Below are 140,798 nucleotides of genomic sequence, written 5' to 3' on the forward strand. Positions count from 1 at the left end.
AAACACACAGTTCTTAGTGAAAATGTAAGAAATAGAGATATTAATACAATATCATTAACACAAATGAAAAACACCAGGAGTATGCCAAAGAATGCTCATTTGCGGGGGGGAGCGCATCAGAATGATGTCTATGTGGGCAGGGAATGGGAGTGGGTAAAGGGGAATAAATCATTTTACAAAGGAAATTAGGTGTTGCATGGGAAAGAAGGGGCAATGAGGCCTGTGCTCCATTCCACCAGCCTAACATATCACATTTGCCTTTTCCTCCTCCCTTCCTGGCCTCATCCCAGGTGAATTCCCCACAGAGGTAATCCCAGGGCGAAATCCAGGACTGATGTCCACATGCCTTCTCTGGGGATTTCCCTTGGTCTAATTTATCCTTCACACTTTATTTTTCATGACTACATAATGTTCCAGCCAGAAGAAAAAATTATTCTTTATTATTGAGAATGAGGTGATTCCTACATTTTCATCAATAACAGCAACTATATAACCTTGTCAGGACACCTGCAGTATTTCTCTGGACTCCGCTGCCCACTACAAGGCAGCATTACAAGTTTTGTGGGCCCTTTCCTTTAAAAACAGAACAGAAAAAATTATATTTTGTGACTGCATTGGTACAAAGACAATTATAATCCTGGGTGGATTCATAATTATATATTCATTATCAGTCTATTCATTTTTTCTTCGGAATTTAAAATAAAATTAAGCATTTTCATGGGCCACTAACCTAATGGATAAGTTTTCTCTGTCCCATGAGTTATATACTAAACCAGCAGTCCAGCCTGGACTAGAACCAAGACTCAGGGAGCCTGGCTCTGTCCACTATGACAGGCAGCCATGCCAGGACCCACACTGGTTTCCATATGTTTTGAAGAAGGCCACATTGACCATGCATGGAGCAGAAGCCGTGGTGTCCTGGTAAATGTTTAACAACTACCTGATGAGAGAAAAAGCCCTAGTCTGTAGCATTTGCCAATTTCTGTGGTGTAAATAATCTCATGGCCAATTTTAAGCTATCAATATGACATCACTGAAGGAAAAAGATTCAGAGTAGCTCACACTTACATAATATTTTCGTTGTAAAGATACAATAGGCATAAATGACCTCAAGAGCTTAGATAATAATGAAATGCAGTAAAATAATTAGGAAGTGATGAGTTTTGAGTATTTACCTTTGTTTTTAATATAATCTATTAACTTATACGTTTTTATAATTTAAATTTTAATAATGGTTGTGTTTGTCAATGGGCTCACAAACATTCCTGAAGTTTAAAAAATCAGCTCTTGCAAGCTGGCACAAGCTGGCTCCAGCCCACCACTGGCTGAGGGACATGCCACAGTGGGTCTTCTGGACCCAGACCTGAGTAGTGTCAAAAGACTACATTTCCCAGAAGCCTCCTCTCCCAGGACCGGCCGTCAGCCTTGAAAGATGTTACCACGGAGACGAGCTAACAGAGTGTACAGGCTGTCCTCAGAGGGGTGAGATGGGAGCAGGGGTCTGGGGTGGCTGGACCCTGCCTGGCAGCCTGGCAGGGGGAGGGCGTGGGTGTGGGTGGTAAGGGGGCTGCTTCTATCTGGGGGGCTTTCAGCCGCAAACTTTCTGGGGAAATTTTCAGCGTGCGTGAGGGGAGGGGCGGGGCGGAGGAGGAGGTTCCGGCTGGGGAGGGGGATCCAGGGAAGGGCTTGTGGATGGGGAAAACCTCTGGGCAGAGTTGGGGAAACTGTAAAGCAGGACTGCCTTCCCCAAACTACGCTGTAGCTGATGAGGCAGCCTGGTTTAAGGAATAAATATTGCAGGTTCTGGCCCAGCTCCACCTCTGATGATGGTGTTCTGTGACCTTGGGCTCAGGGCCCATCTTAGTGGCTGTCCCCCTCTGCACACTGACACCTTGGCCTTCTCCCCTTATGTGTCTTTCCTTACCCTGCCTCCAATAAACATCCCTTCTAGAACTTTCCCATCTCTTTAGGCCCTTAAGTGCATGGGTTTCAGAGCCAGAAATATACAGGTTCAAACCCCAGGTCTGCTACTTGCTCTGTGACCTTAGGCAGAGCACTTAACCTCTCTAGGCCTCGATTTTCTCCTCTGCAAAGTGGGTATTATAATTATATCTGCCTCATAGGGTCTGTAATGGAAAAACTCAGTTCAGTCTCCCACCTTCTGTGTTTCTCCTTTACTACTCACACAGAACCCTTCACTTTTGACACTTCTGGTCACCGAATGTGTAGGTTTTTCCCCCACCAAGCAATTCCCCACGACACTAGCTGGGTGTCCTACAACTGAGCTCAATTCTGATACTGCCTACTTGGAGATAGCGTCAGATCCCCCAGGTTAAGGGCTTAGTCCCACAAGCCTCTTCCCACCCCATTTCAGATGCCAATGGCAAGTAGTCGGTCCCCAGGTTACCCACAACTTCTGTCCGGCTTGGCTACCATTTGGGGGTTCCCATGACTCCCTCCTTGGGTTCTGTTAGTTTGCTAGAGAGGCACACAGAGCTCAGGGGAACAATTACATTTACCAGTTTATTAAAGGACATGGTAGAGGATACAAATGGACAGGTAAATGAAGTGATACGCAGGGAGAGGTCTGGGAAGGTCCTGAGAGCGGGAGCTTCTGTCCCTGTGGAGTTGGGATGTGTCATCCTCCCAGGACGTCACCTTCCCAACCTGGAAACTCTCTGAACCCCCTACTATTGGGATTCTATGGAGGCTTCCTCATGTAGGCTTGGTCAATTATTAATTCCATTTCCACTCTTCTCTCCTCTCTGAAGGATGGGGGAGGGGCTGAAAATTCCAAGCTTCTAATCACGGCTTGGTCTTTCTGGTGACATATCCCCATCCAGGAGCCATCCAGGGGCTCACCCAGAGTTGCCGCAATAGGAAAAAAGACGCGTCTGGTGTTCTTATCACTTCGGAAATTACAAGGGGACTGGATCTTTGGTCCACCATAGTGAGGCTGGGCTCTGAAAAGGGCTTCCCTAGGGCACACAAGCACATATGGTATTTCAGTGTGTCCCACCACACAGAGGTCCCCCACCCTGAGAGCTGACACAGGGCTTGGCCAGGAGAGTGAGGCTGTGTCACTCCCACCTGCCCCTTGTCCAGGTGCCTTAATGGCAGCCCCATTTTTGCCCTCTCTGTGTTCCAAGTTGGTGATGTTACCTCTTTTTTTTTTCTCTTCCTTACTATTATGAATAATTTTCTTTAAATTTAAACTTACTGGACTTCATAAATATATTTAATAGGAAACTTCATAATACTACAGTTATCCATACAGCATTAACATCACCTGCCAGAAAGAGAAGGTCACTGGCAGAATAAATATACAGAAAACAAAGCAAGGTTAGTAAGCCTGAGCTATCCGCTCCTGCGCTGACAATAGCTCTCAGTCTGTGACCTGCGCTGTCGGATTTAAAGGGCAATTTGCAAATGTCAGAAATGTGTTACAGGTGTGCTAGCACCACGTGGAGACTTTCTCCTTGATGGAAAGGAAGTTTAGGAGGGACTCGCCTCCTCCCTTCGTGATCTAAACCACCTAAAACCTCCGCCCAGGGACACAGGTGATGTTGGTGGCTCCTTCCTGGTCTGAAGTCGGCCACTCAGAGTGCATTTATTCCTCCTACAGAGACCTCATCTCTAGACAGTCGGAGACACAGCAGATGGAGGTCCTGAAGGAGAAAGTGGAGGAGGAAGAGGAGGCCGAGCGGGCCGAGCAGGCCGAGAGGGCCGAGAGGGCCAAGAAAATGATGAGGCCGATGGAGGTGCGGAAGGAGGACACCACCAGGACGCAGGAGATGCTCAGAGACCTGGAGAGGAAGCTGTCGGAGATTGAGGTCTCCATCCCGGAGAAGCCCTCGTGAGTGCCGGGGGTGGGGAAGGTGGGGGCTTTGGCCCAGCAGCCCCAGTGAGAGTCAGACCAGGGCCAGGCAGCAGGAGAGCCGGGCAGAATGGTGGTACCTGGGCTGGGAGGCAGGACCAGGACCTAGAAGGAGGTGGTTAGGAGTGAGGGCTGTGCTCTCAGGCTGCCTGGTCCAAGTCCCCACTCTGCCCCTCCCTAGCTGTGTGATCCTGGGCAAGTCACTCAAACTCTCTGTGCCTCATTTCCCTCATCTGTTTAAAAGGGCAGCTGATAAGAATGATACTTCCCTCCTAGGTAGTGGTGAGGATTTAATGAGGACAGGATAGAGCAAAGGCAGCTAAGGTGGATGGAGGGCTCCCTGTGTGCCAGGCCCAGCCTCACGCACACTGATGCCACCCCTCTTACGGACACAGGACTTTTACCAAGGATGCTATTGACACCTCCAAGCTGCCCCTTTCCTACCAAAGCAACACGCCCAAGGAGGAACACCTGCTGCAGGTGGCAGACAACTTCTCCCGCCAGTACAGCCATTTGTGCCCGGACCGCGTGCCCCTCTTCTTGTACCCAGTGAACGAGTGCAACGTGCCTGTAAGACTGGGCAGGGCCAGGGGCTGGAGAGCAGAGGGTGGAGGGAGGTGGGCCAGGCACAGACCTCTCGTGGGTCAAAGCTTATATTTCAGGGGCAGCATAAACTCAAATGTCCACAGGCCCCAGCAGGCCTGCTGTGAGTCAGCCCTGGGGGCCTGTGGTGGCTTGGAGCCGGCACACCCCGCCTAAGGGGCAGCCAGACACGCAGTGCGGTCTCCGGCCCCCGAGGCCAGCCCTATGCAGGGAAAAGCTGAGAAATAAGACAAAATGGGCCAGGACCCAAGCGCTGGCCTCCTTCCTTCCCGCCCTGTGACCCAGGGCACATCCCTGAGTCTCTCTGGGCCTCAGTTTCCCCACCTGTAGATGGCATGGCAGGGGACGAATCCAAGCGTTGCAAAGCAGCAGCCCATAGGCTGACAGGGACTCACAGACTGTTTTATCTGGCCCACCTGGTGATTTTTCACCCTGGTATTAGCTGCCAGCATTTGAAACTCAGCCATTCCCGTCCAGATCCCTAGTCCCCTCTTCTCTGGATCTGGTAACCCCAGGCCTGCATCTGCCCTGCTGCCGTCAGTGGGGTCTGCACCGGGGCTGCCCCTTAGGTGGGGCCTTCCTCAAATTCACAGGGCGACCCCAGAGGCCTGGCCCCCAGCCCCAGGGTGGTCAAGACAGACCCAGCTCTGCTACTGACTGTGAACCTGAGCAAGTCAGCTCACCTCGCAGAGCCTCGGCTTCCTCATCGGTCAGCGGGACCTGCCTCACAGGGCTGTTGGGGGATCGGGGAGGTGGTGCAGGTCTGGCGGCACCGAGTGGGGCGGTGGTGATCACATCACTGCACCCCGGACAGCATGGGGTTATTCTAGATCTGGGGAGAAGGGCCTTGAGGGATCCCTTCCTCCCACTCCCAAGGCACCGAGGAGGAGCCTGAGGCCAGAGAGCCGTTGCCTCCCTACCCCAAGGCCCCCGGCCTCCTGGGAGCACCATGGTCTCCTCCCGGGTGGAGCGCTCCCCCCAGGACCTGTGGTCTCTCCCTTTGCAGAAGTTCGTGAGCACGACCATCCGGCCCACACTGATGCCTTACCCTGAGCTCTACAACTGGGACACCTGCGCCCAGTTTGTCTCAGACTTCCTGTCCGCAGTGCCCTTGCCCGACCCCCTCAAGCCGGTAAGCACCACCTGGGGCTGCCATGAGGCCTGAGATGGGAAGCCAGGCGGGTCGGGAGAAGGAGGCTTGGCCAGCCTCAGGACACAGCCCATGAGTCTGTCTGGGCAGAGAGAGCCGCTTGCCTGAGGTCACACAGCCAGCCTGGTCCCCGGGCTCCCACCTCTTGGGCTGCTTTGCCTCTTTCTGCCTTCAGAGTCTTCCTTTCAGGACTTCGGGAGGTGGGGAAGGTGAGAGAGGGGAGGGCCTGCTGCCCATGGTCCAAGGTCACATCTCTGGGCTTCTGACCAGCTCAATCTCATTAAGAATGGAGGGAGGGAGATGAGGATACGTACACAGTGGAGAGCTGAGAAACAGAGAGAAGAGAAGGATAGAGGTAAAAGGTGAGGGTAACTCTGGAATAAAACCATAAAATGACCAGTCAGAGAGCAACAGACCAGAAGCTTCTACATCCCAGACGGTCTTTCCCATCAGGAAGTCCATGGCCCCTTGCAATTCTAGGCAAACCTGGATTGCACTTTATGGACACGGGATCTGTGGTTTTCACCCCATTCTTAGCAGGCTCCCTAACCCGACAAAGGGGAGGAGCCCTGGTGGGGCCCAGCCGGCCCCCTGGCCCCGGTGCCCAGCCCTTGCTGAGCAGGGAGGGCGGGTGGGGGCAACCGGGTGGCTATGCTGACCAGCTGGCTGTGCCCAGCCCTCCTACCTGTACTCCTCGACCACGGTGCTCAAGTACCAGGAGGGCAACTGCTTTGACTTCAGCACGCTGCTCTGCTCCATGCTCCTCGGCGCCGGCTACGATGCCTACTGCGTCTACGGCTATGGCTCGCAGGACCTGTGCCACATGGACCTGACTCGGGAGGTGTGCCCACTCACCGTGAAGCCCAAGGAGGTACGGCCGGGCTTATGCTGCCCTCAGCATCGCGCGAGACACGCCACCCTTAAAGCCACCTGTCCCTGCTGCTTCCGCCCCTGCCCCAGCTCCATCGCCAGGCAGCCCTTCAGGAGTTCATATTTCAAACCACTGATGGTTTCTCCATCTTTGGCATCTTAATACTCACAGCCCATTTCTCCAAACTGGCTGCTCCTCTCCCCTTGTTGTAACTCAGTTTCGGCTACTGTGTTCCCCGCATTTGTGAATGCCGTATGGCTGATACCTTAAGCCAAATTCTTCCAAATTTATCCTATGCATTTGATAAAAATCCATCCAGCCATTTTCATATAAGGAAAATGCAGACAAACAGACAGACGTTTACTTCTTTTTATTTCCCCCTCCCAGGTAAAAAGGACCTCTTAACAGTACAGAATTCACCAGCCCTCCAGCAGCTGGTGGTTGTGTTTTTATATTAGTTGACTGAGAGCACCGTAATGACCCGAGGCTGCTGTGAACACAACACTCTTAAGTGAATTTAACTGTGGGAATCATAAAAGCATCTCTTTGCATTTGGAAAATAGCCATACTACTGGCAGGAAATGCTTTTCATGAACTGGATTGATTCCAGGACTCTGTGATCGGGGTCAAGCCCCAGCGGGTGTCTGCAGCTCAGGGCAGAGGATCCAGGGGCCTGGAGCATCCGGCATGATGCACATGCACCTGTGTTACACCTGTGTGAGCACCTGGGGCCCCCGGGGCTGCAGTCTGGCGGAGAGGGAGGGGGAGGTACCAGGTGAGAGCCCTGACTGCTCTCTCAGGGCCACCTCCCCAAGAAGGATGGAATAAAAAAGCTCCATCACTGCTTTTGGTTCCAAAGGCCTGAGAACTCACATACGGGCCTCTTAGCCCAAATTTTAATTATGAAAATGATATCAATAGCTAATGGATGCTGAGAGCGTTCCAGTCTATAAACAACTCACATGTCCATTGACTTGGTTGCTCCTCTCAATAGCGCTGCGTGGTAGGAATTATCACTTCTCTTTTACAGATGAGTGTGTCGAGATGAAACAATTTTTGTGACCAAAGTCACGTAGCTGGTAACTGGGGACCTGGGAGCTAAGGCCCAGTCTGTCTGACTCTAAACCATGGAGATTCACTATTTCTTCCTCATAATAGGCCCCCTTATGCAGCCTCTGTGGTGTCCTTTCCTGGACATTTTTCTCGCCACCTAGCACCCATTTGTATACACGTGCGCACTCATGCGCGCGCACACACACACACACACACACACGCGCGCGCGCACACACACGAAGGCTTTGTTCTCTTTCCTAGCCCAGTAAACTCTCACTTCAAGTCAACATATGAAATCCTGCAGTGACAAAATCTGGAAAATCTGACTCCGGGCAATTTGTCCCACTTTCTAGATCAGATCCAGATCGAGCTAGTCTAGGCCGTGGGAAATGAAGAGGGGAAATCGCATTTCCTGAGCTCCTGCCCGGATGGGCAGCTCAGACGGACATTTTCCTGTCTTTACTTGTCAGAATAACTCTGGGGAAAATGTTCTCATTATTCTCAGTGACTTTTACAGAAGAGCCTGTGGGTAGGGAAGTGGGAGGACTGGCCCATGGTCACAGGTCTGGAGCTGAGGCTCTTTCTACGTTCAGGGTCAGAAAGCCAGCAGGCTCCGGGAGCAGCTGTGCAGGCGGGCCACTAAGGGCTGCTGACCCTTTTTCTCTTGTTGGATGACAGATGGTCAAGGAGGAGGAAAAGGCACCACCTAAGAAGTACGCCGTCAAACCGCCCAGGGACCTGACAAGCAGGTTTGAGCGGGAGCAGGAGATAAAAAGGCAGGAGGGAGTCAAGGCCGAGGAGAAGCGGCTGAAGCAGGGGGAGCGCCTCGCGGTGGGTCCGCCATCCTCAGCCCTCAACCCTTGAACTCAGCTCCAGAGGGGGGGTTGCTGGGAATGGGGAAACAGACACGGATCACGAAGGGATGTGTTTATGGGCCGCCAGGTCCAAATCCCCTCCTCCAACCTTCCACCACCCCCCACCTCTGCCCGGCCTTGTGGGAATCCCCAGTGTAGTCAGCCAGCTTCTGGTGACAGAGTTCTAACATCAGACAGCTCTGCCGCCTGAAGCAACTCATTTTATGCTGTGCAGTTCTGGTGTCCTTGTTCAGACTCTCACTGAAGATTTACCTACATACACTCTACATCCATTCTCCCATCCTTCCTTCCATCCATCCATCCTCCAATCTCTCCTTCTATCCACCCACACTCTCATCATCCCTCTCACCTATTTTTCCTCCCTCCCTTCTTTCCTTTCCTTCCATATAGTATTTACTGAGGGTCTACTCTAGTCCGGGCCCTGGGGATGCAATAATGAACGTGGCACAGTGACCCTTTGCCCAGAGGGATGCAGACAATGAAGCCACATGGTGTCCCTCTATCTTTCTTTGGATGAAATCTCACCCAGAATCACAACATGGAAAGACAGTAAATCCCAGATACCCTAGAGCTCTAAAAGGTCAAGTTTGTAAACCACAGGTCAAGTCAGATCCTCCAATTTATTGATAAGAAGATGGGTTCAGAGGTGGGATGATGTCCTTGAGGCCACAAAGCCAGCCAACAGCGCAGTGTGGATCAGCATTCAGTTCTCTCGCCAGTTCCCCAGCCCCAGGGGGCCCCTGATGGCCCCCTTCCCATCCATCTGGCTCATGGTCACCCACCTTTTCCATGCAGGAGCAGGAGAGTGCAAAGACCGACCCCCTGCATGGCCTGCGGGTACACTCCTGGGTCCTGGTGTTGTCGGGGAAACGCGAGGTGCCCGAGAGCTTTTTCATTGACCCGTTCACTGCACGCAGCTACAGCACCCAAGACGACCACTTCCTGGGAATAGAGAGCCTCTGGAACCACAAGAACTACTGGGTCAACATGCAGGACTGTTGGAACTGCTGCAAGGTGCTGGGCGGGGCCTGGGCGGGTATGGCTGGCACAGTGGGTGAAGGCAGGTGTGACCTGTGGGGAGATCTGGCCACCAGGCCAGGAGGGCTTTGGACTTTCCCTGTAGCTGAGTGCCCAGGGCCCACTCCTTTGCCCATACATAATCGTTTCAATATGATTATTGTCGCTCTTTTGGTTTGTATATTCTTATAAAATGTGGATTGTTAGTTCATCTGATTTTTTTAAAATGTTGTATTGAAGTGCAATACACATGCAGGAAAGTGCACTCATCCTACACGTCCAGCTCAATGAATTTCCATACATACATACGTATAAAAAACTCAGTGCCATTTACAGAAGTTGAAAATACGTGCACACAGTTGGAGGGAGGTTGTAACTGGATACCAGGGGACTTTCTGGGGTCTGGACAATGTTCTGTTTCTTGATCCGGGGGCAGGGAACCTGGGTGCACCCAATTTATGGAAATTCATTGAGCTGTATGCAAATAAAAAGAGAGACAGGCTCCAGGCACCAAGTCTTGTGCTCTTTTGTTATTTCCAAGGTCTTCCATTTACAACCAGGCCAGTTTCCCAAAGGTAGGTCCTGGGCCCCTCGCCCCCTATACCGAAGTGAACATCTCCAAGGGACTGCTGTCGCCCCCGTGTGGGAGGCGGGCAGATTTGATACACATTCAGATGCACCTGCCTTCAGCAAAGGAGACACAGCCAGCCCCCAGCCTCCCTGAGCCCCTGAGTCCAGGGTGGCTCGGTCCTCAACGACCTCACAGGGTTGTGGAAAATAACATTCGGTAGGTGCTTAGAATAATCCCATGCTGTTCAGTAAAGGTTAGCTAGCGTTACTGTCATTTTAGAGAAAGAACGTCTTCCTCACCACACAGATGGGGCAGAGCCCAGACCACCTCCGCCAGAGCCCAAGCTCATAGCCGCCACGGTGGTCAGAGCCCTCTGAGGGATAACAGCCCTTCGCAGGCCGCTGCAGTCCTCCTTTGGCCCTCTTCTGGGTGGAAGTTCCTTCAGCCTCCCCCCAGCACACCCTGTACCAGTGCCAGGTGGAGGAAATTTATATCAGGGATAATAGAAGTAATGAGATGAAGATGGAAGGGTGGCCTGGTGGGAAAGTGAGGCCAGAGGGGCAGTACTGCATCACCAAGTGAGGGCACGAAGAAAGAGACCGTGACACTGGCTGTCACTTTTTCTGCCCCATGAGCACAGGAGTGGTTGCTTTGTTCCTTCAAAGAACCTTGATATTTTTTCTTCCTAATTTATTTTTTGGCCACGCCACGTGGCATGTGGGATCTTAGTTCCCTGACCACGTATTGAAACCGCGCCCCCATCATTGGAAGCGCGGAGTCTTAATCACTGGACCGCCAGGGAAGTCCCCTTCAAAGAACCCTGAAATGGCCTTGGAGTGAGGTACCACTCAGAGACTGGGATGTCGTAGTTGTCCCTTCGTTTATGCTTTTCCTATAGAGATAGAACTTTAAGATAAAGCAGCAAAACATCTAACTACCGCTTACTACTTACAAAAGTGACAGAATGGGGAATTCCCTGGCTGTCCAGTGGTTGGGACTCCGAGCTTTCATTACTGAGGACCTGGGTTCAATCCCTGGTCGGGGAACTAAGATCCCACAAGCCCCACGGTGCAGCCAAAAAAAAAAAGTGACAGAATGGAGGACATGATTTTAAGAAATTCAAACGTCTGTGTAATTTGATTCCTCTCCACGAAGCCTGGACTATTGGCTCTTAAATCTACAAGCAGTTCTTTCCCTCACTACCCTCCCCCATCGTGTACCCCTCCCACCTCCCAGCAGAGCCCTCCAGGACTCAGGACAGTGAGGACTATAGCATTAGGACTGGTGTCAGCGGAGCTTCATGTTGAAACCATTGTGGGCAGCTTCCATCTTGGAGTTGGGAGCGGGGGCACACCACCCCGGGGAGGTAGACGGGGACATGGTGCTCCCCACCTGCTGGGAGTTATTTGGCAGGTGAGCCCAGGCTCAGGTGGGCTGGACTGAAAATAGGTGAAGGACCCACACCAGGGGAGAGAAATTCGCACTTCCCTCTTCTGCGTGCATGTCTAGTTCCCTTCCTGCTGGCACGGGGTGAGAAAGATGAACCTGCCATTTCCCTGCCTGTACAATCTCTCTGGCTTGCGTTTGCTCTAAACACTGCCCAGGTGCCGCTCTCCCCCGACAATGTAGACTGACCTCCACATCCAGGCCATCCCAGGCCAGAGAGTTTCCAAGTCTCTCACAGAGACCAACACAGGAAGGGAGTCCCAGCCCCCCTGGGGCCTCGGTCTCCCTGCGGGGATGAGGAGGGCAGGTGTGGACGCTCAGAGGCGGCCTGGAGCCACATTCTGCCCCCCTGAGACCCAGCCTGGTGCCTTCTCCCCCTGGGCGTGGCTGTTCCCTGCCCGCCATGGAGCAGGAGGGGGCGTGGCGACTGTGGAGGGCTCTCAGCGATCCCCTCCTCCACCAGGACCTGGTCTTTGACCTGGGAGACCCTGTGAGGTGGGAGTACCTGGTCTTGGAGACTGACAAGCCTCTCCTGTCCCTGACTGAGGAGGAGGACGACGGGATGAACGATGACGATGATGTGGAAAATCTGGTGAGCCTCTGAGGGCTGGAGGCCGGGGAGTGGAGGGGACTCGACAACCTGTCTTGCTTCGGGCCAGCCTGACACATGTCCCCGCCACGTGTATGGGTATGGCGTGGGGGGCAGTCCACATAGACCAATTATAGATTCCTCAAAGCAGAAGGGCCTGGGCCATGCCCTCGTTTTACAGGTGGGCAGACTGAGGCCCAGACAGGTCCAGTGACCTGCCCAGGACCCCCCAGTGGTGCAGGGGAGGGCTGGGACTTGCATTCAGGGGTTGCCCTGCGCCTAGCGAACATGCCCCTTGGAGAAGGGCGATAAGACCCTCTCCACAAGCCAGGGGAGCCCCAGGGCCAGCCATTCCTCACATCCAGGCCTTTCCTGCGTGGTCACCATGATCCTCCACACACACTTCCAGGCCTTTCTTGTCCATCCAGTCAGCCCTTCTGACGGGCATTGGCCTTGTCATCTCTGATCTCCTAGTCAGGGGCCGTCAGGCAGGTCTGCATGAGGCCCTGTGCGTGGAAGTCAGGAGTCCAGAGGCCTTCACTATTGGCTCTGACATCTTGGGCAAACTTCCTAAATGTTGGAAGCTTCAGTTTCAGCGTCTGCATGTGAAATGGGGGAGTGGGGTTGGTTACATTCATGGTAGTAATAAGTGATGTATTCATTTGCTAGAATTGCCAAAACAAAGCACCACAGACTGGGTGGCTTAAGCAATAGGAATTTATTTTCTCACAGCCCTGGAGACTGGAAGTCAAGGTGGCGGCAGGGTTGGTTTCTCCCTGGCTTGTAGAGGGTGCCTTCTCCCTGGGTCCTCAGCCTCTTCCCTCTGTGCGTGTCTATGTTTTAATCTCCTCTTCTTATAAGGACACCAGTCGTATTGGATTAGGGCCCAACCTAATGACCTTAGTTTAACTTAATTACCTCTTTAAAGATCCTATCTCTAGGGACTTCCCTGGTGGTGCAGTGGTTAAGAATCCACCTGCCAATGCAGGGGACACGGGTTTGAGACCTGGTCCGGGAAGATCCCACATGCCGCGGAGCAACTAAGCCCGTGTGCCACAACTGCTGAAGCCCGCGCACCTAGAGCCTGTGCTCCACAACAAGAGAGGCCACTGCAATGAGAAGCCTGTGCACCACAGCGAAGAGTAGCCCCTGCTCGCCGCAACAGCCCGCACGCAGCAATGCTGCCAAAAATAAATGTTTATTAAAAAAAATAGAAAAAAAAAGATCCTATCTCCAAATATAGTCACATTCTGGGGTGCTGGGTGTTAGGACATGTGAATTTTGAGGGGACACAATTCAGCCCATAGGTAACACGCATATGCCCCTTTCTCAGTGCCAGTAGGTGCTTAACTTAAATTAACTTGTCTAAGTCTTCACAACTACCTGGCGAGGTGGGTACTAGTATTATCATGTCCCATTTTCCTGATAGGAAGACTTACACACAGAGGGGTGAAGTAACGTACCCAACGTTACACAGGCAGTAAGTGACAGAACTAGGATTTGAACCTGGGATTTGACAGTCTGGGTTCTCAAAAGTGGTTCTGTTCTACCTCCTGGGACTGGTTGAGGACAAAGTGAGACCACTGGTGTGATGTGCTTGGCATAGCTGTGTAGACCCACCTGCACATGGTGTTGAGTGTTGCCAGCGTCCTCATGTCTGGAGACCAGAGAGCCTCCTCCCCTGTGCAGTAAATCCTGGGGCACTGGCGCCCCCTGCTGGCCTCAAAATGTGAACAGATTAGCTGAGCAGGTGTCAGAGGTCTGAGCAATTTGGTGGGGAGAAAAGTTTTAAATTGAGAAAATCTTATCCAAGTTTCTGTGGTTACCTAACCTGAGGACCATTTGTCTAGACCAGGCCTTATTTGCCAGATGGGGAAACTAGGCTCAAAAAGAAAAATAATAAGGGCAGCCAGGCAGTGTCCCAAACCCTTATGTACATTTATCAGTCAATCCTCCCAGGGGGTTCAGTTTACAGTTAGAAAACTGAGGCTTAGGGGTCCTGGGCAAGTCCCTTAACTGCTTTGAGTCTCAGTTTGTTTGTTTGTTTGTTTAATTTAATTAATTAATTTATTTGTGGCTGTGTTGGGTCTTCGTTTCTGTGCGAGGGCTTTCTCTAGTTGCGGCAAGTGGGGGCCACTCTTCATCGCGGTGCGCGGGCCTCTCACTATCGCGGCCTCTCTTGTTGCGGAGCACAGGCTCCAGACACGCAGGCTCAGTAGTTGTGGCTAATGGGCCCAGTTGCTCCGCGGCATGTGTGATCCTCCCAGACTAGGGCTCGAACCCGCGTCCCCTGCACTGTCAGGCAGACTCTCAACCACAGCGCCACCAGGGAAGCCCGAGCCTCAGTTTTAATGAAGGGCCTGTGGCTTTCCTCGTGCCTCTGTTGACAGAGGGAAGGTGGGGCATGCAGGGCAGGGTGTTGCTGTCCTCGCCGGGCACCAGGTGGGTACAGGGAGGAGCTGACTCCTCCTCTCTCCCCCCTGTCTCGGGTCAAGCCAGGTCAGAACTGCTCGAGACCTCTGGGCTCCCCTGGGGGAGCTGACGAGCCACCCCAGCTTGGCCCTGGGGGATGAGGCAGAGGCTCTGACCGTAACTTCGGGTCCACGGCCCAGCCCTGATCAGAACCACCACCCCACCCCCACTTCTCCCAACAGGGCAAGGAGGATGAGGATAAGAGCTTCGACATGCCGTGCTCGTGGGTGGAGCAGATTGAGATCTCCCCAGAAGGTATTGCACTTTCACTCGTTTCCGGGCTTCTGGGGATGTCTGTGGCAACAACTAGACAGGGGGATACCAGCAGAGGCTGCCTTGGTCCCTCATTTCCACCCCCATGGCCTGCTTTCTGCTGCAACCTCTTCATTTTTTCCTTCTCAACATACGCACTCAGCTCTGCAGCCTGGGGCCTGACCCCAGTCTGGCATACAGGACAGGGCTCAGTTAACCCAGCCGGGATGATGGAGTGTGGCCGGTGATGGAGGACCGAGGACCAGGACACAGCTGTTCCCATCCCTCACTCCACTCTGCCAGGAGGAGACTGTGCACAGTACCCAGAGGGCACAGGGGGTCTCAGGACCAAAAAGGGGCAGGCAGGGAAAGCAGGGGGACAGGCACGCTTGTGCCCCATGCCAACCTCTGCTGGCTGCTGAGGTTCCCGTGGGGGAGTGCCTAGACCCATGGGGAGGGCCCAGGCCATCCCAACAGGGTAGGAAGGGCTAAAGAGGGTGTCATGGGAACCCAGGGGGTTGGAGGCTGGGGTGGGGGGCAGAAAGGGCTTCTGGGAGGAGAGGTCATGGGAACTAAGTTTTAAGGGATCAGAATAAGTCAGCCCAGTAAGAGCAGGAGGGGATGGTGTTTCCAGCCAAGGCCTGGCAGTGAGAGTGTGGTGTGGTCAGGCTCAAGCTGAGATCTCGTCCAGGGCAGGAGCCACCCCTGGTGACTCTTCCTGTGCCTCCATGGAGCAGGTTTGAGGGCTGGAGGAGCCTTGCAGACAGCACAGTGCACAGAGGCTGACGAGTGGCTGGGGGGCTGGGGGAGCTGGCCCTCCCTTCCCCTGATCTGGGGAGGAAGGACCCCAACCCACTCTGTGTCTGCAGCGTTCGAGACCCGCTGCCCAAATGGGAAGAAGGTGATACAGTACAAGAGGGCAAGGCTGGAGAAGTGGGCCCCGTACCTCAACAACAACGGCCTTGTGTGCCGCCTCACCACCTACGAGGACTTGCAGTGTAAGGGGGCAGCCCTGGCTGCGGGGAGCAGGAGAGCTGGGTCCCCCAACATGCCACGTGACCTCGGTCATGTCACTGCCCCTCTCTTGGTGTGAGTGTGGGCCCTGCTGGCCTCCGTGTGCTGGGAGCGGTGGCATGGAGGCTGAGGGAGCTGGCCTGGCTGCTTCAAGCACGCATTGGGGCCTACAGGTACCAAGATTTTGGAGATAAAGGAGTGGTTCCAGAACCGGAAGGATATGCTGGAGCTGAAGCACATAAACAAGGTCACGGGCCTGAACATCGACTACTTCAAGCCGGGCCACCCCCAGGCTCTGCGTGGTGCGTAGACCCCACTGCTAGGCCAGCTAGGTGCCCAGGTTGGGGGCCTCACGTGCTCCTTAGAGCAGCCTCCCTGCAGCTGGCATGTAGTGGGAGGAACCAGCATCCACGTATTGACAGGGTTCTTGGGCGGCAAGCAACAGAAAGGGCCTCTTCCTCCCTAGGCAAAGCAGACACATGGGAGGTAAGGGGAAACACAGAAAATCCGAGGAAACGTTGACAGGTTTCTTCCAGGAAAGGCAAAGCAGGGCCGCAGCCTATGCTGTGGCTGGGATCGGGCATCCAGTGGGGGCCACATTTACAGGGGTTAGGATGCTGAGCAAGAAAACCAACAAGTGTCCCCACAAGACTGATGTAGAGGGCAGAAGTATGGAGGTGCAGACACGGCCACGAGCCCAGGAGGCTGGGAAGGGAGGGAAGAACACGTCCTGGGAATTCACAACCTGATCCAAGAATTCACAAAGGAAAAACATAGGGTCAATATACATCTAAAAACATGACCAACCTTGCTTGGTGGTTGAAATTTTAAAAAAAGAAAGAAAGAAAGAAAGAGAGAGAGAGGGAGGGAGGGAGGGAGAGAGAGAGAGAGAGAAAGAAACTAAATCAATAAGGGACCATCTTACAACCCTTATGTTGGCAAAGATGAAAAAAAAATGGTCCTACCAGGTGTGAGCAAGTGAATCCCTGTCACTGCTGGTATGACAGCAAACTGGCGCAACTTTTCTGGAGAGCAGTTGGGCAAAACAATCAATAATAGCTTTAAAATATGTAGGCTTTTTGACCAGCAGTTCTACTGCTCAGCAAATAGCAGTCAAGGACAAAAAATGCAAACTGCAGACGTTCATCATGGTGTTGATCATAGCAAAAAAGTTGGAAGCAGCCTGAATACCCAGCACTAGGGCACTGGTTACGTACTAACGCTCCTCCCTGGGGCCAGGGGCCGGGTTATCAAGCCAGGGGCCAGAGCTCCTAGTGCTCAGCCAGCCCTCTCCGCGGCCCCTCCCCCGGCAGCGCACTCATACACGTCCATGCAACCCGAGATGGACCGCGTCATGGAGTTTTATGAAACGGCCCGCGTGGACGGCCTGATCAAACGGGAGGAGACGCCCAGGACAATGACGGAGTACTACCAAGGGCGGCCCGACCTCCTCTCCTACCGCCATGTCAATTTCGGGCCCCGGATCAAGAAGTTGTCTCTGAACAGTGCAGAGTCAAACCCCCGGCCCGTGGTGGTGAGCACTCGCTGGGACTGGGGACAGGGTGCCCGCCCCCTCTGGTGGGCCAAGATTACCCCTGGAGGCGAACAGCCCTGACTCCCTCCAGGGAAACGTCTTTACTGAGCGACCTTTCCAGTTTTACCAAACACACAGTCTCAGGTCTGTCCGATGCCAGATGGTGCCCTCAGCCGCTGGGCCAGGGAGGTATTATTTCCTTACTGTTATAAAAAATACACACTTGTGGGCTTCCCTGGTGGCGCAGTGGTTGAGGGTCCGCCTGGCGATGCAGGGGACACGGGTTCGTGCCCCGGTCCGGGAGGATCCCACATGCCGCGGAGCGGCTGGGCCCGTGAGTCATGGCCGCTGAGCCTGCGCGTCCAGAGCCTGTGCTCCGCAACGGGAAAGGCCACAACAGTGAGAGGCCCGCGTACCGCAAAAAAAAAAAAAAACACACTCGTGACTAAACATGTAGAAAACATGTAAAAATGTAAAAAGTAAAAATATCTCAGAATGCCAATTCTCAGATATTACCACATATTAATAGGTTTGGTTTTGAGAATCTTTTCTAACTTAAGATTTGTGTGTGTGTGTGTGTGTGTGTGTGTGTGTGTGTGTATAGGTAGAATTCCTGTATCACCCTCTTAACATTAAAATGTGAGATTTTTTTCTCCATATCATTACAAATTATTTGCAACCTATGTTTAATGTCTGAATAGCAAAGAAGCTCTTTCTAGCAGTAAGGGATGTCTAGCTGTAGAGCAGGCTGCCTGCAAAGGTGGTGAGCTCCCCATCTTGTGGAGGGAGCTAGAGAAGAAATCCAGCACCATCCAGGGCTGGAGTGGCCAGACACCGAGAACCCCTGGGGCCTTGAGATCCATTGTTTAGCTGGGAGGGGCTGTTCCACATGACCCCCCAAATGACCCCAGACCCCAGCATCCCTGAGTGTCCTTTGCTGCTGTCGTCAGCTCAGGCACAGAAATCCCTTCCCACCTCCCATCCTACGCATGTTCTGGCCTGCCAGAAAATCACAGAGCGATTCTCCCGCAACCCTGCGAAGCCTGCAGATGAAGACGTGGCAGAGCGCGTGTTTCTGTTGCTGGATGAGCGCATCCAGCTGCGCTATCACTGCCGCGAGGACCACCTCACGGCCTCCAAGCGTGAGTTCTTGTGGCGCACGGAGGGGGACAGCAAGGGCAACAAGATCATCATGACGCCTGACATGTGTCTCAGCTTTGAGGTACGCCTGGGGGCCGTGGCGGGCAGGGGCAGGTGGGGGTGGGGTGAGGAGAGTGCCCTGGGGCCCTCTGTCCTGTCCCAGCAACTTGGGAGAACTGGGATAGAAAGTCCTGGTTCCCAGCCTGGAAATTCATCTCTGCCCCTTGGGAACATCAAGAGCTCCCATGTGGGATACTTCTCTTTGAGCGCCTCTGAAAATCTTCCTCTTTTCCACCAAGAAAGACAACCCAGCTGGCCTCCACTACTCATTGTCCCTGCCCCCTAGTCCTGGGCGAGAGCAGATCCTGGGACCAAGGCTGTAGTAGATCTCACCACCTCCACGGGGCTGGTTTTCCTGGTTCAGATTCTCACTCTCCTGGCACATTCCTTAGTCCCTCTGAGTCTCCAGTCCCTCTTTTATTATTAGCTGTGTTTTTATAGATGAAGAAACAGGCCCAGGGAGGGCAATTCCCTGGCAGTCCCAGTGGTTAGGATGCTGCGCTTCCACTGCTGGGGGTACAGATTCGATCCCTGGTCGGGGAACTAAGATCCCTCATGCCACGGCACAAAAAAAGAAAAGAAAAGAAAAGAAAGAAACAGGCCCAGAGAGGTTAAGCAACTTCCTTGAGGTTGCACAGCTAGAAAAATGGCAGGGGAAGATTTGAACCCAGGAGGTCTGGCTCCAGAATCTGCCTACAACCCCAGCCATTGCTGCTTCTCCGTGTCACTGTGGTGGTTGTTCCAGGTGGAGCCCATGGAGCACACCAAGAAGCTTCTCTACCAGTACGAGGCCATGATGAAGCTGAAGAACGAGGAGAAGTTGGCCAGGCATCAGGCTTGGGAGTCAGAGCTGGAGGTCGGGTCCCAAGGGAGAGTGGGCAGATGGGAGGTGGCAGGGGTGGGGGTGTGTCTTCACCACGTCCGCCCCCACTTCCCAATTCAGGTGCTGGAGATCCTGAAGCTTCGGGAGGAAGAGGAGGCGGCGCATGTGCTGACCATCTCCATCTACGACACCAAGCGCAACGAGAAGAGCAAGGAGTATCGGGAGGCCATGGTGAGCCTTGCTCCCTGGCCCTGGCTTTCCCTGACCCCTCCCCCAGCCACACTCCCTGGCCTCCAGGGTGCTGATGATCAGGGATTCTTTCGGAAAGCCCTTTATAGGGGATGAAGTTATCGACACCATGGTGGTCGTCCTTGCTGCTGAGCTGACCATTTCCATGCGTCACCCCAGAGAGCACTCAGGATGCAAGCCAAGTCTCCCCCACTTCCAGGGGCTGTGGCCAAGCCAAGACCTCTACTGCACGAGGAAAGAATGAAATTTGTGTGCCCACCTCCACCTGGGGCTCCCCTGGAGGTCGCGGCCTGGCCCAGTAGCTCTCACAGCTGACTCTGGCCTCAGGCCTGAGTTATCCGACCCTGCGCGTAGGGCGTTCACGTTACCGCCTCAGGTTGCAAGACCCAGCTTGGTTTTCGAGGCCAGCTTCTAAATCCCCTTCACTAACCAATTGGTTGAGGTTGGCGAGACAGGACAGGGCATCAGATGTCTGGTTCTCAGACTCGCAGGGCTGGGCATCGGCCCCCACATCTCCAACTTCACTGGCCCTGGCTGCCAACACAGGACATAGATAAGGCCCCAGGGTGGAAGAGAAAAAGGGACTCACCAGCAGTTTTTGATTTAACATCATTAACAACCACTCTTTATTACCACTTACTGAGCAAGCATCTGCTGAGTGCTGGGTATGTTCTGGGGCTCAAGTAGAGACACGTGAATTAACGTGAGACACGAGAGTTGGCTGTTACCAATAATCGCGGCTACAAGAGACAGCACAGGCCCCTCGGAGGCCTCAAGCACTTCTGGGTTTGAGGCCTGGTTTTGTGCGGTCACATGTTGATGAAGATGACCCCCCCCTCCGGCCCCCTCTCCACAGGAGCGCATGATGCTCGAGGAGCACCTGTGGCAGGCGGAGGCCCAGCTGGACTACCTGGCCCCGTTTCTGGCACAGCTCCCACCGGGAGAGAAGCTGACACGCTGGCAGGCCGTGCGCCTCAAGGATGAGTGCCTCAGTGACTTCAAGCAGCGGCTCATCGACAAGGCCAACCTCATCCAGGCCCGGTTTGAAAAGGTGCTGCCAGGGCCCTGGCAGGGGAGGGGACCTCAGCGTCCTCAACCAGAAAACGGGCCCAGGGCTGTTTGCTCACCATCTCAGACTTGTGAGGGACTAATCGGGGCAGGGGGAGGATGTCAGTGCTTGGGGTGTCCAGATGACCGAGTTGTCCTTCCTCACACTTGTTCATTGGGTGGAAGGGTGGATGGAGGGAGGGAGGGAGTGGTGGGTGGATGGATGGAGCCTTATAACAGCTCCTAGTCCTTGACCCATTTCTGTTGGTCAGGTACACACCACACAGTTCCCATGCATTCTCTTAACTTAAGCTTCAAAGAGCTCTGTGGTGGGGGGGTGGGTTTTGCAGACAACAAATTGGAAGCTCTGAAAATGTACCTTGACCAGAGTCACATGACTCTCAGTCTTGACCCCTGCTCTAACCTCGTGGACATGATATCCCTCTAAACAAGACCCCAGTGGCTCCAGGCCTGTGCTTCTCTGGCTCCTGTCAGTAGGGGTAGCGGGTCCGACCCTTGTAGGGATTTCAGCCTGCAGCCTGGCTAAGAGTCAGTCGTCATCAGCCCTCCTGCTCTCTCTTCCCTGTGCCCACAGGAGACCCAGGAGCTGCAAAAGCAGCAGCAGTGGTATCAGGAGAACCAGGTGACCCTGACGCCCGAGGATGAAGACTTGTACCTGAGTTACTGCTCTCAGGCCATGTTCCGCATCCGCATCCTGGAGCAGCGGCTCAATCGGTGAGGAGACGGAGGAGCTGAGAGGACCTACTAGGAGCCTTGAGCACTAGCTTTGTAAGCCTTTACCACCTCTCATTCCTCCCCTGATTTCAGACACAAGGAGCTGGCCCCACTGAAGTACCTGGCTCTGGAGGAAAAGCTCTACAAGGACCCACGCCTGGTGGAGTTACTGAAAGTCTTTGTTTGATGCTTCTCAGTCCCCACACCTGTGGTCCTTTGCCCCTCCTGAGACCTCAGTGAAGCTGCCAGAGAAAGAAACCTCCCCCAAAGCCTGGCCCACGTGCTCCCTATGCCCAGCTAATGACCATCCACTTGGGCACCTGGCCTCGTTGCTGCACCACCTCCCTGCAGCCATCTGTTCCTGCTTCTCCTGATTTTCCTGTAAATAAACACTTGCAATTTGCCATTTGTACCTCATGGTTCACGGGCCCCAGCACCAGCCTTTTTCTCCTTCCCTTCTTTATCTATGGCCTGGGACCACCTTTACAAGGCTTATTTAATACAGCAATGCCATCCCCATTTCACAGATGGCTAATTAGTGGCTGATAAGAAGAGGCGCTGGGATCCAGTCCCTTGCAGTGTAGCGTCAAGACCCCAAGTTCTGGGGCACACACCTTGGGCTTGCCATTCCCACTCTGTGAGCTGGGCCACCCTAGCCATGGTGGTGATGGTGGTGGTGGTGGTGGTGGTGGTGGGTATGCGATGACCCTCATTTTGCAGACAAGAAACTGAAAGCTCTGAAAATACACCTTGTCCAGAGTATGTGTCTAAGTCTTAACCCCAGCTCTGACCTCATGGGCATGATATCCCTCTAAACATGGTTCCAGTGGCTCCCTCCCAAGACATTTTTGTGACCCCTGCCTCTGTTCCTCTGACTTCCGTGGGTAGCGGCCCCAATTCACGGCGGGTCACGACCCTTCCCTCAGCCCACTCCACCCACGAGTCCCAAACGAAGTCGGCCTTTCTCGGGTTCCAGGTTGGTGGTCCGCCTAAGGGTTCAGCCGACTCATCCATTCATTGAGGCCGAGGCCGTAGGGGCTTCCATCCAGGGCTCCACGACTAACTCGGACCCGGAATCAGACTCCGTTCCCCTCTACGCCTCCTGTGGAGGATTCAAGCCGGCGTCCGAGCCAGGGAGGGGCGTCAAAGTCTTCAGAGCACGGAAACGCCGCCCACAAGCAAAGGTAAGAAATAGGAATTACCGCAAAGTGCTGACTAAGGCCTCGTCCCCGCTTCGCTCAATCCAAGATGGAAGGTCCGAGGCGTCACGCTGCTCCCGAGGTCCCGTTCCCATTGGCTATCCTGGAATTGGTTTTCCAATAATGCGGACGCTGATTGGTCAACCCTGGACGGTTGCTAAAGGGATTGGTGCAGCAGCCCTTGGAGGGCGTCTCAAATTTTGAAAATGCAAACTAGGTTCGCGGAAGAGATGGAAAGGGGAGGGCAGGGAAATCTTGAGGCGGAGGCGGGATCAAGGACACGGCAGCTCGCATTGGTTCATTAGAGGCCGAGGGGCGGCTCTTGAACACTCCTTCCTCGTGATTAGTCCAATTCAGGAAAAGGGGGAGGGCACTAAGGAAAAGCGGCAGAAGCGCCTGCTTCTATTGGTCAAGCCCGGAGGGGGTTGGGGCGCTCGCGGCGGCTGATTGGTGCGAGAGGTGAGGAAGGCGAGGCTCTGAGCCGGAGGTTTTGTTGTGAGGGTCGGTTGTCAAGCAGCGGCCAATCAGGCCAGGGGATGGAGGAAAGTGGGGGTCGCGCCTGGAGCGGAGCCTCGGCCTCCAGAGCCGCAGCTGCAGGTGGAGTGGACGCGGGGCCGAGGGCGCAAGGAAGCGAGGGGAGGATGAGCCCGGGGCTGGGCTGAGCCTGCCGGGACCGGGACGGGCTGCGGCGGAGAGGGCTCTGGGCGGAGGGAGGCTGGAGCCTGTGCCCCGTAAGCTGAGAGGAGTGGGAGGATTAGGCGAGGCCGAGGGACCAGCCACAGCTTCGGGAGGGGTGGGACCGGCGCGGAGGCCGGAGGGGAAAAACCAGGGAGGCCGGAAGCAGAGCCGGGGGTCTAGCAGGAGGAGGGGTGATGAATAGGGACACAAGAAGCAAGAGAGTGAATGAATGGGGATACTGTTAGCGCAGAGGAAAGGGGGAGACAGGAGGGTCTGGCGAGGCAGGGGCCAAGTTAGGGAGCCCAGGAGACAGGATGTGCACGCATGGGGGGACACAGGCGGCAGGGAGAAGGAGGAGTGAATGGAGGACTAGAGAGTCAGAACTGGGGAACCCAGGAGAAAGGGGAGGGCGAGGATAGGGTTCGTGGGAGAGAGGCTTGGAGGAAGGGGATAGGAGGCTCCATGAGGTCGCCTTTTAGAGTTGAAGAGTCATACCGACTCACGACCAGACTGGAGGCCTAGTTCCCAGCACTGTCCTTGGGAATTGCAGGGACCCGGTGTAGTTCCCTTGATACGAACTGGACCCCCAGGGCCCTCTTTGAGGCTCTCCCCAGAGAAGACTTCAATGCCTATCTCTAGGGTGCCTCTGATGGGCCCCTAAACTTAGCCTCTGACTCCGCCCCCTTCCCATACGTCAGACAGACAGTGACTCCCAGCAATCTATCTGAACTGCAGACATGTGGTCTTCCCCGCCCCACCGCAGCTGCTGCATTTCAGGCAGCCAGCTTCCTGGAACAGAGCCTCCTCCCGTCATCCTGGCCTCTGGGAGGACCTTCTTTTTCCCTGTATTCCAAGTCACCCTGCCTGAGGTACCCCCTCTCCAGATTCTCAAACCCAGTTTGCAGCGCACCTCTTGGCTCTGGTGGCTTTGGTGGGCGTTTGTCTTTATCAAGTGGCCTTGGTCATCCAGGGAGCTGCATCTGCAGGTCTGCAAACCCAGGGACGCCCTGAGCTCCCCCTGAGTGTTTGCTAACAAGCCATCACCTCTGTTTGTGTTCCAGCCCAGTGTTGAGCTGAGATGGCTCAAGCCTGACATTCCATGACCCAGGATCCCGACAGTCACGCACGGGCTGCTGCTGTGGATGATTTAAAACCACGAGGTGGTCCGGGGCTGGGAGACGAAGCATTCCCTCTGCCTGGATGTGTGGAAACTCCCTGCCAACTTGATTGGCGGGTCTGGGGGGGGATCCACCCCCACCCCACAAGGAAAGCACTGTCTACTGTGGGTGGAACTTCAGGTGCCAGCCAGCTGAAGGATGGCCACCCCTGTGGTCACCAAGACGGCCTGGAAGTTACGTGAGTGGTTTTCTTTCTCACCCCATTTACCCTGATAGCTGTTTGTTGCTGGGTGGCCTGAACCCCCAACTGTGTCTCCAGTTCTAGGGACAGGGGGAGACTGCACGCTTTGGAGTAAAGTAGACCAAGATGCAAATCATGCCTTTGGCGTTTTGTAGCTGGGTGACATTGGCCGGGTGACTTAACCTGTCTGAGGCTTAGTTTCCTGTCTGTGCAAGGAGATAATCACGCCTCCATTCTAGAGTTGCTGTGAGATTCAAGTGAGAAAATGAGCATAATGAAGCACTTAGCAGGATTTCCAGTTAGGCTGGCAGGCGGGCTGGGGCAAGAAATCCTGAAAGATGTTCTTGGTGTTTTCAGACATCTCACAAGTCAAGCTCCCCTGTCAGATGAGGGCATCTTGGGCTGGGGGCTGGGGTGAGAGGATAGGCAGAGGGATGCTGATAGCCTCTGGAATGTACCTGAGCCCGGGCACCACCCACCCCCACCGTTACTCTATACTGACAGCTCTAAACTCTTTGGTCTTAGGACACCTTTATACTCTTAAAAATTATTGAGGACCCCAAAGAGTTTTTGTTTATGGGAGTTATATCTATCAATATTTACCATGTTAGAAATTAATACTGAGACATTTTAAAACACAAGAACGCAGAAACATGCCGTTAGTGATGATGTCCTCACATGTCATATATCTCCTGGAAAACTCCACCATATTCTTGTGAGCAAATGAGAGTATAAAAGTCAAATTCCATCTTAGTATTATGATAAAAGTAGTTTTGTTTTCTTGGACCCCCAGAAGGATCGTGAGGATCCCAGTGTTCTCCAGATCATATTTTGAGACCTGTTGCTCTACACGTTGGTGCTTCTGTGGGCTGTACCCCGCCTGTAATAACTGGTTGGCATAGATCTGGTGTGTCCAAACTGGTCACCCTCTGCTATGAGCTGTCCCTGGGCTGTTTTCAGAAGCTGGGGCAAGGCTCCTTCAATTTTTTAACTGTGAGAATCTGGGCAAAACTCTTTGCTGGGCCTCAGCGTCCTCATTTGTAAATGAGAGGTTTGGGCCATTTTCAAATTGTTCCTCAGCCCTAGGGTTCTGGGAGAATCCTGTTATGGGCTCCCAAGGAGGGTATACTTTGGACAGAGTGGCTTGGTATTTATTGGAGTTATGAATGTATACCTTCAACAGCTGTTTTTCCTGAGAAACCAGGAAAGAACCAGGCACTGGGGAGACAGTGGGGGACAGAATAGACAAGGTCCCTATGCAGTGGGGCTCAGAGCCTGGGGAGAGCAACAGGCAGGAATCAGATAATCACACTGACCCATCTCTCCTTGGAACCTAATTCCAAGCTTGAACAGTTAACAGTTGTGCTTTGAATCAGTTAACTAGGTGATGAGGGGTGGGGGTAGGGGAGTGCTGTAGGCTGCCTAAACAGCATATGCAAAGGCCCTGAGGCAGGAAGCTTGGTGCATTGGAAGGCCTCAGAAGAGGCCATGGGCTGCAGCACAGCAGTGGGGAGAATGTGGTGTCACGTAGGCTGGTGAGGACATGTGTCTACAGGACCCCAGCCCTTCTGAGGTTTTGGCTTTATCTGAAGGGCAAGGCTAAGCCCTAAAGCATTCAAGTGGGAGGTGATGTGATCAGGCATGTTGGGCATCTGCTGACAATTTCATGTGCACAGCAGTTTCCATGGGTATAAACTGTTTGAGAGCCCAAGCCCAAATGACCTCTGGCTCCTTGTGGCTCTGGAGTCTGGGGAGGATCAGAACGTGCTTGGCCAGCGTGCGGTCGTTGAAACCTAGTTCTTTGTGTCTTCTGTTTGGGGTGCAGGTGCTCAGTGCCTCTGGCCAGAATGCAGTGTTCCCCCAGCTCTGGCTGGGATGTGGGGTCCAGGTTGTGCCACCTGAACTTGGGAAACTAGCATGGGCCTGTGCCACAGGGTAGAGCAGCAGCCATCAACCTGGCCTGCTGTGAGGATTTTTATTTGTTTTTATTTGTTTGTACATTTAAGTTCAGTACCCAGGCCTGGACCATTGCTGGATGCTGTCCTTCAGGCCAGAGTGGGAAGAGTGGGAGCTCTTGGGCCAGTGCCCTATGCTGAGGCCTATGCCTGGTGCCTGAGGCGTGCCCCCCTTTCCCCACCCCACCCCCTGGTCCCTCCAGGGGCTCCAATCAGCCCCCTGCTCAGGCTGCTTGCAGGGGAGTGGTCTGAGCCCTTCTAGAAGGGCCCAACCTTGAAATCCTTCTCACCCTAAAGTCTGTGGTTCTTCAGGCTGGATGCCCTGTTTCAGGGACCATCTGATCAGGCTGGAGTGTGAAGACAAGAACCTTATCACTGTCCCTACCCACTGTCTCTTAGCACCCGGCCTAGAGCAGGTACCCAGGAAACATTTATATCATGCATTAATGGCTGTCTCTGGGGGCAGTAGTCCTGAGGTGCAGAGAGGGGTGGCAGTGTGCCCAGGAGGCCCAGTGCAGTGGGGGCCAGCCAGGACTTTGCCTGGGAAGGGTGAGAGCCGGGGTGGGCAGTCAGGCCTCTAGGTGGGTCACACACCCAGGGCAGCGCATGCGGGGAGTGTCTTCAGGGAAGGGGAGAGGACCCTAGGCTGGGGATCAAAGTGCTCAGGGGGAAGGTGGTTTGCCCTCTAGCTGGGTTGGGCTGTCAGTTTGGCCCAACAGAAGCCCTTGAACATATAAGTGTCTGTGACCAGAGCCCCAGAGCATCCAGGCACCTGTCCCTACAGTGTCCAGAGGACAGAGGCTCCTTGGCTGAGGTGCGGACCCCAGAGAGGCCCAGCTTCCTCGAATCCAGTGGTGGGGTCCCCAAGGCCCTGGCTCAGGTTTGGGCCTGCTGGGAGCTCTCGCCCTGCTGGGGCTGGCCTAGCCGGGCCTTGAGGTGGGGTGTTGTCTGTGAGGTCGAGCCTGGAGCCTGGTGCCCTGGGCAGCTCTGACAGCCCCTGTGAGCCACGCCACCTGGCAAGCATCCCTCCTGGACCCAGCTTCCCAACCTTCCTGCCATCTGACGTGGGCACCACAGAGACCCCCAGGCAGGGTGGAGGCCAGAGCAGGTGCCCAGGAGGGGCCTCTGCAGGGCAGCCGCACTGGCCTCTCCCTCAGAGTCACCCACGCCGGCCTCGCAGCTGCCTCAGGGCGTCAGCACGTTGGGGTTTTCCCTCATCTGTGTGGGGAGACCTGTTTCTTCCCTCTGCGTTCTCAGGAGGAGCTACTCAGGCCCTGGCTCGGAGGCCAGGGCTGCCTCTTGGTTCCTTGCCCATGTTTTGTTCCCTGGAGGCCCTGGCAATGTCCTCTGAGACATATGTCTGCTGCCCCCCGCAGTCCAAGCCAGGGGCCCTCGTGGCCGCCCACAGTGACCTTGCCTTCCGCTCTGTCAGGTCGGCCCTCATACCTAGACCCCTCAGTCGGCTGCGTCCTGCTCCCTCCTCACCCAACCCACCCTCCTGGGCCCCAGTGCCTGCTCTCCATGGCGTCTGGTCCTCGGCCTGCCAAGCAGCCACGAGCACTCAGCCCCTCGCAGCAGCCCACAGGCATGTCCTCACTGAACCCTCAGTAGCTCAGTGAGCCAAGCACTGTTATTATCCCCATTTACCCGACGAGGAACCCAGCACTCAGAGAGGGTGAGCAACTTGTCTAAGGCCACACAGCTTGCAATAGCAGAGCTCAGACCAGAACCCAGTCCATGATTCTGAAGCTGCGGACTGAAGCCCTGGCTGAGCTCACCTGGGGTCAGCTCGTCTGTGGTTGACCTGCACGGTTCTGAAAGTGTGTTCCCCAAAGCAGGAACACCAGGCAGCGGCTGAGACGCTTAGGTGGTTACATGGGTCAATATTTTTTATTTTAATAATTGTTTTCGTTTTTCTTTTTCTGTCATAGAAAAAATAGAATGAACATATCAAGCTTAAAATTTCATGCATATTATTACTTAAACGACACAGCTAAATAAAAATAGCAAGTCAGTTTTAAAAATTGAGCATAGTAAGTCAATAACAGTACCTGTGGCTGTACAGAAAAAGGAAAAAAATCATGAGGCCTAAGGGAAGGATGGAAATGACTGAAGTTGAGAAATAGTCATTTCTGTCTCAGGCCCAAACTCTGCCTCGTCCCACGGCTCATGGGGGTGTCTGGGCACCAAAGGGGAGCCACAGGGGGCAGAGCCCTCCCGCTGGGCTTCGGGTGCCAGGGCTGGTGGCCGAGCAGGGCAAGGCCTAGCCCTCCTCCCTGTGGCCCGTCAGGCCCCTGACTGCCTTGTCCCTCTGCTCTTTCCTGTATAGAGGAGATCGTGGCCCATGCCAGCAACGTGTCCTCACTGGTGCTGGGCAAAGCCTCGGGCCGGCTGCTGGCCACAGGCGGGGATGACTGCCGCGTCAACCTGTGGTCCATCAACAAGCCCAACTGCATCATGGTGAGGCTCGGCCGGCAGGTGGGGCTGGGGAGAGGTGGGTGGGCAGGCCAGGGTTGGGGGCTGGGAGCAGGCAGCTTTGCAGGAACCCAGCACATCAGTGCCTTCCCCAGCTGTCTGCTCAGGAAGGCCCAGGACAACCCTGATGGCTGGGACAGTGACCTGTCCTCAGGAATGGGAGTGGGGGGGAGGTCACCTGGCCATGGGACAGAACCCTGGGGAGCCTGCGTGAGAAGGCTAAAATAATCCCACGGACCCGAATTTGAGCCTCCCCTGCCCACTGGCCTATCCGCTTGCCTGTCAGTTACGCGTGCGGCTGTTTTGATTCATTCTCCACCTCATTCCACAAAAAGGATCTGAGTGCCCCTGGTTGGAGCTGATTAGAGGACTGGTTCTTTGACAGTGTTACCAAACTTAGGTCTGGCTGCTCGCAGCTTGGAAGCCAGTACTCGAGAGGCAAGTGTTGGTTGAAAGGTAAGGTTGCTTTATTCAGGAGGCCGGCAACTGGCGGGAAGGCAGACATGTATCTAATGGCCAACTCCCCCCCGTTGATCAGAGGGCAAGAACTTCTAAAGGAGAGTTTCAGGGGTATATAGGTGCTGGGAGGGTGCCATGCAGAGCAGCACGCCAGCTCTGACAGTCATCTTGAAATGGTCATGCAGTGGTCAGATCAGCAGCATCTTTAGTACCGGGGCCTGTTTGGTCCCATTTCTTTGAGGCCAGTTCGTGGAAGCAGCTTATGTCATGGCTATAGTCTGGTCGTCATGTAGTCAACTTTTTCACCTGGTGGGAGTTTCAGTATCTACAAAAAAGCTCAAAAGATATGGTTCAGATTATTATCCATAGCCCTTGAAGAGGAACTAAAGGTCCTTGACTTTGTGGAATGACTAAGCTATTATTATTTGGTCTTGTTTGACTGCTTTCCTTGCTGCTTCTGCATTTTCCTCACTTCTCTGATTAAATTTATCCTTTGACAGAAGTTTCTCTACAGACAAAAGGCAGGCAGAGGACATGCGGGGAGGTGTGTCTGTCCTAGGAAGGCCCCACAGGGTCCTGCTCCATTTCAGTGGCACTCTCTCCCTGTACACAACTATATTCAATGCCAAAAACTGTTTTCCAATACAGGAAAGTGTAAAGGAGGGAAAAAAATAACAAAAATAAATCACATATAGTTTGATTATCTAAAGACCATTACATTTGGTATTTTGGTCTGTGCCCTTCTAGGTACGCATGCATGTGTGCGCAGACTTGTGCCTGTATGTACACGTGCACACATGCAAACACGCCTACGTGTACACACACGGAAACGTATAACAGTATGTTTCCAGAACACTATCTTACTCTTCGGTAGCCTGGTTTTTTTTAAAAAATAACAACATCGTCAGCATTTTCCTGTGTCAACAAATATCCTTTTATGATGTGATTTCCAAAAGCTCCGCAGTATTTCATCGTAGGGATGAGCTTGGCCACGCCTGGTTCCCAGCGTGGAAGTCATTGCCGGTTTTATGGCTCTGCTCAGCCGCAGCGGGGAACATCCTCCTCTCCCTAAATCTTTGAGCAGATCTGCGACTTCGCATTGAATCTGTGGGTGTGGCATGTTTTAAAAAGCTTTCAAAACATATTGCCAAACTGCCCTCTGGAAATCAATTTACATTCTCACCAGCAGCACAGAAGCCCGCCCTCTCCCGCCACAACCTTGAAGCACAGGGCAGTATCAGTCTTTTGACTCTTGGCCAAGTAAAGATAAAGATAAAAAGCGGGCGGGAGGTGATATTTATTTATTTACTTATTTGGTTGCATGGGGTCTTAGCTGCAGCAGTCGGGCTTCGTAGTTGCGACTCACCGGTTCCTTCGTTGCAGCACGCAGGCTCCTTAGTTGCAGCTCCTTAGTGGTGGCATGCGGGCTCCTTAGTTGTGGCATGCATGTGGGATCTAGTTCCCCGACCAGGGATCAAACCCCGGCCCCCTGCATTGGGAGTGCGGGAGTGCAGAGTCTTATCCACTGTGCCACCAGGGAAATCCTGGGAGGTGATATTTATTAGTAGACACTTAATCAGCTCAGTGTTCTTGTGAGGTCCAGTGGACAGCTGAGATCTGACCCGAACCACGGCCAAGGTTAAGGACAGAACTGAAAGTGTTTTGCTTCACTTTGCTTTGGGGGTTCGAACGTGTTTCCCCTCTCTGAAATGCCAAAGTAACATACACCAATTGAAAAAGAATCAACAGAGGCTGACAAAAAATGGACATGAAGTGACCCCCATGCTCTCGCCCTCAGAACAGCACAGTGGACAGCATGGGGTCTGGCCTCTAGACTAAGCCGCTTACACCAGGTGCCGCTCGCAGGCCCCCAGCAGGCCTCATCCCCTCGCTCGCCACAGAGCAGGCCTCTCAGTGCCTCAGACTCACCAGGTTCTTTCTCACCTCAGGTGTATACACGTGCTACCACCTCTGCAGGCAGTCTTTGCATTTCTGTGTGGTTTTGACTGTGAGTGAACTTGTATAGCTCCCTGACCCACACATCCCTCCCTGGAGACAGCCGTGGCTCCCGATGCCCCTGTGTCCTTCCAGGATGGTTTTATACATTTGCAAGCAAATGTGTATGCCTGGTCCCCTTCCCCTTCTTAGTTTGCACAAATGCTATCGAACGACATATACTGTCCTCCACCTTTTCTCACCTAAGAGCGTCGTGGAGATTAGTCTTTCTCATATTCAGAGGGTGCCTCGTTCATCCTTGTGGCTGAATGCTATTCCATTGCATGGGTGGCCACAGCTCATCTAACCAGTTTCCTGTGGTGGGCATATATATTGTTTCCAGTCTCTTGTCAGATTCACGGCAAAGAATGACCTTGGGTCTGTGTTGTTTCACGTGTGTTGCGTGTGTGTGGGGTAAGCCCCAAGGTGGAGTGGCTGGTGTGCAGGGAATGTGCATTTCTAAATGTGGATAGATTTTTGCCTAATCACCCTCCATGTAGTTTCTACCCATTTATACTCCTGCTGGTGGTACTGGGGAGTCGGGCAAGCTGCTTGTAACTGTCTGGCCTTTGGGTCGTTCTGCTGAGGAGCAGTTTTCCCCTACTGTCCCCAGTTCCCATGGGAACATGGTCTTAGCAAACGCTGATGGCATCACCACTGTGCGTTCGGTGGCCAGTGCTGTACGGGGAGTGACAGACACCACGGATTTAAGATTCCAGCCTCCTCTCCAGAAAGCTGGAAGTTCCAGCACCTCCCGCCCCCATGCCTGGGCTCAGCCCTGCCCAGCTCTGGCCTGGTCTGAATTGGGGGGAGCCTCTGTGTCTCCCAGCAGAGTCACTCCCAGGTCCCCTGGGTTCCAGAGCCCCTGCCTGAGAACATGGCTGGGTCCTCCAGAGGGGGCCGCCCCTGGGGATCCACGCATTCCAGAGGGGCGGGGTGTGTGCCGCTGACGAGCCAGGCCTCAGTTCTGCCGTGGTTTCCCCTCCTGAGGGCTGGGCCGGGCAGAGAGTGGAGATGGGAGCACAGCCCAGGTGGGCGATGCTTTGAACTTTAGACTAAAAGGTCAGCTGCCCCCCTCCAAGGGGCCCAGGGCCACTTCTGCAGGTGATGTTCATGTCAGGAGCACAGGGGTGATGGGTGGAGCATGACTGGGGTCTGGCCCACTTTTAGCCCTGGGAGCCGAGAGGCCTGGGGGTGGCTCGGTCTAGCACAGCATCCCTGCTTGACATGCCTCCCAGGGACCCAGATTTTAGGGCCACAGCTGGGGGTCTGTTCATGCAGAGTGCTGAAGCTGCCACCCTCTCTTCACAGAGCCTGACGGGTCACACGTCCCCAGTGGAGAGCGTACGTCTCAACACCCCTGAGGAGCTCATTGTGGCCGGTTCCCAGTCGGGCTCCATCCGCGTCTGGGACCTGGAAGCTGCCAAAAGTAGGTGTCCGCACTTGCCTTCCCCCCACACACACCTGCAGTCGTGCTTGTCCTCAGCTTTGCTGTCCAGCCGCTTCCTCCAGGAAGCCTGTCCTGACTAGGTTTGGTGCTTTTCTCCTGGGGGCACTGACCAGACAGTGTGGCGACTCCCCACCCCTGTTGACCTGGCAGCAGTGACGTGCGTTGCTTTCTGAGTGCTGCCCCTGAGGGGGCGTTCTGTAAATGTCGGAATGATGGACAGATGTGTGCATGGGTGGGTGGGTGTCTGTGGATTCAGAACCTGGAATGACATCAAGTGCCACCAGGGACCGCGCAGGACTCGTAAATGAGTGAAGGGGCTGTGTGCGGAGAACCGGGGTGTGTGCCCCGCTCCCGGGGGTCCTCACTCAGCTCCAGCTAACTGTTGCCTGCAGGAATGGGGCCTGGGTGGCCAGACTTTCTGTTTCCTTGTGCTTTGTTTGTTTTAATTTAGTTTTCATCTTTATAGAAGTTATGCATAGTCTAAAAAGGCAAATGCTGGTAGTTCACAAATGGTCACAATGGAAGGAGGAAGCCTTGCCTCACTCCAGGGGCCTCAGCCTTCTGTCCTTGCACCTGGTGAGTGCTAATCGCCTCCGCTTTTCCAAGCAATGTGGATATACTGCAGTTTCTTTTCTTTTTAAAAACACTTCATACATTAGCTGTGCCATCCTCCTACAGAAAAGGAGAATTGAGCTCTCAGTGCTACCCCAGCTCTGTCACTCACAACATTTCCCCCCCATCCTCCCTGAATCACCTTTTAAATACTCAGTGTTTATATTATCAGGACCTATAGATATTATTCAGAGCTGCTTGCATTTCTTTTCTTTTGATAATTTTGTTTCCCTGGAATTAATAGTTGTTCTATCTTTTTTTCATCTGCATGTTTTCTGTGTCTTTGTTACTAATCCAGCCCCAACTTATCTGCCAGAAGAGTAAGCCTCCTCCTTGAGTTTACCCCCAAACCCATCCCATCATTGAGGTGTCTCTTCCCAGAGCCTCTGTCCCCAGGTCCTAGTGGCCTGGGAGCTCCCAGGCCTGCAGCCCAGCTGCCATCCTGGGGCCCTTGTCTCCTCCCCGGGGAACTCTCTCCGACTCTGCCACACCAGATCCCACGTTGTCACTTTTCTTGGTTCCCCCACTCTTTTAGGTGCGGCACATTCTTTCATAGCTTACTGTGAAAGGGTACACTGCAAGCACAGTTTTAGAGGCTGAAAATGACTTTATTCTTTTCTTTTTTATAAATTTATTTATTTTATTTTTGGCTGCGTTGGATCTTCCTTGCTGCGTGTGGGCTTTCTCTAGTTGCGGCGAGCAAGGGCTACTCTTCGTTGCAGTGCGCAGGCTTCTCCTTGCGGTGGCTTCTCTTGTTGCAGAGCACAGGCTCTAGGCACGTGGACTTCAGTGGCTGTAGTGCATGGGCTTCAGTAGTTGTGGCATGTGGGCTCAGTAGTTGTGGCTCACGGGCTCTAGAGCGCAGGCTTAGTAGTTGTGACGCACGGGCTTAGTTGCTCCGTGGCATGTGGGATCTTCCCGGACCAGGGCTCAAACCCATGTCCCCTGCACTGGCAGATGAATTCTTAACCACTGACTTAAGACTTAACCACTGGACTTAACCCACCAGGGAAGTCCCTGAAAATTACTTTATTCTAAAACCACCCCCCTTTTATTTCTAAGAGTTGGCGTATAGAATTCTAGGTTGGGAATACTTTTCCCTCCGAATTGTGAAGGTGCAGCTCCGTTGCCTTTTAGGTTCCAGGGTTGCTGTGGGGAGGTCAGTGCTGTCTCGTCCCAGATCCCTCTCATGGGACCTGCTTCTTTCCTCCTTCTGCCTCTCTCTCTTCACAGGTTTATAGGATCTTCGTCCCAGTGTCCTCAGGTTTCATAGACAAGGCCTTGGTGGGCCTATTCTCATCCCTATGCTGGATCCTCACTGGGATCTTTTGGTCTATAAACTCATGCCCTCAGTTCTGGGCCAACTGGGGAGTCCTGCCTTCCCTGGAAGGGGGGCTGCCTCTCAGCCTTGCTGGCTGTTGCCACACAGCAGTCTGGGCACAGTGTTGCCAGCTGTACAGATTTTTCAAGTGAAGCTGGGAATCTGGACATTTATGTGGAATCCACCCATTTCTGAAGGTTGACAGCTAATTCAACATATTTTTCAAGGGCTTCCCTGGTGGCACAGTGGTTAAGAATCCGCCTGCCAGTGCAGCGGACACAAGTTCGAGCCCTGGTCCGGGAAGATCCCACATGCCGCAGAGCAACTAAGCCCGTGCACCACAACTACTGAGCCTGCGCTCTAGAGCCTGCGAGCCACAACTACTGAACCCGTGTGCCACAACTACTGAAGCCCGTGCGCCACAACTACTGAAGCCTGCACACTAGAGCCCGTGCTCCGCAACAAGAGAAGCCACCGCAAGGAGAAGCTCACACACCGCAACAGAGCAGCCCCCGCTCGCCACAACTAGAGAAAGCCCGCATGCAGCAGCAAAGACCCAACACAGCCAAAAATAGATAACTTAATAAGTCAATTAATTTAAAAAAAAACCATATTTTTCAGAACACTCTGCAGGCTGACACTCAGAGGTCCAAGTAAAACCTGTTTGCTCCCTGCTTTTTGCCAACCTCTAGTCTGGACCTTCCAGCATGCCAGGCGGGAGGCCATCCCCTACCTGAAGGACAGGAGAGGAAAGGGTGACATGGATTTTGCCAAGTCTGCCTCTTCCAGAAGAGATGCCCCCCTTGCCTGGCTGAGACTTGAAGGTCATTCCAGGCCTCTACTCTGGTGCTTGCTCTACCTCTGCTGCAGGACGGCGGCCACTGGCCATGCATGCCTGGTGGCTGGGTTCATTCTGCTCTTGTATAGGTGATCCTCAAGAAATGACCTCAACCTGAGCCTCTTGGGTGGTGCTGGCCCACCCAGTGACAGGCTGTTTAAGAAAGACAGAACCCCGGGACTTCCCTGCTGGTCCAGTGGTTAAGAATCCGCCTTCCAATGCAGGGGACATGGAATCAATCTCTGGTTGGTCGGGTAACTAAGCCTGCGCGCCGCAACTTCTGAGCCTGCGCACTCTGGAGCCCACATGCCACAGCTAGAGAGCCTGCCTGCGGCAACTAAGACCTGATGCAGCCATAAATAAATAGACAGACAGAGCCCCAGGCCCTCTGAGATAATAAACAGGGGCTGAGTGCTTAGCATCTCAGCATGCGGTCCCACTGCCTGGCCACACACAGGACCCACAGTGCGGGGGCATCGCTGGACAAGGGGCCAGGGAGGAGCAAGCCTGGGCTGGCTGGGCTCCAGCTGAGAAAGCAGAAAGGCTCGGGCAGAAGGCAGTTCATTTCCTGGGAAGCCTCTGCCTGGACCCAGATCCCAGTGGAGGGCACCAGCCATTCACCATTCACTGAGGAGCAAAGGAAAAAGAGAAGCCAAGGGCCGTGATTTCTCAGCCATGACTTTCACGCATAAGGGAATGTGAGGAATTTCTTGAGGTGGGCAAAGAATGGAAACTGAAGACCTCTGGAATTCCTGAGCCCTGGACTCCCAGAGCTGGCTGCTCTACAACGAGCTTGTTACACAGCCCAGACCCCACTCCCGGAGAGCCTGACTCAGTAGTGGGATGGGCCCAGACTCTGGCTTTCTTAAGCTTCTAGGTGGTTCTGATGCAAAGCCAGGTTGGCACTGTCTCCTTATATGACAGATGGACAAACTGAGGCTCAGGGAGGGCCCTGAACTTGATAAAGCCTCTGTGGCTGGGGGTGGCGGAATCTGGGACTCAAATCCTGGTGTCAAGACTCCCATCCCAGTGTTGTCCGCCCTGCCATTTGCGGGGGGTTCAGCGATGGAAGAGAAACTTGCCCGTAGCATCCTCGGCAGGAAGAGCTAAGACCTCAGGCCCACCTCCACCCCCAACCCACCACAGTGTGAATGGAAATGATACAGAGGCAAACTGGCACCCCACATGCAGGAAGGGGTTCTTAAAGGGCTGCCTTACTGTCACATCAGTTGCCCATCACTGGAGGGTTCAGCTACTCGGCTGGAAGGGTTTAGAGATTCCCATGTGGGGCAGACAGACCCCGGAGACCCCTCCACTCTGCAGCTCCTGGATCCTGCAACGAAATCCGGTCTCAGGAGGCCTGCCGAGAGCCCTCCTGGGACAGAAGACCAAGGGCAGAAATCACGCCGGAAGAATGTGTTCCTGCCTGCTTTCCACAGAGCAGCCAGAGGGCGAGGGTGGCTCAGCTCAGGATCCACAGGAAGGCATATGCTTCATGAACGTGAACCTGCCACATCCTCTCAGGGCGGGCCAGGATTTTGGAAGCCTGGCTTGTGGGATGCAAAGCAGGTGGGCTGGCGGGGGTGGTGTGGACTGGGGCAGGAGCCAGACGAGTCTCCTCCCTCCAGGACCTGGACTGGGCAGCATGTGCCTGAAGTCCCCTTGGCCAGCCAGGCAATGCTGAGCCCCCGAGACAACTACAGAGAGTGAGGAGGGCAGCTGCTCACGTTTTGGTGCGGTTGCATCTTGTCCTTAAAGCATTACATCTGCGGTCTGCTTGAACACCTCCTCCAACAGACAGCTCACCACCTCACAAGCCAGCCTGTTTCACCTTGGCGCAAACCTAAGGATGGCTGGACTGCCACACCCCTTGGCACCAGCACTCCTGGGGTGGACGGTTTCATTCAAACAGCGGAGTTATAAGTCTTATAAAAAGCAAGACACATGACGCCAGAGAGAAGAGGCAAACTTGAGTGGTACCGGAGAACACGCTGAGACAGAAACGCAAGGTTTGCCTGCAGCCTCCCTCATCTGCCACCCACTAACATCCTGTTCAACGACCACCGCCTCCAAAAAGCCCCCCTGGATTTCTCTTTTCAACCTAGCAGCTTCTCCCCCAGCTTGGACCTCTCCTGCATCTCTCTCCTTGCACTGTCTCGGGTGTGGTGGGATGCCTGGCAGACCATAAGCTCCACGTCCACATCCACAGGGCCTGAACCAAGTACAGTAGTTACCTGGCTCTGCTGACTCTGGGGCTTCACTCTCATGAGAGCATGCTGGGACAAGCCCAGAGGTGCAAGCTGCGGGGAGCTTGCAGGGAGTTTTCTGAGGGCTCGGGTAATGGCAGAAGTGGCTGGCATCTCTTGAGAGGAAAATAGGAAAGTTAGTTGTTAGGGTGGTAGGACTCTGGTTGATTTTTCTCCTTGTTTTGAAAGTCTGTGATACTGTTGTGTTTTTCTGTGCAGTCAGTATGAAAGCACACACACAAACGAACACAACAGCCCTCGCTCCACCAGCCATCCTGTTTGCCTCTCACGCCATTGTCTCTGCTCTCTTCCTTGTTAGTCCTTCGCACACTTATGGGACACAAAGCCAACATCTGCAGCCTGGATTTCCACCCGTATGGCGAGTTTGTGGCCTCGGGTTCCCAGGACACGAACATCAAGGTGAGCCACCACTCTGCACCCTGGCTCTCTCACTGGGCCAAGCAGTGGGACTGGGACGGTGTGTCCCGTCTCGGGTGGGGGGGTGGGCTTCGGCTCTTCGGGGGGCATCTTCCCCCTGTGTGGCAGCATCCGTGCCCTCCCAGGGCAGCGATGTGGAAGCGTTTGCCAGACATTTCTGCTCGGGATGCCCAGCTTTAGTGAGTTGTTTCCAGACCCCTGTCACTTGGAGGTGTAATGACCTGGAGGTGCCCAGAGCCCCTCTCTGCTCATGGCCACATGTTGCCCTCCGACCAGGCTCCAGGACTTAGCTTGGCTAGGCCTCCCCAGCCCAGCCCACCTTGGTTGTGACCTGTCCTGACCCTGCCCCCCTCTGCTCCTCTGCTCACAGCTCTGGGACATCAGGAGGAAAGGCTGTGTGTTCCGATACAGGGTAAGCAAGGCACCCTCTGTCCGTCATTCCACAAGCACCTTGCAGGCGCGGAGCATGGGGTGGTGTCCAGACCCTGGCAGGGGCTGGAGGGGACTGTTGTCCAACCTGGGTGAGAACGTGAGAAACAAGAGTCCAGATGAGAAACATGCATCTGGAGCAGAGCAGGAGTGCAGTGGGTGGTCTACCTGGACCCCCGGCTTTCCGTGACTCCCCGCAGAGCTGTGTTTACCGAACTGTGCTCCACGGTTTGCAGGCCGCTAACAGGAGTCATTAAGTGAAGGGGGTTCCTGTTCATATGAGTTTGGAAGGACTGGGTTTAATAATTATTTTTGGGGGGTTTCTAGACCCTTTGACATTAAGAGGAGGCATTTAACTCTCCAAAAAGAGACACAAGACACATTGCTTCCCAAACTGTCAGGCCACACAGTGTTATTTCCTGGAGCGTCCTGCAGGACTGGGGGTCCGTGACCGCATGTGGAGAAGTGTCCCTCTGTGATATCTCCCACATGTGGCTGTCAGTCCCCTCCTTGCCTGCTCCCAGGAAGCACTGCTTATGGAGGGCAGGGAGGAGTGGGTGGTGCGGAGAGAAGTCCGCTGGGCCCAGGCCCCTCGGGTGCTCATGCTCTGTCCTCCCCTCAGGGGCACAGCCAGGCCGTGCGGTGTCTCCGGTTCAGCCCCGACGGGAAGTGGCTGGCATCGGCCGCAGATGACCACACGGTGAAGGTAGCTCCCGGCCTGACCCGGGCCCAGGGCTGGGGACTGGGGTCTGCTGATCACACTCAGGTTGGGTCCTCACCTCCCTCCTGATCAGGCTCGCACATCCCGAGCCTGTCCAGAGTGGGAGGTGGTTCATGGATAAAGAGCTCGGGCTGGATTGGAGGGCGAGCGGGCAGCTGAGGGCCAGGCTGGCACTGACCTCCACCCTGACCTGCCCCAGCTCTGGGATCTGACTGCTGGCAAGATGATGTCCGAGTTCCCCGGCCACACAGGGCCTGTCAACGTGGTGGAGTTTCACCCCAACGAGTACCTCCTGGCTTCTGGCAGCTCTGACAGGTGAGGAGGAGCAGGGCTCGTCGCCCGTGACTGCTGTCCCTCACGTCCCTGTCCTCTGGCATATGTCTGTCCCCAGTCTGGTTTTGTGTCCCAGGGTGTCATATGATCCCAGGTAGGCTGAATTAACTGTCAGCCAAGCTGGGATGGGACCCGGGTCACATCTCTCTCCCAACCCTGGCCCCAGTGTCCTGGGACTTCATGGTATGTCTGGATCCGGCCCCAGTGTCCTGGGACTTGATTGTGTGTCTGGGTCCAAGGCCCATATTCACCTCCCAGGTGCCGAGTCCCCTCCCGCTGCCTGTGCAGGGCCAGCCTATGGCCCCAGGCATTGCTCTGAATGGCCGTGACCTGGGGCGGCAGGTGTCTGGAGAGAAGTGGGCTCCCCCGGCCACTGGCCTGTGTGGAGGCCAACACGTGGCACTGGCTTCCCAGCACAGCCTGACTTCCTTTGCAGGACCATCCGTTTCTGGGATCTGGAGAAATTCCAGGTGGTGAGCTGTATCGAAGGGGAGCCAGGGCCTGTCAGGTAGGTGGGCGGCTGGGCAGTGGGCCAGGGCCCTCCTCCCGGGCAGTGGGGTGTGGCTGCAGGTGGACCTTTCCCATCTCCGCTTCCGCTCCCTCCCGTCCTGGGCTCCCCGCAGCCTCTCCGGTGTCTCCTGACCCACGGCCCACTCTCGCCTGGCCCAGGAGCGTCCTCTTCAACCCCGATGGCTGCTGCCTGTATAGTGGCTGCCAGGACTCACTGCGCGTCTACGGCTGGGAGCCCGAGCGCTGCTTTGACGTGGTCCTCGTCAACTGGGGCAAGGTGGCCGACCTGGCCATCTGCAATGACCAGCTGGTGAGAGAGCCACCGCCCACCGTGCACCCTTCTGCTGGGCCGCTCGCCTGCCTCCGCCTCAGGCCCCCAACTCCCACCCAGCCCCGGGGGGTCCTGCCCACCCCCCACCCCATCCCCCCGTCCCCCAGCACCACCGCGAAGGGTCCCGCCCCAGCTCTGCCGCTTCCCGCAGATAGGCGTGGCCTTCTCCCAGAGCAGCGTCTCCTCTTACGTGGTGGACCTGACGCGGGTCACCAGGACGGGCACGGTAGCCCCGGACCCCATGCAGGACAGCCAGCCCCCGGCACAGCAGCCGCCACACCCCAGCGCCCCGCTTCGGCGCATCTACGAGCGGCCCGGCGCCACCGGCAGCGAGCCTCAGAGGTGGGGTGCTCGGGGCCCCGGAGGGCGCTGGGGGGCACAGGAGGCAGGCCCGCAGCCCCTGCCTCACCGGGGCCCCCACCTCCTTTCTGCCCGGCCTGCTCCCCAGGGTGAAGCAGAACTCAGAGAGCGAGCGCCGCAGCCCCAGCAGCGAGGATGACCGGGATGAGCGGGAGTCTCGGGCGGAGATCCAGAACGCCGAGGACTACAACGAGATCTTCCAGCCCAAGAACAGCATCAGTGAGGCCTGGGCCCTCCCCTCCAAGCCCCAGCGTTCCCCTCTGTGAAAGGGAGGCAGATGGTCCTTTCTGGGGATGGCGTCCATGTTGCTGCACTCCCTTAGCTTAATTCCTAACCCATGTCTGGGCCCAGGCTCTGTTCCCTGGTCCTCTAGGCCCCAGCAGAGGCCCAGCAGCCGCTCAGTGCTCGGCCTGCCCCAAGCAAAGGAAGGCCCAGTGGGGCAAGGGGCCGGGAAGGGGCAAGCCTGAGGGTTCAGGGCCCGGGAACGGGTCAGTCTGCAGCTGTGCGCGCGCCTGGGAACCACCTTGCATCTGCCGCATCCTGACGGGCCCAGGGTCCCCGGCTGGCCGGGCCCTGAGGGCTCAGACAGCAGCCCTGGGCTGACCCACATGAGTCCCCAACCCCCTCTACCTCCACAGGTCGGACGCCACCCCGAAGAAGTGAGCCCTTCCCAGCACCCCCGGAGGATGGTGAGTCGGGGGGCAGAGCCTGGCCTCCCAGGGTCCCCAGCTCCCTAGTCCTTCCCTTCCACAGCACAGTTTCCAGCCTCTCTCCCACTGGATCTTTTCCCTCCACTCGCCCCCAAAGCACCTGCTGTGTGCCAGGCCCTGTGCCAGGCCCTGGTGATTGAGTGTGAAAAGGCAGGTAGGTGCCCCCGTCAGGAGCCCACACCCAGCGAGGAAGGCGAACGGTAGGCAGCCACATGGTAGGAAGGAGCCGGGAGTGGTGAGAGGCTCTGGGGCCCGTGTAGATGGGGGGCCGTGAGGCTCTGAGGAGGCGGCACATCAGGCAGGCCTGGGGGCCAGGTGAGGAGACAAGGAGGGAAGAGCCTCAGGTGGGAGGGAGCCGAGAGGACAGCGGGGGCTTGGGGTCCGGGAGCAGGAGGCCAGGCCCTGCAGGCCCTGGGTTGGGGGCTTGGGCTTTTGCTGCTGGAGGGTTTAAGAAGGGAGAAAACCTGCTCTGCTCACTTACGATTGGAGAAGGTGGCAGGGCGGGGCACCCTCATCCTCCAGCCCCTCCCTCCCTCCCCTGCTTTCTCCTCAAGGGGCCATCTTCTCGTGCCCCTCGGGCTGGGTTCCTGAAGGGCCTCTCTCTCTCCCGCACTCCCACTCACCATCCACTATCCACTCACCGCCCCCCTCCCAAAAACACTCCTTTCCTAGTGAGGCGACAGGAGCACCCCTCCCTGGAGCTCCCTGGGTCCTGTCCACACACAGTGCTTGGCGCCTGCTTTCTACCAGCCCTGTGGCTGAGTGGGTGGTAAGGGAGGGGACAGGCCCATCTCCGGCCCCCAGGCCTCCCGTTAGAGGTGCCGCCCACAGCCCCAGCCCAAGCCCTGCCTTCTGCCCGCCCGTCCCTTCTCCTGGCCTGACCTGACCCACTGATCTTTTCCTTCTGCCTCCAGACGTGGCCACAGCCAAGGAGGCAGCAAAGCCCAGCCCAGCCATGGACGTGCAGTTCCCGGTGCCAAAAGTATGTCCAGGTGGAGCGGGCAGGGTGTGGGGCTCAGAGAGGGGCTGGAGTCCCGAATCGGCGCTGGGGCGGCCCTTGCTGGGGAGGGGGGCTGCGAGGGAGGGAGGGAGAAGAGGCCTTGGGCTGGCCACCTGCTGAGCCCCAGACCCCTCCAGCTCGAGGTCCTGTCCCGGCCCCCAGTCGTCACTTCCACCCCTGCACCCAAGGCCGAGTCTGCCATCATCCCTGCCACCCGGAACGAGCCCATCGGACTGAAGGCCTCTGACTTCCTGCCTGTGAGTGGGGGGCCCAGGCTGAGGGCGGGTGGAGGCCCGTGGGGTGAGGGCAGAACTTGGCTGCCAGCATCAGGGCACCCGTCCCATGCAGGCCGTGAAGATCCCCCAGCAGGCGGAGCTGGTCGACGAGGATGCCATGTCACAGATCCGCAAAGGCCATGACACCATGTGTGTCGTGCTCACCAGCCGCCACAAGAACCTGGACACCGTGCGGGCCGTGTGGACCACGGGTGACATCAAGGCAAGTGCCACTTCTGCCCGGGTTTGGGGTTGAGAAGAGGGCCGCCCAAGGGGCACAGGGGGAGCTAGGCGGCCCCTGTCACCACGCCGAGCAGTCTTATGAACAGCCCGCAGTAAATCCCATCATCACGCCACACCCAGGCAGGGCCACTCAGTCCCCGGTCCCCTCTGACGGGTGCTCTGTTTGCACAGACGTCGGTGGACTCGGCCGTGGCCATCAATGACCTGTCCGTGGTCGTGGACCTCCTTAACATTGTCAACCAGAAAGCGTAAGTGGCTGTGGCGGGGGTGGGGTGGGGTAAGTGGGCAGGGCCGGGCACTGAGGGCACGTGTTCCTGGCCCTCTCCCCAGCTCCCTGTGGAAGCTGGACCTATGCACCACCGTCCTGCCACAGATCGAGAAGCTTCTGCAGAGCAAGTATGAGAGGTACGGGTGGGGAAGCCGCACCTGCCTCCCAGCAGGGAGGGACCATGGGAAAGACCCCCAGGGCCGGTGCCCTTGTGAGGTGGCCGTGCAGCATTGCTGGGCCCTCCAAATTTGAGAGGATAGAGTGAAAACGAGCCCATGCTGCCTCTGATCCTGTTTCTGCCCCCTTTGTCTCTGTGTACCTTGCTCTCTGTCTATTTGTGACTCCATCTATCCCTCTGCCTCTGAAGCTATGTCCAGACGGGCTGCACCTCTCTGAAGCTGATCCTGCAGCGGTTTCTGCCCCTGATCACAGACATGCTGGCGGCCCCGCCCACCGTGGGTGTGGACATCAGCCGGGAGGAGAGGTGAGGAGCCAGCGGTGTGTGTGGCAGGGTTGCCACATCAAGCGAGAGCACAGGCCTGGGGGCCCAGCCTGCTTGTTGGTGGCCCTCCTGAAACAGCTTATAGAGGTCATTGTGCCTGAGACGGTGGCTCAGGGCACGGGGTAGGGTTGCCAGAGCCTTGGTTCCCCCATGGCCTGGCTCTGCCCTGGCCCAGCCTCAGTGGGTCCCGCACTCTGGGCCTCAGCCTTCCTCCGGGAGGAGGGCCGGAGCGATTCGTACAGGAAAGGCTCCGGGATCGGGTGGGGGTAACGGTGACCGTGCCGGCCAGCCACCTTAAGCGTGGCCCCTCTGCCCGCAGGCTGCACAAGTGCCGGGTCTGCTACAAGCAGCTCAGGAGCATCAGTGGCCTCGTCAAGAGCAAGTCGGGCTTGAGCGGCCGCCACGGCAGTGCCTTCCGCGAGCTGCACCTGCTCATGGCCAGTTTGGACTGAGGAGCCCAGAGGGTGGTGGCACCCTCAGGCCTGGCCTCGGCCCCCCACTCCTGTTCCCTGTGCGCCCACCGGCCCATGAGCCTCTGCCCGGCCCCCACTGCTGCCTGCGGTCATCCTAGAGGCGGTGGCGCTGGCCCATTGGCCACCTCCGCAGCCCTAAACTCTGACAACTTCTCTCCAGCAACAGCTGCCCAGCTTTGTCCGACTCCTGCTTCCTGGGGCAGCGAACCGAGCCCTGGGGCTGCTGCTGTAATTTATAAAGTGAATTTTATTAAATTTGTAACTATTCCCTGCTTTCCTTGCTGGGAGGTGCAGCCTCTGGCCACAAGGCTCTCGGGGCCCCATATTGCCTGCCTGGCTCTTCAGAGATGAGACCACGCCTTCTCCAAGACCCAGAGGCGGTGCACCAGGCAGCGTGGCCAGCAGGGGGCAGCAGAGCGATGGGCCGGCGGGAAGGGGTAAGTTCAGACTTGTTCTGGGGAGAAGAGGGACCCAGCAACTCCCCCTTTCACGGCTAGGAGAAACAGGTGAGGAGTGGGCTCATCAGCTCATCCCCTGTCTCAGCCACACTCCCACTGTCCCGTGGTTGCCTCCAGGGCCAGCAGGTGTACACTGCAGGGGGCCAGGACCCCAGCCTTGCAGGCATGGCCACCGCTAGGCTGACCCAGGGCCCACCACCCTCCCCCATCCCTCCAGGAGGCCTCCAGGGATAGGACCAGAAGGGCAGCTGCCCCGTCCTCCAAACAGCTTTCACTCCCTGCAGGAGCCCCCAGTGCTGGCTGGCCGGAACAGCTCCCCTGACCCAGTGGTCGTCCCTTATGCTCCTGAGGCAGGTTCCACCCCAGTTTGGTGGGAGGGCCTCACTGAGCCCTGCCCATGTTTTCCCAGGTTGGGACCGGGTGCAGGCCAGCACAACCCCCGTGGTGGCGCTGCCCTGGTGGGTGGGGTGCTGTCAGCAGAGGGAGGAGGGGTGCAGCACTTACCTGTGGCCAGTTCACTTAAGGGGGCAAGGCCAGGGCAGGCGGTGGAGTGGGGCCCACTCCGGTGGGTTTTTGGCAAGCCTGTGGAGAGCTTGAGTTTCCCATCTATAAGATGGAGGTGACAGCACTGTTGTATGGGTCACAGTCATGATAAGGGTGGGGGGAGGGGGCCCCTCCTAGTCAGGAATGTTCAGAAAAACATGATCCTGACTTGGTGACCAGCCAGCAGTGGGGAGCCAATGGCACGTGCCAGTGCCCTGCTTGCCCCCTGCGACCTGACCGGGGGTTCACGAGACCAACTCTTCCAGACGATGCTTGTGTAAAAAGGTTATTTTAATAAGTAAAAATGCCTAAGCTTCCAAAAGTTCTTAAATAGGATTTCAGAGGGAGGAAAATGTCAAGAGGCCAGTGGGCAAGGCGATAGCCTGGTGCCAGGCACATGAGGGGGAGCAGCAAGATCCCCACCCACTGGCCTCCTGCCGGCCATAAATACAGCCCGGCCCGCGGCGGCGAGGGCTGTGCTCCTGTGTACACCTAGGAACACTATATACACGCCCAGTGAGACACTCTCCTCCCTGGGAGCCAGGGAAGAGTGGCGCAGGGCCGCCCACCAACCGCCCGGTTCCCACCGTTCCTGTGCCTTCTGGGGGCTCCTCAGCCCACCCACTAGGGAGGGGCCCTGCAGGGTGGGGAGGGCTGGGCCAGCCCATGCCACCTGCGCCCAGAGCCACAGCCGAGACACCCTTTCCTTCTGAGCGTGTTTCTTATCTCTGAGGGGAGACAGGCGAACGAGGAGCCTCCACTCTGGCCTCTGCCTTGTGGGCTCCAGGCGCTGCAGCAGGAACAGGCCAGGCAGGCATCAGGACCCAGTACCTCGTCCGGCAGAGTGGGCATGTCCATCACACAGGCAACGGCCTCGACTTCCCTGCAGGAGGGAGAGGGTTCGTCAGCACCAGGACTGTCAGCCTCTGTCCCAGAGCAGGAGGGAGCCGCAGAAGCACACAGGCAGCAGGCAGCGGACCCCAGACCCCGCCCTGAGCAGCCAGCTTCCCGGCATAGCCCTGCAACCCGAGGCGGCCAGGCGGCTGGGCGGGCAGCCCTGGGCTGCGGGCCCGACACTCACCTGGAGACTTTGCAGCCCCAGCCGTCAGGCTGAAATCAAAGCAACAGGTGTCTCACCGGTGGGCCCGCCTTGGGCCAGGACCCCCCGGGACCCTGCTGCCCCCCTCTCCCTTTAGACTCAAACACTCACCAGGCCCTTCTGTGAGTGGGCCAAGCTGGAGGCTGGAGCCCGGCTCACTCCTCATCTGGGACAGGTGAGCCTTGTCCTTTCTACCCCCCGGGAGCCAAGGCCTGCCTTGGACAGTGTATCGTGCATGAGCCCAACCAGCCCAGCCTCAGAGGATCAGAGGATTGTGTCCTGGGCCTCCTGTCAGCAGCCCTGCTAGGAGCCCGGAGGGCTGGACCGAGCACTGTCTGCCCTGGCTACTTCCCAGGGCCAGGGAAGGTTGTGAAACAGGTTCTGGAGAAGTTTTATAAACTTAAAAAAAAAAGGAAAGAAAAAGCCCATTCAGATAAGGAAAGCCTGGCCCACTCCCTAAAGACTCACCCGAGGGCTGCAGCTTCCTCCTGATGGACCCTGGGCGGCTAGTGGTCCCAGAGCCAGGGGCCGAGTGGGCTCGTGCTGAGGGCTGTGGCGTCTGGCAAGCTGGCTCCCACTGTGGGCAGAGAAGGGCAGGTGGGCGGGGCCTGCTGCCCTGGGTCTGCCCCCTACCCCACACGTTTCCCCTCCCCAGCCACCTGAAACGTTTCCTCATCTGCAAGATGGACATGATGATGGTACAATAACCATGGGGGGGGGTGTGTGAGACATCATACATAAAGAAGTGAACTAGTTACTACTGAGCGCCTGTGTGCCAGCCTGCACCCGCCCCCGCCCCACCTCCGACCAGCTGATGACCCCCACAGGTACCTCTGAGGCCAAGAAAGAACACCTGGACTAAAGAGGCTACTGGGTTTGGGTTCAAGTTCTGGCTCCAGCCCCTCTGGTATCTTCCCCTCCTCCACCATTCCACACTGTCCTCCCCTCCAAACCCTCCCTCCTGCCCATGACCGGGATGTCTATGACCCAGTACTGGCCTGAGGCAGGCCTGTGGTGGTCCCCGTACCTCTAGATGCTCCTGGCTGGACCAGGACACGAGCTCTGCCCTGCGGGACCCGGGGCCTAGCTCCACGGAGCGCACCCTCTCAGCAAACTTGAGGGAATAGAGCGTCTCACTGGTGTTCTTCTCCACGGGGGACACCTAGGGGACACGAGAGCTCACTCCCCACCCAGCTGGCCGGCTGCCCTCGCAGAACTGGAAGGAGCACCAAAGGGAGCCCACAACCAGGGGACTCTAGAAGGCTCCCTGGACAAGACTGAGAGGGAGGGGAGCAGGAGGGCAACCAAGGTGGCAGAAACGGAGGAACTTGCCAGGCACACGGTGCACGTGGCCAGGTCTGTGGGGAGGCTGCGGGGGATGGGAGCCACGTGTCACTGACTTTGGAGCCGCTGATGACCGGAGGCTCTTCCCTGCACAGCCTGGGAGGGTACCTGGGCCGCCGGGGAAGGTGGGGGGGTCCCTGTTCTTGGAGCTGGTTAAGCCCCTACACGCTAATGGTCACGCCATCTGACCCGCCTGGGGCCCTCACCTGCACCACCATGAGGGTCTTGCTGTCCCCGCTGAGCGAGTCTTGCAGCAGGTAGGTGAGCTTGGAGTTGCGGAAGGGCACGTGGCCCTGGCGGGAACGCAGGGCAGCAATGACGTCCCCCAGGGCCGACAGCGACTTGTTGATGTGCTGTGCCTCCCGCAGGCGGCTGCCCTCAGCCCCCGACTTGCCCACGCGCTCTGAGCCGGCCAAGTCCACCAGGTTCAGCTTCCCTGCGGAGAGGGTGCTGGGCAGGTCAAGGCTGCCCCGGGAAAGGCCGGGGCGGGGGGGACGGGGGTGGCTCAGGCCAGGTGGCTGGGGCCCTCACTCACCCGTGGTGCGGAGACCGGTGCTGCCGTCCACGCCGTGCACCGTCACAATAAGCAGGGCATGTGAGCGCGAGCTGTGCTCGTTCAGGTTGGTGAACTCCGTGGTGCGGTTGGTGTGGCCGAACTCGAACACCTGGGGCCCGGGGAGGGCAGAGTGAGGCACAGGGTTTGGAGTGGGGTCCCCGAGTACCCCTGTGAGGGGGCGGCACCCTTTGCCTCGTCCAGGGGAGGAAACAGGCTCAGAGAGGCCTGGGGACCTGGCAGAACCTGCATCCGACCCCCATCCTGTCCTCCGGGGCAGCTCTGCTGTGGGCAGGGTCTCCCCAGCCTTTCCCCACCCCCGGCCCCCGCAGCCCCACACCTTGTTGATGTCCTCCACGCTCTGCACCTGGAACTCCGTCAGCCCTGGCACGTACAGCTGCCCGCTGCCGTCAGGACACAGGCGGATCTCCAGTTTCTCCTGGGGCTCCTGCCCCAGCAGGTCCCTGAGAGCAGGAAGGACGGTCACTCCCTCCTCGCAGTCTGCCCTCTGCTTGCACTGCACCCACCCCCAGCCTGGAACGTTCCCCCAGCCATCACACTTCTGGAAGCCTTCCTGGACCATGGGGCTCTGCGCTCAGTCTGCTGAAGGGCAGAGATGGAACGTTCCCCCAAAGTCCTGGGGTGCTGCTACTCCTGCCCCCACAATGCACTGAGCCCCTGTGGGCAGGTCCTCCCAAGACCCCACTCTCACTCTTCACCACCTGGTGCAGCCTGCAGGTAGGGTGAGGACACTTCAAGGGGAAAAGGAGTGCCTTTGTCTGGGTATCCCAGGTGGGCTCAGACAGCCCTCCTCCTCCTGCCTGCTAGCGCGGGAGAGGGGCCTGGGACCAGTGAATCCCCTGGGCTGAGTCAGGACATACATTCAGCTCCCACCTAAGGGCTCCCACCTGAGGGGCTCCCACTCGAGGGCCTTCCGCCTGAGGGCTCCTCACCTGAGGACCTCGTTGTAGATCTCGGCCGCGCTGACGGTGATGGTGTACTCCCAGTCAGACGCCTTCTCCTGCACCTCGGAGAAGAGCAGCTGCAGGGCCCGCTGGTTGATGCCTGGGTTCTCGAGGGTCCCCTGCAGGCAAAATCAAGGCCCCGGTGAGCCAGGCCTCCCCCCACCACATGGGCTGGCCCGTGCAGATGCTCACATGGTATCTGTGGTCCTCACCTGCTCTGGCTACCCCTCACAGGCCAGCCTCCCTGACTGAAGCTCCCCACCTGCGTGCCGGTCTGCCCCCAAAAACGCCCTCCACCAGCTACAAGCAACTTCACCTCCTTGGGCCTCAGTTTCCCCGCCTTTAAAACGGCCCCACCCTGCCAGGATTGGGCCTGCACACAGGGGCTGCTGATGGATACCGGCCGTGGTGGGCCACCTGGGAGGGGGCACCGGGAATGTACGATTGTATGACACGTATGAATGTATGACAATGAGGGGCTCACTGTCAGGTAGGCCGTGAGCCAGGCTCTGTGGGTGATGCAGGGGAGGCACAGGAACAGCTGGCAAGTGAACTGGGGCCGGGTGGGCTGGCCGGCCTTTCTAGAAAGAAATCTGGAGTCCTCACCTGGGCCTCCCTTATCATGGCACCTCCCACCCTCACTTCACTTCTGCCACCGGGGCCTCCTTGCCGGGCCTCAGTATCCTCCCCAGCACGCTCCGGACTCGTGGTCCCAGCCCTGCTGTTCCCTCTGCCCGGAGTGCTCTTCCCCATTCTCCTCTCCGTGACTGGCTTAGGTGTCTGCACAAGTCACCTCCTCAGGGAGGCTTCCTCTCCCTCCAAATGCCCGATCCCTCCCTCACTGTTGGTTCCTCATACCTGGCCGAAGTTTCCTCCCTAGCACCTGACAGGACACATCCTGACTTGCCGTGTGCACTGCTGTCTCCCCACTGGTGGGCTGGCTCCGTGGGGTCAGGCACCCTGGCCACGGCTGTGCCCCAGGCACGGTGCCTGATGCACAGTGGGGCTCAGCAGGGATGTGTTGGAGGATGGAGGCCCCTGGTGGTCAACTCTGAGCACCCAAGACAGAGCTGGGAGCCTAGAAGGTGCTGCACGCACCCCTTCCCCTTCACCTCCCCATCTCGCTTGGCCTGCCCCCTACTAACCAGTCTTGCCAATCCCAGAACCGAGGGAAAAGAAGGTCCAGATTGGGGGAGAAAGGACCACCATGACAGTCTTCCCAAAGGTGCCTAACAGCCTGGGCCAGCAGGGCCCTCTGGCGCCCATTGTTGGGACAGCAGGAGACCCGCCCCCCTCCCCTACCTGGAGAATCCCACAATACCCCCCTTAAGAGCCAGGGAAATGGCTCCATTTTTATCTACAGTCAAGTTTCTTCCTCCTCTCAACCCCCCACTCCCAGCCACATCCCATAGAGGGGGGCATGGCACAGGCAGGGAGATGAGGCCCTGGGAGCTGCAGCTAAGAGCTGGACACCCAGGACTTCCCTGGTGGCGCAGTGGCTAAGACTCCACGCTCCCAGTGCAGGGGGCCCGGGTTCGATCCCTGGTCAGGGAAATAGATCCCACACGCACATCACAACTTTTTCACGCGCCACAATTAAGGAGCTGGCGAGCCACAACTAAGGAGCACACGTGCCACGACTAAGGAGCCCACCTGCTGCAACTAAGACCTGACAGGACCAAATAAATAAATATTAAAAAAAGAGCTAGGCGCCCCACAAGAAGTCTGGCCAGTCTCTTCACTGGCCAGTCTCTCCCACTGCCCGGGTATCTCCTTGAGGGCCAAGATCCCCCCCTCATTCATCCTGACACTCCCAGGGCCCAGCATGGCAGCCCTACGACAGAAGCCCAATAAATGTGTGTGGGTGAAATGAAAGCCAATCCTGAGAGACGTCACAGCAATCTTCCCTGGACTCTGGGCCCAGGCCGAGACCCGTCCGAGGCCAGAGGTTGTTGTCAGCACACCCTCCCCTCCCCCATACCTACCGGGACCATGCAGGTGTGCTTGGGCAAGGCGCCCCCTCCGCAGGCCTGGTGCCTCGGGGCTAACATGGATAACTATGGGCTCTGCTCCAAGGTGGTTATGAAGACCAAGTGAGGCAAAACACACCCCACGCAGAACCTCGACACTAATGAGGGGAGCCCCCATCAATGGCAGCAAGGGGTTGGGGTTCACTCTGGATCCCCGCCCCATCCAGCAGGTACCCACCTCCATCGTGTATGTCTTGCCAGCACCCGTCTGGCCATAGGCAAAGATGCAGACGTTGAAGCCGTCGATGCAGGAGGTGATCAGGGCCTGCACCTCCTGGAACACCTGCAGAGGGGACGTGGGATGGAGGGTAGGTCCAGGGGCCCCCACCAGCCACCTCCCCCTGACTGCTCCCCTCCCCTAATACGGCACCTGTCATCGTGGGCAACCAGCTCATTGTGGAGGAATCTGTGACTAATAAGTCACTTCCACTAGGGTTAGTGGGCAGCCTCATTGCCGAAAGACTGAAGGGAAGTCAGGGCAGTAATTACTGCCCACCAGCACCTGAGGAAGGGGCCGCCCAGCCCAGGAACTCAGGAGCCCTCCCCCAGCTTCTCCCCCTCTCAAGGTGGGTCAGCAAACGAAGGCCGAGAAAGCATGTGCCTGGCACCTCCACGGGCCGGCTGGCCTGCCTGCCTGCCAGCCAGCAACAAAGGACGGGGGCAAAGATAAAGCCCAGCATGGGGACCGGAGGGCACAGGCAAAACAGGCCTCCCAGGTTGGCCCTGGCAGAGATGAGGGAAGAGTGGATGCTGAGAACACGGGGCTCCCAGAGGCTGAGGGCTCCTCCCTGAGGCTGTGGGACTCGAGGGACATTGTTCCAGCTAATGATTAAGAACTCTCCAGACAATAGGGGCTTCTTAGACAATGGGTGAATTTCCAGGATGTCCGGCCCCCTTCCGAGAAGGAGGGAGATAACAAAATGTAAAAAAGGTGTCTGTCAAAGACCAATCAGGAAGCTGGGGAGAAGGAGGGAGATAACAAAATGTAAAAAAGGTGTCTGTCAAAGACCAATCAGGCAGCTGGGGACAAGTTCCCTCTCTGGTCCGAGCCTAAGCCGGGACCAATCAGCAGGAGAACACAACCAAATCTATAATTTACATACGGGGAAGTGGGAACCTATAAAACTGACATATTCGCGCCCAAAAGGGTTCCTTCTTCGACCTCCTGCGTGAGGACCAAGGAACCCCGGTGCACCGGCTTTCAATAAACCTCTTGCGTTTTGCATCGACTTCCGACTCTTGTTGTTTCCTGGGCGAGTCGAAACTCCTAGGAGACCGCGCAGGTCTAACATTTGGGGGCTCGTCCGGGATTCCACTCGCCCCGGACCACAAGAACATCGGGAGTTGGAGGTACCAGGTAAGCTCGAGCTTGATTGTCTGTTTGTCCCTTGTTCTTTGTGGGCCATTATCGGAGGAAAGCCGTAAGAATCGGCTTATTATGGAATCTGTATCGGACCTCTGGCTAGGCAGACGTGCTAATAGCCGGCGTCCATGAGCCCTAGGGGACGCCCTCGTGGCTCATCTGGAAGGAGAGGCAAAGTCTGTCTCCCCTTCACTCGGTTTCGGCAGTTCCCTTGGTGATAACTGCCATCTGAAGAAGTTTCGGTTTTGAAGCGAGCTCGCAGTGGCCCATACGTATATGTGTTTCGTGGAGTTTTAACTGTTTCTGTATTGTGGTCTATTCTTCTTCTCTGACGGACGACAATGGGACAAACTATGACGACTTCTCTTTCCCTTACCCTAAGCTATTGGACCGAAGTTCGGGCCAGAGCCCATTATTTTTCGGTAGAGGTAAAGAAAGGAAAGTGGCAGACTTTGTGTGCCTCTGAATGGCCAACATTTCAGATAGGATGGCCCCCCGAAGGATCCTTTTTATTAGACAAGATTAAGCTGCTGAAGTCTAAGATATTTAATATAGATCCCCACGGACATCCAGACCAAGTACCATATGTCTTGGTCTGGGAAGATTTAATTCTCTCCCCACCTCCGTGGGTCCGGCCCTTTGTTTCCTCAACAGGTACGTCCGCGCATACATCAGCAGCGTCGGAAATATTAGCCTTAAAGAAAAACCCCAACACGGAGAAGCTACCCGACGCCCCGGATCTACCGAAGGCAATTTATCCTGACCTGCAGTCCGATTTGCTTCTTTTGGACTCCCCACCCCCTTATCCTCCGGCCCCGAATCCCCTACCACCTAGAGGACCCCCAGCTCCACTGCCCTCGGCACCAAGGGAACCATCCATGATGGAAGAAGAAAGGGGTCCCTCAGTGGGCACTAGGAGCCGGAGGGCTATCTCCCCGGACTCCACTGCCCTACCTCTTAGAGAATATGGCCCCCCCGATGGCCAAGGGAATAGACCTCTCCAATATTGGCCCTTTTCCTCTGCAGATCTTTATAATTGGAAAATGCATAACCCAACTTTTTCCGAAAATCCACAGGCCCTTACCGCTTTAATAGAATCTCTTGTTTTCTCCCACCAGCCCACATGGGATGATTGTCAGCAGCTGCTCCAGACTCTCCTAACGACTGAGGAGAGGCAACGGGTTCTTTTAGAAGCCAGAAAAAATGTATTAGGCGCCAATGGGCAACCTACCCAGCTGCCTAACGAGATTGATGCTGGTTTCCCACTCGTCAGGCCAAACTGGGATTTCAATGCCCTGGAAGGTAGGGAGCGCCTGAAAATGTATCGCCAGGCTCTGGTGGCGGGTCTCCATGGAGCGGCCAGACGGCCCACTAATTTGGCTAAGGTAAGGGAAGTAACTCAGGGGCCCCAGGAATCGCCAACTGTGTTCCTGGAAAGTTTAATGGAAGCCTTTAGACGCTTTACCCCTTATGATCCAACTTCGGAGGGACATAGGGCTACTATAGCAATGGCTTTCATAGATCAAGTGGCCCCTGTTATTAAGAAGAAATTACAGAGGCTAGATGGCTTGCAGGGATTTTCGCTTCAGGAGTTAGTAAAAGAGGCAGATAAAGTATATAACAAAAGAGAAACAGAGGAAGAGAAGGAAGAAAGAAAGCAGAAAGAGCAGGAAGCCCATGAAATAAGATGGGATAAGAGACAGGAGAGGAATTTAAGTAAGATACTGGCCACTGTGGTTGGAGGAAGAAATATAGGGGATAGAAATAGGCAGGAAGGGCGAACGGCAGACAGAAGGCGGCCATTAGACAAGGACCAATGTGCCTACTGTAAAGAAAAAGGACATTGGGCGAGAGAATGCCCTAAGAAAAAGAATGGAGGAAGGCCAACCAAAAACAAAATCTTAACATTGAAAGAAGAAGACTAGGAAAGTCAGGGCTCGAACCCTCTCCCCGAGCCCCGGGTAACTCTTAAAGTGGAGGGGGAACCTGTTCAATTTTTGGTAGATACCGGAGCCCAGCACTCCGTCCTTCTCCACTCAAAAGGTCCTATCTCAGCTAAAAGGTCATGGGTACAAGGAGCCACTGGGAATAAACAATATTCATGGACCACACGAAGGACAGTAGATCTTGGGATTGGACGAGTAACCCATTCATTTTTGATTATTCCGGAATGCCCCTATCCTTTGCTGGGAAGAGATTTACTCTCCAAAGTAGGGGCTCAAATCCACTTTCAGCCAGAAGGTCCCACCATAACTGATAATAAGGGAAGGTTACTTCAAATATTGACTATGAAATTAGAAGATGAATATAAATTATACGAGCAGCCTTCATCCTCACGAGTTAATGTTACTGATTGGGTAACTCGGTTCCCTCAAGCCTGGGCAGAAACTGCCGGAATGGGGACGGCCGGATTCTGTAGACTATGGATTCCAGGGTTTGCTGAGCTGGCAGCCCCATTGTACCCCCTAACCAAAAACAGCACTCTTTTCGTTTGGGGCGATAAGGAACAACGGGCTTTTGACCAAATCAAACGAGCTTTACTTTCAGCTCCAGCCCTAGGACTGCCAGATGTAACCAAACCTTTTCATTTATATGTGGCCGAAAATAAGGGCATTGCAAAAGGAGTATTGACTCAGAAATTGGGTCCCTGGAATCGCCCAGTTGCTTATTTGTCAAAAAAAAATTGGACCCTGTGGCATCAGGATGGCCCACCTGTTTAAAGATAATCGCTGCAGTGGCCGTTCTAGTCAAAGATGCTGACAAACTAACTTTAGGACAAAATCTAACGATAACAGCTCCTCATGCCCTGGAAAATGTAGTCCGTCAACCACCGGATAGGTGGCTAACTAATGCCAGGATGACCCACTACCAAACCCTGTTGCTAAACTCAGATCGCATCAAGTTTGCTCCAGCCACAGGACTCAATCCAGCCACCTTGCTACCTGATCCTGACTTGGAAGGCTCCACCATCATACATGATTGTCAGGAAGTACTAGCCGCAGCACACGGCAGTAGGCCAGATCTGATGGACCTGCCCCTCCCTGATGCTGATTTCACCTGGTTCACGGATGGGAGCAGTTTCCTGGAGGAAGATGCACAGATGGACACATTTGGGGACTAAAAAGATGGTAGCCTTGTTACAAAAAGCCGGGTACGAAACCCCTGGAATGACAAAATTAGCTGAACAAATTGTGCAGGAATGCGTCCCATGTCAACAGGTAAATGCTCACAAAGGGAAACTTGAAACTGGAAAGAGACTCAGGGGGGACCGCCCAGGAACTTACTGGGAAGTGGACTTTACCGAAGTGCGTCCTGGAAGGTACGGTAATAAATACCTTTTAGTTTTTGTAGACACTTTTTCAGGATGGATAGAGGCTTTCCCAACAAAGAAAGAAACAGCTGCTGTAGTAGCCAAGAAGATTTTAGAAGAAATTTTTCCTCGATTTGGAGCATCAAAGGTAATAGGGTCTGATAATGGTCCAGCCTTCGTCGCCCAGGTAAGTCAGGATGTGGCCAGATATTTGGGGACTGATTGGAAATTACATTGTGCTTATAGACCCCAAAGTTTAGGTCAGGTAGAAAGAATGAATAGGACTCTAAAAGAGACCCTAACTAAATTGTCCTTGGAGACTGGCGGTACCGATTGGACGGTGCTCCTTCCTTTGGCCCTATTCCGGGTTAGAAATACACCTTCCCGATACCATCTTACTCCTTTTGAAATATTATATGGTGCCCCGCCTCCCCTCCTCACTTTAGGAAAAGAAATAAAACCTGATTGTCAAAATAACACTGACTTATATGCTAGGCTACTGGGACTCCAATTGGTCCAGAAAGAAATATGGTCCCAACTCGCCAAGGCCTACCAACCGGGAACACCGGGAGAAACTCATCCTTTCCAAGTCAGAGACTCCGTATACGTCCGTCGGCATCGAACCCAGACGTTGGAACCTCGATGGAAAGGACCATACACCGTCCTCCTCACCACCCCAATGGCCATAAAAGTGGACGGCATCGCTGCCTGGATCCATGCTTCACATGTGAAGGCTGCACCAGCGACGGCATCATCAGGATGGCGGGCCCAAAGAACCGACAACCCGCTCAAACTCAAGCTTCTACGAACCTAAGACTTATAATTTTGGTTTTACTGCCTTTACTGACTGTAAGTGATTTTAGCCCTCACCTCCCCCAACGTTTAACTTGGCAGGTAATTTCTCAGACTGGAGATGTAACCTGGTCCATTAGTCATACTGCACCCCCCTGGACCTGGTGGCCAGATCTTTTTCCTGATGTTTGTAAATTGGCTATAGGAGCACCTTATTGGGATACACAAGATTCTCATGATATGAACACTGCCCCTTCCAAAGTTTCGGAAACTGATTGGTTTGGGCCGGGTTGCAAAAATGCAGGCAAAAGAATGATGCTTGGTATCCTCACTTTCTACGTATGCCCCGGGTTCCACCGCCCTTGATCTCTGAATTATAAATGTGGTGGAACTGAAAACTTTTATTGCAAAAGCTGGGGATGTGAAACTACCGGGGATACTAATTGGAAACCCACCTCAACTTGGGATTTTATCACTGTAACGGCTAATTATTCTCATAATGAGGATACCGGACACCGGAGTAAATGTTCAGGATGGTTTCAATCATGGTTTGATAAGTCCCCCTGGTTTACCACCTTAATCTCTACTCTGTTGGGACCTCTTATTGTTTTATTGTTGATTTTAACTTTTGGACCATGTGTTCTAAATCGCCTGATAGCATTTATTAGAGAACGTATCAGTACTGTACAAGTTCTAATGTTAAGACAACAGTACCAAAGTTTACGAACAGAAGGTTGAGATTCCATGATTGGAATCAATAGTCACAAGAAAAAGGGGGGAATGTGGGACTCGAGGGACATTGTTCCAGCTAATGATTAAGAACTCTCCAGACAATAGGGGCTTCTTAGACAATGGGTGAATTTCCAGGATGTCCGGCCCCCTTCCGAGAAGGAGGGAGATAACAAAATGTAAAAAAGGTGTCTGTCAAAGACCAATCAGGAAGCTGGGGAGAAGGAGGGAGATAACAAAATGTAAAAAAGGTGTCTGTCAAAGACCAATCAGGCAGCTGGGGACAAGTTCCCTCTCTGGTCCGAGCCTAAGCCGGGACCAATCAGCAGGAGAACACAACCAAATCTATAATTTACATACGGGGAAGTGGGAACCTATAAAACTGACATATTCGCGCCCAAAAGGGTTCCTTCTTCGACCTCCTGCGTGAGGACCAAGGAACCCCGGTGCACCGGCTTTCAATAAACCTCTTGCGTTTTGCATCGACTTCCGACTCTTGTTGTTTCCTGGGCGAGTCGAAACTCCTAGGAGACCGCGCAGGTCTAACAAGGCCTGGGTGGCAGCATGGGAGTCCCTAGGAAGACCCATGGGACTGATAGAGGAGGTGCTCCTGGCTGGAGGGGACTGCCTCCATGCAAGCCAGGGTCCTGTGGATGGGCGGGGCCACATGACTGGGAGGGGCTGTGAGAGTGCATGTGGCTGAGTATGGGAGAGGAACCATGTGAGTGGGAGAGGCCCTGTGAGTGGGTGTGGCTATGAGGGTAGGAGGGGTCACATGGGTGGGATGAGCCTGAGAGTGGGTGTGGCTGTGAGGATGGGTGGGGCCACGTGGGTGCCCTAGGCTATGTATGGATCTGCCCTTCTTAGCAGAGGCTTCCAAAGCTCCCAGTTTACCTTCCCACCCTCTTCTCTCCTCCAGAGGTGAAAAGAGAGGGACCGTGGGGCACTGGGCTTCTCCATCCTGTCTGCCCTCCCTTATACTTATTTTTGTCCAGCTCCCAACATCTCTCCCTCTACAGGTGAGGTGAGTCTGTCTCCCCCTCCCTCCACTGTTCTCTGTCCCTCTCCCCGAAGGGCCACACTCACGTCCTGCTGTGAGGCTTTCGGGGAGAAGACTTTGTCCAGCTCAAAGGAGACGGGCTTTCCTTTGTGCAGCAAGTGAATGATGGAGTCGTCGTCGGGATCAAAGGTCACAGCATTGGTCGCCTCAGGTCCTTCCCCATCCTCTTTGGTGACTGGCCGGACACGGGCAATCACCCGGATGTTCCCTGGATTGGGTGGCGGAAGAGAGAAGGGTACAGACCAGGTCAAGACCAGACTGCCTCCACACTGGTGTCCATTGGCATCTGGAGCCGGCTAGTGGCTCAAGAGCCCCCTGCCTTCTAAGTAAGGCCCCCAAGGGCAAGGTGGCCCACAAAGATTTGATCAGTCACTCACACTATAGTATGAATTAACGTATCAATACATTTTCTTGCTGAGCAAACCAGTTGACAGTAGGAGCCTCACCTTGGGGACATGGAGGAAAGGGCAGTGGTGGGGCTCAGACACTGCACCCAGTTTGGGTGGGATACCAAAATGGACAACTCTTTATACACCTGGACTTCAGTTTCCTCACGTACACACGAGGGGACTGGATCCCAGCAAGCCAAGGGGCTTATTCTATCACTCTAGAAGGGCACAGTGAATGCCAGGACAGGGCTTGGGAATCAGATGGGCAGAAAGGACCAGGCAGGAGATGGGCACAGGCAACAGGGCAGCCCCAGGGGTGTCTGACGCACAGATCTGATCATGCCACCCCCTTGCTTCAAGCCTTTGGGTGGGATCCCAGAGTTCCTGGAATGAAGAGAAAACTCCCCATCACATCTAGCACGGCCCCACCTTCCCTTCACCTGTCCACTCCACCTCACAATCCAGGTCTCAGCCCTGGTTTTATCTCCTACGGGAAGCCCCCTGGACACCCTCAACTGTCAGATACCCAGGGGCTCTCAGAGCCCCTCCCCAGCCTGGGTAAAGGGGTAGTGATGGGGTTTTCTGAGTGATTAATGATCACTGTCTGCTCGCCCCCTGCTGAAGTAACCACCATGAAGGCAGGGACAGGTTCTGTGGTGCCCAAAGCCACATCCTCATTGTCTGGAACGGCACTTGGCACAGAGCAGGTGCTCCCTAGACCTTTGTGCCGTGAATGGGTGGTGTCTCAAGCTTGACCAGGCCCTAGATCAGAATAAGTGGCATTCTAGCCACCCACCACCCAATGCTTCAATACCCTACCCCTCCGCCACCTGGTAGCCTGCCATAGGCATTGGGCAAAGGTTTCAGAGTTGAACAGATCCAAGGTGGACCATTCACTAGCCATGCAGTTTTGAGCAAATTCCCTGTGACGTCTCTGTGCCTCGGTTTCCTTATCTACAAAGAGGGAATTACAAAAGCTCCCCGATGACAGGGCACAGCTCCAGGGAGTGGTGCTGGGGGCCATGGGGAAGGACAGGATCACTTCCGAGGCAGGTCAGGGCTCCCTCCGCTAGGCGCCCCCCCGAGCCCGCCCAGCGGTCACCTTTCAGCCGCACAAGTTCATTGTGGCACTTCTTGCGCAGCTGCAGCTCCCGGCGGTACTTGCGCAGCAGCTCCTGGTTGTTGCTGTTGACCTCGTCGATGGCCTGGCCAATCTAGTGGGGGGTGCGCAGCACCATCAGGGGCCCAGCTCCACCCGCTTTGCTTGCCCGGCTGCTTGCCCTCTCCCCCTCCCCCCAACAGTCTGCTCACTGCCTCCTGCCCTGGACTAAGTACCTGACATGCGCTGTCACACGTCACATCGTCCCAATAACCCCTCTGGGTAGGTACTGCGAACAGGCCCATTTTACAGAGGAAGAAACTGAGCCCTAGAGAAGCTAAACCAATCTCAAGGTTGCCCTGCAGATGAGTAAAGAGCCGGGACTCAGCCCTCACTCCACAGCACCAGCACTTGACTACATGATTCAGCTGGACCCAAATCCCAGCTCTGCCCTGAGGACCTGGGGGACCAGAAGCAACTGGCTCAATGTATTCAAGCCTCAATCTTCTCATCTGTAAAATGGGGATAACAACATCTAACTCGTGGATTTGTAGGAGCTGGTAGGTAAAGATCTCCAAGTTACATTTCATAAGGAAAAGAAACAAGATGCAAGCCACACATACACCTGCTCCCCTTTACTGGGTGAAAGGGAAGTGCGTGTCCACGTACATATATGTCAACAGTTTTCAGCATGCTCAGAACACCCTTTGGGGGAAATGCTGGGAGACAGGCCTCCTTTGGGGAGCTGGCTGGGTGGCAGAGAGAAGCCTTTCCTTTTCATCTGAATGCCCTTCTGGAAGGTGGGTACTTTCAACGTGTCCATGTATTATTGACATAATTTTTTAAAGGAGAACTATTTTTGATTCCCAAAATACATGTCTCTCTACCCTGCAGAGCTGTCATACAGATTCAAGGAGCCGACGGCTATAAAAGGCTCAGCACGTAGGAGGCACTTAAGAGACATTGGCTATTCTCATACTGCACAAGTACAGCTTAAAAAATTAAATTAAACCTAACAGATCTAAGGATACGTGTAGCATGTTTGAGATATAAAGATATGCATAGCACATATGAGATACAAAGATATATGTGACATGTTTGGTTTACACCCGAATACCTGCTCTTGACCAGACTGTTTTTCAAATGGTCTGGGGACAGCAGTGTGTGTGTGGGACAGGAGCTGCCATCTGGGGGCTTTGGGTTTGGGAAGGGCGCGCTAGGTGGCTGCTGCATCTGCCCAGGGGCTCCAAGGCCTCTCCCAGCCCCGCCCCGCCATGGTCTGCACTCACCTCGGCCTTGACACTCTTGAGGGCCTCCTGCAGCAGCAGCGGGAAGCCGCGCACCTGACGCTTGAGCCCATTGTAGTCGTTGGTCAGGGTCCGAAGTGCTGGCTGCAGCGTCAGCAGGTTGGTCCGGACACCTATGGAGACACAAGGGGTGAGAGGCAGACAGGGCGAAGGGCTGTGGCGTGGGGCAGGCTAGAGCCCGGCTGCACGGCTCACCTGCCAGGTTCTCGTGCACAGCCTTCATCTCCACCTGGGCTCTGGCAAAGGCCTCCTCGATGGCCCGGTTCTTGTCCTCCTCCAGGGACTGCATCTCCTCCAGCATCTGCCCGTGTGCCCGCTCCAGCTCCGACTCGTACATGGTGATCTGCAGCCAGGGCCAGAAGCTTAGTGCCGTGCGCCATGCAGAGAAAGAAGCCCCGCCCCTCACGCCTTGCACACGTGCACACACACACAGGTGGGGTAGGGTGGCCGTCGCTCTCCCTGAAAGGGCTGGGAGCTCCGTGCAGCTACTTCCCGGCATCAGCCCAGCACCAACCTGGGTCCCGGCACATAACACAGGTCACAAGCCACAGGTCCCAGGAGAGCAGGGGAAAGCATCTGTTATGACACCGACTAGAGCACCCTTCCAAGAGCCTGTGTGCCGGGCCCTGAGCGAATCTTGTGAATAGGTCAAGCCCCACTGGGAGGTGCGTTCTGTGATCAGATCATTTTACAGATGAGGAAACAGAAACCTGCCCTTGGTCACATGGCCAGTGGGGAGAGGAGGGACTGAAACCCAGGTCTGTCGAACCCCAAGTGCTCAGCCGCTGCACTGTGCCAAAGGCCGGTCTCTGGCGTTGGGGCTCGGCGTGCACATGCTGCCCCGATAGACGTGCACACCTGCGCCCGGAGCTGTGCGGTCAGCTGATGCGAGCTCTGCAGCTGCTGCTCCATCTCCTTCAGCACCTGCCTCTGCATGGCCACCTGCTCCTGCAGGTGCTGGTTCCGGGCCTGGGACTCACTGAGGGCCTGCTTGGTCTTGGACGACTCCACCTCCACCGTCTTCATGACATACTGTGAGGGGAGGGAGGGGTGGGTGTATGGAGGTGCGTGGGTGCCTTGACCTTACCCTGGGACCCTGGGGGGCCCCTCAGGAACATGTCACCAACGGCCTGCAGAATAAACTAGAGGAGCCCCGAGGTCTGGGCTTTCCAGAAAGCTGCAAGGGCCTCCTGGAATCTTCTCATCTTAATGAGCCCACCTGGAGCCCGGCTGTGGCCCACGACTGGGCCCAGAACAGACAAGAAGGGCACAGACGAGGGCAGAATCTAGCGATGCAGCACGTCCATGCCCGGCACACAGCGGGCACCTCAAGCATCAGTTGCTGGATGCCTACATGGCCTGGCCCTGGACAGCAAGAAGGGGAAGGGGCCAGGTGACAGCAGATCTGGAAGGATTCCTTCAACCCCCCGCACCTACTTATTCACCAAGACAAGCCCCTCCTACGTCCAGCCCATCCTGGGCTCCAGGGACCAGAGTTGAGGTGTGGCCCAGGTGCGCGCGGGGCACCGCAAGCGGTGCGGCCGCCTGGCCCCAGGCTCACCTTGACGGGCGGCGACTGGGCCCGCAGGCTGGCGATGGTCTCGTGGCTGTCACGCAGGCGCCGGCTGAGCCGCTCCTCCTCCTGCGCCTTCTCGGCCAGGCAGTCCTTGAGCCGCAGCTCCACCTCGGCCAGCCGGTCGGTCTTCTGCTGCACCTCCAGGTTCAGCTCTGACAGCAAGCCTTTGTTCTCCGCCACCTCCAGCTGTAGCTGGGACAGCTTGTCGCGGAGCTGGGCGCTCTCCTGCAGACAGACGGCCGCGGGGGCCGGGACAGGTGTGAGACCAGTGGGCAGGATTCAGCATGAGGGAGTGGGGTGACCGTTGGGAATCGAGCGCCCCGGGACCGCCCTGGCCCTGGGCCCACCTGGCTGTGCTCGCAGCCTGTGCAGGGCACCGCAGGCTTGGCCCGCATATCCTGCAGCTCGGCCTCGCAGCGCCGCATCTCCTGCCTCAGTCGCTCATTCTCCACTATCAGCAGGTCCCGGTGCTTCTCCAAGTCGGTGCCTCCCTGCAGAGAGCCAGAGCCAGGGGTTGGGGGCGCATGTGGCGAGGGCAGATCAGGGGGAAGGACGGAGCGGGGAGGCAGACAGTGCAGGGGCAGGGGAGAGGGGAGAGGTGGGGAGACAGAGAGAAGGAGAAAAGAGAAGGAAAGGCCAGTGATGGATGGAGAGAAGAGAGGAGGGGCTCCAGAGACGATAAAGACAAAGGCAGAGGAGAGGAAGAGATGCAGGAGGGTGGTGAGACAGGAACTGCTCCCGGCTGCACCCCACCCCCTTCATTCCATTTTCCTGAGTGTGAAAGTTACAAGGAAAGTCATATTTATACACAGAGTTCACACTCCTACTTTACATCAGCAAATAAGAATTAACCTCCCTCCTGTTACGGGTCACACCACCTCGTGGGCACAGTGAGTGGTGATAAGTACATGGGGAGCATCACCCCCCCCCAGCCCCGCCCCGCTAGGATGGCGTGGTCGGGCTCACCAGCTCCGATCGAAGGCGGCTCACTTCCTGGGCCTGGCTTATGAGCTTCTGCTTCAGGTGTTCCACCTGCCAGCACAAAGCCGGGGCACGCTGAGCCTGGATCCTCTCCTCCAGCCCACACCCAGGCCTCTCGCCCAAACCCAGAGCCCCAGTCCTCCCTGTGTTCAAGCATCAGGCCACCCCTGGGACTCTAGGTGCAGAGCACCTGGCCTGGTCCTGACAGCTCTCAGCACCCTCTCCCGTCACAGGACCAGCCAGTCTGGGCTCACAGGAGAGTCCGGGGAGCGAGTGCAGCCGAGGTGACCCCTGGGCCAGCCTGGGCCCACGCCAGGGGCAGCTCGCCGGGGGACGCAGGAGGCTGACTCTCCGGATGCCTGCCTTTGCACAGGCCCTGACCCACGCCTGAACCTACTTCTGTATTTGTCATTTAACATTCTTTAAAGGGCCTCCAAAGTGTATAAACTCCAGGCACTACAAAACCTGCATCGGTCCTTGACCAGCCCCTAGAAGTTTCTACTTTGAGTGGTTCCTGGTGAGTCTGTCTGTGGAGATGGGCCTGCCAGTGACCAGGGCACATCTGGGACCTGCCTCCACCCCAGCTCCCAGTCTGCCTTGCAGGAGAGCTATGGCCAGTGGAGGCTGTTAGAAAGAGAAGGGGTGTGCACCCCATCAGGAGGCAAGGGTGACCTGGTTCAATCAGAGCCCAGGGAGGGGAAACCAGCCCCGAGAAAGAGCAGGACCCCAGGATGGCTGCCTGCCCTCCCCGCAGGCCTAGACCCTGGTTCCACATCAGCGCACCTCCAGGAAACTCTCCCCCCGGGAAATAACCCAAAATGCAGACAAAGACTTTGGCACCAGCGTTCATCGGAGCCTGTCTGAGCTTTTTCTTGTAGAACATTCTGTGTTGATCGCACGGAACCTTGGAAAAGGTACAGTGAGAGTCAGACTCTCTCTGGGGGATAAGGAGGTGTGGCTTGCACAAGCTTTGGGCTCTTGTTACTAAACATAAGGAGACAAAGCCCACCACCTACAGGGGCCACCAGCCAAGTAAGGCAGGTGAGGGGCAGTGCAGGACTAGATGCCCAAGACCCACCTGAAGGAGACAGAGGACTGCAACTGGGGAGGGGGGGGACACAGGCCCAGTGTCATCAAACTTCTGACCTTTCAAGAGAGGCCAGACATTGGGATTTTGGGGGTGTGTGTGTAAAATCTCCCCACTACGTATGGCTGAGACATCATCAACAGTCTGTGTGCAGCACGAGCTCAGAGCCAACCGTCTCCTGGCGCTGGAGAAGGCGGCTGGACCACAAATCAGCCTCTGCTTTTCTGAGCAAGTTGGGGGAGGGCCATGGGAGCGACCCCACCTCCAAGGAGAAGGCCTGTGACACCAGGGCTGCTCACTCGTAGCTGGGGAGGCAGATTCCAAGAACACAAGACCCAGAGAGGGGTTGGGAGACACAACCTGGCTGCCCAAGGCCTCCTGGTGGACAAGCAGGTGACTTAAGGGCTGCACCCGAGAAGGTCACCTCTGTCACCTGCTCCATCAGCACATTCCTTCCTAGCAATGTGCTGGGCATGGACCAGGCCAGGCAGCAAAGCCCGTGCCATTTCTCTGCCCGCTCCAATACCCCCTTCTGTTAAAAGCCTGATACACGGAGCCTCAGTTCCTTCGCCCTGGAGGGGAGTGAGGGACAGTTTGAATAAGGCAGCCTTTCATTCCTTAGTCATGAAATTGGGAATAACCTCAATGCCCAGCATTAGGGGAATGGTTAGGCGGATTGCAGTATCTGCACTCATAGACTACTGTGTAGTCGTTACACTCATGTTTATCAGGAGTTTTAAATGATGTGGGGAAAAGCTCCTCAACATATTAAGTCAAAGAAAAATCCAAAAACAAAATCGCATATGCAATACAAAAAATAGAGGGCTCTGGACTATGGAATGATGTTTGACAAATTCTTCTTGATTTGCAGTAAGTTTTAAGTCTCAAAGAATATATATTCCTCTTGCACTCCCCCCACCCTGAAATAGGTGGAGTCTACCTCCTTTTGAAAGGTTGGGGTCCCCCTCCTGCCTCCCCTCCCTCAGAAATCACCCCAGGAAGATCCACTTGCATGGAGCTGGTGCCCCAGGCAGGCTGCTTCCTTGGCACCGGGCTGGGTGGGCTCGGACCTTGCTTGTCCCCAACACCGCTGGCGCTCAGACCCGATGCAGTGAAAGTGGGGTTTCCCAGTGTTTCCTTGGGAGTCAGGATGCCTGCCTGACACCTGCCTGCAGCCCAGTTCCTGTTCTCTCCTTACATCACAGTCGGAACGCTGGGCGCTCCTGGCCTCTGTCTGGAATCTCTGAGGGGCGCCCCAGAAGGAGGCGGCTGCCCCACGAGGCAGGCTGGGGGCGGGCTGGAGGGATGAGGAAAAGGCTGTAAAAGACCCCTTTTGTCAGAAATGTCAGGCACTCGTCATGTCCTGGCTAGTCTCGGGCAGCGGAGGAGCACGGCCCACGGACACCGCAGGGCGTCCGGTCAGACACAAACCACCCTGTGGTGCGCGGTGCCTGCGCCCTGCCGGCCAGCTCCACGGGGGGCTGAGAACTAAGGAGGCGTGCTGCCCAGAAGCGGGACCCTTGCCCTCCACCCCCGGGGGGTCGGCTTCGGGAGGGCCTGCAGGGAAGACAGCAGACTTCTCCCAGCCTGGGAGGGAGAACAGGTGAGTCTCTCAGGGTCAGGGAAAACAGTGAGCACAGGAGATGGAGACAAAACCAAGTACGGGAGGAGGGCTCGGAGCAGAGACGGGGAGTTGAGGGTGAACCTGACCAGAGAGCGGGGCCTTCTGCGGAGGGGGCCCCTGCAGGCATGCCCTTCACCCACCCAGTACAGCTCTGAGTCAGCGACGGTGCCTGCATCAGTACGCAAGGGGTCGGCGGGGGGTGGGGTGGGGGGCCTCCTCCATCAGCTCTTCGGGAGGTGCCCAGCACACCCGGAGACACTCAGCACGGAAGTGACGGCGAGGGGGCAGCGCACTCACTCCTGAGTGCAAAGAGCCAGGCCAGAGGGGCAGGCAGGCTCCTGACCGGCTGCTGTGGTGGCCCCCCGGACAGCACAAGGTCAACCCCAGGGCTGAGAAGGGACCAGGCTGGGTTTGTGCCACAGCCCTCCCTGGGCTCAGGCTCCTAGTCATGCTGAGAAACTGAGCCACAAGCGTGGTGCAGGGGGGCCTTGAGGGAGAGGGAGCTGGTGCCTGTCTGCTGACCGACGCAAACCCATAGTTACATCTCCCAGCAGAAGCGGGCTCAGCGGAGGGTGCGGCTGCCCTGTGCCAGTCTGTGTTTTCCCAGCTGTCTGCTCCTCTCGACACAGACAACCTGCTGATTAGCCCCCAACCTCCCACCAAGCCTGGCCCTCCATCATCGGCTGTCTTCTGAGGAACGGAGGGCTCTCCCAGTGGCAAGACCAAGGCATTGCTGAGCTGGGAAGATGAGAGGGCCTGGAATCCAGACGGCCCCAAGGAAACGCAGCCCAGAGGCCTGAGGGGCAGCCCCGGGAAGCACCCCATCCTGTCCCCAACACACTCCCCCTCCCGGGAGACCTGACTCCTGGTTACCTATGTACATGAGCACTGACCAGGCCCGACTGGCTACATCCATCCCACCCTGCCTCCACTGCTGAGTTTTCACATTTGAGTCCTTCTGCCACCAAGGGGCTTTGGGAACATGGACTCTCAGGCCAGACTGCTCGGGTTTCTAATACAGACATCACCCTACCTCGCCAGACAATGTTGGACATGTCTCAACTCCACCGTGCCTCTCCATTTCCTTAGCAGTAGAATGAGGCTACCTCACTGAGGAGGTCTGGAGGATTAAGTGAGATTACATGAGTAACATATATAAAGTGCTTAGGACAGGGCCCAGCACATAATAAGTCTATTACTAGAATGAAAGTCCGCGAAGACAGGGATATTTGTTGTATCAGTGCTGTACCCCCAGTGCCTAGAACGGTACCTAGCATATAGTAGGCGCTCAGTAAACACATGTACAAAGAGTGCTGAATGCATGAGGGGCCAGGAGAAGCAGGGTCTGTGAGAGAGCGGTCAGGCAGGGCACGGGGGAGCAGAGGTGGTGGAGGCTGGGGTGTGCTGAAGGATGCTCACTTCTGCCAAAGGCAGGAGCTGCTAATGGGCTCCAGGCAGTGCATGCCATGTGGGAATGTCAGTCCAGAGGTGCCACAGCTTCCAGTATTTTATGACAAAAAAAGGAAGTTGAGATTTTTATATGAACTTAACTAAGATTTAAATGGTGGCAACTAATTTGATCATACAATCAGGACAGTTGGAACTAATAAATTCAGCAAAGTTGCAGGATATAACACATAAAAATCAGTTGCGTTTCTATGCACTAACGCTGAACAGTCCGAAAAGGAAACAAGACAGTAATTCCGCTTAAAATAGCATCAGAAAGAATAAAACATGTAGGAATAAACTTAACCAAGGAGACAAAAAACTTGTACACTGAAAATTACAAAACGTTGCTGTAAGAAATTAAAGATGATACCAGTAAATGGAAACACAGCCTGCATTCATAGTCTGGAAACAGTATTGTTAAGATGTCAATACTGCCCAAAGCAATCTACAGATTCAATCCAATCTCTATCTAAATCCCAATGCCATTTTTTGCAGAAATATTAGCATCCATCCTAAAATTCATATGAAATCTCAAAAGCCAAATAGCCAAAACAATCTTGAAAAAGAAGAACAAAGTTGTAGGACTCGCACTTCCTGATATCAAAACTTACTACAAAGCTACAGTAATCAAAACAGTGTGGTACTGGCATAAAGACAGACATATGGACCAATGGAATAGGAGAGAGAGCCCAGTTATAAATCCTCATGTGTATGGTCAATTGATTTTTGACAATGGTGCCAAGATTTTCAATGAGGAAAGGACAGTCTTTTCAACAAATGGTGCTGGGAAAATTGGATATCCACATGCAAAAGAATGGATCAAAATGCATCAAAGACTGAAACATATAAGCTAAAACTATAAACCTCTTAGAAGAAAACATATGGGGAAAGCATCATGACATTAGATTTGGCAATGATTTCTTGATGTCAAAAGTACAGGCAATAAAAGAAAAAAATAGGTAAGCTGAACTTGATCAAAAAAATTTTTGTGCAGCAAAAGACTGTCAGCGGAGTGTAAAGGCAACCCACAGAGTGGGAGAAACTATCTGTAAATCACATATCTGATAAGGGGCTAATATTCAGAATATATAAAGAACTCCTACAACTCAACAACAACATAAGAACCCAATTCAAAATGGGCAAAGGACTTGAACAGACGTTTCTCCAAAGATTATATACACACAGCCAATTAGCACGTGAAAAGATGCGCAATATCACTGATCATTAGGGAAATGCTAATCAAAGCCATAATGAGATACCACTCCATACCCATTAGGAGGGCTATTATTTTTTTTTTAAAAAAAAGGCAACTCAGAAAATAACAAGTATTGGTAAGGATATTGAGAAACTGGAACCTTTGTGCCCTACTGGTGAGAATATAAAATGGTGCACCCAGTGTAGAAAACAATGTGGTAGATTCCTCAAAAAATTTTAAATAGAACTTCCATATGATCCAGGAATTCCACTTCTGGGCATATACCCAAAGTTACTGAAAGCAGGGTCTCAAAGAGATATCTGCACACCCATGTTCATAGCAGTATTATTCATAACAGCTAAAATGTGGGAGCAACCCAAGTGTCCATTTATGGATGAATGGATAAGCTAAATGTGGTCTAGCCATACCATGGAATGTTAGTCTGCCTTAAAAAAGGGATTCCTGCCATTTGCAACAACATGAATGAACTTGGAGAGCATTATGCTGAGTGAAATAAGCCAGACACAGAAAGACAAATCCTGTGATTCCACTTATGTGTAATACCTAGAATAGCTAAATTCACAGACAGCAGAATGGTGGCGGCTAGCAGCTGGGGTGATGAAGAGTTACTGTTCAGTGGGGACAGTTTCAGTTTTGCAGGATGAAAAGAGTTCTGGAGATGGACGATGGTGATGGTTGCACAATAATGTGATACATTAATACCCTGAACTATACACTTAAAAATGTTTAAGATGGTAAATTTTATGTTACGTGCATTCTACCACAATTTTGAAAGTGGTTAAAAAAAAAAAGAAAAAAGCAGGTCAAAGAAACAAGGCGCATTTGAGCGCTAGATCTAGTCTTCCAGCCTGTGGTTTCTGCTCACAATGTAAGGTTCTATCTTGAGGTGTGGGGGCAATAAGAGGAGGGGTGCAATCTGGGTGTGTGTAAAACGATGGTAGGAGCCTTGGAAGCATGAAGGCCACTGCTCCAGGGACATCCACAGAGGACAGGGGAGCTCAAGGCCACCAGCACGTGGCCTGGGGCTGCTGGGTGCCCCAGGACTGAGGACCTTTGACCCTAGTGCTCCCCACAAGGCACACAGTGAGCTCCCAGAAAATATAAACATCTCCATCTGACACATCCAAGGGGAGGCCTGAAAAAGACTCCTGAAGCCCTTACGAGTCCGGGTTCCGACAGGGGCAATGGCAGCCCCGGCTGCCGAGTCAGCTTTGCCAGTGGGGCAGGGGGGCTTCATAAGATCATCACTTTGAACCCCCCAATCCTGTTAGGTACATACTATTATTATCGCCATTTTACAGGAAGAAAAACTGAGGTTCCAAGAGATTAAGTCATGGTTAGGCAACTTGTTCAAGGTCACCTGACCACTAAGTGGTGACCCTAGGACTGGAACTCCTGCAGAGCAACGTACAGAAGACCAGAAAGGTCAATCTGTGCCAAACCACAGAGAGGCTGACAGGAGACCAGAGCACACAGAAGTGACACCTCACAAGGCACAGCACTTCACAGTTTACCATCCATTTTCCTGTCCAGTCCCATAATTGAGCTGCCCAATAACCACGAAGCAACATCTATTTGACCCAGTGTCGAGACTGGTAAATGTAGGCTCAGAGAGGAAGTGACTTGCTACAGCTGCACAGCCAGGACTAGAACCCTACTCACGTGATTCCAAATCCAACACCATTCCTGTAACAATGATTGGCGGTGGTGGCAGTGGCGACACCAATAATACTGGGTCATCTCACCAGGTACTGTTATTATGTCCATTTTAGAGATGAGGAAACTGAGGTGCGGAGCAGTAATTAACTAGCCCAAGGTCACACAGCTAATGAGTAGTGCCAAAGTCAGGATTTGAACCCAGCTCTAGGACCAAGTGGTTGGCCACAGCTCTACGGAGTCAGACTCTCCAAAGAGTGGCTCAGAGACCTGGAGCTTCAGGGGCATCTCCTGAGATATTTTTCAGAAAAGAACTGGCAGTCAGAAAATTCAGGGAAAAAGTATGAGCAAAGACCAGGAACCATTCTGAATTCTCCAAATCATTCAGAGGCGTGGAGGTTGGGGGGAGGGGAGGGGAGGGGTCAGGCGCATCTGGAGAGCTGGCCCTCAAGGACACCAAAGAGGCTGACATGCTTGACCTGCAACTTCCCCTCTAAAAAGTCAGTCAATTTTGCTAATTCAAGGAAAAAATGTTTCTTAAACATTTGTTTAAAGTCGCAAAAGACCATACATTGTTATTTAATTTATATGCAACGTTCAGAAAAGGTAAATCCATGCAAACGAACAAAGAGAAAAGCAGAGCAGTGGTTGCCGAGGGTTGGGGGGAGGGGCACATGGGGAGTGAAAACAGGTCTTCGCAGGGTGATAAAAATGTTCTACAATTAGACAGTGGTGATGGCTGCGTCACCAATATACTTAAGACCGTAACCTGTACACTTTAAAGGGGTGAGTTTTATAGTATGTGAATTACATCTCAGTCAAGTTCTTTAAAAAACAAAACTTGTTTCAAAAGTGCCCAGACAAACTAAATCAAGGGAAGGAGGAGCTCTTGCCACAGGTCAGACATGCGTCCTGCAGGGAGGGCCCTAGACCAGCCCCACAGCCCCATGGGGCAGCACCTCATGCCACGTTCCAGCTACACAAGCCTTGGTTCGCCCTGAGATTCATTCTGCTCCCCCTGCCACGGTCCCTTTGCACTGACTGTTCCCTCAGCTCAGAATGGATGCACTTCCTCTGCTCCGTGCCAGACCTCAGCTCCAGAGCCGCTTTCTCAGGGAGGCTGCCCCTGACCTCCCCTACGGTTCCTGATCTCCCCGACAAAGGCACGTGGTAGAAACCCTCATTCTCTGTGTGTGTACCCGCCTGCAGAGCCCTCGTTACCCTTCCAACTTTCATAAGTGCATGTAACAAACATCTGTCCTCCCCTAGACCACAGCCTCCGCAGGCCAGGGCGTGCCTGTCCACCTGGGCATCCCCACTGCTCAGCGGGGTGCCCATACAAACCAGGCGCCCAGCAGACATCTGAGGCAGAAACACAGGCGGGCACCGCAGGAGGCAAGAGTGACACAAAGCTGGGGGGTCACACCTGCCACGAGGAGCTCCCATTAGTGGAGCAGACAGGCCCAGAGGCAGCAAACAATGGGGTCACTGTACAAGCGGGAGACACAGGGCACTAGGGATGCCCCAAGGAGGCCCACCCAGCGCAGCCAAGGACAGGTAGTCAGGACAGAGTCCTTGAGGACACGCTTGTAAGCTGGAAAGATGCTGCATTTTAAAAGTGCATGAAAATAACCTGCTGCCCCTGGAACTGAGAACAAGGCACGGTATTCAGTGATGTTCCCCCGAGTAGAAGGTCCACATGCTGGGAAATCACAGAGAAAGAAGCTGACCCAACCGAAGGCAGGGCTTTCCAGAGAGAGCTCAGGCCCAGGAGCTCAGGCATGGGCTCCAACATGGGGATGGTTTGGAGACAGGGCTGGGGACCTTGTGGAAGTGGGGAGGGTCAGACACAGGCACGAGAGACAGACACGGACAATTAAGAGTGGGGAGCTGAGCCCCAGGAAAGGGGTCTCGGGGCCTAGGTGGTGATGGGAAGGAGGGTGAATTAGCCAGGCATACGGAGGAGGGCTAGGGGTCAGCCCACAGGGACTGTGGCGTCCCCAGCGTCCTCCTGGCTAGCTAATAAAGGAGGAGCCCTAGAACCTTCACTTTCTAGGGCTTCCAGAGATTTGAGAGCTCCCTTCTCTCACTTGCACACATGCCAGCCTCTCATTTCCTGCCAGTTTTCCGTGAGGTGACCTCTGCAATGAGTTTGGTCCACCTGGGCTGCCCAAGCCAGGGCACCTTGGAAGATGGAGTGGACTCAGCACTGGCCTCGGGACGGGAACATCCCTGCGCTTTCCTGATCCACTCATGCCTACACGTGCTGCCTGTCACTTCTGGAGAGGGAGGTCCTGGCCCCTGCTAACCACGAGGAAGGGGGCGCACGGATGGCCAGCATGGGAGGCCCAGTCCTCTGATTCTCGCCACCTCGCCCTCTTGTGCACGCCCAAGCCAGGCGCGGAGACCCCATCTGTCCATTATGCTGGTGGTCTGGTGGGTTCCGGGTGCCCTGGGCGACGTCCTCCAACCTGCTCCACAGTGGGCAGCGGCCTCAGCCCGTCCCATCCTCCCCAGGTACCTGATTCTGCAGCTGGGTGGATGTGGCTTGCTGATCACTGTCGCAGACAGCCAGCCTCTCCCGTAGGGCCACCAGCTCCTCCTGTAGCTGGGCTTTCTCCTCCTGCAGCTGGGACATGGCCTCCACCATCCTATGTACCACGGGGGCCGCACCTGGCGGCCCCGACAGGCTCGAGCACCTCCCGCTGCCAAAGAGCCGCCCACCTATGAGCAAAGCAGCCGCCGATCAGCAGGGCAGCAGAGGCCTCAGCCTGGCCGAGGACAGGGGGCCCGTCATGGCAGGGGAGGGGATGCAAGCAGAGGGGACAAGGGAGCCGGGCAAGGGCTGGGGGCGGCAGCAGCATGGGTTAGCCGGGGGCCTCCAGGGCCTGCCTCGGACGAAGCCGCTTCACAGCAGGCAGCTTCTGGGGGGTGGAACTGCCTAGACCAGGACTTAGGAAAGCAGCTTCCACTGATTACTCCCCCAAAGCCTGTGTTCTAGGTCTGACGCGCAATACCCTCTCCATGGCCAGCCTGCGTGGACTTGCAGCTGAGAAAGACATAGCTCTAGCAACAGCTGTTCTCTCCTCAGAAAACACTATTCTTGGTGGAACATGATTTCTTTAAACCCCAAACCCTCTCCAGAGTACAGAAGAGAGGCGGGGGCTCCCCAGCCTGCCCCCTGCCTTCCACAGGGAGTGGTTACCCGCACACAGAGAGGGAGCAAGTGGAGGTGTGCGTGTGCAAGGGACAGACAGACCAGGACACGGGGACAGACACAGCACGTGGGCAGGAACACAGCCAGGCGCGCTCCCAGGTGGACCCCTGCGGGATTGAGCACAGGGACCTCACAGGCACGAGGAAGGGATAAACACAGGGGTGGGTGGTGCCTCAGCCTTCCACCGTCCTGTCACCGAGAGCAGAAGAGACACAGACAGACAGATAGAAGGACAGAGACACACAGTCAAGGCCTGTGACCCGCTAATGGGGCCTGGCATGCTTGTCACAGCTTGCTTTGGCCCCAAGAATGGCCACGGTCTCTGCAGGTGGGGAACTGGCAAGGAGGCGGGGCCGTGGGGCAGAGGAGAGGCTGGAAGGGCAGGGATCTTCAGGCAGCCCAAACTTGGCCAAAGCCTGAGAGGCGGGGCCAAGCGTCCAAGAGTGAAGCATGAAGAGTGGCATCTGCTGGCCACGAGCCTCCACCCTACCTCAGAGCACCAGGGTGTCTGGGCTCCGCCACACTGTGTGGGCGGGACTCGGTGGCGGGGGGATCCCAGACTCTGGAAACAAAGCCACCCGCACCTGAAGTCACACATCCCAGCTTCAACCCACAGGGAGGTGGCGAGTGTGCTGCTCACTGAGACAGCACAGAAGCCAAAGCAGCAGCCTGGCTTTGGGACTGGGCTGGAGCGGGGAGCGCAGATGGAGCTGATTCCAGGCTGGGCAGGACGTCTCCGCACTGGGCCCAGGAGAGGTAGACAGTGAGAAGCCGCTCTCACTCTAAAGGGAGCAGGCCACGCACACACACACTGCCTTTTCGCTTCCTCCCAACCCCGAGGGACAGCTCCGACTCAAGGCCCTCTGGAAAGCGGGAACAGGGGCCATCACTGGCTGGCTAGGAGCCCTGGCCGTGCGGCCTGCATGTGACACAGCATGCGTGTCACACACAGTTGGCCAAGCTTCTGCTCTCTGTTCTAGAGAGAGCGAGCTCAGACAGATGCTTCCAGGCCTGCACACGGGGCTGCCATGGGCAGCATGTGACCAGCAGCCCTCTCTCTGCAGACTGCCGTGGTGTGGCAGGAAATGCTCTTGACTCCAGGTCCAAGAGCTGGTTCTGCCACTTCAGACAAGCATGGGAGGGCCCCTCAGGGGCTTCCTTTGTAAAATGGGGACAATGGTCCTTATCCGGAGGCAACCTTGGGCAAGAGCCTGGATCCCACGAGGGATGCGCAGGTGTGAGTGAGTGTCACCCAGCAGGACATGGAATGGCCCTTCCTGCCCGGGACACTGCTCATCTCACCCTCAGAGCCCACAGCCAGGGGAGTTCACCTTGACCTGGGCACAGTGCCCATGTGTCAGGGGAGCCAAGAGGGGCCCGGAGAGCACTTGCTGGGCAAGAAAAGACCTAGAGGAAGCTAAGGGACAACAGCAGCGGAGGAAGAGGTGAGATCAAAGGAGCACTTAAGGGCGGGGACTGAGGGACCTTTGCATCCTCATAGTAGGTCAGCTGTCGGTCCGAGTTTTCAGAAGACAGTTTTTTTCTCAGAGACCCTGCCTGGACACGGCCCCTCAAGGACACTCAGGCTCGGGGGTCCCATCCCTGGACCCACTGACAAGAGTCAGTCCTCCGGATTGGCTGGACGATGCCCCCCCTTCCACACCCCGGCCAGACCCCGACACCGGCCCCCGAATCAGTGCCGGGCCCACGGGTGAAGGCGGCTCTGGATCAACCTCAGAGAAGGGAGTGGTTCCTTCCACCTCGCAAGTTCAGACAACAAATCAAGCTCTGACAGGAGGAGGCAAACCCTCGCTCTTGGCCTTCCCCTCAGGCTCCTTGAGAAAGGCCAGCTCCTTTCCCCCCTCGCTCTTGGCCTTCCCCTCGGGCTCCCTGAGGATGCACTTTCCCAGTGACTGCTGGGCTCTGAGTTCTTGCTGGGGAACCCCACAAAGGGGGCACACAGCCTCTTCCAGAGCCTGTCAGCCTTGCCGGAGAAGAGCGGAGCCACCAGCTCCTCTCTCCCAGCCTCGACGCAGCAGAGCGAAGCCGTGTCCTAGGGCTTCTGGGTCCCTGATGGACCCACGGAGACAAAAGGAGGGGGTCAGGCCTCTCTCTGCAGGAGGTGGCGTCTTTGAGGCTGCCACCTTCACCCTGCTTTTGACAGGCGCTGGGGAAAAGACAAAAAGCGGGGAAATTCAACCCCAGCCCATGCCGGCCAAAGCTGCTTATCACCGGTGGCACAGCGGCCCTGGGAGGCGGGTGTCCCTGGAGTGGGGACGGGCAGGCTGCAGTCTCTGAGTTCCACGTCCAGGGGGCCACCTCCAGGGGAGGAGGACGGTGTCTGGGACAAGAGCCTCCCCTCCGACACTGGCTTTAGCCTGGGCTGTGCCAGGTCAGCGGGCAGACTTCCTTTACCTGTTTTCTCTACATTCATGGTGCCACCAGCTTCTTGGGCCTCCCGGCCCCGCCTGGGGGCCGGCGCCTGCCTCTTCGGGAGTTTCTCTTCTTTCGCCCCCTGACTCTTGCTCTCGCACCCCTTGTCCCGCAGGGCCTGCTGCCAAGACACAACCAGAATCCTCACGTGAAGGGGGAGGGGGACAGTGGCGGGGAGGGGACCCCCCCTTGAGCCTGAGGACGGTGCGCTCCCGGAGCTGGTGAGGACCTCAGACCCGGCCAGCCCATCCCTCACGCTGTGGGTGGAGACAACGAGGCCGGGAGTCTGGAAGAAAACATGCCCAGATCTCACAGCAAGAGGGGGGCAGTGCGTCCTCCTGGCCCCCATCAGCAGCCAGCCCTCTGTGCCAGCAAACAAGGTTCCTGGGCACTTAGAAACCCTCAGGTGAAGCTCACTCAGCTGACCTGTGAGCCCCGAGTCACCACTGCAGTGGTCTGATCGCTTCAGGTGCACTGTCCCAACATTCACAGGTTTGTCCAGCCCCACCAGGCACACGGCAGTCTCAGGGCAATGCCCGCCGCCCCCCATCATGATGTCAGCTGCCCTCACCTTCAAACGGCACCAGCCTGGGACTGCCTAGAAGGGGGCACCCGGGTCCATATGAGCAGGGAAAGGCCGTGGCCCACCGCCCAACATGGCTATCCGGGACCGCAGGACCCTGTCTCTAGGTCAAGGAGGAACCAAGGCAAAGAAGGCTGAGGTAGAACAGACCAGTGAACTGGTGGGGAGACGGAGGGGAGAGGCAGAAAGAGTCTCTCACGCAGAGAAAACCACCTGCAACTCACACAGAAAGACGTCCAAGGCAAGCAGCAGAACCACACGTAAAGTGCGATTCCATTTAAGGATAATGGAAATAAAAGAGGCCTCCAAAAAAAAAATCTGGGGAAATATACACTGGTTTCCTCTGAGAGGTCGGATGATGGTGCAGGGGCTAAGAGGAGAAACATGCAGCATTTAAACTCTGGGGGAAATCAAAAGAGACTTCACCGAGAGAGAGTGGGAAGCAAGGAAAGCCTTTACCTTTCATTTTGCATCTTTTTGGCATTTGCATTCTTAACCTCGTAAGCATCTATGGTGTACTGCTTTGTTGTCTCTGATAACAGAAGTTAGCTGGCAAGGCAGATTACAGACACTTTTGTGCGTGCCTTTGTGCCCACCTTATTCAAAACAAAAAGACAAATGCTACGTTTAAAAAATGTTCAGAGCCTGGGGTCGGAAAGGCCTGGGTGTGAAGCCTGGCTCAGGTGAGCTGTGTGACCCTGGGCAAGTTACTTACCTTCCCTGGAGTTTCATTTCCTCATTCTTAAAACAGCAACTCTACTTTCTGCTTGAGAAGGGAGGGTGGTGAGCAGTCTCTCGTATTTAGGAAAATTCCCACGACTTAATTTTGTCCCCACCCTGTGACCAACTGCCACACCAGCACGAGCAGCCTTGTCACTGGTGGCGGCAACGGGGGCAGCTGGAAGTTTCCATTTGCCGCCCAGAGCAAAGGTTACACTATTTCTGGCCTGTTGGCCAAGCCACAGGATGGGCAGGCAGGCCCCCGGGGGGTTGGGAATTTCTGCAGCCTCCGAAGGGAGCGACTCAGGTTGTAACTGCTTGAGAAGCTGGCAGGGGACCCACTGGGTCCCCTCACTGTGTCTGGGTCCCTACTTGGGCCCCACATCCGCCGCCCACCTTGAAGCCCCTATAAACAGAATGAAGCTTCAAGGGCCCAGGACACAGCTGTGGAAACTGGTTGCTGGTGGGAGCTTCTCAGATCCTCAGCAGACCTGCTGACCCCAGGACTCAGCGGCAACCACAACCCAACACCCCATAATCAAAATCCGAGAACAGAGCCTCCGCCCAGCTCAAGGCTGCTGGTTTCTGACCACCTCCCGATTTAATTACCAACGGCTCAAGTCATAAAAAATGGTTTCTTTAACATAAAAACAGTTTCTTTAACTGTCCCTGCAACATGCTTTTCTCGCAGACCTTATAGATAAAAGAAGGACCATTCGGTTCCATTTTCAGATGAACCACATAAGAAGGGCTGACAAAAACCCAGAAGCCCAAGATTATCCCTGAAGCGACAAACAAGGGGTCCATGTTCAGACCCGGCTTGGGGCCACACGAGGGAGGACAAACACAAAGGGCACGTATTTCCCACAGCCCCTCCTGCCCTCCATCTGCATGTGTCCCTTCAAGGCGGCCCCCTCATGCACAATCTTTCTTGCGGGGAGGGGCCTTGGCAACACCCCCAGATAACTCTGGTCCTTCATCCTCAGCCACTATGTCAATGTTTGCGCATACATTTGTGATCATTTGATTACTCCTGGCCTCTCTGCTAGACTGCTGGGTCTATTTCTCTTCTCTGCTGTGTGCTGGCACCTAACAGAGTAGGCACTTCATAAATATCTGTTAACAAACGCATCCATTTAAAAATTACAGAGCCTGTGCTATCCTGAAATTGCTCAAGCTGTAGCTGCATGAATGCATCGGTATTTGTTTAAGGATCTCTTTGCAATCAGAAACAACACAGAGGATCAGTTAGATAAACCCTGAAGTAGAATATTATGCAGCAGTTTAAAAGAATGAGGTAGTTCTCGGGCTTCCCTGGTGGCGCAGTGGTTGAGAGTCTGCCTGCTAATGCAGGGGACACGGGTTCGAGCCCTGGTCTGGGAAGATCCCACATGCCGCGGAGCAACTGGGCCCGTGAGCCACAACTACTGAGCCTGCGCGTCTGGAGCCTGTGCTCGGCAACTAGAGAGGCCGCGATAGTGAGAGGCCCGCGCACCGCGATGAAGAGTGGCCCCCGCTCGCCGCAACTAGAGAAAGCCCTCGCACAGAAACAAAGACCCAACACAGCCATAAAATAAATAAATAAATTAAAAAAAAAAAAAAAAAAAGAATGAGGTAGTTCTCTATATACTGACAGGCGTGAAGAAATAACCAAGACTTACTGTTGAGGGAAAGAGCTAGTCACAGAACAGAAGGTAAAAATAAAGAATAAAAATTGTATAAATCCAACGAAGTGGTTGTACAGGAAAGATAAATAAACACCAAACTCTTAATAGTGGATTTCTCAAAGATACAGGATGACGGGAGACATTCAATTTCTAGATATTATATTCCTGCCACGTGTGAATTCTTTACACCATGTGTTATAAAGCTCATCATGTTCAGATCCCAACTTGCTGTGTGACCACTAGCAAGTTACTTGACCTCTCTGAGCCTCCCTTACTTCATCCATAAAACTCACATAAGACAGTAACTGTGTCTTGGACTGATGTGAGACATACAATACATGCCACAAAGCCTGGTACAAAGTCATTGCTCAATGAGGAGCAGCTATTATTATTGCTATCACGATGTATTAATTCTACAACCAAATACTACACATATATACGTAAAGTTTGTCTTTTGAAAGTCACATGATAACTGACTTGCAGTGATAACTGCAAGAGAAAAGAACCCAAGTTTTGGCAAAGTCCTCTGTCTAGCTTTAGGTTCTCACTTTAAACAAGGAAATGTAAATAATTATTGCCCCATGGACTCATATGCCCCAGTGGGAATAAACAGCTCCCCTAAAAACCTGCCCATCTTCCCAACAGCTCCTCACTGAAGGCCCCACAGTTCCCACTTTAACACTTCAGCCAGGGCGTGGCTGAGAAGCTGCTGTCATCTCCTGTGAGATCTCCCCCAAGCTAACCTAATAAGCACATTGCCCCATTCAGGCAGGCTCAGGGTGGATGTGCCGTGAGGAGCTTGGCAAGAGGCAGAAGGCAGGCCCCCAGCTCTCCCTCCCTGCTTCCCTCCCCGGAGAAGGAAGCTGCTGGAGCTCAGAGGGCCACGGCACACTGGCCCAGCTCGAGCCCTGGCATTTCTGACCGCCCCAGGGCTCACCTGCAGGGTCAGGTAGAGCCTGTGAGGGCTCCCGGGGCTCGCCCAGTCCACGCTGAGGGCTCGGCACTGAGCCAGGGCCGGGCGAGCTGCACTTCGGGTGCTGGAGTCCTCGTCGCCGCCAGCCGGGCTGTCTCTTCCACGCCCTGTCCCAGGACAGAGGAGACAGGTGAGATGCTTGACGCTGGCTGGAGACTGCTGGCCGGGGACCACTGGCCAGGGCCGTGGCTGAGCTCCTCTTTCACACACTCCAGGCAGCCCAGGTGCTGCCAGGAGGGACTCACACGCCCTCACATGCCTGCCCTACACAGAGGGAAGGCCTGGCACTCGGCGGGGGCTGTGCTCCTTCCTAACCACAAGCCGCCCTGGGATCCTCTGCAGGAAGTCGCCCAAGACCCCGCGGGAGGCGGCGGGCTCCCCTCCCTCCACGGTGGCGTTAGGGCTGGCACCTGCCCACGAACACCCTCTACAGACAGCAGCAGAAGGAAGCTGATGCCACCCTGGCTGCGCTAATCTTCACAGGAGGTGCACCCTGGGGCCGCGGCCTCATTACCGAGGCTGCCTCTAGGTGGCAATTTCTCCCCTGCCTTCATAAAGACCAACCCCACGCTGGGTGGCGTGGTCTCTGCAGCCTCCAAAAACACAGGACCAGTTAAGGCACATCCGCTCGAGCCTCTGACACACCGCCTCCCTCACTGGGTGCGGGGAGAGGGCTGCAGCAGCGACACCCCATTCACCCCTCCCTTGACCCACCTCCAGAGCCTGTGGGACCAGACGGGGCGGGAGAGGGGATTCGCCTCACAGGGCAAGCCGCAGAGCTCCCACCCTGGGGGGCCATCACATCCTGAATGCCAGCACTGGGCCAAGTGCTTTCCAGGCCTTATTGCCCTTCTTGATCCTCAGTTTCCTTCTCAATACAATGGGCATAAGGAACCAAGCTCAGTCCTGCCATGAGGATTAAACGGGGCGACACATGTAAAGTGCTCACACAGCAGGTAGCCAGCAATGCAGGCCATCAGCTCCTCACAACAACGCTGAGAGGTAGGAACTGGAGACCCAGAAGGGTTAATAATGTGCCCAGGGTCACACAGAGCCAGTATTCCAGTCCCATGTGCTACCCCACCCTCTGCTTGCCTACCCTTCTCAAGGCAGCAATGAGAGGGGGGTGGGGGTAGAGAGGCCCAGGGACATCCACACTGGCTGAGGCTCTACCCAGTGGCAGGCACCACGCTTAGCATTTCACACACACGATTTCACTGGACCTTTGTCTTAAATTTTAAAAGTAGATAAAGGTCTGTATGGTCATATAATCCTCATAACACTAATTTAAGAGACCAATACACACACACATAAGACTAGAAGGAACTATATAAAATGTTTAGTGACAGGCTTATAGGCGATTCTTATTTTCCTTCTTATACTTTTCTGTGTTTTTGTTTTGGTTTCGTTTTTTAGTTTTCCAAGAGAACAGGTTTTTGTTTTTTTTCAATTCTTGCTTTCTTTCTTTCTTTCTTTTTTTTCTTTTTCTTTCTTTTTTTTTTTTTTAACCAGAAAAGCAATACTGTTCATTCATCTTTAATCCTTTGGACAACCTTGTTGGGTAGAGACCATCTTCAGCCCCTTCCAGACAACTGGGGCTACCTGACCCAAAAGCCCAAGCTTTCCCCGGCGGCCTCCAGGGTCACCCCCAGCCTCACTGTCCCCTGCAGAGAGACTTCGGAGGACAGCGCTCTGGCTGCCACCTATGGCACAAGTGTGATGAGAGAGAGGGAACTGGAGTTTGCTATGTGCCCTCTCTGGGCCTCAGTTTTCCCTTCTGTACATAGAGGGGGGCTTGGACCTGATGTCCTGGAGGGACTCTGCCAGCTCAGACAGGCTGGCAATCTCCCCGTAGGTCAGGGGCAGTCAGACAGCAAACCCCTGAAGGCATCTTGTCTGAAGATGCCCCCGTCCTCACATTTACAGGACAACCTACCCAAGCCAAGGCTGGCAGACAGTCATGGGGCAGCTCCCCGGTCCTGACGATCTAGCTCCCACCGGGAATCAGAGGAGCTGCCCACTTCTTGACGCTGGAGGCACCAGGGGACATGACCCAGAAAGGAGAGCTGCTGTTGACAGCTCCCCCAGGGGCACAGCGGGGGCCCAGACTCGGGGGCTCCCTCACTGCCCACCTGCTGTCGGGGCCACCTTGGATGGCACCTAGAAGGAGCGCATGGCACCCACTCCCTGCCAGGCCACGCTCCGGAGCAGCCTCCGTCCACTCCTCGCCATCCGCGGGCAAGCCCTGGCGGAATCAAGTGTCAGATCCGCGCAGGGCACCGGGCAGCAGTTCACCTACCTTGTTTACCGGTCGCGGGCAGAAACCGGAGCGAGACCACGAGCGCTCCGCCGCCAAGGACAGGCGGATCGCGGAGCCACAGCCACCTGGCCGGGCCAGAGAGCGCGTGGCTATGCGCGGCGTTCTCCCCCTGCGCTACAGACTGCGTTAACGTTTAACTCGGCGTCCCCGGCGTCTCTTTACAGACCGGCGCGGGGCAGGAGCGCCCAGCGAAATTGACGCCCTGACTCCACGCCCGGCTCGCGGGCTGCCGATACCCTGTAATTACCTGACAGCTCTGACTGAGCCTAGGAACTTGCCAGAAACCCCGATCTCATCGCTGGTATCTGGAGGAAGGAAAGGAAATAAAGAGGCATTTTAAAAATGCGGACTCACCAGTTCTCAACCTCCCCGGGCCGGTGTGTGGGAAAGGGCGGGCGGCCGGGCTGGCTGGGGCGGGGCGAGCCATCCCCGGCTCGGGCTCCCCGGCCCGGCCCACTCGCCACAGGCCGCGCAGCGAGGGCGTGGCTCCCAGGTTCCACGTCCTGCGAGACGGGACCATGGCCCGGCGGGGCTCAGCAGCCTCCTCCGGGCGTCGGGCAGCCTGCGGAGAGAGCAAGAAAGCGAGATTGAAGCCCGCTAGCCGGAACCCTCCGCTCCCATCCCAAGCTGATCGGAGCCCACCATCTGGAAGGGTCCGCTGAACTGGGTCACCTGTAAACCAGAGCCCCAACTCGAATGTCCCCCAAGGAGCCCCTGGGCTCACGGGCTGAAACAGAGCCTATCACCATTTCAGGGTACTAGTTAAGGAGAAGGGAGGCTCAGAAGTGGGCAGGGAGCCCATCAGGTGTTTCTGCAGCGCAACGTGGAGACCCCACATCTCAGCCCCTCCACTCGGAGCCTGGCAGCATAAAGACAGGTCACAGCCCCACACGGAGGAAGCACCAGTCAACAGCGTCTCCATGAATCTATTCAGAAGGGGCCTTGACTGTGGCTGTGACATCAGGCTTACATATAGCAAATTCTCTTAAAATCAGCTCATTCTTGTATTCAACTAGCCTTCACACTGTACCTACAACTGGCAGACACCGAGCTAGGATTTGAAATACAAAGATTCATTCATTCCTCATTTAATAATTATTTACCCAGTACCTGCTGTGTGCCAGGCACCTGCCAGGGGTCCTCTTTGATCAGGAGAGACATGGCCTCAAAGCTCCCTGTCAGGAGGGAGGTAAACACTTCAACAAACCTCCACAATCAAAACAGGATGCAGGGAGGCACCAGGTGGTATGGAGAACGGGGGTGGGTGTGGGGAACACTGGTCTGGGTAGAAAGCCCCATGGGGCCCTTATGAACAGAGCAAAGGAACAGAACAGACTTCTTTTACTGCACAAGTCTTTATTGAGTACCTATTGTGTGCAAAGCAGCTCTGAGGGCATTTAAGGTGACATCAAGCTGTGACACCAGACTCAGAAAACAAGTAATGCCATTTACAGAAGAAGCCAAGTCAGCTCGGAGGGGCAACGTGGAGTTTGCTTTTGGTTTTAAAATGGAGTTGGAGGCACCCAAGGACTTTCTAATGGCGCCACCTGGGCTGTAGGCCACTTTCCCTAACCCTCACTGCACTGACCACTCTCTACCAGGCAGTAAAGATATCTGTTTGAACAGTGTCCATCTCCCCTGACCCTCTATGGCTGCCCAGGGTGGGTCCCACAGCACCCAGCCTAGAGCGAAGCTACATCCACACCAAACATCTGGTGATGGCTTTTGGGTGAAGGCCCAGAAATGAATGCACACAAAAGCTCAAACTTAAGCTTGGAAGAGAGCAGGGCTGGAGATGGAGACACAGAACCGGGAGGCTGACGGGGGTCACTGTGGCACAGGTGAGAATGCAATCACCAAAGGTGGTGCAAGATGAGAGGCAACCAAGAAGGATGGAGCTCACTCCAAGTGGGAAGAAAAGCTGGAGAAGGAAGGTCAGAGGTGGCAGGAGCACCAGGCAGGTGCAGAGTCCTCAGAGGTGACCAGAGAGTAAGGGGGAAGGAGAGGATGGTCAGTTCCCAGGGAACCATGCCACGGAGAGGTCAAACTGGAAGAAAGGTCAGTGGAGCAGGGCAGAGGGCAGATGTGGGAAGGCCCAAGGGGGATGGGGGCTAGAGGAAGCTGCCACTTCCTTCACTTTGGAGAAGCTGGCTAGGATGGGAAGGAGAGGATGTGGTATTTAGCATAGGAGAGATGTGCACATGCTGGGTCAACAGAGGGACAGGAGTGACTGAAGCATCGAGAGGCAAGAGAAGAGTGCAAGGATGGGCGGCCTGAACATCTGGTGACCGATGTTCGCAGAGCTGAGCCCTGGAAGAATGCCAGGCTCCTGACTAGGGCGTCATGGTCGCTGCCTTCCTGGACTAAGGAAGACAACTTGGAGGAGGAAGGAGGCTCCTGGGTGCAGTCTCCCTGGGAGGGGGCAGGACTGCCGGCCAAAGGGTGGGTTGGAGGCTAATCCAATATGGGGGCAGCTCTGCTGAGGAAATGGGAGATGGAGCAGTGTGGAATGGAAGGAACCAGGAGGAACCAGATGTCCCCTTCTCCAGGCTGCTTGGCACGGAGCTGGGCGCACAAGCAACCCTGAGGCTCAGCTGCCCAAGGGATGAGGAGGGAGTGAGACAGGCTCCACCTGCATGCCAAGCTGCTGGGAAGGTGAGATGGCGGAGGACACTGAAGGTCGATGTCACAGTTGAGGGAGAAGACTTTTAAAGGGCATCAGCTAAGTCTGAGGGGGTCAGGGACAGAAGGAGACAATATTTCGTTGGTTTCAGGAAGGGAAGTTGGGAGGCAGTCAGGAAGATATCAGGAAGAAAGAGGAAGGATGTGTGCAAGATGCTGAAAAGGAAAAAGCAGCTGAATTTAGCAGCCTGAGGGGTGTGAAGGTCAAAAGTATCAAGGACTTTCAAACAGCCCAAGGCTGGAGACTCAAAAGCCTAGGTCATGGGGCGAGGTGACGGGGGCATATGAGTAGAGTGGTTATGACCGAAAGCTGCTTCAGAACCCGGCTGTGCCACTTACTAGATGTGTGACCCTGGGAGAATTACTTTGTCTCTGTGCCTCAGTATCTCCATCTGTGAAATGGGGAGAACTCTACCTTATAGGGTTGGTGTAAAGTTTAGACAATCATATATACAATGTTCAGAACAATACTGGCATATACAAAGAATACCCAAATTTTATTTTTTCAGTGACCTCTATCCAGTGGTGGGTGGATGCAGAGGGCTGGCTGCAGGAGAGCCAGCACCTGCCTCTCTGGGTTTAGGCCGGGGTGGTAGAGCTACAGCCCCCTTGCCCCAGACCAGGGATATTGCAATGACTGGGGGACACATTTGACAACTGCCCAGAGACTGCTGCCCAGGAGGCTTGGTCTCCCTGGGAGAGCGGGCAGAATGTCAAGGAGGTTGAACAGGGGCTGGACTTCCCCTCCGCACAGTCACACGTCCTGGGTTTTGCAGGTCAACCCAGATTTCAAAATCTCTGCTCCCTGGTGTCCATAAGGACAGCAGAACTCATGACCCTGCGTCCCTAAAATCCAGTCACTGCAAACACAGGGCCCCATTCTGAGACTGCATTCCTTGCAAATGACTCTCAGGCCAAGGAGAGGGTTACTTTTATCAAGGGCATGGGGAACAGCCTGGGCCAGCGTACCGTGCTCACTCAGCCTCAGGCAGACAGAAAGCCAGAGAAGATGAAAGGCCAGGGGTGGCCACGACCCCAAACCTTGAGACAGATGTGTGTATTGGCGGGGGTTGGGGTGTCGGAGGTGCAAATGGTACCAATTTATATGCCGCTTCCTCTTTAAAATCTGCCAGGACCAGGCCCTTCACTGCGCCAGAGTTCTGCTCTAACTCACAACAGGGGGTTGAAGGAGGTGGCTTCTGGCTCGCCCTTCCTGCTGGGCCCGCTCCCCCCCCCGCCCCCCCCTCCGCCAACCGCCCCAGGCTACCGCTGTCAAAGGCTCAATTTCGCCCACTGCCCAGGACGGCACCGGCCCAGGCCCTCCTTCCTAACCTGGGGCTGGCCCACCCCATCCCGGCCCTGCGAAGGGGAAAGTGAACTGCCCAGGGGACCTACGGGGTGGCAGGGCCCGAAACTGCAGCCTTCAGGGGAGCCCTGCGGATGCAGGGACCTCTGCCAGGGGAGGGGGCGGCGCTGACGGGCACGCGGTTCCCCGGCAGTGTCCGGCTTTCCCGGGCCATTGAAATCGGAAAGGGGGTCCCGAGGCTGCTTGGATTCCAGCGGACATGCCGCCCCCATGCCCTGCTCGGCTCAGACTGGACGGCGCAGGGGGGTGGGGGCAGGATAGCGCAGGGCCGGGTCTCCGAGGCCCGGCCCTCTCTGCGCCCCCCAACGGGGCCACGCAGGGGGATCCAGGACGCGGCACCCCGAACGACAGGCCGGGCGGAACCCGAGCGCCCAGCCCGTCCTCAGCCCGCCCGAGCCCCGGACTCACCGGCCTGGTTGAGGCAGGATCCCTGCGTCGCCGCAGCGCCCGGGGCTCGGCCCGGCCCTCCAGCGGGAGGCAGCTCCACGCCGCCGCCTCCTCGGCCCGCCCCGCTCCCGCCCCTCTCTGGCCCCTCCCGCACACTTTCCACAGGAAATGATTAACTCCGGGCCGCGGCGCGTTCCCATGGCAACCGGCTCAGACCCAGGTGGGGGGTGGTGGCGCGCGCGCACACGCACAAACTCACACTCGCACGTGGGGCCGCCCATTCTGCTCAGACCTTCCCGTTGAGTGTCCCCACGCCCCACAGACGCCCGTGCACACGTGCGCTCTCACCCCTGGCGCACACGCACCTTCTACGTGCTCACATACATAGACAGTATACGTGGCTCTCACGTATGTTTGCACACATGCTCTAGTGAGTCCACATGAACACATTCACAGTTCTCACACACATCCCCGCGCTTTTGCACTTAAACTTACACTTTCGTTCTCACCCCCTCAAAGCCTAGTACTACAAAACTTTCGCACACAGTAGTTACTACTCACAGGCATACTTACAAGTGCTCCCTGGCTACCCTTCACACACTCTCACAACCTCTAGTACACGTCTTCTTGACCTTCTAGCATGCACACTACACACTCTTACACAATCTAGCTAGTACGTGTGCACACTTGCACATTCTCACGCACTTTCCACGTGCACTCACATTCCTGTACGGTGCTCAGACTTAACCCCATGCTTTCCCACGAATGCTGCACATGCGCCTGAGTACACAATCCATTTGCACACGCTCACACACGTTCTCACACGCTCTCTGACTCTTTGTCACACTACAGCCTGTACATGCTTTAAAACCCCAGTACACGCTTCCACACACGCTCTAGTTAGTGCACACAGGCATGCACTGTCACACATTAGCACACGGGTTTTCACACACATTTCTCACTAGCTCTATTAGGAATACACAGGCCAGGTTGCCTGCCCACAGGACACCACCTGCTGCCCCCCGCTCCTCAGCCACCCTATTCCCCTCTCGCACCCCCTCAATAGATAAGCGTCTTGCAGAGCAGGGAAGCTGTTTGGGATTTTTTAAGGTAAAATATTCCTTTGCATTCCAGTGAAAACACGTTCAGAATGCAGCCGCTCCGGAGCAGGCAGAAGCTCCTGGTGTAGCCGCAGATGGCCCTCCTCATAGGTTGCCCCAGAAGAAGCCTGGGGAGGCCAGGCAGCCGGCCGGCCAAGGAGAACCAGCTGACCCGGGGGAGCCACTCTGTTCTTTGTCTCCCAAACAGAGGCGGCATTTCACTCCAGTGTCAGCAGCAATATTCCCCCTCCAGGGTGTGGAAGGAGGAGAGAGAAAAGAAACTCAGAGGCCAGCCCAGTGCAGGCTGATGGTCCCGCAGACAATCCCGGGAGGGGGGCGCTCTGCCTCTTCCTGTTTAACAGGGGACGACGGCCCGCTGGCCTGGGAGGAGTGAGGAGGGGACTGGAGGGGGGCGTGCAGCTCCAGGTGGTTCTGTCTCTTGCTGCTGAGCAGGCGCTGGGCTGGCCGTCAAGAATCTCAGCCAGAGACAGAGCCAAGGTTCTGGGCCTCGGATTGTTCTGGACGCCAGACCAGGACACTCACAATCCCCCTACTGCAAGTGGGTTCGTGTGTGTTTTATTTTCTCACTGAGATGTCCCAGTGCAGGCCCAATAGAGGGTGCCTGTCACGCTTCTGGAATGGTTCCCTGGAGAGAGAGATTTCTAGCTAAGAACCCCAGATAATCCTCCCAATGGGAGAGCAGGCCATAATTTGAGAGGTACCTTCTCTGAATCCCCCTGCCTGCCCTCCAGACAGCACTGGTCAGGGGGACCGCAAGGTTGGATGAGGGCAAATTTTCTCTAGATTTCTGACCAAGTATCTCCCTTTGTTACAGACCTAGCCTTTGATTGAGGAGGGCAGTGGGGTAGGGGTGTCTGTCTTTAAAGTCCTGATATAGAACCGGAGGCCATGTCTTACTTGTGGTCTGTTCGTTGACATTAACTGCAGGTTCCTTCCAACAAAGCCAAAGCCAGATTTTTAAATTAATAATAACATTTATTGTTCCTTTTCTCTGATTACCAAAGTAATAGATGTTCATTGTAACCGTAATCCCACCCACTAGAGATAAATGCTGCCAACATTTTAGTACAGTTTTTTTCCTCTGTGCACATAATAGTGACCATTTATCCACAGCTATCACTGTGCCAGGCACTGCACTGAGCTCTTTAAAAACAAGATCTCATGTAACCCCGAACACCCTTTGAGGTGGGTATCGTCATATCCTCCATTTTCAGGAGGGAAAACTGAGCCTCCTGAAGTTCATTCACAAACTCAGTGTGTGGTAGCGCTGAGATATGAACCCAACAGGTGTGTGTATATATACATATACACAAACATATAGCACTACTATATGTATATAGGTGCCGGAGTTTAAATTCAAAGCACCTTGGGACTTCCCTGGTGGCGCAGTGGTTAAGAATACACGCGCCAATGCAGGGGACACGGGTTCAATCCCTGGTTCAGGAAGATCCCACATGCCGCAGAGCAACTAAGCCCGTGCGCAACTACTGAGCCTGCGTGCTACAACTACTAAAACCGGCGCGCCTAGAGCCCTTGCTCTGCAACAAGAGAAGCCACCACAATGAGAAGCCCGTGCACCGCAGTGAAGAGTAGCCCCCGCTCGCCACAACTACAGAAAGCCTGCGCTTAGCAACGAAGACCCGACGCAGCCAAAAATAAACAAATTAAATACATAAATTTTTTTAAAAAAGTTCAAAGCACAGTGAAGGAAAAAGAAAATTGAGACATGTGAGGAAGCATTTTCCGAATTCCAGCAAAACTCTGCCTTGAAATGCAAAACCGATTTGCTTCATGATTGTTGGAATTTAAGATTGCACAATGTCAGGAACTACATACCAATGACTTCAAGGTCATTTCTATCCCAGAAGCTTCACTGATGGTTTGTTATGGAGGCTGCCAATTCTCCCTGGCCATACGGAAAGTGAAGGATTTGCCAGAAACTCGGCCACCGCAACACGGAGGTCCTGAACTCATGAGTGAGGACTCTTGAGTTCAAGAGTGGACTCAGCCTTTGGCCTTGACCTCCTGCCTACCTCCTGGCAGAGGCATAAGGGTCCCACGATAAGGGTCCCTCTTGTGAGAGGGCCACAAGAATGCAGTAGCCAGAACACTGCAGACCCATATGTACATCTACCCCATCCCTCGAGGGGGGGCGTGAGGGGCAACACCATTGTTGTTCAAAGGGCTTGAAACCCCTTAACTCTCAGGCATCCACCTGAGAGGTAGCCAAGGGCCTGAGGGTTCTTCTGCACAGAAGGCAGCAAGGAGGGGGCAATAACAAGCCAGACTGTGTTTAATCTGATTCTCGTAGCACCCCCGAGTAAAGCACACCTAAGATTTACATGATTTTCCAGTTTAAATGACTTGAGATTCGATCACCTCCAGGCCTTTGCAATGCTATTCTCCCTGCCCAGAAGGCCTCTCTCCTCACCCCACTCCCACCTGCCTCTACCCACCTTCACCTGGCCGGCTCCTGCTGTCCTTCAAGTCCTTCAAGCTTAGAGGTCACCTTCCTTGACCCTCCCAGACACCACAGTCCCCTGACCTCTCACCCCACTGCAGAACCTCCCACACTGGATCGTAAAGGCCGTTCCTGTCTACAACATGGTCTCCTTGAGGGCAGGGTCCTTTCCTGGCTTGATCACAGGTAAAGCCTCTGCTACAGATTCAGCTCCTACAGGCACTAGGTGCCTGGCATCACATCAGTTTTCGCTGAATAAATAACTAGATCACTTAGAATTTAGAGGGAGAGAACAGGTTGCATTAAGCATATCCAAACAGACTTTCTTCCCATGTAAGTTAACGATAAGTCTTATTATCAAAAGCAAGTAGGTGAAAGGATCCTTAAGGAATTATTTCAATGTGGTCAGTAAGGAGCACCCTGCAGCTGTGAATACGGTATCTGTGCATAGTCCTGGGTAGCAGCTTCTGGAAGTCAGAGAATACCTTCTGGAGCTGAGTCACATAGTGAGTAATCCTGACTCAATTAGCCACTGTTCTGAAGCCACATTTTCCAGTAGCCCTGAAACAGCCCCGTCATGGACAGCACAGAGAGAGCTGGGAAGCTCCCGGAGGGACGGGCGGGGCTCTGCACCCAGCCCTGCAAGCATTCATCGTACTCCTCACCAGCAGCAGGACACGGGCCCTCAACCTCTGAGCATATCGGGGGGCTGGCCCTTGGCTCACACCTGCCAGCTCTGAGGAAGCCACGCTCCTCAGTGGACGTGAAGGGGCTGGGTCTTGCACAACCCCGGGAGGCACTGTAAATCCTGTCTCTCTCCTCTGCTACAGACTCAGCTCCTACGGGCACTCCGTACCCAATAGATATTTGAACAAGTGGTACCTTTCTCTCCCTTCTCCATTTCCTGCTCCTTCCGTACCCTCCCTGTCCAAGGGTGCCTTCCTTCTAAAAGCTGTATTAACTGGGGAAACAGTTCTCCCATTTCCAAACCAAGGCAACCCTCCCCTCAATAAAACCACCTTGCTCTAAAATCTCTAGACAGTGACTGCCTCTCTGCATTTGGCAGGGAGATTGGACTTCAGCAGCAATTCCCAGCTCTTAGGTGAGGGGCACCTGAAACCTCTTGATGACGAACTTGGCAGAGAGACCCAGCCCGCAGCATTCCAGGGTTGAAAGCAAATGGGGGTTTGTTTCCGTTATCATTTCCCATCGTCTAAACAATGAGAAGAATGCAAACATCGAGGAGATATGTAATTAAGCATCAGGTAATAAAAGGATTTAAGAAGGATGGCTATGAGAGATGAGCCCTGCCGCCACCGCCCTCCCTCTGAGTCAGCCCTTCCCTGGGATTGTCCAGAAGCCTGGGCTCCCTCTCCCAAAGCTCCCTCCCTAGCTTCTCTTCTTGCTTCTAAATCATTCTCTCTCCTTGTTCTAAGCCAAGACATGCATTATTAACATCATTTCCACTTTTTCTCCAACTTCCCCATTCATTTTTCCCCTCTGCTGCAAATTCTAGGTAGCTGAAGTTTTTTTTAACTTTAATTTTTATTTTTCCTGCACAAGAGCAGGAGAAATCAAGAGAGGAAAAAGCACCCCCCTCTCTGCCAAATCCCACCACCCTTAACTTATTCTCATTGGCTCGGATGTTCTTTCTGGTACTTGACTTTGAACAGACATTACTCCTGTATTAAGGGGAGACTGTATAGAGCAGTGGTTAAAAGTGGGTTTGGGGGTCAGATGATCGTGGGTTTGAACCTTGGCTCTGACACTTCCTCCATGCCTCAGTTTCCTCCTGTGACAACGGGGGGAGCAATAGTGCCTGACTCACTGGGCTGTCTTGAGAAGTAAATAAGAGCAAACATGTGACACCCAGAGCCTGGCGCACCAGCTGCGGTTATAGTGGAAGACAGACCATGGATACAATTTTCTACTCTGCCTTTTTCTCACTTTAAATCACAGGCCAAGCATTTTCCAAGTTACTTTTTCCTACTGGGGCCTGCTCTTTTCTGAACTGCAGGTTCCACACTGAGGATGAGGCCCAGGTCCCGTCCGACCTTGGGGTCACCCTGTGTGGGGCACAGCCAGCACTCTGTAAAAATGACTGAAAAGAATAAACATTTTGAATGGCTGCGTGATATTCCTCCGAACAGCTCTGCCCCGACTGAACTGGCCGTTCCATGGAATCAGACATGTGAGGAGCTCCCATTTTTTCACATTTATAAATAGCATTGCTGCAACATCTCCCCACATGCAGCCTGTTCATTCCCTGGGGAGAGGGTAGGAGATGGCGGGGGGGGGGGGGGGGGAGAGTGGGGTTGTTAATTTCATAAAAATCTGAATAGTCTGAGCTTTTTTTTTTTTTTACACTTTCTAAACATGTTGCCAGATTGCCATCAGAAGGGCTGCACCAAATTTACACTTTACACTGTCGCTGGCAGCATTTTGGACGAGAACTACTTTTCGTACTAATTTACAGTTTTTCTCTCGGATCTGGAATTCTCGCCCAGGCTGGTTCCCTTGCGAGGCATGAGCCATATGATAAGTCTGAGTGATGGCTGTCAGGGAGGGAAGTGTCTGGTTCCTTTGCTGGGTTTCTGTCTGCTGGGCTGGGCCAGGCCGAGAGCACTGAGTCAGCGCACCCCCTCCCTGCCTGCCCTTCGAACCCCCAGACACTTTCCCAGGTGGGTTCTGGAACATCCCACAACCCTGGAAGAGTCTGCTCCGGCGGCCACCAGCATTACTAAGGTTATCCCTCCTCCGACACCAGCCTGCAACTGCATTCAGCCTTCCGGCAAGAAGTCAATCAACCATTTCTACAAAGAAAATCCCTCAAGAGATGCTGGCATCTGCAATCAGCTTTCCATTCCTGGGGGGCAGGAGGAGGGCGCACAGAGGCAGCAGCCGGGTGAGGGCAGCCGTGTTTTCCCAAGAACTGCAGCCACGGCCCCTGACCACCCTGCCAGCCTCCTGGCACTGCCAGCGCATCTCACCCAGGTTCTGGGGCAGCCCCGCAGCCTCTTGCCCAGCCTCTGGGGGTGGCCCTTGTTTGCAAACAGCCATGGGAAGTTTTGACACTGCTGATTAACCAGACGTCCACAGTTCTGGGTTGTTAGTCATCAGGACGAGTCTCAACCTTCTGCCCGCCCTGATGACATCACCAGCTTCCAGGTGACCGAGAAGAAGTGACTAGGACCTTGGTAGTTTCAGTGGCATACATCGTCATCTTCACAGGGGAAGGGGAGGACTGCCACCCATCCCAAACAACCAGCATGTGCAGGGCCTGGGACGCCAGGGTGGGAATTTAATGCGATTTAGCTTGCTTCTGCTGAGGGACTGGGCTAAACTCTACGTATAGGACTGCTGTGGATTTCATTTAATCCTCACAACAGTATGTGCGGTGGGTATTATAATTCCTGTTTTACAGATGGAAAAACTGGGGTACTATGTTCTAAGAGTGGCTAGGCCCAGGAATGAGTGGGGGGCAGCCAGGGGAAGGCAGCTTGGAGCGCTGGGAAAAGTGGGTACTCCAGGCCAGGAGCTGTGTTCCCAACCACTGCGTGACCAGATGTCTTCCCCTCTCTGGGTCTCACGTCCCTCCCTGGGTAAATGAGGAGGATGGTCTGGTCGACTTTCCAGTACTAAAGCCCTGAGGGAGGGAGTGGGCAAGTTGGAAGGGATGACTGTGTGATTCTGAGGTTCTGCTCCCTGAGGTCCTGGCGGAGGAAGGGGTAATTCCAGCTGCGAACCTGGGGCTCTGGCCTCAATGTTTACAGTTGCTTCACAAATGAATGTCAGCAGAAGAAAGGAGATGAGTGGCTGCCAGGGGCTGGGAGGTGGGGAAAATGGGGAGTGACTGCTAATGGGGTTTCTTTTGGGGGTGATGAAACGTTCTCAGATTAGATTATGGGGATGGTTGCACAATTCTGCAACTATACTAAAAACCGTTGAATTGTACACTTCAAGTGAGTGAACTGTATGGCTTGTTAATTACATTTCAGTAAAGCTGTTTAAGAGAGGAAGGAAGGAAGGAAGGGAGGGAGGGAGGGAGGGAGGGAAGAAAAGAAGGTAGGAAGGAAGTAAAGGGAAGGGGGAGGGGCGGAGGAAGGAGGGAGGGAGAACGTACGGAGGTTGGGCCAGAGCTGCCTTTGAGATTTGCCTCCTGGGAGTGGGCCCTCACACCCAGCGCCTCCCCAGTCACCCCTCCTCCAAGTACCCCGCGCCTCCGAAAGGTATGTACGAAGACACCTAAGTGGCAGGTGACGGCTCCAGATTCCAACCAGAAGTAATGGGAGCCTCTGACCTCCTCGGAGGCGGAAGGAGTCAAGAATCAAAGAGCAGGTGTGGGCCTGGAGGGTTGGGGGATCGGCAGAGGATGGCAAGAAGATGGATGGAGGCCAAAGGAGGGCTAGTGTCAAGGAGGAGACCCTGAGGGTCAGGGCAAGGCATGGCTCCATAAAGGAAGCCCAGGAAACAGAGAACCTGGGCTGGCCAGGGCCTCTGTGGGTGCCCTGAAAACATTGTGGCACCCCAGAAAGTGTGCGTAGGAAGCCCCTGCGGCTCCTGCGGGCCCCTCAAACTGGTACAGTTGTATTCTGCCTGACACCAATGTAGTCGCAGGTAGATGCAGCCAGCCCAGAGGCAACGTCGACCCAGACTTGACCCCGAACCCGGTGCACAGGCACAGGGGACCCAAAATGAGAGCAGAATTGGCCAATAAGAGTGAAGAGCTCATTCCACTTCTGCTGTTAGGGCAACTTATTGCTGAAAGAGGAGACTCCCAGAGGGTCTTAGAGGCTTCCCTGTCTAAATCTCCAAAGGCAGACAACCCAGGAAGCACCTCCTCCCAGAGGAACCGCCCCCCCGCCCCCGGTCCACGCAGGCACATCCCCTTAGGCCCACCTCTGGGCAAATGGCAGTGGATGTCCCAGCCATAAGGGAACAAAGGAAATCATATCTTGGAGGCTGCCTCTGCGAGTCCTAGCCCTGGGGTCAAACCCACGTGCCTGGCAGCCAAGCTGGTAGAGGCTGAGGGGATGCATCCCGAGGCCGAGGGTTCCCGCCTTATTCCCCCAGCCCTGGGGTACACATGCTGCTCTTGGCCCCGCTCTGTGGATGTGACCCCAGGCAGGCTGGCTCCAGAGGCCAGGTCTTGAACCACTGTACCATACAGCCTCTCCAGGGTACAGCCAGTGGGGTCCTTGTCACCCGTGTCAATCCTCAGGCGTGCGTTCAAGGCTCTTTGCCATCTGCCTGCAGCTGACCTGCCCAGCCCTCTCTCCCACTGCTCCACCCAAGGCACCCTCCTTCTGTTCCCTGAGTTTACCATGTGTCCGTGCTTCCCTGCTCTTGCACATGCTGTTACCTCCATGATGACAGCCCACTCACCTAGTGAGGCCCAGTAGAAATATCATCTCCTCCATGGGACCTTCCTGGTGCCCCCAGGACCATCTGCTCTTCCCTTAGTACACTCGATTGGAGTTTGTAGGGGACTTACCAGTCTCCTCCATTACCCTGGAGCTCCCTGATTCAGGCCCCCGTGCTGTGTGACCTTGGTTTAGGTACTCAACCTCTCTGAGCCTCTGTAGCCTCATAAATGGCTGCCCTAATTATAATAGTTATTATTATTCTGGGTAATATTTACTGTGCACTTACTATGTGCCAGGCACGATGTGCTAAGTACTTTATGTGCAAGATCTCATTCAATCCTTATAGCACCTTAGGAGGTGGGTGTTATTATTATCCTTTGTTACAGATAGAGATTCCTGTTAGAATTACTGCCATTATCATGATTGCTATTCTTTCTTCTGCCACAAAGCCTAGCGTGCAGCAGATACTCAAATTCTGTTTGTTGAAGTCAAGTGTGGATAAAAATAGAAGGGGACTTAGATAGGAAAAGAGTTCCAGAAACATGGCCATACAGATGCTCCAGAATGTCCAGGCCTAGCCTCGTCCTGGCTGGGATGATACCATCTCTGGAGCCCGATGCTGGCAGACAGTTGAGGCCGGGGACCTGGGCTGGCCTGCTTTTGCTTCTCCCATCAGTCCTATCTTTACCCACAGAAACAGACTCTGCCCAAACCAGACCTGCGATGCTCAGAGCCCCACAGCGAACAGGCCTCCTGGGTAAGTGGTGACTGAGGCTCTGGAGGTCCTGGGTGTCTGGCTGGTGGCAGAATTTGTGCATATTTGTAACTGGAATAGCTTCAGGGTTGGCTCTGCCAGCTCAAGGCCAAAGATGCAGAGTGCCCTGTGTCTCCACGCTCCAAGCTCCACTGCCCCAGTGTTTTCTAGGAACCCTTGCACCAAATTTTTCCTGGAAGCCCCAGGGGCTGCTTGCAAGGTTCTTTGTCCATCACTCCCACCAGCTGATCTGGGACCACATCAGCATCTGGCCTGACTGTCTGACCAGGATTCCCTCCAAGACCAATGCAGATACCTGAGCCCCCATCACCAGAGAGGCTGGGGGATGCCCTAAACATGTGCTACATGTGATGTTGGAAACATAGGCTCTAACAGTGAAAGTGAGGGGCACACCCCTGAGAAAAACTCCATTCAGGGCATGGGGAGAAGGGGAGAAATATCTACTGTCTCAATTATGCCCAGCCATGCTTGTCCCATGGCAAAGTTGCCTGGGTTCATGGCATCACAGTGTCCTTCTGACATACCACCAATACCTCCAAGACCCCAGATTCCTTTCCTTGCCTCCGCCTAACCTGGGCACACATGCAGTGCTTGGCGCCTGGATTAAGTCTGTGCCCTGTGGTGAGATCTGCCCCAGAGGACCCAGCGTCCATTCATACAATGGACTAAGCTGGGCTGCCCCTGCCCAGCAGACAGGCTTTCACAGCCTTGAACTTCAGCTGGGTTAGTCCCTTTTCCCCTCACGGCCTCCTCGGTCCTGATGTAAATTAGTGGACATAAACAGGAAAGGATGTGGTCAACCCCCCCGGCGTTCGACCTGCTACTCCGTCATTCATGGTGGGGCACGTTTGAGGGAGGGCACCTCCACTTCTGATCACTCCTCAAATCCTCAAAACATCCCCATCTATAGGTGAGAAAACCGAGGCCCTAAAAGATCAAGTGGTCAGTCAAGGGAAGTGCGAGACCAGGTATTCTGAGGCTGCTCTCTCCACTGCCCACTGACCTGAAACCCCGACATTGACGCTGCTTGCCCCAGACCCAGAAGTTGTGACAGGCCCCCGAGGAGGGTGGGAAATGGAGTCAGATCTGTCCTCGAGAGTCTGAAGGACCCCAGGGGCCTGTGTGTCCCTGCCTTCCTGCCGAGGAAGGGCCTCAGAAGACCCGCCTCCAGTGGCTGAACAAGCCGGGCAGAAGGCGAGGGATCTGACTGACACAGGGGAAACTCTGGGCTCAGAACTGCCAAAGTGAGTTCCTCGTCTACAGGTTACAAAACCACAGTGAGCTGTGGAGTGGCAGCCGGCTGCCCGAGGGTCAGAGGAATGTTGTTGCCAGACAGGTTGCTGAGGCCTCTGTTGAGGCAGGCTCCAGAAACCAGGCCTGGGCTGTCACCACGCCAGGCGACTCCCAGGAGGCCAGCCACCTGACCTCACCCCCAGCAAGGTCTAAGGTGAGAAGACTGCAGGGCTTTCCCACAACCAAGTCTGTAGCCATGACAACCTACTTTAAACCATTAATAAAGATAATTATAGGGACTTCCCTGGTGGCTCAGTGGTTAAGAATCCGCCTGTCAGTGCAGGGGACATGGGTTCGATTCCTGGTCTGGGAAGATTCCACATGCCACGGAGCAACTAAGCTCGCGCGCCACCACTGCTGAAGCCCTAGAGCCCGCGTGCCGCAACTACTGAAGCCCTACGGCCCATGCTCTGCAACAAGAGAAGCCACCACAATGAGAAGCCCGCGCACTGCAACGAACAGCAGGCTCGCCGCAACTAGAGAAAGCCTGCGGACAGCAACGAAGACCCAGCGCAGCAAAAGAAAAAAAAGAAAGATAATTATAGGCATGATAACACTAATAATAATGTCTAATCTTTCTACAGCACTTACTACATGCCAAGGACCACACTGGACACTTTTTCTGGATCTTCACATGTATTAGTTTCCTGTGGCTGCTATAATAAATGACCACAAACTGGAAGGTTTAAACAAAAGAAGTTTATCCTCTCCCAGTTCTGGAAGCTAAAGGTCAGAATTCAAGGCGGCAGCAGAGCCACATTCCCTCTGAAGGCTCTAGGGAGGAATCCTTTGCCCCTTCCAGCTTGTGGTGGCTGCTGGCAATCCTTGGTGTTTCTTGGCTTGTAGACGGATTACTCCAATCTTTGTCTCCGTCTCCACATCGTGTTCTCCTCTCTGTGTGTCTGTTCAAATTTTCTTCTTCTTATAAGGACAAGAGGTGTATGGGATTAGGGCCCACTCTAATCCAGTATGACCTCATCTTAACTCGATTGCCTCTGCAAAGACCCTATTTCCAAACAAGGTCACGTTCACAGGTCCCAAATAGACATGAGTCTGTAGGAGACACTATTCAACCTACTGGATCACAAGTAATCCTCCCAACAACCCTGGTGCCGCTCTTATCTCCATCTTACAGGTAACAAAACTGAGGTTCAGAGAGGTTAAGCAACTTGCCTGAAGTCACACAGCCAGGACCAGAACCCTGTCTGTCTGATTCTAGAACCCACACTATATTGTCCCAAGCATCATCCTCATTCCCGCCTCCTCACAGGGCCCAGGGGTTCAATGTTCACAATGCTTCTCCTGGCCATTGTCACATCTTGCCACCACAACCTCGAGGGCGCTGGTTTGCAGTTTACAAAGGAAACAGAGACTCCATTAATTAACCTGACCAAGGTCACACAGCTAAAGAGTGGCAGTCTTTCCAACATGGGTCCAGCACTCTCCACGATGTAGGCTCCAAATGGAGGCCTAATGGGAACATTCCAGGGCTTTGTCAAGTCAGTGGAGCCTATTTCCCCAGCGTGATCAATGGCTGCGCTGTGTTTACTGATAACACCCACTTCGGCTACACCTGCCAAGCTCATAAAAGGTATTGTAAATCTGCGGTTTAAATTCACCTCCTCAGGTTTCAGCCCCTTGTCCAGAGCTATTCTCTGCCAGCAGCAAGGCCAGCTGTTTGAGTGGTTACATAGCAGAGAAAAAGCAGGTCAAGAATCCATGAGGCCCTCACAGCTCACATCTGAGCCTCAGGGCCTGGGCCGTGGCAAGAGATGAGATGGGCACCGTTCATCCCTCATCCCAGTTGCTCCCGGCTGAGAAGGGGTGAGACACAGATACAGCCTCATTAGCCAGGGGCCAGTCATGGCTCCAGGCACCATCCAACTTTTTCCATTAATCCACACAGGTACCCATGAAGTCGGTGCTACTGGTAGCCCCGCTTTTCCAGAGGAGGAAACTGAGGCTCAGAGGAGGCCACACTCTGCTGGTGAGTGGCCACACCAGGACTTGGTCCCAGATCTGCTTGAGTCCAGAGCCCCAGTCTTGGTCTCTGCAGGAGGGACATCCAGGGAGGCCTGGAGCCTGCGAGTGGCCACTGTGATGGAAGCACCTTAGAGCTTGCAAGGGACAGAGTGGGGCTGGAAGGGATCTGAGAGAGGGAGGCCAGGCCTGAGGCCCAGGATGCCCAGTGAGTCAGTGTGTCCTGGAGCCAAGCAGGGTAAGGGAGGCTAATGGGCACAGGCAGGACCCTGGAGGACCTCCCTCTGACCCACTTGCAAGAGCCAGAGAGGTTTAACACGAAAAGGAGACCACGTCACCTTCTGACTCTAAAAGCACCAGTGGCTTCCCGTGAAGCTTACAACAGAATCCAAACTCCTTACTGTGGCCGACAAGGCCCTGCAGTGCTGGCCTGATGACCTCCCTCAGCTCAGTTCTGCTCCAGCCACACAGGCTTCCTTCTTGTTCCCTAAACATGCCACGGGGCCTTTGCACTTGCTGTTCTCTCTGCTTAGAATGCTGTTCCCCTCTAGAAAAATGGTACAGATGAACCGGTTTGCAGGGCAGAAATTGAGACACAGGTGTAGGGAACAAACGTATGGACACCAAGGGGGGAAAGCGCCAGGGGTGGTGGTGGTGTGTGATGAATTGGGAGATTGGGACTGACATGTATACACTGATGTGTATAAAATGGATGACTAATAAGAACCTGCTGTATAAAAAAATGAATTAAAAAAAAAAGGATGCTGTTCCCTGAGCTCTGTGCATGCTGCCTCCTCGTCCTTAGACTCTCAGCTCAGCTGTCCCCTCCTCAGAGTGGCTTCCCCTGGCCACCAGTCCAGAGTCAGTAACCCCCAGTTATTCTCTATGCAATCCCCTTGTTTTCTTTTCTTCTTAGCATGTATTACATCTTGCCATCGCTGTTTGTTTATTGTTTGCCCCTTAATCGTCTTTCTGCCATGAAGCCAACGACTTTATCTTGTTCCCTGCTGGTCCCAGTACCTCGCACAGTGCCTTAGCCATAGTAGATGCCCAGTGGATGTTTGTTGAATGAGTAAATGAATAAATTCTCTAGAAATGTGGAATCATAGACGGATCACCCAGAGAAAGACCCGGGAACGTACTGCGCCGACAGTTGTGATGGGATGAAAAGAGCAGCCCAAGATCAAGGCCTGAGTGGAAGCTGCTGGGGAAATCCTGGGAGAAGAGAGAAGTGTATGAGCCACAAGGGGCCAGCCCGACTGCAAACAAGGGCAGAAATGCATGGAAAGGAGGTAGTTTTCTCAAGAGCAGTGCAGACAGAACTCATGGCCAACCAGCTGGTATATGAGATGAGGGAGAGGCTGGTAAGAGCTTAAGGGTGATTTGTCAGGGTGACAAGCAAAAGGTAGGCCCCCACGGCCCATTCGTTTATTCATTCATTCATAGATATCGAATACCTACCATGTGCAGGGAGTGAGGATGGCTGTTCTGGAGGGGGCAGAGGCAGGGAGAGTAAAGCAGGGTCAGAGTAAAGAAGGTAGGGGCTACCTGGGGCTGCTGGGTCTTAAGCCAGGAGGACTTCCTGGAAGAGGGTGACCAGCCCCTGTGAGAGGATGCTCTACCTCAGGCTGCAGCTGTGGGCAGAGGCAGGAAGGGGAGCCAGGTGACTCTCTGCTGCTTCAGCTCCAGCCACAGCCACAGCAACCAGACCAGAGAGGGTTCATCAGTTCATATCCTGCTCCAACCGATAACAGGGACTCAGATCAGAAGTTCACCTTTAGCCTCAAAGGTGAACTTTCACCCCATAAGCCTCGGCACCCATTTGCTCACAACCTCAAGGTTCTGAAGGCTAATTGCCCCCTCCTTTCTTATAGGCCTGGGGAAAGTCGAAGGGTCAGCCATCTTATCTTGATAGGTGTATGGGGGACAGTTCTGGGTAAGGGATGGCCGGGGACCTTGACAATGATTTGCTGACCTCAGAGTTCCAGAAGTCAAAAGAAACAACACCAGCAAGTAAAATACCAAGAAAACTCCCCAGGCCACGATGGTCCAGCGGTTAGGAGCTTGGGCTCTGGGGTTAAAATCCAGGCCCACCTCTCTCTGGCTGAACCATCTCAGGCAAGCCCCTTAACCTCTCTGATCCTGTTTTCCTCGTGTGCAAAATGAGCATAATCATATCACTTATCCTTCAAAGGGTAGTTGAAGAGATGAACAAGATAAAGTATGGGAAGAGCCTAGTACACGGTGGGCACTCAATACATGGTAACACTTATTAGGGGGCCAGTTACACGGCAGGCACTGCTGGAGGGTCCTTCATTCTACAAAATACCTGGCTTGCCCTCTTCAAGAACATCAACATCATGAAATACAAAGAAAAAACTCAGGCACTGTTGCAGGTGGAAGGGACCTAAATAGACGTGACAACTCAAGGCAACACATGGGCTTGTGTTTCCTTTCACCATAAAGGGTATTATTGGGAAAGTTGATGAAATCCCAGTATGGTCTGACGATTAGATAGTAGTGTTGTTTCAAAATTAAGTTGCTGATTGGGGTCATTGTACAGAAGGTATAATTTCTTATTTTTAGGAAATTTACAGTGAAGTGTCAAGTAAAAAGTCATCACGTCTGCAACTTCAGGGAGAGAGAAAAGGATAAAGCAAATGTAAAGTGTTCATACTTGGGGCATCTAGGTGGAGGGTATCTGGGAATTCTTTGTATTATTCTTGCAACTTTTCTGTAAAGTCTATAATTATGGAAGAAAAGAAAAGAAAGGAAGGAAGGAAGGAAAGAGGGAAGGAGGGAGGGAAGAAAGAGAGGAAGGAAGGAAGGAAAGAAGGAAGGAAGGAAGGAAGGAAGGAAGGAAGGAAGGAAGGAAGGAAGGAAGGAAGGAAGAAAGAAAGAAAGAAAGAAAGAAAGAAAGAAAGAAAGAAAGAAAGAAAGAAAGAAAGAAAGAAAGAAAGAAAGAAAGAAAGAAAGAAAGAAAGAGAGGAGGGAGGGAGGGAAAGTGGAAAGAAGGAAGGAAGGGAAGATGGAAAGAAAAAAGGAAGGAAGGAAAGAAAGGAAGAAAGGAGAGAGGGAGGGAGGGAGGGAGGGAGGGAAGGAAGGAAGGGAAGATGGAAGGAAGGGAAGATGGAAGGAAGGGAAGATGGAAAGAAGAAAAGGATGCAGAGAGTCCCAGCATGCCTGTCTGGTGGCAGGCTTCCAGGGAGGGTGGTCAGCCATCCAGGTCTGCCTGGGACTGTTCTGGTTTTCGCACTGAAAGTCATGCATTCTGGGAAATCCCTCAGTACTGTGTGAACTGGGATGGTGGGTCGCCTACTTCCAGGTGAACCTTGTGGATGAATACTGTGGGCCTCTGTGGGTCCAGTGGGCCTCCCTGCCATGGCGGGGGCCCCAAGGTTGCCTCTTTGGTGGGGGTCAGGTTTGCCACGAGTGGGCAGAGTGCAGGCTGGACACCTCATCCCACGCAACAAGAGCCAGGCCAGTGACTTCCTGGCAGTTAAGGTGTTCTCCTCAGAGGACAAGATTTCTAAGTGGCCAAGTAGCTCTGTGCCTTGAGGCCCCAAGAGTGGAATGAAGCAGATGGTGAGGCCAGCCCCACCCCACTGGCACCTCTTGACCAGCTGCTCGCTTAGCCTCAGGCAAATAGTTAACCCGCAGCTGAAGCCTGCTCAGCTATCACTGTGACCGGAACCCAACGTGTGAAGGATGGATGGACACCAGGCCTCTGGAACTGTCAGCAAGGCACTCCATGGCCGAGGAATGTGGCCTGCAGCACAGCGCACACAGCCCAGCCCGCCTGGCAGGTTGACCTCTGCCTGGGGCGGGCCCGTAGGCAACCCGGGCCGCTCAGCTACACGATGACCTGACCCGCTGGTGGACCTCCCACCTGGGTCAGGCAGGGCAAAGGCACATCTGTCGGTCCTCACGAGTCACTGCCCAGTCCCCTCCCTCCTGTCCCTCCCCAGCAGATGCCAAGGGTCTATGCTATAGCTCCCCCAGCCTTGAAGGGCTCTGAGGTGGGGTTTGCACACATGCTTTGAGCTCCATCCATGAAAACCCTAGACACCACGATTACGACGAGGATACCGGCTTGCGGGCGGCAGGCTGTCAAACGGGTGCCCTGCAAGGAGGGCACCCGTCCACTGAACTCCCCCGGCCGCTGCAGGGCCAGCTGTGAGTCAGCCTTTGACCTCGGCCCCCTTCTTAATTTAGAAGAGCAGCTGCTGCCCACCCGAATTAGCCCCTTGTTCAGCATCCGTTCCGCCATTCGCATGCCTCCCTGCTCAGGTTCTTTAGAAAATCAAGTCGGCATGTTGAACGACCCTGGGGGGTTGTCCTCTTGTTGGACTGTTTTTGCACCAGACGATTTCAAACAGTACGAACTCTAGTGAAAGTTTCCCTTTCACGCCTGACCTCTATCCCCAAATTCACTTCCTCTGAGATAGTCATTGTGATCAGTGGCTGGTGGATCCTTCCAAGAGGTACTGCCCACATACAAGCTCACGCTAAGAAATGCCGGTTCCCCAGCAAATGTCAGCACAGCACACATACTGTTCGGCACTTTGCTTTTCTTACTTCACCCTCCTGGAGAGCCTTCCAGCTCATACACAGACTTGCCCCTTACCGTTGCATAAAGGGTGAACACACCCAAATGATTTAACCAGTCTCTGTTGACGAATAATCGAGTTATTTCTAGTCTTTTGCAACCACAAACGATGCTTCCAGAAACGTTCTTATCCCTGGATCTTTGCTGTCACTTACAAGTAGTCATAGATATTTCTAAAAGTGGAATGGCTAGCGTTATCATTTTAAATTTTGGGGTAGGGACCACCGACTCCTTTGAGAATCTAATGACAAATTAAAAATCCTCTCTCCAGAAAAAAACCTTTGCAATGATTTTGCATTCGATTTCTGGAGGGAGGCTCTCAGATGCCACATTAAGTCACCGTATAGGGGGAAAGAACACGTGTAAGAAAATTGCATCCGACCATCGCTTCTGTGTATGTGTATAGATTTGGTCATGATACAGGAAGCAACCAGTTTGTTCCACTGACAGCCACAGAAACAGCCAGCGGAGTTCAGTTCAAATTCCGGAAGTCAGATTCCTTAGCATGCTTTGTCCACCAGGGTACATACCTCTTGCGCTTGTCATGTTTCTTGACCTCTGCTCCCCAGAACGTGGCTGTGGGATGGGCGTGCTGGGCCGGGGCTGCTCCTCCCAGCAGCCGCGGGGGCCCTGGACCCTTCCTGCAGCTGCCTTCTCGCCTCGGGTTGTGAAACCAGACCCCGCGCCTGGAAGGCTCCGGAGCTCACACGCTCAGTTAGGTATTAATATTTTATGCCGGCAGCCAATGAGGACTTGGGTTAACAACAGTCTCTCCAGGAAAGCACCATCCAAAGAGCACAAACTCCATCACCTCTCAGTGAGGATTTACATCGGACTAAAGGGAATCCACTAGAGAAAAGCTAAAAGGAAACAGAGCTGGGAGCAGCTTGTGGCTGGTCAGAGTCTGGCGTCAACGGGCTCAGGGTCTGAGCTTGGGGCCCTCAGGAGGCAGGAGCCTCCCTTGGGCCGTGGCCATGCGCTGGTGTCCAGCTGGCTCTAAGGCCGAGGGCACTGCCCACAGTGAGGACATGGCAAGAGCTGAAGTCAGACAGCCAAGGGCCCTGGCTGACTGTGTCCCAGGCCACTCCCCTGACAGAGCTTCACACAAGGCCGTTTCCACAAATCCAGAGCAGAGCCCAAGAGCCGCCTGGCTGGTGCCTGGCTCAGGGGAGGCATTCAACACCTGTTATCCCTCCCGTCCTTCCCTCTTTCCCTCAAAGTTCCTGGAGCTCAAACTTGCTGCAGAGCCTCATGCTGCCCGTACAACCCGTCCCGGGATTTTCAGGGTGACAGCCTCCCGGTACAAGCCCGAGGAGATCTCATCAACAGCCAGGAGGCCATGGTTGGTCAGGAACTCCCCTGTGCTCCCTAAGCTACAAATCTTCCAGTGGGCAGTTTGGAGAGGAAGGAACTGAGAACTCCCATTTCCGGAAGCCCATGTAAGTTCTAGAAAGTTCTGTCCTGAAGGCTAAAGCCATTTTGCCATCCGTGGCTTAGGCACTGAGAAAAAGTTACCTAACGTCTACTGAGGACTCACTGCATACCAGGTAGCAACAGGTGTGTTCACTTTTATCCCTCCAACAGCCCCTTGATGTGAATTCTAGGGTTATCCCTCTTGGATTTGTAGCTCAGGCAGCTCTGCCCGGGACCCCCCGGGGGCTTTCCCCTGAGCGGCTTCCTGAAGGAGAAGGGAGGAGAGAGCAGCTCCACGCCCTTCTCCTGCTCAGGACGGAGCCCCGGGTGTGCTGTCACTGCTTTACCTGTGTCATCGTGCCACCTTTGCAAGTGCCCCGTGAGGTAAGAAGTGTGTTTATGTCCCTTTCGCAGGTGAGGAAGCCGACCTGAAGTCAACCTGCCCAGCAGCTCGGTGGCAGAGCTGGGATTCGGCCCCAGGCTGGCGGTCAAAGGCCAGGCCCTCGCTGGGCACTGCACGCTGCAGTCCACGTGGGGACGTGGCCTTGAGGAAACAGAGCAAGGAGGGGGAAAGCCTCTGCAACATGGACGGCGGGAGCTACGTTTGCAGTAACGTCTGGTCCGCGTCTTTGCCAAGATCTGCGTGTAACTGTCTCCCTGAAGAGACAGCCTGGGGTGAGGACTGAATGGCTCTGGGCTGGGGTCCGAGCCTGGGTTTCTCGTCCCAGCTCTGCCCTGACAGATCCAGTCTCTCCACGGGCCTGGGCAGAGGGCAGGCTCTGCCGACCCTTCTGGCCGTGATGCAGGAGTGGGAAGCAGGGCTGAAGGCAGAAACCCTCACTGATACTGACCTTTGAATATGTGCCTGAGGAGCAGCCCACCACCAAGGAAGCTACTCAGCCCGCCTTGACAGCAAGCCCATCACCCCCGCCCCCAGCAGAGGGCAGGGACCGCAGCACCGGATCGAGCACTAACTAGGTGCCAGGGGCTGGGGCTACTTTTAAGCAAGCCCCTTGCTGGATCAAAGCAGACGCTGTCACTACACCCATCTCACAGATGAGCAAACCAAGGCTCAGGAAAGTCAAACAACCAGCTCAAGTTCACCACAAACCCAGTAAAGCAGCAAGGCCAACGTATCCAGTAGGTGCAGGAGACACGGTGCCCAAGACCTACAGTACTTTTAGGGGCCCATGAAAATATTATAATTTCACTTAAAAGCAGACGGAAAAAAATAAACATTCAGGATGAAGAAAATGGTTTAACATATAACAAAATATTTACATTTACGCCAACATCGTGGTAAATATATTTTTAGATTTTTCTTTTTAAACAAAAAGAGAAAGGAAGGGGTCCACAAAGGCAAAAGTGCCTAGGGCTTGTGAAAGTTATCGTGCTGAACCTTGAACCTAGATCCATCCCCTCTTAAAGCCAGAGCTACCAAAGAACCGGCCAGCCTCTCCCCTGGTGTCAAAGGAACAGCGCTCAGGAATTCCCCAGCAGTTCAGTGGTTAGCACTCGGCACTTTTGCTGTCGGGCCCTGGGTTCAGTCCCTGGTCGGGGAACTAAGATCCTGCAGGCTGAGCAGCGCAGCCAAAAAAAAAAAAAAAAAAAAGGAATAGCATCCAGGGCCATCCTGGGAGCTGCAGTGTGCACCGGTCCCTGAGAAGGCCACAGCCAGGACAGCCACTCAGCCACGGACACTCACCCTACTCGTCACTATCCCTGGTGGGCAGGCCGCCCAAGCTTAATTCTTGGCCTCCAAGAAGCTATTGGAACAGAGCAGCCATGTTTCAGGGGCTGAGTCATTCATGGGCAGAACGTGAGCCCCTGGAGGTGCCTGCCTGGGAGAACCCGGAAAAACATTCCAGCTTTTCTTCCTCACCTGAAGAAAACAACAGATAGCCTGGACTGTGTTTGAAAGACCTGGTATAGGGCTTCCCTGGTGGCACAGTGGTTGAGAGTCCGCCTGCCAATGCAGGGGACACGGGTTTGTGCCCCGGTCCGGGAGGATCCCACATGCTGCGGAGCAGCTGGGCCCGTGAGCCATGGCCACTGAGCCTGCGCGTCCAGAGCCTGTGCTCCGCAACGGGAGAGGCCACAACAGTGAGAGGCCCGCGTACCGCAAAAAAAAAAAAAAAAAAAAAAAAAAGACCTGGTATAGCCCAGGTGGACAGAGAGTCACACATACCTGGGTTTGGGTCCCCACTCTGTCGTTTAGTTTGCTGTGTGACCTTGAGAAAGTTACTTTACTTCTCTGACTCCGTTTTCCTTTCTGGAAAGTGGAATAATAACTCCCCTTCCTCCATACACACACCCCAATAGGGTTGTAGTGAGAATTGGTGGAAATAAAATACTTTCTGTATAGAAAAGCATTGCAACTAGTAAAAGCCAGAAGAATATTCATTTGTTTGGGAAAGAAAAAAAAGAATTGATCCCAACATCCCTAGGGTCTTGAGTAACCAAAGCCACCGTAACCTAGGCCACATCGTGAGGTCAGCCTCCTTTTCCTCCAGGTCTTTGAGGGGACAGTTTAGACGGAACCTTACCAATGAAAGGGGAATGTCACTTCCGATAAAGCCATCAGCGGAGTCAGAAATTCATCAGCCCTGGTGACTTTCGCCACACTTGAGCCTGGCAAGTCCAGGATTACAAAACCGCAGGCAGAAACCATGAAATTAGACCATAGGCATGAGTAATGAGCAGACCCAGTGTTCCCTCCAGGTGAGCAGCGCTGCTGCCTATCAGGTGAGCATGTCTCACACCAAACTTCAGTGCAGTAGTTAGAACCACAGCTGCGCACGGCAGGGAGGCTGAACCCTGCTAATACAACATGAGTTTCTCAAGGTGTTCCAAAAGCCCTTGGCAGGAGGCAGCCTCCTCTGATGACAGCACCACCAGCCCCCTCCCCCAGAGTAGCGCTTCTCAAGCAGCATCACGCACATGAGTCACCTGAGACATTGTTAAAATGCAGCTTAAGGGCTTCCCTGGTGGCGCAGTTGTTGAGAGTCCGCCTGCCGATGCAGGGGACACGGATTCGTGCCCCGGTCCGGGAAGATCCCACATGCCGCGGAGCGGCAGGGCCCGTGAGCCATGGCCGCTGAGCCTGTGCGTCCGGAGCCTGTGCTCCGCAACAGGAGAGGCCACAAGAGTGAGAGGCCCGCGTACCACAAAAAAAAAAAAAAAAAATGCAGCTTAAGATTCAGTGGGGCTTCCGATTGTGCATCTCTGACCAGCTCCTGGGCTGATGTTGATGCAATTGGCGAGGATGAAGACCTAGAATTTCCTCTGGTCCCATCGACACCTGGGGTTGCCCTTCGCCGGGCAGACCAGGGGCCCTGAGCAGTTTGCACTCCAGAACTTGGGATTCAAGGAACCAGTAGCATTACTATAAATTAGATCCCTCACGATTTCTTTATTGGGGGGGGCGGGGAATGGGGTACAAAATGAATTAAATGTAAACATCAGTGGCAGGATAATTTGTGAAAGGTTAATTATTTTTTCTCCCAACATATGCACTCCCTTTTCAGGAAGGTAGCAAGACCCTTCGGTGCTCTCTTGCCCCAGAGATTTTAAATGACAACTAATTGCAGTCATCTGATGCTTTCCTTTTAGAAACAGAAGGCTCTAATAAAGCCAGATCTGCTCCCATGACCCCTTCTCCTAACCCCTCCCCGCTTAGGACTCCCCTGCTTATGTTTATGGAAAAGTATTTTTAAAGAGGGAATTTTGGGGCTTCCCCGGTGGCGCAGTGGTTAAGAATCCGCCTGCCAACGCAGGGGACACGGGTTCAAGCCCTGGTCCGGGAAGATCCCACATGCCGCGGAGCAACTGAGCCCGCGTGCCTAGAGCCCGTGCTCTGCAACAAGAGAAGCCACCGCAATGAGAAGCCCACGCACCACAACTAGACAAAGCCCGCGCGCAGCAAGACCCAATGCAGCCAAAAATAAATAAATAAATTTATTAAAAAAAAAAAAAAGAGGGATTTCTGCAGAATCATCTTGGAGTGGCTCTTCTTTCCTTTCATAAAAATATCAGCCCAGGGACCCAAGAGTGGGGAGGGGACAGCAACTCCCTCTTCCCATCTTGTGTGAGATGTGGTAGCAGGAATAGTGAAGCTTGGGGGTCGTCAGCCTCCCCATCAACTCCACCAGGACCCCCTCCCCTAACTCTTGAACATAGACAGCTTAGCCACAGCACTCTGGGGATGCAGGTCCAAGCACCCTAGGCCCTTCTCACCAATGGGAACAAACCTGGTGCTGGGGAGCAGGGCTGTGCACCCACTGAGGCAGACAGGCAGGGTCAACCTCAAGGAGGAGCTTCCAGCCACGTCCTGAGCTCCTTGTCCCAAGCACGCTCCACCTGGAAGCAGCCCGCAGGGACCCGCCACCCCACAAGAGGACCCAAAGGCCGGGACACCCATGGTGTCAGCATCAGAGACCAGGACATCAACCAGCAGAGCCCCTGCCCCCGCCTCTGGGTGAATTCCCCTCTCTGATGATATCTGGGAGGAGGGGAGGCCCCAAAATTATTGAAAGGGAACTTAAGGCCACCCTTCTGCTCCCCAAGGGAGCTTGGGGACAGAACTGGACTGTATCACTGGCAAGTTTTAAAGCGGTGTTATACCCACTGCATATACTTAGTTTAATAATATTCAATATTTAGGAGAGCATTTACCATTTTACTTTTAAAGTAATACACGTATGGTGGTTTAGGCACACATGACTAGATAAATTGTTTGATAAAAAAATTGCTAAACGTTACCATCTGCTAAAGTAATCTTACTGCTGTTTCTTAGTGGAGCTCTCCTCATTTCAACTATTCGAGGCCTAGGAAACATCAGGTTGCCCGAGCAAACTGTGCTCCCTTACATTTTTTAAACATTAAAAAAATATACTGCCAAGGTTATACACATTATACAGTTCATTCAATATTCAGTAAAATATTCACCTTGAAGCTTTTCTTTTTAGTGTTCAAATTCTGAAATTTCTGTAAAATAAAAACACCTGCAGATGGCATCTAGAATAGGGGTTAGTTACCTTTTGATGTCTCTACTGCCCTCTGCTCTGCAGAAGCAGCAATTAATTAGCGATGCTCGGACCTTCCCTCCCTGCAGCCTCGTGCTCTTCCCCAAGGAAACAGATCTAGGAAACGGCGGGAGATACCTGCCTCTGATAGTGAAGTTCAGGAGGATAAAAAAAGCAACAAAAAAGCTTCCTTCTTTGGCTTTCCTCTTTGCCAAGACTGGATCCCTGCCGGGTCCCTCCTCCCTATGAGTAAGACCAGAGGAAGAGTCATTCATTCCCTCTTTTTTTCTAGGCACACGTCATGGGAGGAATGCTGCCTCTTCCCTGCAAGGCACTTCAGCACTTGAGATATTTGAGTCGGTGATAGGGGACTTCATCATCAGAAAGTTTCGGCAACAGGAAAAAGAAAAAACACTTTCTTTTAAAAACAAAATTTAGGGCTTCCCTGGTGGCGCAGTGGTTGAGAATCTGCCTGCCAATGCAGGGGACACAGGTTCGAGCCCTGGTCTGGGAAGATCCCACATGCCGCGGAGCAACTAGGCCCATGAGCCACAACTACTGAGCCTGCGCGACTGGAGCCTGTGCTCAGCAACAAGAGAGGCCGCAATAGTGAGAGGCCCGCGCACCGCGATGAAGAGTGGCCCCCGCTTGCCACAACTGGAGAAAGCCCTCGTACAGAAACGAAGACCCAACACAGCCATAAATAAATAAATATTTAAAAATAAAAACAAAATTTAAAAATTACTAAATCAAATCAACTCATTTATCAACAGGGAGAAAAAAATGTTTGTCTATTGCATCCCAACCAGCTCTGAACGAAGAAGCTGCAATGAATTTCAAAAAGCAGCAAAGACACACAAATGGAAAGTTAAAGCAGTGATGACAATTGGATGGTACACTTTTCCTTTGTGGATTTCCGGAAGTGACCAGCACGAACAGAATAAGAGAGATCTATGGGGTCCTTACTCCATGCCAACGATTTCTATGGCATCTCATTTAATTATCAGAACAGCCCGATGAGGTAGCACTCCTCTTGTCAGCCCCGTTTCATAGACTAACAGAGGGATCAAGAGACTAACTCAGAGTTTCGTAGCTAATAAAACTCGATTCCAACCCAGGCACCTGTCTCCAGGCCCTTGCTCCTCACCCAGGCCAAACTGGACTCCAGAGTGAAACCGAGCCCCGACCAGCGTGTGGGTCACTCCTCAGGAAAAGGTTGCAGGCATTTTCTTGTCAATCTTTATTAGACTTCCCTCCCCTCCCCCTGTAGGGCTAAGAGCATTACGTTCTCTTGAGAAAAAGCTACACCACCCGCTCAAGAAGTTGAAGAACTCATGTGAGGTCAAAAAGGGAATTTTCATAGTAGAGTCTTTCGGGTGTCAGGCCGAAAAGTCTATCCCGTTGAACTACCCCAAAAAGTCACAGAAAGAACGCAAAAACGTGCCCGCTTCCTCCAAAATCATTTTCCTGGCTCTCATCTCAGCCCTTTAAAGGTGCATCATCTGCTCTGTTACAAACCAGCGTGTACAGTGTGTTGAGTACTTGTGAGTGTGTGACTGTGTGTGTTGAAAGGGTGACAGAGATGGGGAAGGAGGCAACAACTGAGGAAATCAATCAACCCAATGGGAGAAAAATAATCACAACACTGCCAATGTAGCAGCCAACATGAGCTCGGGTTGACATAGCAACCATTTAATTGACATTTTCATCTTCCCAGCATTTGTTCTGGGCAGGTGTGGGCAGATACGTATCCTTGGGGATGTGTGAGGATGAGGTGCGCCCATTTGCCACTGTGAGCCCGCAACTGGGGAGTGGTACTGCCCCCAGGTGAGGCCCTTGGAATTGGGGTCTTAGTCAGTGCACAGAGGACCCTGTGTCTCTGAGCATCCGTGCCACACATGGCATCATTATTGTGTGACAGAGGTGGAGGGGATGATATTCCTGTACTTCATCACTGCATGGATGAGACAATGAGGCCCAGGCTAAGGGTCATGCAGAGTGGCCATGGCAGAGCCCGGCTCAGACCCAGGTCCACGCTGGCTTGCTGAACCAGGGTCAAGTAGCGGGGGGCTGGGGAAGAAAATGAGGTGAGGAGGCAGCATAGCACAGTTTAAATCCATCCACAGAGCAGGCTCAGCTTTTTTCTTCTGAGTGGTAGTTTTCTGCACCACACCATGCACTGCAGGCAAATCCGCCTTCAGAGAACAAAGAACAGAGAAGTGGGGGGTAGGGCAAGGCAGCATCCCCACGCTCAGAGGATGGAATTAAGCTCGGATTCACCTGTAAGAACAGCTCATGTTTTAGCTACAAACCTCCTCCAAGCAGCCTCAAGATTCAAAATTCATGTACCTTGCAAGCTGCACAGCAATCCTAGAGGCAGCCCTGGCTGGGTCCTCGAAGCCTCGACGCAAGCGGAATACTAAACACACCCTGAGCTCCGACGTGGCCACCTGGTTACAGCCCTGCCCGAGCTTGTCTGCAGCAATTTCTCTCAAAGGCGAGGCTACATGCGTATTTGTTACCAACCATCCGTAGACAAGACCGTGTTCAGAAAGCACAACTCCGCATGGGAAAATATGAGCTGTCAGCACGTCATTTTCGTGGGGGCAGGAAAATCTTTAGGTGGAAAGTGTTGCTTTTATGATTTCCCCGTGAGGAAAGAACGGGCTGAAATTGCTATGGTTCTGTAGCTTCCGTTTTCCAAGAACTAAATGCTTTCAAGAAGCCCATCGAGGTCGGACTACAGCATAGCTTTGCTTAATCCATTTCTTCCCAGGTTTTGCATTGTCATCTTTGCTTCCTGAACTATTTCTGCATCTTATAGTTAGCACAGACTTGCATCTCTATGTGTGAAAAGCAAACAACAAAAAGGCACCACTGGGGCTTCCCTGGTGGCACAGTGGTTGAGAGTCCGCCTGCCAATGCAGGGGACACGGGTTCGTGTCCCAGTCCAGGAAGATCCCACATGCCGCGGAGCGGCTGGGCCCGTGAGCCATGGCCGCTGAGCCTGCGCGTCCGGAGCCTGTGCTCCGCAACGGGAGAGGCCACAACAGTGAGAGGCTCACATATCGCAAAAAAAAAAACAAAAGGCACCACTGCATGAGATGCATGAAACTCTAGGTGGAATGCTGACTCAGCTGAAATGGCCCCTGGGAAATATGGGGGAGTCCTGAAGGGTCCCAGGCAGAGGACAAACCATTGGTCTCTTCCTAAAACCTGAGAAGAGCATTCTGGAAAGTAACCCTTATTTTGGGTGGTATTGCTTCCCAAAATATTAAAGATTATTTTTAATTGTCTTTGTAACTGAAAGGCTAAAAAAAAAAAATTCCTATAAATTGGAGACCTCCCCCGCAGTCATTCCCTTCATTTTATTTTAAATTCCATTGAAATTTGTTTTAAAGCGCTTCCTGTGACTTAAAAATATAGGCATGTTTGGCTAATCTTATTATTTGATGCTTTATACTTGAATGTAATCAAAGCGTCAGGTTTATTTACCCAAACTTACTCAGCTGTAGGTTTGGGATTTTTTTTTTCTGGATCTAAAATTCCAAAATACTTGAGCAACACATACTTGTCAATTTGACAGTTTCTCCACTATTTTCAGCACTTTCTTTTTCATCGCCATCTTTTTGCCATTGACAATGCCACTGCGTTGTCTAACAGACTTTTCAAGTTGATTATTCTAAGTTGTCCCCTCCCTACTCCCTGCTTTCCTCCACCCGTCTCAGTAAACAGCCACAGCTGCTCAAGTCAAAATCCTAAAGCGAGTCCTTTCATTTTTCAAACCCTCACGCAAGCCCAGCGGGCCCTACATGCAAGACGGTGTCACACCACCTCCCACACCCTCGTCCTGGGGGCTGAGGAGGCGACCTCACCAGGCTCCCCGTGTCCCCCCTGTCCCCCCTCCACGAGGCAGCCAGAGGGACTTGTAAAAGCAGAACGTACAACACGTCACTTCATTCAGTCTTGCGTTCAACAAATATCTGCACGCTTACTCTGGGCCAGCACTGTTCTACCACCTTCTAGACCTTGCTAGACATTGCATTCTTATCAGAAAGAGGACAACCGACAAAATTAAAGAGGGGAATGTGGAGTGTGTCAGAGGATAAGAAGAGCTGTGGAGCAAAATGACACAGGGAGGGAGGACATGGAGTGTGATGAGTGGGCGAATTTACTACGGCTCTTTAAACAGGGGATTGCAATTTTAGGCAGGGTGGTCGGGGCAGCCTCGCTGAAAGGGGCGTATGAGACCAGAAGGAGATGGGAGAGTGATCCGTACAATACGTGGGGGAAGAGCTACAACCCTCCAAGGGCTCCCTATTCCACGAAAACCCCAGTCCCTTACTCTCACCCATGGGGTCCCATAGGATGTGTCCCGCTGGCCTCTTAACGCACTTTGTCCTCTGTTCTTCAGCCACCACCTCTCTCGGGTCTGTCACCATGCCATCCAGGTGCTTTCCCATTTCAGGGTCTTTGCTCTGGGTGTTCCCCTGTCTGGAACACCCCATGCAGACCTCCACACACACCCCATTCCCCTTTCTCCTTCTCTCAAGGCTGGCGTCTGTCCATCCTCAGGTCTTACGGATGTCACTTCCTCAAAGAGGCCTTCCCTGACTATCCCCCAGCCTCCCATCACCTGCCTTCTTTCTGTGTTTTATTCTCATCGTGGTTCTTATCCCCATCTGAAATCATCTTGTTTCCTGTTTGCCTCCCCTACCAGGAATGCCAGCTCCAAGTTAGAGAATTGCATCGGCCTGTTCACGTCCTGGAACGGGCTCAGGTACAGAGAAAACATTCAACACATATTTGTCGAGTGAAGACATCAATCAGTCAAGTCAAGCTAGTTAATGAGCTTGTAAATAATTAAAGCGATCCAGGGCAGCAAATTGCGAATCACCCCAAACCAATCGACCCTCATCTCAGGCTCCACCATTTTATCAACAATGAGAACAACAGCAGCAATAAACAATAAAACAATTCAACAATAATTCAACAATTCCATTTCATAATTCAATAAAACAGTTCAACAATACTAAAAACTTGAGCAGTTTTTGAATTCCTTCACCTTTACTATCATGTTTTATCCTCATGACAACCCAGCGAGAGAGAGCCCATTATTCCCACCTTAATAAGTCCAGAAACTAAGGTTTAGAGGATGTTCTGTGACTTGTCCAAGGTCACACAGCCAGTATGGGCAGAACCAGCATCCTAAAACCAGGCCACACTGTGGTACTCAAGTTCCTCAAAATAAATATCATGGAGCACCTAGTGTGTGCACGGAACTGTGAGAATTTCAAAGACTGATTATCTCACAGGCAAATTGAGATGTTACAAAAGAATTTTCAGCTAATTCTGAACTACGTGAAAGGAATCCAATTATAGTATATGGTCAAAATGTGAATATTACCCATCACAGCGCTTACTGTCCACGAGGCCCTGGGCAACGCCCTTTGCATGCATTACCTTGTTACTGTGTATTATTACCCCACTTTACAAATGAGGAAACTGAGGCCCAGAGCACTTAAGTGACTTGCTCAAGGTCCCACAGCCAGGAAGTGACGGAGCTGGGCTACTGAACTCAGACAGGAAAAACCTAGTACTCTCTGGGTTAGATCTGGGCTGTTGGCAGAACTTTTGAGAGCATAGAAGATACTAGAAATACTAAATCTGGCCACCTTCAGACATGTTTGCAGGACTTGAAGAAAAAAATCCATATATTCCATCCTGGAGGAGTTTCTTTCCTTTATCTAAAAGCAATATGAGGGACTTCCCTGGTGGTGCAATGGTTAAGACTCCATGCTCCCAATGCAGGGGGTCTGGGTTTAATCCCTGGTCAGGGAACTAGATCCCACATGCATGCCACAACTAAGGAACCCACCTGCCACAACTAAAGACCCAGCACAACCAACCAAATAAATACATAAATATTTTTAAAAATAAAAAATAAAAGCAATATGAGCCCCTGGGCAAGGTCTGGTCCCTCAGCTCCTTACCTGTAAGCCATGGTCCATTATCGCAGAGACCAGGATGCATTCTGGGGAGGATGCTTGGAGTTTGGCAAGAACAGCTCCGCCAGAGGTGCAGGGGCCAGGCCAGTGCCAGCCATGACAGCCAGGGGCCTCCTTCTGGCCTGTGCTGCGGTCTCTCTCCCACCGTCCCCTCTGCAGGGCCCAGATATTGGAGCTCAGCCTCACCAGGGCCAGAACCACGAACATGACGGCCCCGGCCCAGCTCACCCTGTCAGGCTGTGGGAGCAGAATCTTCCAAACTGGAGAATGCAGTAGCCTATATCCTGGAATTTTCTGCTTGGTTCACCAGTTCCTAGGGGGACCAGCAGTGGCTTCGGTGTGGAACAAGGTGGGCATTCAGTCTTTAGTCCAGTAATTAAAAGCCTTTGAGGACAGGATCTTCAGCTTCCAGGGGGATGTCCCGGGTCGCAAGCAGGGTTTTTAAAATATCACCTGTTGAGTTTTCTACCCAACGTGTCTCCTCTTTGGTCCATTCCGTCTTGAAAAGAATTAGAATTCTAGAGCAGGAGGGCAAAATAAAGTAAATTAGGCTCTCGACATTCAAGTGGGAACTCAAGATGTCCAAAATTGAACCTTAATTTTCATGCCTCTGAAATCCTGCTTCATTCCCCAGCCTTCCCATCCCAGCTAATAACAACCGCATCTTTCCCGAGACTCAAGTGGAAACTGCAGGCGTCTTAGACTCTTACTCTCTTTCACACCCCACAGCCTCTCAGTTACAACTCCTGGCAGTTCCTCCTTCAAATGTCATCCAGAATCTGACCACTTCTCCCCACCTCTACTGCGCCCACCATCTCTGTCTGGGCTCCTGCAATAGGTCTCCCACCTCCGGCCCTTAACCCACTGTTGTCACTCCTCAACTCAACACCAGACCGATTGATCCTGTGAAAATTAAAGCTGAATCGTGTTACCTCCTGCTCAGAGCCTTTGGCGGCCGCCATATCCCTCCAAGGAGAAGCCAGCTCTTCCAGGGACGCTTGAGACCTCTCTGCTCCAAGCCCTCACTGTACCCCAGTCCTCCAATCTGCCCCTGAAATAAGTCAGGCACACTGAGGGCCTTTGCACGAGTTGTTTCCTCTGCCTGATACTCTTTCCTCATGGAAATAATCCACCTGGCTTCCTCCCTCCCCGCCTTCACACATGCTCAGATGTCTTTGCCTTAAAGAGGCTTACCCTGACCTTATTGAAGATAAAAACTCAACCCTCACCTTCCACCTCCACCCCCGAGCTCTCCTGCCGTCCCTTACCTGCTCTGGTTTTTCTTTTCTTCCTTCGTAGCACTTAACACCCCTGACCTGCTAAATAATGCACTTATTTGTTGTGCCTGGTGTTCATTATCCGCTTTCCTCTGTGAGACAGAGTAAGTCCTACCACAGGTGAAGACCTTTCTCTATTTTGTTTCCTAGTATATCTCAGGCAGCTGGACCGAGCCTGGCTCATAGAAAGGGTTCAGTAAATATTTGTGAAATGAAGGTGAGGCCCTGCAAAACACAGAATTTCTGCTAAACAAAGATGAGAAAGAGAGGAGAAGAGATGTTTTGGACTTTCCTGCCCCTCAGGGAGATGAGATGGGAAGAGGGAATCGGGGAGGGGCTGGAGAGACCACGCAGGCACCCCCCGTAGCCACTCATAAACCTATGCCCACCCCCACCCAAACAGAGAGGGGAGGACCTTGACCCCTAAGGTCTGGTGGCTGGGTGGAAGGAGACCTCCACCCCTGTCCCCAGGTGCAGCTGGGCAGTGGGGGACCCCCCATCCCGGGTCCTCAGCTACCCTGAGAGCACTGTGACCCTGAAATCCGGCAGAGAGAAGCAGACAGAGCTGTAGGATGCCTCTTTCCCTACCTGTGGCCTCCCAGCTGCCTCCAATCTGGTGGTGGGCTCTTCCAGGCATTCAGCTTTCTAAATAGAAATATCTACTGCTGAAAAAAGCAAAGGATTGAGAGTGATGCTAAGAGAAGCAGCCTCTCTGCAAATGCTGGAGTGCCAAGTTCGGCTGGGACACCTCACCACCAGGCCTAGACAGGATGGCACTGTTCACCCCACACAAGTGCAAATTCAGTCTATCCTGGCCCTGACTCTTTAATGAATCTGGTCACAGCCTGTCCTCCCTCCTCTCTCTCCCTCTCCATCTGGGTGTTAACAAGAAAAGCAGATTAGAAATGTCACTTCCATGGCTGGTTCAAAGCTGCACGACCGGTCCACGTGCGTTCCATGCCGGCAGGTCCAATTTCCTTCCCCCAGAAAACACTCAGGTACTCGGTTTTGAGTAAACCTTCTACTTATATAAATTTTGTGAGCTCGACTATGACTCAGGGTAACTATTTTATGAGCAAAACCAAGAAATGACCAATAAAAAGGAGTTTGTTTTCCTTTGTGTTTGCAAATGGAGTCCGTGCATGTCAAACACACACAGGGCTGCCCAATTTTCTATTATAACCAGGGGAGGTGAGTCCTGTAAGGGGATTTGCAGAGGGTATGGGTGAATAAGAGAAGATTGACTTCTTTTTCGTCATCTTATTGTTCAAGAGTAAATACTTTTAGGTTAAGTCCTGATGCTAGAAGAGTCCTTTGCTAAACAATTTTTAAATACTCTGAAAAATTATTATTAGGGCATCTTTGTTGTTAATTATAAAATAAATCAGAAGCCAAAGTTTTATTGTCAATCCATTGTTTTATATCGAATGCCCTGAAACTGCTATGCGTTTTGAGACGTCCACTAAAGCCATAAGCTCATTTTATCCACATGGGTGTTCATTTGTTATTATGATGCCCTTGGGAAGTAAGAAGTGTCCTGGAATGATTGTTATTTCGTCATTGTTTTCTCTAGCATGAAGCTGGAAGTGAACAGGAGTGATTTAACTACAGAAGGAGGACCACACAGAGAGCTGAAATTCAGGACCAGCGTCAAGATGCCTCATGAATCTCATTTTCAGTCCTGTGTACTTACTGACCACTAACGCGTCTCTAAAGAGACGCCCGAGGAATGACCACATCGTGTGTTTAACAGAAACATTTACCACAACTTAGGACTTTCTGCTTGTGATAACTTTAGCCGGCCTTAAAGAAAAACTGCAGAGGTTTATATACTTTTCAAGGTATTTGTTAGAAGAAAAAAAAAATCTCAAGAATTGAGGCAGTGGAGGCAGTGACCTTAAACTTTGTTTTGTTTTCAACGCGGAAAATAATCACATGAAGTTAAGCTTTGCAAGAACATTTCTACTATGATTTAATTTCAACTTTTTCTCCCCTCAGTGAAACATTAACCCTAGAATCCTAACAATATTCTCTTTAGATGTCATGACAAGTAACCCACTTTTTAAGGGCTTTTTAATTAGCAGTCAGCAATAGTGCTGAGTGATCAGATGGTATGAGGGATTAGCAGAGAGGTTAGCAAGAAGCTTTAAAGGTTTATACCTGGAGCGCCATTAGTCAGAAATTGGGCCGCACTGTTGGAAGCAAAAACCAATTAACCAATTGAAGACACTTAACCATAGCAGTTTCTGGTAACTGGTGATCTCAGAAGAAAGGGTAAGTTGTGAATAAGCACAGCAATGAAACCCAGTTTTCACACATCATTTATTCCCGACAGACCAGTTTAATTGAGATGAATTACCTTGCAGATAATGACAATAGAAGTTACACACACCAGATCAATGGAGATCAACTGCTGTGTGTGTGTATCTGTGAAGGCACTCATTTTGTCACTCCCGGTGGAATTATCTTAAAGCACTTAGTCAAGCGCTCAGTGGGTGCGCAGTGGAACTTTCTGAAGAATCTGAAAGTCAGTACAGTCTGTTAAACTACAGTTATCGCCCTGTTTTTTAGGAATGAAAGATATAAACTTACTGCTTCTAGAACAGATGTTGAGTAGAGGCGCTTAGGATGAGTGTTTAATGTTCTTCACAGCGCGATGCTAAGACTCAAAGGATTTCCAGTGGTTCACTCTTGTTTGTAATGTGAAATTTTTGAAGAAACGACTTTTCCTCTGCCGCTTAGTAGTGGTAATCTCTGAGTAACAAGCACACTGTGAAAATACCTGGACAAACCTAAGATATATGATTCCTTAAAGAATGTCATCCACTGTGTTAGACACTCAGCAGGATACTTTCATTGGAGAAATTCACACGCTTCAGTTGTGGGAAACTTCCTGTGTTATTTGCTACTTTCCTGCCCTCCATTTTTCTTAGTTCTCTCTAGAATTCCTTTAGGTCTGTTTTTTTTAAATTTCTGACTTGATTCTACCTTTCTTTTCTATTTTTCATCGCTCTCTTTTTGTTCTAGCTCATGAGAAATGTCAAGTTTATCTTCCAACCCACCTACTGATTTCCCCCTCACGTTATATTTTTAATTCCCCAGAGGTTGCTGTTTTTTGAATATTCAGTTTTAAAAGAACATTTCAAGACTGTATTTGCATCTCATCACTCCGGGACTATTAATCATAGGGTAGTTTTTTTTCTCTCTCTCTCTTTTCTGCTGCCTGGATTGTCTGTTTTTTCTCTCTTTTCTCCTGTTTTATTGCGGTATCTGTGTTTCAGATACAGACTTCCTGTTAAGTATTCTTGACTTTCTGTTTATATTTCAGGATGGAGCACTATAAAGTCAATTGGAAATTGCTGTATGGGAAGAGCTTGTGACTGGAGGACTTCCTGCAGGGGGATGGAGTGGGGATCGGGACCTTTCACTGGAGGGCCTCCATTGTCAGTTCCATTAGGGCCTTTCTCTTGAGCTGGTCAACTTTCCCGGAAGTGAATAGTCCTGTCTCTGGCCTAGGTTGGGTAATAATCCTGGCTACTGATATTCTGAGACCTAAGAGAGGAAGCAAGGCCACATGCCTCATTGTTCCGAGTCAGAGTCTCACTTGATCCCTGGTTTGGGTTCAGTGCCTCAACAACCCACCCCTCTGTGCCAGGTGTCTCCAAGTCCAGATTCCTTAACATCTTTTGTCTGCTGTGGTTTCCTCTTCTATTATCTTCATCCTTATGTGGTTTTGCTCTTCAAATCCTTTATAGTCATTTCATTTGGGTTCAGGACAGAATGAAGATGAATGCACATGCTCCAGCCTCCATGCTTAACCAGCAGTCCTACTCCAAGAGGTTTAAGGCAAAGCACATTCATAGTAGGATCAATAGTTGTTCTGTGAGCTCCAATGAGCTCAACTGGGGCAGAGTAAAGAAAACCACATGGTGGGGACTTCCCAGGTGGTCCAGTGGTTAAGAATCCACCTTCCAATGCAGGGGACGCGTGTTCGATCCCTGGTCAGGGAACTAAGATCCCACATGCCGCAGGGCAACTAAGCCCGGTGCCGCAACTACTGAGCCCACGCACTCTGGAGCCTGCGCGCCACAACTAGAGACAAGTCTGTGCACCTCAACTAGAGAAGCCCGCACACCGCAACAAAGAGCACATGCCAAAACAAAAGATCCCGCATGCCGCAATAAAGATCCCGTGTGCCACAATTAAGACCCGACGCAGCCAAACTAATAAATAGATATAAAAAAAAGAAAAAGTCCATATGGTGAAAAGATTTCTACATTCCACTGAAGCCGTGGAACATCACATTGCAGGCGGCAAGAAGTGTGGTCCAAGCAGCTGGCTCTTCTCAGCGGACACACATGACGATGTTCACGGCAGTGTGGAGGGGCAGGAGGGCACCATGTGATCAAACAAACCCTCTCCCACAGGTAAAATATTTTCGAGCTCAGGGAGTAGGAAGACCGGTCACTAATGTGTTTAGACAATCAAAAAGTGAGGATGAGCTTCTGGGTACAAATCCCGGCAGAGTGGGCTTCCTCACAGCAGCCCAGGCCTGAGAGCTCTTCCGTTCCATATATGACAGCTCCTTCCCACCCTTGAGCTCAGGCGTCACCTTCTCAGAGAAGCCTCCCTTAACTGCTCTGTCTAAACTAAGTACTTGTTCGATATGAATAATGAAGCGGAGCCCATAACCTGAGTTGCAGCTTCCTCATTTGTAATGGGGAGAGTCAATACTCTCTTTAGACCTGCACGGAGCCCCATCACGTGCTGGCAAAGAGTGAGGCCTGGGGGCGCAGAGGGTAGCCAAAGAGGAGAGCCGAGCAGAGATTTCTTGGCAGGGGAGGATCCCGGAGCATTAGAGACAAAATAAAAACATACCTGACACGTGGTAAGCCCTCAATAAATGGGAGCTTTCATTACCTCTTAAAGAAAACCCCAGACTTGGAAACCTATGTAGACAAAACAAAGAAATGATCATATGCTTCAAACTTTGAAAGGATCCTCATTCTACCCAGGACATTGCTGTACCTCTCTCTACTCACAGCGCTCCCAGGCATGTTTGAAATAGGATTCAGTCCACAGGACTTTTAATTTTGGATGCCAAGAGACCTTAATAGTAATAGTAAAATTATTACTGCTTGAGTAGGACAAGAGGAAAGGAGGATGGCTCTGGACTTGGAAATTCTTAAAAAGGCCCTCCAGGGAAAAGTGACAGCTCAGGGCCGACCCAGAGCAGCCCCCCAAACTCTGCCATTCCACCTACAAAGAAAGGCACAGCTCCCCAGCAAGCAGGCCACTTCGGGCTGGTCTTAGCAACGATGGGTCAGGAGAGAAAGACGATGCCTCCAGCCATCATCAATGGTGGCAGCCCGAAGAAAAGTGCTCTGGTGGAAACAGAATTTGGACAAATAAAAGGAAAGCATCAGTGGCATGGTCCAGAAGGGGAGGAGGATGGAGATGGTGGCAAGGAGAGGTCTATTTCTTCCTAATTCTAATCAGTCGCTGCTGAGGGAGGACAATGGGGCGGTGTATTCATAATCCTTTTAAGTCGGGTGGGAGGGTTGCTCTCCGGGAGGATTTTCTGTACTTCAACGTGGAATGCCACTGAATTGCATTTTTCAAATAATTTCCAAAATGTTATCCAAGTAATATATGCATTTAATTAAAATAATTTCTTCAATGCTTTATAAGTAATTCAAGCACCAGAATTGTAACAACCCTCTAAGGATAAGGATTACAGGCCCAATCACTGTTTTTCAAAGAGAAGACGGTCGCGTCCACTCCTGAAATCTCCCTCACACAACACCTTCCCCAGCCAGCCCTACTGCCACCCCGACCTCGCGCTGCTCTGTGACACCAGCCTCCATCTCTGAGGCTTCCTTGCCTCTGGGCTTCCATGCAGCTGCCAGGGTGCTCTCTCTGGAAAGCAAATCTGTCCACGCCATTCTCTGAGCATGGACATTCTCTGAGCTCTACTTTTTCCTGGGCCGTCCCACCAGATAAAGTGTGTAACACCTCAGGCGAGGCCTTCGGAGGCCGGTCCCCTCCTTCCAGGATTGCCAGCTGTCCCTTTGCACTGTGCCCTCTGGGCATCAGCCACAGCAGCTGCTCTCCAGCAGCCTCTCCTCCTTCTCTCTTGCTCTTCTCTGCCTGCGAGGCCCTTCCTTCCATTTCTCAGCCCCCATGACCCTATGTGTCCTTCAGCCTCTAACGTTCCCTCACTGAAATCTTCCCTTTAAATTCCTCATGCAGCTGGTTGCAAATTCCTCTAAGCGACCAGACTGTACTATCATCACTTCTATGAAAGCATCTTTGATTTAAGGTGTGATTTTTTTCCCTTCGTTTCTATATTCCCTAAGAGAACGTGAGTTCCCAGGATCCTTATCTGATTTGTTTGTTTTTAATTATCGCCAGTGCCTGGCACTGTGCAAAGCAAAAAGGAAGCATTCGACAGCTGTTTCTTGGATGAACGAATGAGTGAATGAATGGTACCTGGTAAATGATACCTTGCAGCTGTCAGAATGCTCTTTCTGCACAGCAAATCTGGCTGACTCACTCTCTGAGCTTTACTCCTTCCTGGGCTCCTTCTCAGGTGATGAGGTTACAGTGGGAGCTATTAACAAACAGGAGGAGGGGAGAAGGGGGAGGAGAAGAAGAAGAAAAGTCTAGGGGACTCTGACACATTGCTTATTTTCACTGAGTTTCAGTTTCCTCGTTTGTAAAACGGAAGTGCTGCCCAGATTACCTTTGAAGGGATCTTCCTGTTCTCAGGTTCAGCCCTCTTGACTCCTCCAATAACTACTTTCCTGAGTCTCTGGCAGCTATAACCAACTAGATGGTCTTAGCACCATCTAGTGATACACAGGCACAGCAGCAGTGAGGAGACAGGCGGAGGGGTCGAGGATAGACGGGAGAAGGAAACCTCAAGCGTAGTTATTTCATGAGGCGGCAAGAAATGAGGCCAAATGTGAAGTTAAATCAAGAGGCCTAACTTCAGTGACTTTAAGTCCTTTCACCTGGTGATGGAATAACTAACCTCGGAACACATACGCAGCAGCCAGTTAGGAGGTCTGAAACACGAAGACGACAACAAAACAGTTCCTGAGTCCTCCTGTTCTTTTATCAATGTGCTGCTTGTTATCCTAATTAAATCCTTACCTTGGGAGGAAAGGTACTTTGGAAGCACCTGTGGCGTAGAACTCTAATAACCCGGTAAAACCACACACTAAGTATTTGATTTAAAATGTACACATTTTTTCAAATTTCTGTTTTTACCTTCATCGGAGTGTGATAAGAAACGTTAAAAATCCAAATACTGCCAGTTAACACTGTAGAAAATATTAGGGACAATTCTGAGAGAAGCAGCAAAACCCCAGTGTCTAAATAACGCTCATGTGTAAGTTCCATTAAAACGTACTGACCTAAAAACTTTATTAACCTGATATTTGATTTCTAAATTAATTTCTAGTTGCCAAAAACAAGAATCAACCAACCAGCTGAACAAACACATAAAACGTTTTTTAAAAATTGAACATACACTGAGGAGAATGACACTGAAACAACTCTCTGGGCAAAGCAAACATTTCAAAGGATAGGTATTTTATAGACACTTAAGAACATTTTAAAGGGTAGGTATTTTATAGACACAAGTATATAAGGGCCCTTGAATGGGGAGGAGAGAAATCAGTCCTACACTTAAACCATCTCTTTAGAGATGGTAGATCCTATTGTAGTGCGTAATTATACTTGCAAATAGTAATAACCTATATCTGCAGAGCACATTACTTTATAAACCTGTTCTTATTCATCCTACCTCATTGAGGTCTGATAGAATCTTGCTAACTATTGATGAATACATTACACGGGAAGAAATTATTATTGCATGACCCCAGATATGCATATGGTACGACATTGAAACTGGACCATTGCACTGCGGTGACCCTATTTTGCAAACCCAAAATAAGGCCCCTTGTAATGACAAGAATGTATGTGCCCATAGAGACAGAAGGGAAACTGGAACTGCCAATACACATCACCTGCAGATTACTGCTTTCTTGGGAAATTCATAATCTAGAAGTGTTAAAAGGCAGAAGCTACAGAAGGAAAACTAGTCAGTCTCTTTATGACTGGAATCAGAATCCAGTGGGTAGGTCTGGGAGACAGCTTTGAAGGAAGGGCATTAACAACATAAAAGAATGTAGCGAGTTATGGATGATGGACTTATGAGACAGGTCTGTGCCTGATTTCTGTATTTTACCTGCCATTAAATGCACGCCTTAACCTGTAAGCTTACCAGATGTACCTCGTTTATGCCTGACAGTTACATAAAGGATGATGTTTTCTTTGGATCAGCTCAATTTTATCTGACAAATTCAAAGAGAGTTTCAAACATACAGAGATGAAAAACAAACTTGCCATAAACAGAATACTGAAATTCTAATAATGCTTAAATATGTAACCAAAACCGTTGAGAAGGCCCATTTGCCCAGTGCAAAGCGTCAAACAAGGAAAACACCTGCGATTAATTTCATGGTGCTTTAAAATATATTAGGTTATTGTGAACAATTACCTTCTGAACTGGCACCCATTGAAATGTAAATATTTCTTATTCTCCACCCCCCATTTTTTTTACCCTGAAATTTCGTTTGGAAATTGTATATCCATAGATGTCACAGTCATTACCTCTTCTTTGTTGATAAGGGTGCTCTGCTTAGAGGATTTTATGAGAGTTATTTTCCCTGTAATGAAGACTCAGCAATTCAAGCCTGTCTTTTCAGCTTGCTGCATATAAGTGTCCTTTGATTAATGGACATGTCGACTCCATGAGCTGATCTCCGACAACAAAGGCTCAGCTGAAAAATGTCACTTCTTATCCTGGTTGCCCGAGCACTTCTCGTTTCCAAGCTTTGTGCATATACCAGATGTACCTAGTATTTCATTTGGATTTTGTTTTTAATAATAAGGCAAGTTACATTCAAGTAGATAATTGAATTATTTAATTCAATCGAAATAATTTCTTTTGTTCAAATTAAGCCCTTCATGTGATAGAGGATTTTTTTTTCCCCTTTCTGTTTTTCCACTACTATCAGCTGAACTGCTACCTAGCCATTTAAATCAATGTATAGATCAATACAAACAACATTAATTTTTTTTGCTGGATTCCTTCTGGAGATAAAGGCTTGCAAGAATAGAATTGCTTGAGAGGGGAAAAAAATAAGTCCTTAAATAAAAATATTTTGCTTTAGTAAGTCAAAGGCATAGAATCAGTTAAAAGCTAAGGCTGTGTGCTTAGTCAGTTTTGCTTGTGCTTTTGTGTTGTCAGATTCCATTTCAGGGGAAGAATCAGAACTCTCAGATTACAAATGAGCAGAATTAGGGGCTACTCCAAGCTTCTAGATAGGCAATATTCTTGAAAAATTACATAATTTGGGGGGTAGAAACATATCAGGGGAATTATGAAGACAAGTTGTCCCAAAATTATAAACCACTGGACTACCTCAAAAAATGTATTCCACAATGTGAATAAAGGAAAGTACCAAATGCCATGCTGGGGCTCAAAGAAAAGAAGGAAAGCAAAAAACTCTTCTTTCAGTGCCTGCAGGGGATACATATAAAATGCAGACCTCAAAGGAAACAAGGCCTGGAGTATGGGTCCATGCATACATCATTTCCATAGCCATAAAACTCTAAAAGGTTATAAAATAAGAAGAAAGGGAATGTAAACCTAGAGCCCAGATGGCTGGACACCAGCATCCAGTGGAAAGGAAGCAGAGGGTGGCATTCCAGGGCTAGCACACGAGGATGAGAAGGCTAAGATGAAGCAGGGACATCCAAGTCACACAAATACCAAATCTAAGCAACATCAAGACTAAAGATCAAACACCCAATAAAGAACCAATGACAGGGACTTCCCTGGCGGCACAGTGGTTAAGAATCCGCCTGCCAATGCAGGGGACACGGGTTCGAGCCCTGGTCTGGGGAGATCCTACATGCCGCGGAGCAACTAAGCCCGTGCGCCATAACTACTGAAGCCGCACGTCTAGAGCCTGTGCTCCGCAGCAAGAGAAGCCACCGCAGTGAGAAGCCCGCGCAACGCAAGGAAGAGTAGCCCCCGCTCGCTGCAACTAGAGAAAGCCCGCGCACAGCAACGAAGACCCAACGCAGCCATAAATAAATAAATAAGTTAAAAAACGAACCAATGACAACGCATGGGGCACTAGCATTCTAATGGCACTGAGATCAGCAGTTCTGTGCTAAGTATGAGTAATAAAACACTCAACTGAATACAATATAAGAAAGCTCACTGAAGATCCCACAAATATGCAGCTTACTAATACATAGGATTAAAAGAGAATTAAGCAAGCTTTCAGCAGAAACGAAAGTTTGTGATGAAACAAAACATTAAAGAAACACATAAATTTTCTACAGCTGACCAGTTCCTTATTCTGTTATATTTTTTTCTAAAAGAGTAATCGCCTCTTCTCTTAGATATCCTGCAAACATCAACAAGGAGTTGCTGAACAACTCCAAATCCCCAAGCATACATAGCTTCGAGTGCTGTTTGTTAGTTGTGTCACTCAACGTCATATCATTGGCTGACAAATTAAGAGAACTATTCTTTTCTTTCATGCTAGCAATCTCATGCAGATATCGTTAGGGTTCCGCTATTAAACATGGGTGGGTGTCCACTGATTTCCTTCTAAACAAGTCTGGGAGATGCTGATTCAACAAGCGTTATTCTTTTTTCAGTTTATTGTTTTCAGGGGTATTACTCATATCTGGAAGAATTATCTCAGATTGCAATGGATAATTCAAATCTGAATCATACGAAGTTTCTAATCTCCTTTTTTAGTCTTCAAAAATTTCTTTTCCATAGACATCATGTAGTGATCCAAAGGAGTAATTTTAAAAAGGATCTACCTACATCCTCAGGTCTATCCTTTGAAGTAAATTTAGATTCTGATAGAATGCAAAGTATTATTTTTTGGTACAAACTTTTGTGGCTCTTACTTCTTCCTGGTAGCTTTCTTTCCTGGTGGGTGCTATTAATTACAAATTTGCCCAAAGTCATCCAATATAGTATCCTCCATGGAATTCAGGTCAATCTGACTTTAAAATGTTTTAAACATGGAAGTTTTCAGTATTACATGAATTATTCATTTGGACCTGTCTGGGAACATTTCAAGTTCTTTTTTCCCTTTCTTTAAGGAGCAGAACACTTTGGGTTTCAGAAATCTGGAAACGTGAAAGGGGGTGGTTGACCACCCGCAGTCTGTATGCATGTTTTTATAGAGACTATGGGGAAATAAAACTTCCCTGAATTTCTCAGGGAAAAAGCCCTGGCCTCCGGAGACTCTTCACATACCATGATAATTAGATCTGTAGTCATTTGTCAAGTTAATTGCTCACCTCTGAAAGGATGATAAAGTTCCTCTTATCTCAGGGAGAGGCCAAAGGGCTCCAGCTGGGCCCAGGTCCCTAGGTTAAGCCCCAGGGTGCCAGAAGACTTCAGGGTCATCTCCCCAGGTATTTACTTCAAAAGAGAAGTTCCAGAACTTGGAGACTGTCCTAGACAGTAAAAGCAGAGACACTGATGGCTGTCTAGCTCCTGGAAAGACTGTTTACATACCAAAGCATTGGAGTTAGGTTTCAAGCCCATTTAAGTTTTCCAAGGAGAGTTTCAGAAAGGGAGGGGGACAGTAACCTCCTTCCTTTTTTTTAAGGAAACATTATTTTTCCTTATGCCTCACCTGTGGAGTGTCCAGCTACTTGCATAGGACAACTGATTCCTGGCCAGAGGTGAGGCCTGGTGTAAGTGAAGGCGATGCACTTATTATTCAATTTAAAGCAATTGATAAGAAATCTGGCTCTGAACCAGAACACCTCATGTCTGCATTCCGAAGAAAATTAATAACAATCAATATTAAAAACCAAGCAAGCACTGACAAATGGTTACCCAACTGGGACAGGTCCTTTCCCTCCTCCTCTACCTGCTCTGGAAAAGGGAGGGAGCGGGACATCCAAACAAAAGCCGAGGCCTGCCTTTGCAAGCTGGGAGGTGCCAGGTGCCTGAGAGCCAAGGTCAGCCAGCGGTGGAGGCCACGGCTCTTGTTTACAGTGCAGGAGGTGTAGGTCTCTGCCAACTGGAGTCCCCAGATAAAATTCAGGACACAGTTAAATATGAACTTTGGATAAATAATTTTCTAGCTTAAGTATATCCCAAATATTGCATGGCCCATACTTACGCTAAAAGAACAAAACAAACAAACAAACAAAAAACCTCCTCTACTCATTATTTATCTGAAATTAAGATGTGACCGGACACCCTGTTTTGTTTTTTTGTTGTTGTTGTTGTTTTTGGCTGCGCCCTTCAGCTTGCAGGATCTTAGCTCCCCAACCAGGGATTGAACCCAGGCCATGGCAGTGAAAGCCCTGAGTCCTAAGCACTGGGCCACCAGGGAATTCCCAGACACCCTGAATTTTTATTTGCTTGATCTGGCGCTGTATTTTGTGACCCCTTGTGAAACCGCACACCTCAGCTTGGGACTTGACCCCATTGTCTTTTAATTAAAATCACTCACGTGACGTCAGGACTTACTGAAGTTCAGATTCTTTATGTCTCAGCGCAGAAGGAATTCGGCAAAGGCAAGGGGATAGGCAAGATGTAGATGTATTACTATAGGACACTTGTGAGGGATACAAGTGAGCAGGCAAGGGGGGCTCTACCCTGAGTACTAGGTGGGAAAGCAGGTTTATTTAGGGAGATACACACTCCATAGACAGAGTGTGGGCCATCTCAGAAGGCGAGAGGCCCTGGGAGACAGAACATGGTCCCTCTCAAAAGGTGAGAGCAGTCCCGAAATATGGGATGGTTAGTTTTCATGGGCTGGGTAATTTCATAGGCTAACAGGTGGGAGGATTATCCAACTATTTTGGAGAAACGGTGGGATTTCCAGGAAGCGGGCCACTGCTCACTTTTTGGCCTTTGCTGGTTAACCTCGGAACTGTCACGGCACCTGTGGGTGTGTTATTTAGCATATGCTACTGCATTACAATGAGTGTATAATAAGGCTCAAGTTCTACTGGAAGTTGAATCTTCCGCCATCTTGGGCCTAGTAGGCTCTAACCAGTTTTTGTCGTATCCTCAACGGCTATGTCATTCTTTTAAAGGTTGTGTCCTTTCCCTCTTCCCTCCTGTCTCACTTGGAAATAGCAACACCTCATGCTCATTGAAAGAATGAAATAAAAAGGGCACTCAAACCTTCTTTCTGAAGGAATGGTAGAGGAGCTTGTGCTCAGGTACTGAATCTAGGAAATGTTGACATCTGTAATTTATATGTTATGGACTGAATGTATTCCTCCCCCTACCCACGCCCCACGCCACCCCGCCAAATTCATATGTTGAAGCCCCAACCTCCAGAGTGGTTGTATTGGGAGATGAATTTCTCTAAGGAAATAATTAAGGTTAAATGAGGTCATGAGGGTGGGGCCATGATCCAATAGGATTAGTGATCTTGTAAGAAGAGACACCAGAGAATGTGCTCTCTCTCCACATACATGGAAGAAAGGCCTTGTGAGGATGTAGTGAGAAGGCAGCCTTCTGCAAGCCAGGAAGACAGCCCTCACCAGAAACCAAACCTTGATTTTGGTCCTCCAAACTCCAGAACTGTGAGAAGATAAGTTTCTGCTGTTTCAGCCACCAGATGGTGGTATTTTGTTATGGCAGTCCTAGCAGACTAAGATAATTGGCTCACAATAAGCTTATTAAGCATCCATTGCCTCTTCTTACAACCCTGGGAGGATTGTTTTATTCTTCCAGCTTAGAGATGGAACTCCTGAGGCCTGGAAAGTGACTAGAACAGAGCTTGGCACATAGAACTTTTTAAAATGTTTTCTGAATGAACAAAAGTTACCCTGCAGAGGTCACACTGCAGGTCTGTGGCACAGGCTGGATGGTGGCTTCAGGGGTCCTTTCTCTTAGCTCTTTCTGTCTCTGCCAAGGTGCTGATTCCCTGAGGGTAAATCCCTCACCTAAGGTTTGGATTTCCTCATCTCTAATTTGGTTATAATAATTCCCCTCCTAGAAATTCCCTGGCGGTCCAGTGGTTAGGACTCTGCGCTTTCACTGCCGAGGGCATGGGTTCAATTCCTCATCGGGGAACTAAGGTCCCACAAGCTGCACAGCCAAAACATAAACAAATAAAATTTCAAAAAAAATAATTCCGGGCTTCCCTGGTGGCGCAGCGGTTGAGAGTCTGCCTACCCATGCAGCGGACGCGGGTTCATGCCCCGGTCTGGGAGGATCCCACATGCCGCGGAGCGGCTGGGCCCGTGAGCCATGGCCGCTGAGCCTGCGCGTCCGGAGCCTGTGCTCCGCAACGGAAGAGGCCACAACAGTGAGAGGCCCGAGTACCGCAAAAAAGTAAAAAATAAAAATAATTCCCCTCCTGATCTGCGCACAGCAGCATGGTAGACAAGACCACCTGAGTGGAAAAGCTCTCTGGAACCCATGAAGCACAATCACCTGAGTTCTTAGCGCTTCATTGTAAAAGAAAACAATGAGAGGCAGATCAGTCTAAAGGATCATTAACGAGGAGGGGTCTGTCCCAGGGGTCTTAGCTGTTGTGTCCTTCTTCAGGACAGGGAGGGAGCTGGGAAAAGCCTGTGGGGAATAAGCCTTGATGCTCTGTTTTGGGCTGCACCCCACAGGCCTATGCTTGCCCAGCTTCAAAACCAAAGAAAAGGCCCAGAGTCAGCAACAGAGACATCTGTAGTTTAATGGATGGGAGAGCTTACGTGTCTGAAGCAAGGTCCTGGAGCAACATCCCACTGTGTGCAGCCGAAGGGCAGGACGTGGCGGCCATCTTCCCTCCCGGAGGAGCTAGGGAGGGGAGACTACCTTTTATAGGGGAATTGATGTCAGGTGGGCTCATTAGTTACCAGAGAAACCAGCAGAGGGGCACGCCCCTCATGGCCCCTTTGATAAGAACAATCATTGGCTGGGGCCTGGGGCAAGTGGGCAGGAAGGTCAGTCCTGTGAGTGGGGTGTAGGTGACAGGCACTGGTCGGTCAGGGGATGTACAGAGAGCAAGAGAGCAGGGCTTCCCTGGTGGCGCAGTGGTTAAAAATCCGCCTGTCAATGCAGGGGACACGGGTTCGAGCCCTAATCAGGGATGATCCCACATGTCGCGGAGTAACTAGGCCCGTGTGCCACAACTACTGAGCCTGCGCTCTAGAGCCCGTGAGCCACAACTACTGAGCCTGCGTGCCACAACTACTGAAGCCCGTGTGCCCTACAGCCTGTGCTCTGCAACAACAGAAGCCACCGCAATGAGAAGCCCGCACACCACAACGAAGAGTAGCCGCAACTAGAGAGAGCCTGTGTGCAGCAACAAAGTCTCAAGGCAGCCAGACGTAAATAAATAAATAAATATTTAAAAGAGAGCAGTCATCTTGCGTGGCCTGACAAGTTCTCCTTGCGGGATAAATCACTCTCTCCCAGTCAGTTTCCCATCCACAGAGAAGTATTTGAACTTGATCTTGTTTACAGCAGCTCTCTATCTCCTCTATTCCCTTCTCCAAGAGTCTTGTCCTGATGTTTGAATTTAGAAACCACAACGGTCTGCACTAGGCCAAAAAATCACACCCAGAATGAGTGGCTAGGTCTTGAATTTTAAATAACCAGGAAACTCCCAGAAGTACTTTTGTCGGCAGCTGGTGAGGTTTCTTACGTTGTGAGTGATGGAACCAACTCTGACTGAAGCCAAAGGTGAATTAACTCAAAATACACAAGGTAGCTCCTGTCATTTGGGAAAAGCTGAAGACCAGACGGGGAGGATAGGAATGTCCTGAATCTGAACAACTTAAGAATCCATCGACGAATGAATGAATAAAAACTTGTGAGATATATATATATGTGATATATATATGTGAGATATATATATATTCCATATAATAATATGGAACATTATTCGGCCATTAAAAAAAACAAAAAAACGAGGAAATCCTACCACTCTGCAACAACATGGATGACCCCTGAAGGCATTATGCTAAGTGAAATAAGTCAGACAAAGACAAATACTGTAAGATCTCGCATGTGAAATCTTAAAAAACAAACAAGCAAACAAACCTTTTTGAAAAAGAGGTCAGACTTGTAGTTTCCGGGGTGAGTTGGGTCTGGGTGGCGTGGGGGTGGGGGGCGGTGTGAACAGGGGTGGAGGGGGCATTGGAGGTAGGTGGTCAAAGAAGTACAAACTTCTAGTTATAAAATAAATAAGTACTAGGGATGTAATATACAACGTGATGACTGTGACTAACACTGCTGTATGATACATAGGAAAGTTGTTAAGACAGTAAATCCTAAGAGTTTTCATCTCAAGAAAAACATTTTTTTCTTTCTTCTTTTCTTCTTTTTTTATTGTATCTATATGAGAAGACGGATGTTAGCTGAACCTACTGTGCTAATGATTTTACAATATATGGAAATCAAACCATCAGGCTGTACACCTTAAACTTACACAGTCATGTTGTCAATTATTTCTGAATTAAACTGGGGGGAAAGAAAGAATCTGAGCAACAGGAAGGAATGATGGGTGTGGTCAGTGTGCGGAAGTTGTGAGGCATCTGATCCTGTTTTCTCTCTTTCCCCCTCCATTCCATTGCTCTTCTATCAGGATGCTTTCAGCTGCAGGTAACGGAGATCAGGACTTAAATAACAAAAGTATGTCATTATGTCAAGTAACAAGAATTCTGGAGATAACTGATTTGGGGGTTGATTTGGCAACACCAGCACATCACAGTTTGCATCTCTGATTCTTCTGATTCTTGGACTCTTCAGCCACAAGAGGTCTGTTCCATCTCCAAATACAATAGATTCTCCCCACCAGTATTGCAAGGAAGAAAGAGGGACCAAAGGATGGAGTTGGGGGTGGGGTTCCTTTATTAAGGAGCCGCCTATCATCCTTCCCTTTATACTCATTGTTTGGGACTGGGTCAAATGGCTACCCCTAGTGGCAAGGAAGGCTGGGAGAGTCTCTGGCATAAGGGATGGGAAGAGCAGTGATTGGCTTACAGCAGGGCTTCATCCCCTGGGGCTGGGCATGTTGCTGCCCAGAACTAAATCAGGGTTGTTCTAGCAAGGAGGATGGGGCAATAGCTCTCAAGATTCAGATTCCCAGGAAAGAATCAATGGGCCTAGCTTGGGTCATCGTGTTTGAGTCACAATATATGATTGAAAGGTAATCTTCTGAAAGGAAGCAGGATCCTGTGGCTGGAAGAAGGGTGATGGAAGCTGAGTGTAAAAGAGACACAGCTCCCTCTCCCATTGACGTTTTCAGATAGCATGACAGGCTACATAATTTGTAGGGCCCAGTGCCAGTAAAAATGTGAGACCCCTGTTCACAAATTATTACGAATTTAAAGATGGTGGGACTTCCCTGGTGGCGCAGTGGTTGAGAGTCTGCCTGCCAATGCAGGGGACATGGATTCAAGCCCTGGTCCAGGAAGATCCTACATGCCGCGGAGCAACTAAGCCCGTGTGCCACAACTACTGAGCCTGTGCTCTAGAGCCCGTGAGCCACAACTACTGAGCCCACGTGCCACAACTACTGAAGCCCGGGTGCCCAGAGCCTGTGTTCCACAAGAGAAGCCGCCGCAACGAGAAGCCTGCGCACTGTAACGAAGAGTAGCCCCCACTCGCCACAACTAGAGAAAGCCCGTGCACAGCAGTGAAGGCCCAACACAGCCAAAAATAAATCAATAAAAATAAACAAATAAATTTATTTTAAAATAAATAAATAAATAAAGATGGTGACTAGCATGGGGCCATGTGTGACTGCACGGGTCACACACCCATGAAGGCCCTGGGCCTGGCTCAGAATGGAGTGACCATTTCAGGAGAGTCAGCCTTGGGTGGGTGTTTCAGGGTCTGTTTTTGTATGAAATTGGATTAAAGACATTCATGAATGGTGGGGAAAGTAGTGATTTATATTGTTATAATTCACATATGTCCAGGCTTTTATACAAACTATTAGTTAAAGAGCAGCGAAAGAGGTGATCACACCCCAGCTTTGTGTATAACCCCAGGCAGAGGCAGAATTCAGAGAAGACAGAGTTCTGAGGGGGCTTCTACTCTATCCCAGGTAGACTAAGCGGGTTGGCACACAGGCTTTATTTCTCGTGCCTATTCAGAGTTGGCCGTGCCAGTCTATTATTTGATCATCTCAGTGGCCCTGTACGGTGCAACGTATTATCTCCATGAGGTCACTGAGGCTCAGAGAGGTCATGGTTATCCGTGGTACATGGTCAAGCTGGGATTGGAAGCTAGGCAGTCTGAATCCAGAGTTCGTGTATGTCAGCACTCTGAACTGGCAGCATTAGAACAAGTCTAATGCGATTGAGGAAACTGTAAGCTGTGGGCTTGGTAAGACCAGACATAAAAGGGCTGTTTTTGAGGGACTTAGACTCCTAGGGATGGTTTGATAAGGGCTATCACTCCAGCAACAGAAATGCAGGATGGATTATAGCCCCAGCATGTCAACAGGAGATCAGTCAGGGAGGCTGAACCAGAAAATAAACTTAATTTTTCTCACAAAAGTGTCTGTCATACTTGGTCAGTTCCTGAAATTAATCCACTAGCCAGGAACATTTGCCTAAATACTTTTAATTAAAATGCATTATAATAGGATGAAAACCAGAGTACAAACACAGTATTCATGTTTACTAAGAAAACGGATGAAAATATTCCAGATCGCTGAATACATTTGGATAATGAAATTGTAAACAGCTTCTTGGTTTTAATTTTATTTAAAATATTTATATAGTTAAAAAAATAACTTGCTGTTCACTTTCTACCAAAATGCAGGAAATGTTGAGACATTTTAAATTAGTAGAGATTCAGCACACATAAATAAAAGTCCTGTTTCAACTGCAGAATGATAATATTCCTGACCTGTACCACCCATATCTTGGCAATCAACCAGTCCCATTCCATTTGGAGAACAATGTCAGCCTCAAATTCAATTTATCTAATGTCCAAAGTTTGTGAAAGTGTCAAGTTTTATGAGATTTCTCAGTGAAATTAAGACACTGCTAAGCTCATTTCAAAATCAATTTTCTTTCTAGGACAATTCTTAGGAACCTCAAGAATCTCTCACTTTATATAATAAGCAGTATACATTCAAGGGTTGATATCTAAAAGAATAAGTACATTTACATAAAAAAGATTCCTTATTAAGTACATTTACATAAAAAAGATTCCTTATTTATTCCTTACATAAAAAGATTCCTTAATAAGATTCCTTATTATTCCTTCCTGTTCACAGTGAAGGTATCTTTGAAATATTTTGCCATCTACTAAAGGGCAATAAGTTTACTTTATCGATATATCTGAACTACTTGCTAAAGATGGAAGCATTCTCTATGCTTGGGTCATAGAACATATAGTACAAACATGAAAATGAGGAATGGGGATGGTAAAGAAAAAAATTAGCCCAAACCTCCATACTTCTCTTATTTAAAAGGTGTTTACCAGTGAAATTCTGTCTGTACAATATTTTTTAATTACAGCATTATTTTTAACAGCATAAGATTGGAAACAATGCAAATGGCCATGGATGGGACAGTGGTTAAATATTATGGTACGTCCATACAGTGGACTAGATTGCAGTCCTGAAAACATAAGCGCACCCTTCATGTTCTGATAGGAAACAATCTCCAACATAAATCAAGTGAAAAATAACAGCAGCTCTAGTGTGTTACCATTTGTGGGGGGAAAAAAGGAAGGAAACAAGAATGAATTTACATATTTCCTTGTGCAAGCTTAAAAATATCTCTGAAACAATAAACAAGAAACTGATAATAGTGGTTGCTTCCAGGAAGGGGACCAGGGAGGTTGGGCGTCTGGAGTAGGAGGGAGAATTTTTACTGGATATCCTTTTGTACACATGTAAATATGTCATTACATTTAAAAATAAATACAAGCTTTTTAAAAGGTCAAATAATAACATTGCTCACCACTATATTCAATATCATGATTACTCCCATCACATATGTCATGGACTAGATGAATCTGCTTATTACCCTGGGATTTGAAAATGCTTAGACCAGTCTGGGAATTCCCATACTGTTTACTTCTTTTCACAGGGGAAATGAAAGTTCTGCTTTAGTTGAATGGATAAAAACACAACTTTGCCAGCCTTCAGAGGCCCCTTCAATAGTTCACAAGGTTCCTGTGATTTTATATGAAATGGGCAGGACTGGAATAACAGGTCTTTTGTATTCATTGTTGCTAATGGAAACAAATGGCCTAATACTAGTTTTTGTTTTTAATCACTGAAGAGCCATTCAGTATGCAAATATAATCCTCTCAATAAATATTCATTTGACTGAATGACTCTTTTTCCTTTTTTTTTTTTTAATTATAAAAGCAACACGACTTGATCTGAAGAAACCTCAGAAACTTCAGTGGTGTCGGCCATGAGACTCCACCTTCTAGGCTTAAAGGAAGTTACTACCATCCTCTCTAGAGCAAGGGTGTAAAAAGCAAGTAATAGATTAATCCCCGCTGAGGAGCCTTGGGTAACTGGCAGAGCAGATGCTCAGAAGCGCTCAGACCCCTTACCAGTAAGCCATTTCCGTTGTATCTGTTCTAAGATAACAGCATCACTGAGAAGGGAATATAGTCTGGGGAAGGTAAGTACTAACTGATCTAAGCAGCAGCGCGTTCCTTATATGACCGCCCAGCAAACAAAAACAGCATTGGACCCTGGGTCACATGTGCCGGAATTCCCACTTAGTCAAAAAAACAGTGTAGCTGCCCTCCCTTCTGCCGGAAAGGTTTTCTATTCTTGAAATGTGGGAGACAAATTCCTGAGGGGAAAACCCAAACATTCAACAACCGTTTGCTTCTCCAACAAGGCTTCCCATATGTTGAAGCCCCACAGAAGAGTATTTTGTTCTTAAAAATAATAACAGGCGGGGGGCAGGTAGGGTTCTCTAGTGACGGTGGGAACTTCGGGGCACAAACACTGTGAAGTTTGTTAATTTCAAGACCAGCCCTGGGAGACAGAGAAGCTGACATCAGGGCAGGATCGCTGGCCGAGCTGCTAACTGAGAGCAACTGAAGCCACTACTGCAGACCAGCGTCTTGGCCTTCTTGTGGTGCAGGGACTCAGGGCTCACGGGGAGCAGGGGAGCGGGGGAGTGGGCGGGGCGGGGGGGCGCACCTGCTGGGTTGTGGCGCACTAGCTACCGCCTCCCTATTCCTCCTCCTTCTCCCCCTCCTCTCCCTCCTCCCCCTCCTCCTCCTCCTTCTCCTCCCCCTCCTCCTCCTCCTTCTCCTCCCCCTCCTCCTTCTCCTCCCCCTCCTCCTTCTCCTCCCCCTCCTCCTTCTCCTCCCCCTCCTCCCCCTCCTCCCCCTCCTCCCCCTCCTCCCCCTCCTCCCCCTCCTCCCCCTCCCCCTCCTCCTCTTCCTCCTCCTCCTCCTTCTCCTCCTTCTCGGGGATCTCCACCAACAGGATCTGTTCCCCGGGATCCGGGCCTGGGCTCATGTGGACCCGCACCGAGTGCTCCTCGGGCCAGGCCGCACCCCCCTCTTCTCCCTCGGACCTCCCCTGGGATGCAGGTGGCGGAGAGCCTGGGGCCGGGGTCTCCGGGGCCGCGGGCTGTTTTGGGGTAGCTGATCGCGTCTCTCCCGCTGCGTCTTCCGAACTCTTGGCCTGGAATCCAGAAAAAGTGACTCGTGAGGCAGAGGGGTCTTGGACACTTCCCAGTTCCCTCCTTCTGGGACCCCTGGGACCCCTGAGGAGGAAGACAGCGCTCCGAAATCTAATAGCTGGAAGGTTGGGCGGAGCTGCGTCAGGGTTATGTGGTAGAAACAGTATATTATGGGGAAGTTGAAGGATTAAAAGCCCGGTAGGATGTGGTGGAGCTCTTTG

General features: G+C 52.8%; 3 protein-coding genes across 5 annotated transcripts; 2 read left to right on the forward strand and 1 right to left on the reverse strand.

Annotated features, from left to right (window-relative positions):
* Positions 1-3,633: 3,633 nt before the first annotated feature.
* DRC7 (dynein regulatory complex subunit 7) lies at positions 3,634-21,565 on the forward strand (the record flags this gene model as incomplete). Its single annotated transcript, XM_082677777.1, has 17 exons — positions 3,634-3,856; positions 4,273-4,447; positions 5,487-5,612; positions 6,307-6,501; positions 8,233-8,385; positions 9,225-9,443; positions 11,927-12,055; positions 14,707-14,779; positions 15,646-15,774; positions 15,964-16,092; positions 17,104-17,324; positions 18,331-18,546; positions 19,270-19,380; positions 19,468-19,578; positions 20,453-20,647; positions 21,239-21,378; positions 21,472-21,565. Exons 1-17 carry the CDS (start codon positions 3,660-3,662, stop codon positions 21,563-21,565), a joined length of 2,613 nt encoding a protein of 870 aa, XP_082533903.1. The 5' UTR covers positions 3,634-3,659.
* Positions 21,566-23,071: 1,506 nt separating this feature from the next.
* On the forward strand, positions 23,072-44,773 carry KATNB1 (katanin regulatory subunit B1). Its single transcript, XM_082676651.1, has 20 exons — positions 23,072-23,174; positions 24,317-24,611; positions 28,899-29,029; positions 32,810-32,927; positions 38,285-38,385; positions 38,774-38,815; positions 39,455-39,538; positions 39,753-39,868; positions 40,323-40,394; positions 40,556-40,706; positions 40,879-41,069; positions 41,176-41,306; positions 41,726-41,776; positions 42,712-42,779; positions 42,935-43,054; positions 43,146-43,295; positions 43,487-43,563; positions 43,646-43,720; positions 43,951-44,067; positions 44,405-44,773. Exons 2-20 carry the CDS (start codon positions 24,572-24,574, stop codon positions 44,535-44,537), a joined length of 1,968 nt encoding a protein of 655 aa, XP_082532777.1. The 5' UTR covers positions 23,072-23,174; positions 24,317-24,571; the 3' UTR covers positions 44,538-44,773.
* A 1,059-nt stretch (positions 44,774-45,832) lies between these two features.
* KIFC3 (kinesin family member C3) lies at positions 45,833-87,597 on the reverse strand. 3 transcript variants are annotated; one of them, XM_082677659.1, is made up of 22 exons: positions 87,558-87,597; positions 83,456-83,663; positions 80,746-80,888; positions 76,821-76,959; positions 73,710-73,912; positions 64,142-64,207; positions 63,523-63,666; positions 63,161-63,400; positions 62,458-62,631; positions 61,795-61,942; positions 61,582-61,712; positions 60,296-60,407; positions 58,831-59,012; positions 51,729-51,833; positions 49,509-49,639; positions 48,896-49,019; positions 48,538-48,667; positions 48,209-48,438; positions 47,686-47,820; positions 47,127-47,235; positions 46,641-46,669; positions 45,833-46,442 (listed from the first exon to the last, which is right to left on the reverse strand). In XM_082677659.1, the coding sequence occupies exons 2-21, from the start codon at positions 83,619-83,621 to the stop codon at positions 46,665-46,667; spliced, it is 2,817 nt and encodes a 938-aa protein (XP_082533785.1). In that variant the 5' UTR covers positions 83,622-83,663; positions 87,558-87,597; the 3' UTR covers positions 45,833-46,442; positions 46,641-46,664. The 3 variants fall into 3 exon arrangements, with proteins under 3 accessions (XP_082533785.1, XP_082533783.1, XP_082533784.1); XM_082677657.1 differs by lacking the exons at positions 73,710-73,912; positions 76,821-76,959; XM_082677658.1 differs by lacking the exons at positions 76,821-76,959; positions 80,746-80,888; positions 83,456-83,663; positions 87,558-87,597 and having other exon boundaries at positions 73,710-73,842.
* Positions 87,598-140,798: the final 53,201 nt, after the last annotated feature.

This window comes from Grampus griseus (assembly GCF_964374135.1).
Source record: "Grampus griseus genome assembly, chromosome: 19".
Taxonomy (NCBI): domain Eukaryota; kingdom Metazoa; phylum Chordata; class Mammalia; order Artiodactyla; family Delphinidae; genus Grampus; species Grampus griseus.

What these genes read in the sequence shown, in the direction of transcription:
- KATNB1 (XM_082676651.1), top strand. Translation starts at nt 24,572, where the DNA reads ATGGCCACCCCTGTGGTCACCAAGACGGCCTGGAAGTTAC. An exon ending in GCTTCTGGCAGCTCTGACAG is followed by an intron (nt 39,869 to 40,322) that starts GTGAGGAGGAGC and finishes CTTCCTTTGCAG; the next exon opens with GACCATCCGTTTCTGGGATC. An exon ending in AACATTGTCAACCAGAAAGC is followed by an intron (nt 43,564 to 43,645) that starts GTAAGTGGCTGT and finishes CCCTCTCCCCAG; the next exon opens with CTCCCTGTGGAAGCTGGACC.
- KIFC3 (XM_082677659.1), bottom strand. Translation starts at nt 83,621, where the DNA reads ATGGTCCCGTCTCGCAGGACGTGGAACCTGGGAGCCACGCCCTCGCTG. An exon ending in TGTGCACGAGAACCTGGCAG is followed by an intron (nt 61,713 to 61,794) that starts GTGAGCCGTGCA and finishes GTGTCTCCATAG; the next exon opens with GTGTCCGGACCAACCTGCTG. An exon ending in AGACCCTCATGGTGGTGCAG is followed by an intron (nt 47,821 to 48,208) that starts GTGAGGGCCCCA and finishes CGTGTCCCCTAG; the next exon opens with GTGTCCCCCGTGGAGAAGAA.